Source organism: Anopheles merus, chromosome 2R (genome assembly GCF_017562075.2).
Source record: "Anopheles merus strain MAF chromosome 2R, AmerM5.1, whole genome shotgun sequence".
Classification (NCBI taxonomy): domain Eukaryota; kingdom Metazoa; phylum Arthropoda; class Insecta; order Diptera; family Culicidae; genus Anopheles; species Anopheles merus.
In genome coordinates, this window is record NC_054082.1 from 56,648,136 (window position 1) to 56,789,044 (window position 140,909).

Genomic DNA, 140,909 nt, shown 5'->3' on the forward strand with positions numbered 1-140,909 from the left:
AAATTTGTTTTAAAAATTAACCCTAAGATAACCACCAAACTAATATTCCAAGAATTAGCTATTTTATCCGGTAAAACCCGCAAATTTGCTCCAATCATTCTAAAAACAGAAAACACAATTATTCCACCAACAGAAATACCTGAGGTTTTAGCTAGATACTTTTATGATACATCATCTCTGAGTCCAGACCCCTTCCACCCATTGACGCTTCCGACCAAATTTAAAATAGTCTTTTTTCTCTTGATGAGCTTAATTGGGCCATCAATAAATGCCGTGGCATGTCTACATGCCCGGACAACATTGGTTATCCAATGCTCCAAAATCTCCCTTAACGGTCCAAAACAGTTCTCCTTCAGATTTACAATAATATTTGGTGTTCCAGGAACATACCGAATGACCTATTTCACAATTCCCATTCCAAACCCCAATAAACCACCACATGCAATAGATAGCTACCCCATCTCTCTCCTGAATTGCACTGGCAAACTAATGGAGAGAATGGTAAATACAAGACTGATGCAAGAATTAGAAGACCGCAACCTCCTTAGTACGAATCATCGCCTTTAGAGGTGGGAAAGATACTGAGACATATTTTACCGAACTTAATCAACTTTTAAAACCCCACAACCCCAAAGGCCACCACATTGACTGTGCAATATAATATTTATCAAATGCTTTTGACAGAACCTGGCGACATACAATTCTCTCATCCAACAAGGCATCCAACAATAGAACCGAATCACGCACAACTTTGCAAGAAGGAGTCAATATAGTTCAGAAATGGTCACGTTGGACAGGTTCACAATTTCACACTCTAAATCCAAAATACTTCTGTTATAATCACACCATCCATTCACTTGCAAGGCTCAACGAGAAGTGTCGGGTTCTATTTCTCATTTCTCTCCGTACAGTTACATGCTATAATATGCTATAATCTAGTCTAATCTAATCTAATCTATAATCTAATCTTAAATCTACAATAATGGATATAACAACTCTCCTCCCCTAAGGAAATTATAGATTTAGCCTTTGAGGCGCTTTCCTTACTCTTGTTGATCTACGTAAATATTCTGTGCTATCTGTTGGAGTCTCGTTTAGCGGCATATTGTTTTCTGTTATTGGAGGGTACATATCGAAAGGTATTCTTTGCTGTGAGTTAAGATTATTCTCCTCCCACTGCATTCCGGGTCCGGGGCTCAACTGATCTATATGTCGTTTCCATACCCTTCCGTCGTCTAATTGTACTTTGTACTTTGTACTTTGTAATAAAATCACGGGCTGATACCCTATCACCCACATCAAATGATCTAACTGTTCTTTCTCTCTCTTTATCTGATGTATGTTGTTCGGATCCGGGAATCATTAGGTCCAATTTTGATTTTAATTGCCTTCCAAAAACGGCCATAGCAGGGCTTTTCCCGGTACTGGGATGTGCCGTCCTACGATATGCCCATAAAATATTTTGTAAATGTAGGTGTACCTCGGGTCTAGAGCATGATAGCGCTTTCAACTTCTGTTTAAATGTTTGAACAAACCTCTCTGCCTGACCGTTTGTTGCCGGATGGTATGGAGCACCCATTCTGTGTAAAATTCCGTTTTTCTTTAAGAACGTTTGAAAACTTTCTGATGTAAATTGTGTACCTCTGTCTGACACTAGCATGGAGGGTAACCCAAATGTAGCAAAGAATTCTCTTATTTTTTCTATCGTGGTTTCTGTTGTCGCGTCTGATATTACTTTTACTTCTGGCCACTTTGTTCCTGCATCTATAATTATTAGGAAATTAAGTCCCATAAATGGCCCTGCAAAGTCTATGTGTATGCGTTGAAACGGTTCCACTGGTTGTTCCCAGCTATATCCTTGCACCTTTTGTGGGTTTTTCTAACTTTCGCACAGTGCATACAGTCACGCGCTGTTTCTTCTGTGTCACGATCTATAGAGTCCCACCAACAGTATGTCCTAGCTAAGGATTTCATTCGTGAGATTCCGAAATGACCCATGTGTAGCTCCTTTAATATTGTTTTACGCAAAGGTATTGGAATGTAAACTCTAATTCCGCGCATTAAACATTAAACAATCGTTTTGCAAGCTGAATTCGGTTTGATCTATTCCGAATCTAAATCGACCCTCTACTGTCCGGCCTGTCCTCAATGCCCTTACTAGTTCTTGCACTGTAGTGTCTTTCAATGTATATTTTGCAACTTCTTTTGCCTGTACTGGTAGTGATTCAGTCTGATTGATTTGTAAGACATCGATCTCGTCTGCCTCGCATATGGGTTCGTCCTTTAACGGCAAGCGAGGTACGCCATCCGCATTTCCGTGGTCTTTTGAGTTTCTATATTTCAAAGGATTTCAAAGTTAAATGATTCTAAAAATACTGCGTAGTGTTGCATGCGCATAGCTGAGAGTGTCGGAAGCCCTTTTTGTGGGGACCAAATCTGTGTCAATGGCTTGATATCTGTTACTAGTATTAATTTTCGACCGTATAGATATTTGAAAAACTTTTTTATGCCAAAAATTACGGCGTACGCTTCTTTGTCAATCTGTGTATATATTTGCTGAGTCTTTGTAAGGGTTTGCGACGCATATTGTATTGGATTTTCACTTCCATCTGCGTAAACGTGACTTAATACTGCACCCACGCCGTAAGGCGATGCATCCGTGGCTAATATTAATGGTAGTTTTGTATCGTAATGTGTAAGCGCTTGTTTCGATTGCATTTCTGCTTTCATCCATGCGAAAGCTTTCTCACAGTCTGGAGACCGTTCAAAAGCAACCTCATCTTTAAGTAAATTGTTGATTGGGTACATGTGTGTGCTAAGGTTTTTCATGAATCTTCCGTAATAATTTACCAAACCTAACAGTGCGCGTACTTGCTCTTTGTTTTCTGGTCTTGGCATATTTTCTATCGCATCTATTTTGCCTTGTAATTTATGGATTCCTTTCTTGTCTATCATGTAGCCGCAGTATTCAATCTTATCTTCTAAGAATTCGCATTTCTTTAAGTTTACTCGCATATTGTGATCATTAAACCGTTTTAGTACTTCTCGTAATCTTTGTAAATATTCCGTATCATTTGGGGCTGTTATTTTAACGTCATCTAAGAATACTGTTACTCCTGGTATACCTTGTAGAATTGAAGTTATTTCTCTTTGAAATATGGCTGTGGCAGAGGCTACCCCATACATAAGCCTAGTTGGTTGATAAAGTCCCATGTGCGTATTCAGCGTTAGTAGGTGTTGATCTTTCTCCCTGATTTCCATTTGTAAGTATGCTTGGGCTAAATCGAGCTTTGAGAATTTTTTTCCTTCACTCATGTTTGCAAAAAGTTCATCGATGGTGGGCAGAGGGAAATCATCAATTAATAGCCCTTTGTTAATTATTAGTTTATAATCTCCGCACAGTCTTACTTTTTTACCCGTTTTCCTAACTGGTATTATTGGGGTCGCCCATTCGCTTCTCTCTACCTTAACTAGTATGCCTTTATCCACCATGTTCTTTAATTCCTCTTCCATTGTATCACGAATAGAAAATGGAAGAGGCCGCGCTTTAAGAAACGTTGGGTTTGCCCCATTTTTCGAATGCAAAGATGCTTTGACACCTTCTATTTTTCCTATTGTGTCCAAAAATACGGCAGGAAATTCGTCTAATATTGCTTTTAAACCATTTTGGGTATTCGATGATTCAATAATTTTATCCACTGTGTACTGTTTACCATGCAAGATTTTAATCCAATCGTAATTTAAGGCTCTCATCCATTCGCGACCCAACAATGGTTGCCTATTGCCCCCAACTATGAACAATCGTAGTTTCTTTATTCCTTCTTTTGTCTTGATTTTCACTTCAGCCATTCCTGCGACAGAAATTTTTCCACCGCAATAACTTCTCTACGTCCGTTTGTACGAGCTTGATATTTTTAAGATATTTCTCTTTGTCGTGTTCGTTAATTAGAGTAACTGGTGAACCACTGTCTACCTCGAACTTAATTGGTGATTTTCCAATTTGTACGTTCACAAAAAAATTTTTGCTATCTTTCACATTTTCTACTTGTAAAATATCTATTTTATGGATTTGATCCTCTTCTGTGTCCTGACTGTCACTATCCTCGCATTGCTCCACGAGATTTGCTGTCCTACTCACTCGTTTCTTATTGTTCATCCCATGTGCTTTCCCCATTTTGAAACACACGCGTTGTAAATGACCGACCTTGTTACATAACACACACACTTTCATTTTGTGTTCGCATTTATTCGCTAAGTGCAATGAAGTGCCGCATCGGAAACAATACCGCTTGCTTCTTGGCGCTGGATATCGATCCATAAAGTTAACTGACTGAGCCCGATGGGCTAAAATTTCGACACCGTCGTTGACTGTTTCCATCGAGAATGCTTGCTTTGCTTTCTCGAACGTTAAGTCTTTTTCGCCTATTAACCTCTCGCGTATCATTTTGTCACGTACACCGAACACAAACTGGTTTCACAGCCCTTTCTGTAAATAATCACCAAACGCACAGTTTTTCGCTTCACGTTGTAACGCCGCCACGAACTAGGTGATGCTTTCTGCTTCCTTTTGTGTGCGTTGTCGGAACTTCCACAGCTCTACCATTTCCAATGGTTTGGGGTCGAAATGATCGTACGTTTTCGCCTGCAGTTCGTCCGGCGAGAGTAAGTCACACAGCACGTTGTAAGTCTCACTGCCCATGTAATGCAGGAGCGTCTGCTGCATGTCCGCTTGATCCACTTTGAGCACTTTAGCAGCACCAGCAAACCGCTTCACCCATCTTTGCCAAGTTGACTTCTCGTGCACAAACGGCACGATATTAAATGTAGCCATTATCGATTCGTTTTTTAATGTATTGCCCGCCTCGTCGCCAACTGTTATAATCACACCATCCATTCACTTGCAAGGCTCAACGAGAAGTGCCGGGTTTTATTTCTCATTTCTCTCCGTACAGTTACATGCTATAATATGCTATAATCTAGTCTAATCTAATCTAATCTATAATCTAATCTTAAATCTACAATAATGGATATAACAACTTCACATCTGCAATAGCAAAAATCATATTCTAAAACTCATAACATACAGTAACAGATACAGATACATTCACAGCCGACATCCTGGGAGATCGTAGCTTGACATTTAAAGTACACACTAGAAAGGGTCCAAAGAGAAGCGAAGTAATCTTCGAGAACCGTATTAATCTTTTCAGAATGCTTGGTATTGGATAACATTGCGCCTCCCGCCAAACACTAACTTCAAATCATCAATAACTAGCGTCTACCAAAACTACTCTCCCTCTTTTTTTGACCGGGGTTTTCAGATTTTTCCTATAATTCTTGCATTTAAGTGTGATTGATTTGTATCCCTATATTGAAACTAATAAATTTAATTATTTTAATCCAACTGGCTATGAAATAAAGCAATCAATTAAACACATTATTTTCGGTCAGTCGGTTGATTTTAGGCCGGTCCCGTGGTAAAACTTAACAATATGACGGTCATAGGTGGAAGCTTCGTATGGATCTGGCCTCTCACACGTAGGACTGACTATCATGTTATGGGCACACCAATTTGGCACCAGGTAGGCAAGAATATTAGCGTCTAAGGTAAGCTTAAACCAACAACGTTGGTTGCGCTGGAACCTAAACATGAAAAAGAAAAAAGTTGTGTCATAAATGGTAATTAAGGCAGCGGTGTAATGTTTTTGCGCGCAACATTGTTGCTCGGAAACATATCCCTGAGGTGGTCTATGAATGTTGCTGGCAACATTTCGCTTTAAAATTGTTTAGCGTCAAAAATTAGCCAATTTACAGCTCAGAGTTTATTTTTTATCAATCGCTTGTTGAATAAAGTGTTGAAAAAATAAAATATACACCAAAAACTGTATTATAAATGCAAAAATTACAAATTTAGCGGATGTCAACAAAATGCACTGTGCTGCTGTGTCATTTCATATACAGTCTGTTCCCGGTTTAGGCGGTTCTCGACTTATGCGGATTCGGAGATACGCGGTTTTCTAAATTTGACAGATCACATGTCAAATCAGTACAATTTGCTTCAAGTTCGGTAATAATTGCATTTTTGCTAACAAATTGAAACCGCTTAAAAGCCATAAAAATTAGAATTTTCTGCACGAATTACATCAAATAAATAATAAAGTGTGTAAAAGTACAAAGTTAAATAAAAAACTCCGAGTAATCAATAGTATTCTATTCAAAAAATGTGAAAATCGACTTACGCGGTTATTCGAGTTACGCGGATTCGCCGGGAACGCAGAAACCGCGTAACTCGGGAACAGACTGTACCCGATTACCATGACCAAGGTAAATAGAAAATGTTGCCAGACAAAAATCAAATTGGTTTGAATTTGCCCGGCAACAAAGTTGCGCTAGTTGTCAAAATCCATACATTTTGCCAGCAACAATGTTGCGCGCAACATGATTAGACCGCTGCCTAATTGAACGTCTGATAACCCGTCAAACATTGCGAGGGTAGCGAGCAGTATCATCTGCTCGAAATCTTATGGTATTTTAAATAATATTTATTTTTTACTGAAACATTTTATTTTTTGCGGTGTTATTTGTCAAAAAGATCAGCATATCCATTTTTGTGGATTTTTAAAAAATAAAATGTCTAAATCCAGGGGTTTAGTATGCAACAAATCGCACTGTTATACTTGCTCTCGCGTTGCTATAATTATAAGAAAAGAGAGAGAGAGAGAGTCGCGTTGCATAGTCTTGGCGGGTAGCTCTTGCTGATTTTTGCTCCCATAGAATTTTAACTATCTAGCGTACGGCGCAATCATACACAGTGGCAGTCCCGCCATGCAATTGACAGCGATTTGCGAGGGCGCGCGAGGGCTCGCACGACATACAAGTTCACCGCCCCAGAGCCCTCGCATAAAAGAGCTTGCGAGCCTTGGTAGTTTTTTCACTCCTAGTTTTACCAGTTATAATTATAGCACGCCGAGAGCAGGTAAACCATTGCAAATTATAGCATACTAAACGCCTAAATTTTAACATTTTATTTTGCAAAAATATAAAAAAATGGATAAGTTATCTTTTCTACACATAACACAGTTAAAAAATAATTTAATAATAAAAAATAAATATTTTTTTTAAATATCTTAATATTTCGAGCAGATGATACCACTTGCAACCCTCGCAATGTTTGACGGGGTAGCAGCTGTTTGTTTTGCGCTCATGGCTTTGGTTGACTTTTGGGCCATCCTTGCTTATCCTGACAAGGTGGTCTAAAGGGAGATTAGCAGATTCAGGCTCTTCGAACATTTTCGCCAGAGCAAAATCAGTTGTTGCTGTGGCAAGAAATCCGGAATACAAATGGAAGAAAATGAGCTTCGTCAAATTTTGAATGCTCTGTACTCAATTATTTTTTTACATCGTATTGCATGCAATAAAAACCAGCTTTTTCATTTCCCATTACTACTTTGACTGCCACCCTGTATCACGTTGAATATGAGAGAAAAAGTTGCAGCTCAGTTAAACCCATAGTCGAGATAGTGATCGTGTTTCGTTTAACGTGTTAACAATTGTTTATAGATTTCGATTTTGGTGTGTTTGACAAAGAAGTAAAAATAATGGTAAATAAATGGTAAATAATGGCAAGTAAATATCCGCGCCAATGAACAGTAAAAACTCGTGGAATCCGCGCCAAACGCAAAATCCGCGACAGCTGTAACAGCTTTGCACCTGATTTGATACCAGATTCCAAAGAGTATTCTATATAATAGCAGCCATATTAATGGACGCTAGCATGTACCACAATCAAAAAGACATTTGGTAAAATCATACCGCTTTAAAAGCAGTGCGAGAAAAGCTCAGCGGAGCTCATTCAAGTGTATCATTAAGAACAATAAACCTTAATTATCAAATACAACAGTCGCCTGCATGCATGTATCACAAATGGCAAATAATCCCAAAACTGTTAGTTATACAAGAAAAACGTATCTGAAATGTGCATTTTGTTGAAAACGAGCATTCAATTTCGAACACTTGTCGTTTCGATTTCGTTCAGTAAAATAATTACAAAAATCATGAAAATAATTTTGTTATTCGTTGAATTATTTTTTTAACAATTTTACCATTGAACAACTGGTGTTTTAGCTACAACCACATACAAAATCTTAACGAGCGCGCGTCACCTGTTTCAACAGAATTTTTATCTTGAACATGTAGATCTGGATTTATTTATACAAGTGAATCAAAATTTCAAGAAAATGAAAGATTTTTTCTAGCTTGTAACGATACATTTTGTTGACAATGTACACCTAATAGTGTATAATTTCACTTCAACGAGGTAGTTAAGTAGAAACGTTCGTGTGCTGAACAGATATTGAAGTGTTAAATTGCAGATGTGAATGTAACGTGGTCTATCCCCTTAAATATCGCTTTCGTAAAGGATCTCATAATGTATAACGAACGATAACGACATTATTTATAACGAATTTATAACGATACATATATGTATATATATATTGTATAAGTGCTCAACACAAAATGCATCCGCATTGAAACAACTTCGTTCAGTGTTGAATTGAATAACATGTTTTTAAACTTGTACCTTGATAACGACCGCCTTTTTAAGGTACAAGATTTTGCGATAAAAAGACACCATCTACCATTTTCCCTAAAAAAAATCATTCATTGATAAGAGCTTCAGTGTACTTGCTTAGGGTCTCACCAAAATTCACCAACACACCTTGATTGAAAATTGTACTTTCAATTGAGCGATACTGTTGCTCTGGTGCCGACTGTCAGTCGAACTTTACACAGTGTTATTGTACGTGGCTTTCAGTTAGTTTCATCGGAGTTGACTATCAACTCGGAGTTGGGTACGAATCACTCCAGAGAAATAAGTGTTTTCGATGGAAGCAAAACTGTTTTTCTTTGCCATTGGCTGGTGGTTGTGTTGCTACCATCCATGGACGAATGTTCATGGAGAATACTATTCTTCTGTAGAACAGATGCGGAAGCTACTCAAGCTCGAAGAATCACTGGTTACCAGTCTTGGACAGTATATTAAACTGCATGAACAAAAGATCGAGTTTCTCCATAGGCAGCGCGATCTGCTGGAGAAAGAGTTGAAGAAAGGATTGAAAGATGATATAGAGTATTCTTCGAATCCGGTAAGTGCCTTTCTGATGGTAAACCGCCTTGTCAACGATTGGGAGCGTCTTCGTGCCTTCATGGACATGGATGTTGGTGCAAAGCTACAAAACACTACGGAGATGCCGACACATGAAGATTTAATAGGAGTGGTTGAAGGGTTGGCTCGTTTACAGGATATGTACGAACTCAATGCAAAAGAAATGGCAAGTGGCAAACTACTTGATCGGACTATTGGTCGCCAGCTAAAAACAGCGGAATGTTATGAAATAGGAAATAAACTAACGGCTGCAAAAAGCTATCGCCATGCGGTCAGTTGGTTAAGGGAATCTCTGCGTTTGTGGACGATGGATAGTCCTGGAGTAAGTAAGGTGGAGGTCATGAACGCTCTTTCCTACGCACTATCCCATCAAGGAGAGTACGAAGAAGCGTTAGAACTGACACAAAAAGTACTAAAACTACAGCCAGATAACCAGCGCGCTCTCAATAGTAAGGAACCGCTCGAAAAATGGATCGAGTATAAGAAACAGCACGGTTTGCCACCGCCAGTACCAGAGCCTTATGCAAAAAATTATCCCAGTCTATGCCGGGGAGACGACCAACGGCCTACTAAAGAATTGGCCAGATTACGTTGCCGCTACGAACATAATCGGACACCTTTTCTGCGAATTTCACCGCTTAAATTGCAAGAAGTAAATCATGATCCAATAATTGTTATGTACCACGATGTGATATCTAACAAGGAAATCGATGCAATTATCAGTATTTCCAAGCCGTTGATGCACCGTTCAATGGTGGGTGATGATCACGAGAAGGCTGTTTCTAAAACGCGCACCAGTAGCAATGCCTGGCTCGATGATGTTATGCATCCAGTTGTACGTACTATCTCCCAACGTACAGAAGATATGACCAATCTAGCCATGACGGCGGCCGAAAGGCTGCAGGTCGGAAATTATGGAATCGGTGGACACTATTTACCTCATTACGATTATGCTGTTCCTGAAGAAGGCAAAGAGGTTTATCCTTCCATTGGAAAGGGTAATAGAATAGCCACCGTTATGTACTATGTATGTATGTGAGCGACAGTGGAAAATGGAATTACTGTTCTAAAATGTCCCATGTACTACTCCTTCAGCTTAGTGACGTAGCTATTGGCGGTGCAACAGTTTTCCCACAGCTCGGATTAGGTGTTTTCCCTCAAAAAGGATCCGCAATATTCTGGTATAATTTGCACGCAAATGGCACGGTCGATCATCGTACATTACATGGCGCATGTCCAGTTTTTGTAGGCTCTAAATGGGGTAAGTTGTTGCCTAGAAGTACATGTTTTCATATCTAGAAAATGTAATTGATCTAAATCTTTCTTCTAAACGTTTCAGTTGGAAACAAATGGATTCACGAGCGTGGACAAGAATTCCGCCGTTCCTGTGAACTTGATCCAAAGGTTTAAGCTGCTAAAGGAGGCAGCGTGAAAGTAAAAGGTTTTAAAGCTGTTTTTTTAACACATGCTAAAACTTTTTTTACTAAACGATAAGTAATTCTACATCTATATCGTTTTTTTCAAATCAAACTAAGTTTATAACATTTATTGTCATTTTACAATAAAATTTCATCCAAATAAACTGCGTAAAAATGATACGTTGAAACAGTTAAAAAGCGTTTAAACTACCTCGAGTTCACATATATCATTTAAAAAATTCAATTTCCAAATTTTTTGATAGAATTTGATGCCAAAAGCGATATGTTAGTTTGTTCGTTTGTAGTTTGTAGTATGTACTAAGATGTAACAGGTTTAACTTCGATTGCAACTGTTGAATTTGTGCTTTCTAATTAATACGTTTTTATACAAAAGTGAAACAATTAGAACACGTTTTTTCCAATGCTCATTCCAATTTTAATGAAATGGACAAACAATCATCCCTCACGTTTTCAAATCAAGGTCAACGTGCAATGTGTTTACACCACAGTGAAATCTCTCTAACCTCACTACTCCACACTAGAGGTACGGTGGAGCCAGAACCGTACGGTTCATTCAGTTCACGTAAAAAAATGAATAAACCAGTTCACAAGAATATAACTGGATTGTTGGATAACATCGAACTTAAATAAATTTCATCAAAATGAGTGCATGTATTCATGATAATTTTGGAAAATAAAAATATATAGGAAGGCATTTAAAGCCAAGCCCACTAGCTGTACAGACAGGCCTTTACCGACAACAGTTGTTGTCGAAGCAGTATGTTGCCTTTACAGGGTTTCCCACGATTTATTGGTGAGTTCCCATGATTTTTTTGTGCGTTCCCAGGATTTTTAGATCGTATCCCATAGATTTTTGGTTCGTTCCCATAATTTATTGGTATTTTCCGATTGGATATCAATGCAATTGGACCTAAAAGTTCTGGGAAACGGCCAAAAAATCGTGGGAACGCACAAAAAAAATGGGAAAACACCAAAAATGGATGGGAACCAACCGATAAATCGTGGGAAACCCTGTAATGTAAGAAGAGGAAGAAGTACTGGTTGCCCTAGTACACGGTACCTGGTTAGCGCTTCGAATTCAGCGATAAACGGTTTTCCGAATTAAATAAATTGTAAAAAAAATGCATTTTCACTCAATTTTAAAAATCATAGAAGAATAAAATGAGTTTATCTTCTATGAAATAATTAATACTATTAAATATTAGTTGAAAAGTAAATTTTTAATTAAAATCACCAACTTCCATCTAAACGTACACTACCGTTGTTCGATAGCTCAAAAGCAATATGATGTTTCTGAGATGGCTTATGGGCCTAGACTAAACTTTATTTTACGATTATTATTACATTAAGGCTGGGGGACATAGTCCGTACTGGCCAGTGTAATTTCGATTTTCACTTACGCATCTGGCGGCGGCTGACCGAAGCATTTTGCCAAATAATTTGTAGCCGCTCGAGAAAATATGTTATTTTTCCATGGTTTTTACTTAAACTGGACTGGAAAAGCTTAGCAATTGATAGATTGTGCAAGTATTTCAGCCATGTTCGCGTCAAAAAACCCTGAAAAAAACTACTTAAATTTGAGATCCAATCCGTTTCCAGGAAACTTGGTCCTGTGCTGCAGTCCTCCAACCACGGCTGCATCCGATCTCCGATAGGTTCGACTCCACCTGATCCAGCCAACGAGCTCGCTGTGCTCCTCTACGCCTCGGGCCGAACGGATCGCTGACGAGCACCTTCCTGGTGGGGCATGAGTCCGGCATCCTCATCACGTGTCCCAGCTCAGGATATCTGCACCGCCAAACAGCTCAGCTAGCTCGTGGTTCATCCTCCTTCTCCACACGCCCTGCTCGCACACACCGCCAAAGATAGTCCTTAGAACCCGCCGCTCGAAAATGGCGAGTGCATTGGAGTCCTCTGTTAGCATAGTCCAAGACTTGTACCCGTAGAGGACTACCGGACGAATCAGTGTGCGATATATGGTACATTTTATGTGTTGCTGGAATCTTCTGGATCGCAGGAGTTTAGTCAGGAGATAGGTTCTACTTTAGGTGGCCGCCATTGTAGATCCGGAAGTATGGAAATGCCGCGGCATCATTTCGACAAAACACAAATAACCTTCTTTTAGAAGTAACGGGTCATGGCCTTCGATTCTTATTAAGTACCACTTGAGGATAATCAATCTTTGCCTAGGGCAACGGTCGATACGAGGTTTCATCCCAGGATGCGCATCTTGTTGAGTCGGCCGAGTAAAAAAAAAACATGAAGAAAACAATTTATCTGGCCTGGGTAGTTCCATGACTGAGACATATTCAGATACTATTCAGGTCTCAAATTATAAAAGGGACCATTATGGATTTGGGATTAGTTCCAGTACCCTTAAGTATATGTTACACGATTTGCATGGGGTCAGGATCAGTTACAGGACCGTTATGGTTTCCGTGTAACGGTGTAACTGGTCCGGTACGGTTTTTGGAGTAGTTTCAGTACAGAATAAGATGCAAGATATATTCCAGGCCTGTAATGGCAGAAGCCCGCGGGTAATGTATTTTCAAAACCAAGTGGTCCGTTATCCTAAAAAGGTTCGAGAGCACTGCGGTATTGGATCGGGATCAATTCCATGACCGGTAAGGGACTAGGATCAGTTCCAGGGACAGGTTCATGACTAATTAAACACCTATATGGGATTGGAATCAGTTCCAGCACCAGAACGAGTTCTGTAAAATTCAAGGATTGACATAAGTTTTGGATTAGTCCCAGAATCTGTTTGCATTCTGAATCAGTTTCTCTTAGTGCATCCTTTGGAATTAAAAATAACCTGGAAAAAGACCTTTTCAAAAATAATTTGCACGTATCATAAAGGTAAAAACCCCCGAAAATATCTTACATAATTCAGTCACCAGGCCAAATTAACTAGTATTAGTAAAATACGACAAAGAATGCGTCATAACAAGGACAGAACACGTTACAATTTTAGTGACAGCAGGTCCGAGATTCCGTCCGCCTTTTCCGTCATCATCCGTATGTTTTCGATAGCCGTTCTTTTAACGACGACGATTTTTTTTATTATTTTAAAATAGTATTGTATGTTTAAAATTACCTTCCATGGGCTTGTAGTTGACGTTATCATTTTCTTGAAATTTTTACCTTTACGTCACGTAGAGACATTTTTCATTATAAATAGCACCAACGGGATGTGTCAGCGTAAATCAACGCAAAATCTATCTTCTCAAAGTTGTTGTCCAAAAGAGAGCAAAACAAAACCATTCTGCTGAATACAACATGTACTGTGACGAATGTGGTTTGAGGTTTGAGGCCTTGCCAGTTACGGCCAGGTTAGCTTGTGTAACATGAGGAACTTGTTCTACGCTGGTAACCTAACGGTTGTAAAAGACCTTGAGCTATTAAAGTCATATTTTTATCTTTCTAACTGTACATAACCATAAACACACCTAAGTGGATTGTATAGCAAAGTAGTTTTTACTTATTGATTTTCGTAATTGAAACCGTCGTCAATTGTTGTTTTTATGTTCAATTCAAATCTTATGGGAAACTTTAACGTAGGTTTAATTTTTATGGACACCCAATAACGAAACTCCAATAAACAAAACAAAAACTGTTTATACAAATATGAGCAAGAATGTTTCATTAGAACTAAGTTCATCGATTAATTTGTGGTTTTGCGTTCAAATGCTTATTCAATGCAGTACAACAATAGATCAATCTGACGAATCATATCCCGGATGCAAACAAATTACCGAGGTATAAAAGGGAAAATGGTTAGCTGGTAGTGTTATTTAATGTGCGACTCAGGCTTCTACAAGTCGTTAAAGAAGCCGGTTCGTTCAATTCGATTTGTAATTCAATTGAAAGGGAGAAAAGAGAACTTTCCAATCAGGCGGCTTTTCATTTTGTTTGTCCGACTGGTCGGAACATTGATTGATACTAGCAGCATATGCTAGCCTGAGGGAGAATGAATGCTTAGCACGAAGCAGCACTTGATGGAAGTTCATGGCCATTTGATGCCCACAAATACAGCTAGCAACGGAGTCTTTCCAAACGGTGTCGATTTGATATCGAATGGGAGGGGCGAACGCAGAAAAGCAATAGGATTTTATCAGTCGGTGAAATCACAGGGAAGGAACTTTGTGAGATATCTCGTTGGCCACAACAACGTATGCACTCCATCTTGGGAGGGACAGTGGTGAGCATACTTTCTATTACACCAGAGGACAGACTTACGACAGGACGATGTGGATCAACCACCGGAAAAACTGCAATGTCATTTTAAGATAGCAACAGGGATAGTTCCGGAGGCGATGAATAATTAATATTTGCACGTGTGTAGATGTATTATTTCGCATTGAACTCAAAAAGGATGACACAAGCTTGATGATGAATTGGATATTTTTGGTCACGTGTGAAAACTCTTCAATGTTCTAATACCTAAACCTACGATTTAAGTCAATTGTTTACTGTCATACTATGATAACAGCAATATCAATAAACAAAATATACATACAAGATACATGTATCGGGAAACATTTGTATACCAGAGTCAGACTAGTATAGCTTAGAGGGAACTAACTACGAAGTAAATTATTTGCTAATATGAATGAGATTTATCAAGATGACCATTAAACATTGATTATGTAAAACTTGACAATAAAACATGGATAACATAATGGGTTAAAACAATCCTCAGTGACCCGTCCTTATGATGGTTTGAGTACCTGTGTTGTTGGGCGAATAATTAGCAGTGCCATCCAGAGACGCAGAAATCCAACAAGTGGCCCGAAAGCGACCAGCAAGTACGCATAGTCTCCACCGGAACGCGTGATGCATGTGCCCAGTTCAGCATAGCACAGGGCTCCCAGCGTCGACAGGATTCCACTCAGCGTCCAGATAACCAAGGAGGAACCGACTGACCTGAAAAGAAAACGAGAAAACACAAATGCAAAGCTTTGTACCATTACTGTGCAAAGGGATGTGCGTGCAAAAATGATGCTGGTATTACGAAGGAAAAGACTGGAGCTGAGAAATTCTGTTTTATCATTCCGGGCATAGATTTAAGGAAAACAGAACCGGTTTTAACAAACTTCTCCACGTTCTACATACATTGGAGGAAAAGAATAAAATGAGAGGTAAAATACACCGCATATATAATCACGCAGGCTTTTAACAGTTCCTCCAAACAACACCGTTGAATGACGACCGCCTACAAAGTTCATTCGTTCAACGTTTCGTTGTGATGGTTACCTTTCGGGCACTTTACTTTGTGATGTTCTTTTCGGTACATCCGTTTACAACCAGCTAGCCAACCAATCAACGAATCTCATCTTCTTTTACCCTTTTGCTTTAAGTTAACATTCCTTTTCTTTTGAGCGAAAAATTTCAAGGTCTAACTAAAGGCTATTTGTGCTTGTTTAAAATGTTAAGCGAGAAACAATGTACCATAAACACTTAGTACAGCAAGATCTTTGTAAAATAAACCACTGATATCAAGTATAGTTTGCAATAAAACAACTCACAAGAAATCATTATTACCTGGTAAAAACAAATACTCCAGTTGGCGAAATGAAGATACCGGAACCGATAATTGTTCCCACAATGATGCCAACTCCATTGATAAGTGTAATTTTTCGTTTCAGTACAACCTTATCCCCCACTTCGTTGTTACCGATGGCTGCCACGGCATCCGATGCTTGAGCTGCAGTTTTCTTTGCAGTCATTATTTATGGCAAGTTATCGCAGTTCTCAATCGCTGTTATTTCACCAAATCATGACAATTCATACAACCATAAAGCGATTTTATCGTTTCAAACTATTCACGGAACAGCATAAGAAAGAAGAACAATACGTAAATTAGCGTTATTTTTCACGCAACACGTTCTGAGAGCCGGTTTTACCGATTGCCGTTTTTTTAACACACAATCGCACACGATGCGCAACCACCACTTGTGGAATGTGTCGTGGAATACGAATAAATCGGAGAAACTATGAAATCGATATTAGAATCTGTTTGTACTACACTACTTCGCCAGCAATCACGATCTACGAGAACCGGTAGCCGGCAGCGTGAAATAAAATAAATTTCCTGCTCACTGTACGCTACCTGGAGGCGGAAATGATTTTACTCGCACATAGGTATGCTCAGTTCCGCAAGAAGCAATAAATCGCACTTAGAAGGGAAGGCCAAATAACAGACGTATTTTTAAGAGCAACACTTTATCACTGCCGAGTCGTTATCACCGACCGTTTTCGCACTGCTGGACGTAAAAATCATCGGAAAACGTTGCGAGAATCGTTGGCGTGTATTGTTGTATTTCTTTGCCATCCGATTTTTCCGAACTAATCACTCTAGCACGAGCAAACACATCGTACACACAGTAGCGCGTATCTTGCACTCTCACATAATAACAACGAGAGCATGCTCTCCGAAACACTTTCTCTTTTTTGCTGACAGCTTCTGAGGTTGCTATGGAAGATGCTGTTTCGTTCTAGCACACCATAGAACCGCCGTTGCGCGCCGAATCACGCTGTACGCACGCCAGTAAGCAGAAAATGACGCAAATTTCGTTTGTCTTGCACGTTGGAACGACGCCGGTCTACAGCACATGCCCACACCCACGATTCCCGTTAATACTAACACAACTCAATGCTCCATAGCAGTCCACGGCGTTTATTTTGTAATGAAAGTGCCACCGGCACAACAGCACAGTTATTCGATGGTAAACGATAAACAAGCTAGACCGCAGAGATTCTTACAACACTTCACTTGCATTATGACTGGTTATTCTCTTATGAAAAAAACATATTTTATCCTGATTAATATGGCTTGTAGCACAACTGACTTTTAAATATGTACATATATTTAAGTCCACGTTTCCTGCCTCACACAAAAAAAACACCTAAACCGGGTTGATGTTTCATGAACTGCAAGCAACCATCAATAGCACCTAATGTGGATTAATGGTTGATTGAATCCTATGGCTGTGAATGGTTCTTTAAGACCTAACGTTCACTGTAATTCACGGTATCTCATTATAAGATTCGGGAACGCATGATTTATTGAGATGCTCAAGCTTATTTCTAAAGTAGATTACTGCTTTTCTAGACAGACAACACTCGCACATCACAATACAACAATTACCATCTGGTAAACAAGCAGTCACAACAAGTTTGAATCGAAACGTCAACCACAGAATAGAATTTGTGGAGTTGAAAAAAGGAACGGTTGTTAGGGCGCGCTCTCGCAGCTATCGAAACAGACTCGACGACACGAACGAACATTAAACACAGATTAAATAAATTATACTCATAGCATTATTATCATTTTAAATGTTATAATGTGTTATAATCATTCATACTATTAAGATAAGGTGGAGATTTTTTTTTGTGAAACACATTATTAGTAATTTTTTATAAAAAATAAAAGCATGTAAATTTTGCGAATCGAAGTAAATTTGAAAAAAGAACTAAAGAAGAAATGAAATACAGTATGTTCGCAGTTTTTTAAATATTACAGATCATATTTCAAATCAGAACAATTTACTGTAAAAATTATCCAATGCAGTATCCTACATTGCATTTTTACAAATAATTTAAATTAATTTAAAAGCCAAAAATTGCAGAATATTCTGCACGAATTATATTGAATAAAAGATAAAGTGTATAAAAGCACTACATTGAATAAAAAAACGGAATAAGCAATTGTAACGAAAATCGCGAAATTCGACTATGTGGATTTCTCGCAACAAACGCATTCACAAACCGCGTATCTCGGGAACAGACTGTACTGTTGTGCGCTTTGATTCAAGTCCACCACTACAAATATCAAGCATTTTTTTCGAGCAAGAGACAACTGCTCGATGCGTTTTGACAGCTCTGGCTCGTGTTTACATTATGGACAAAAAACAGATACACAATAATCTGAGTCATTGGTGTGCAGTATCAAACATTTCCCATACAGGGCACAATAAAGTTCAACTTTTACTACATCAAAATGCCTTCAGTAGAGCCAAACGATAGCAATTCCGAAAGCAGAGAGTGCTCGAGCGAAAATGGTGATTATAGCAGCGACATGTCAACTGAAGCAACAATGAATCATGATTTGCCGGACCCAGATCGATATCTAATACCTGCGGATCGCATTGAGCACAGTGAACAGATCGAAATGCCTACCGAGCGTGAATTTACACAAAACGATACAATCAACAAGTTTCTCTTAAACTCATTTCTGCAACGAATAAATGATACAAGCAATGGGGAAGAGCTGCAACACGACCCGAGTTCGGTTGCTGGTGCCGCAGAAGAACGAGAACAGGACTTCGATTCGTAAAGTTTATATTAGACGATAAGTAGTGTATCTACAAAATCACGCATTAACTGATTCCAGCGTCCTAAATGTTTGTACAATAAGTCAGGTCTGGAAGGATGAGTGAAGTAAAGTGAATAAATATCGTCTTAAACGAACGATGTTCGTGTATTTTTTTTTGTCAAATGTACTTTGCGTTCCTTTGAATATTTGGATCGGTATGAGATAAGGGTACGGTAGGTAACTTGTTTGTGGCAGAGGACTCTCTCTGTAATCACGACGGTCGATTTATCTTTTTCTTTATCGCTCGCACACTAACGAGAAAGCTGCCGGTGAAGTAAATGCGGGGGGTGAGTTGCACATGAAGTTCCATCGTATGACAGCACATCAGCGTGTACAAACGAGCCCTTCCCACTGATTGTCCTCCAATCAGTTCGTGATCGCTTCGTTCGCAGAGCGGATCGTGCGCCTGTATTCATAGTACGCGCCTAGGAAGCTTACGGGTCAGTCGTACAGACGTAAGCGGTTCGTAATCTACACTGAATTCAAGCGGCATACTCGTATCAATTTGGTTGAACAGAAGACCACCACAGAAGACATCGCTTCTAAGAGCAAATTCTGCGTAGGTGATAGTGAAAGTGATTGAGAAGAAAAGTGATCTTCGACGTGTTGTATAAATGGAGATGAAAACTATCGTCAAAAAGCGCACTGTAGCTGAAGATATGGAAAGGGAGAATGGAAGTGAGGATTGCGAAACACCTACAGGGTTAAACATTCACGACGAAACGGAGAATGGTGCGGAATCGGTGGCCCAAGGCACATTGAAACCAGGTTCGCCAATACGTCCTTTGGTTAGTGAAGAGGAGGTGCGGAAACTGGCAGAACGGCTTTATGGAATCATAGTACTAGAAATGTGTGAGCTCGATTCATATGATGACCGTAATTTCATGATCCATGCAGATAGGTATGTACAATTTGCGATTCTCAATGTCCACACGGAGCAAGTCACACTCCACTTCGAATTAAAGCGCTTCGTTACTCTTGGTTACGTTACGAACAGCAACAAAAATAATAACGATTATGAGCAGTGAACAACACGTGATTTCGGTTTGTAAATTTGTCTCGATTGTCATGTCATCGTGCCCCACAAGGGTGGATACTGTGCACTCACACCGATGTCCACGGAGCGAGTAAATTAAATTGTCAGTTTGTGGACAATTGACTGCTGACCTTCATATAACTTGATTATTTTTCTAATATCTGCTTTGTTTTTGTCTTCTTTTTTTATTTAGCTTTGTAAAAAATCCCATCTTAAAATCAGTCAGTACCAATGGTTACGTGATGAAGATAGCAAACTCGCTCGATTCCAGCGATGAATCTTTCTTCTATGCGCAGAATGAGATCATGATGCATCTGAACAAGCGTGGCATCAAATGTCCAGTCCCGATGCAGAATATTTACGGCAAATACCATTCGGTTGAGAAACTGGGCCAATTGAATCATGTCGTTCGGTTGTTGGAATACATACCCGGGAAGGTATTTCACGGTGTTCCTCATCCAGACAAATTGTTTTATCAAGCAGGACAGTTTATTGCAAGGATTGATTCAGCATTAAAGGTGGGTACATCTTGTTACATTAATGAATAACCTACATACAAACTAGCAGTTATTCTTATCTTTCAATCCCATCAATCATCTTGAAGGAACTGTTATATCAACTGGTGTAATTTTTTTTTATCGGGAAACGAATAAACCCTAGAGTCATAATTAATCAGTAATCGGTAATATGTATAATTGATCTTTTCTATATTCAACAGTCGATCGATAAAGAAATGGTTGCTAAACGGCAGTCCATTTGGATGATGGAAAATTTTCCCAAATTAAAGGATTTTCTATATGTCATCAAAGATGAGCACCATAAAGATATAGTCGAACAAGTACTAGATGCATTTCAACGTCGTGTTATTCCTAACATAAATGAGTACGAACAGGGTGTTATATACGGAGATTTCAACGAGCATAACATTATTGTGAATAAGAAATCATCCAACGTTAAGGAATATGAAATAACTGGCATTATCGATTTTGGTGATGTGTGCTATTCACGGTACGTGTTCGAGCTGGCGATTGCAATGGCCTACATGATTTTGGAAGCAAATGATATAAACACTGGTGGTTTGGTAATAGCTGGCTACAGCATGATTCGTCTGATTCCTTTGCATGAAAAAGAAGTTCTTAGGGTGAGTTGTTTAAAAGCAAATTCATATGTTCTGTTACTAATAAGTAATTTTGATTAATTTTATTTTTGTAGGTTGCAATCGCAGCGCGCCTATGCCAAAGCCTAGTTATGGGACTCTATACGGCTACTGTCGATGCAAGCAATCAATATATCCTTTCCTCCCAAACTCGTGGATGGAACGTGTTGGAAGCTCTTTGGGCTGAGACTGATAAAGACCTTTTGGAGCGATGGAATTCAATTGCCGAAGAATATTTAACACGAAGCTCGTGAATAGTGATAATCATGTTTGGTTCAAGTGGAAGGTTTGAGTCAATTTTCACTCAATCGTTAGCATTAGTATACACAGCAATAGTTTCAAAACATGCTTTAGGTGGCAACAAATCTGAAACATTCAAGTAGCAGAAAAAGTAGTAAAAAAACAATTTTTAATGTAAAATGCTGATGCTTTTTATAGAATTTGTGTGCTTAAAATACGTAATAAATTTATTGCCGGCATGATTTTGTCCAATTTCCAAAACATGTTCAAAAGTGTCAAAAGATGAACTGAGAGTACTCTTAATATATTGAAAGTAGAATATCATGATTTTTTAAATTAAAGGATCTTTTCCAGGCATATCATTGTTTTGGAGGTATTTTTTTCATTTTTATTGTTTCGACAGTCATTAAGTCAGGTCTGGAAGGATGAATGAAGTAAAGTGAATAAATATCGTCTTAAAAGAACGATGTTCGAATATCACATATAATTTCATCCTTTCTATTTACCTATTTCACTATCTTTTCAAATATTTAACTTCATGTAGACTCGAAAACATGTTGTTGATTTTTTTGTAAATATGCAGAGTGATCTTAACCAGTTATTTGCTATTTTAGCTTTTTTCCAAATTTATCTTATTATTTTATGATTCTTTATGATAATATTTTATGATTTTTAAACTACCCTTCACGCACGTCGAATAAAATCGCTAAAATCACTGATAGTTCTTTTTTTGGATTCTTTCAGGTAGTCTTTTAAATAGCTGTACTTCTTACCAAAACAGTGAACGAGCTGATTTTGATATTTTGGAGTGTGACCATTCTTGCACTTCTTGTACCGTGGCTATGGATGTCAGAGATTGGTACAACTCTGTACATAAGTTACTGTATTTATTGAATGAAATTTAATGTACTCAGTTTCCAAAATCTTTTCAACATGGTTATCTTCATCTGAAATATTCGTAAGGATTTTCATTACACTCTCTTCAACGTATTTGTTATTTGTTAAACATATCGACTATGAGCATATTGGTGTTATCAATAGTGCCAGTAAATTTAATGTGTTCGTTTTATTGATCATAATATGGGTTTTAATATTTTCAAATGTTCTATTTGGTCATATTTATATTCAAATATTTATGTGCTAAAATAGTTTTTTCGAGTGATTTTAATTGACTTACTCTATTTGTTTCTTAGTATCTTATATGTTTCCCCATGTTGTTCCCTATTGCGTTTTAGATATGTTGTATAAGATTTGTCTCTTTTTTAATTGGCTTATTGTTTTGTGTACCATTTACAGCAGTTTTTTTGTAGTGGATTGTTTTTCGTAAACTATTTTATCCATGGCATATTCGAGATTTTTGAATAATTTGCTTGCTATATCTTCAAAATTATTGATTTCAACTACATTAATGAATCTTTTGAGTATCGTTCCAAACACGATGATGATGGCCCCACCCTTTCCCTTTCGTAGGTTCGAGAAGGACGAAATTATCTTATGATATGTTGTATTTATTACCTTAGAAAATAATAAAATAAAATAAAAATCTATTTAATTACGAGCGGATGATATGATACATAAGAACTTGGCCAAAGAATCCGATCAGGTGTCACTAAATCCAATAATCTGCTATGGACTAACAATTGTTCATGGCCCACTTTAAGCGCGCGTGTCTCGAATCTATGAAAACTACAAGTTTTTGTTTTGTATGTTAATCTAAGTTTTTTTTCAGACCCATTTAATTGAAAAACAAATTTCAATTCTATCATCAGTTGATGAATGCGGTAGATATGCTACACAAAAAAACCTCATTAATCTAAATACATTTATTATTACTTAACACAGCATTACTGAACAACGTGTCCAATATAAGATACACATTTATTTTTAAATTGTCGAAGATAAACTGCATTTACCTCTAAAAAATGAAGAGGTTTGAACATTTCAAGATAGGTAGTGAGGCGTTATTGGCTCATTTGCTCTTCGAGTAGGATGAAAGTCGGTTTCTCCAACAAATTGCTCTCCAAGATATTTTGGTGACGTACCATTTAGGACACAACTCTTTGCTATTACTGAAATCTATTGTAATATGTTAAATAGAATAACAGATGAAAAGTACCAAGGCCCAAACTAAACTCATTTTTTTTACACGTTGTAATCTTTGAAATTGGATTTGATTCTCTAGAAAAAGAACAGTCGCACAACAATCAAAGTGTGGTAAAATCAATGATTTGTATGATTAAACTTTTGCAAAGAAATTGATGTCTTTATTTAACCTACTAATTACCCCACATTTCTTAGCTTCCTTTTATTATGACGTAGTCCATGTGATTACTAAAAGTAAGTTTATCATCAATAATTATTTCTAGATATTTAATTTCAGAGACTTGTTTTATTTGTTTCTGATTGATACAAATTGAGAGCGGATATATTACCATTAGTTATTTGATATTATCATGTATTTTGTTTAAAGTCATTTTTTATGATTTAACCAGCCATCACCAGCATTTCGGTCGATGTTCAAAGGAGGCCTGCTTCACGTCACGCCTAGCAATGAATAAATCTGTATCGTAAGCGAATAAATTGATTTCACAAGCACGCAATTTTTTTTCTTGTCGCTAATGTACAAAATGACTAAAATGAATAAAATAATTCAAATGCACGTTTGAAATCCAAAAATACTGCCAAAACATGGTGCTTTTGATCTACAAAACTTTGACCCACTTTGACAACATTAGATTGAGTGCCGTTTCACAGGATTGTTCCTGTCTGTCTCCAGATTGTTCAGGAATTAAAACAAAATATGTGCATCAATTGATTTCTAACTAATAACTCTAATATCTTTTAAAAATGTGAAGAATGTTAATTGGTCGAAATACATGAGCATTAACTGCACCGGTCACTTTTTCAATAGGAATAACTTTAAACACCTTCCATTCCCTGGGAAAGACACAATTACTGATGATTCATTTAGTAATGATTCGTGATAGATTTTTTTTTCTTTTAGTGATTTTTTAAACTTATCGTGATAGTTATTTTGAGCATAGGTGCAACATTATCCATAATAATGACGTCATTATGTAAATTGCAACACCTTCCCCCGTATGACGTGAAGGAGAATTGCATGACACCACTTTGTAACCATTTGGGCTGTATTGTTCAAAGGCTTCTTCATCTACTATATGCATGAGTTTAAGTAAGAAATGCTGTACTGGGATTTAAGCCTTCAAATATTTTTCGTCAAAATATAGTTAGTGGCCTGATATATTAAGGCCTGATATATTAAGACAAATTGATCTTTGAACAATCAATGTTTGGTTACTCATCGAGTTTTGCTTTATTTTTAGATTTAATAGATATTGATTTTTATTCCGTTCCAAAAGTTTAAAGTATGTCTTAATCTAAATCATTGGGGTCCGACTTTACACGGTTAATTTGTTATAACAACTGTCTGCGTGATGTGATGTGAATAAGCGTTGTCCAAGGTACACAATATGTGCTGAACAATGCAACAGTCTGGCCAGTCTCGTGGTACTAGTACGTCTTAACAACATGCCTGTCATGGGTTCAAGCTCCGAATGGTCCGTGCCCCCATACTTAGGACCGACCAACTATCCTACTATGGGGGATAATCCATAAGTCACAGAACGCCAAGCCCACTAGTGGTACCGGCAGACCTTGACCGACAACGGTTATTGAGTCAAAGAAGAAGAAGATAAGTTGGGGTAAAGTACTTTTAGTTTATGTTTTTTGGCTATCGAAATTTTAATCTGCAGTTGAAAGCAGATCAAATAACTAATTTAGTGGCTAAAACCTACCACTTTAGCCACAATTATACGAAAATTGGCTATAATTTGTCTGAAAATCTTAAAATTCGAATTACGGTATAGCGTATATTCAAGATACGCTATTGCCTTCGATGCGCATTAATAGCGTATATCGGGGAATACCTGTATAATGCCCATTGCCGCGAGGGAAGTGTAATCGCATATAAACAAATTGTTAAGTAACGAAAACAATGAATTGTAATACAGTTTTTGATGGTTTTCTGGAAAACAACAGTTTAATGGTGTATTTTGATTTGATTTCCACAAAATGTTTCATTGATTGAAGTAGATATAACGATCATGTAAACGATCATATTGTGATTTTGTAGATATTTTATGTTATATTTGCTATCCATGGTTTGAAAATTAAAAATTTAACAAGAATAAATGTGGCTACAATATGGTTATCAAAAGAATTTTTATTTTCAATTTATATTTTTTGAATATTTACGGGAATCAGTTCGCTATTTAAAGGAATTCATTATTCAGATATTCAATCATTATGCTTCTTTAGCGTTCTTTTTTATCTTTTTTTATGAAATATCATGATAATGCGCCTTATATTTTAGAACGACTCGTACGACTTAACAACATGCCTGTTATGGGTTCAAGCCCCGAATAGCCCGTGCCCCCATATGTAGGAAAGACTATCCTGCTATGGTAACAATAAGTCAAAGAAAGCCAAGCTCAATTCACCAGTGGGTACAGGCAGGCCTTGACCGACAACGGTTGTTGTGCCAAAGAAGGAGAAGGATTTTAGAAGAAATTAAGATTTGAAATCAGACATTCAAAGCTATCATATATGATAGCCATGCCCCCCAGGATTCATAATTGGCTATTATGTATGATAGCCTTGACAATCAAGGTGTTAAAGGCGCGAAACAAAACGTGTTGATAATTATTGTTGGACATTCCGTAAGTATATGAAACTGAGAAAATTTCTTGTCTCTCCAAACTGAGTAATCTTGTCATTATTTATGTGGTATAGAAATATGTAAGAATAATGTTGTACAAAACATTTCTAAGTGCTAATGATCCGTGAAGGATTTGTGTCAACTTGCACAACTTAACAACATGCACATCATGGGTTCAAACCCATTATGTACCGTAACTACCATATGAAGCACTGACTATCCTAATCCTATGGATAATCAACAAGTTACTGATAGCCACAGTGGTAAAGCAGGCGAGGCCAAGACCGACAGCGGTTGATGTACCAAAGAAGAATAAACTCGGGGTGAATCTGCTTTACAGTAACTTCATGGTCGACTTATCTGCACTTTCTAGAATTTAACATTTGCATTGCTGTATCTCAGTGATATGGAATCTTTGAAGGTTTTACCTTTGTTATTTTTTTAACTTTACAACAATATCAAATGTTGTGAACAAATGTTTGAATGTATGCTAAAGTTGCATGCATCACAATCGATTATGCATGGCTTTTATTTAAATTTACACGTCCGTCCACATTCTTGGGTAGTATCTAGCAAACAATTTGTTCTTTTTTTTTATCACTTGAATTGCCTTTTTTGTCCGTTTTTATTCAATTATTATTCAACCAATGTATCAAAACACGAGCAGTTTTACAAAATAATGGCAAAATAAAATATTACAAACAGATTTTTTATTTTAATTTGCTCTCATTCTATCAACCTATTGGCCTAGCAGCTTACCTAGCCTAAGGCCTAGCGCCTTAAACAAATTATTAGAACAAATACGGGAACTGGCCCACGACCCGGCTTAAAATTTTGTTACCTTTCATAACAACAAAGTTAGCAAGTCGACAATTGTCAATCATAATCAAGACATAAGCGCAATAAATATCCAACAAAACGCAATGCGAGTTTGAATTTGGGATAGCAGCAAGTTCGGCTTGTTATTTGTTTGTTATTTAGTGGGAATTAATGAAGAGACATATAAAGTTTGTTCGGCTAGCTCCGATTTGTTCTGGTATCGTCTCCAGAATTGGTTTTAGAATCGGAATCGTCTCCAGAATTGACTTCAGAATCGAAATCTGCCTCGCAATAGGAATCGGCTCCGGAATCGGAATCAGTTTCGGAATATCCGTAATAATTGACCGTTTACCAGTGCATTTGGATACACTAAAGATTCCGGAGCCGATTTCGAAAACAGCTCCAGAAGCGGGATCGGAGCCAGGTAAATGTTTAGTACCGTTTATGACATACTATTTTGTTTTTCGGTTAATACTAATCGATTCGTATCCCTGCAATTTCAATTAACCTTTCATTTATTTGCCCAACGATGCAAAAGGTTAGGTGCTTGCGAATGAAAAAAATCAAAGCGAAAAAACGCAAATCTAAAAGATAGCGCTTATTAATAAATTCACGGTGTGTTCAATCGCATGGCGCTAGCAAAATCCTCATTTCCTGAGGGCAAGTGGTAAGCATGCTATAAATAAATCAATTTCTCCAGACAGCTTGCCCCTGAGCACTACTACAACCAGCCCGCAGAGATTCACCTCCATCGTGTTTGCGGAATGTTTGAAAGTCTTCGTGAATGTATTTATATTTGTTCTTTGATTGATTATTTCCGGAAGAACTTTGTGTTGGCGAGCGCACGCTCCAAAGTAGATATTCGAGTGTCTGTGGAGCTTGTAGTTGATATTTTTCAAACCAATCTAGAAATAAAGACAAAACAAGAAAAAAAGTTTCATTGTTTGTTGCTTAAAAAAGCATTTTCCGTCTTGATTTATTGAATTGTTCTTCAAGGTAGAAAACGAATCCTTACATTTAATCGACAAGGGTAAAATTGATTTTGCTTTGATGTCTCACTTCCCTCGACGGTTCAATAAAGCTTTCTAAGTGTTCTTTTGTTTTAGAATGGAACTATCTCCATGCGTAATTATGTCTTTTTTAACAGCGGTATTAAAATACATATTTTATAATTATGTGTTATGCACCCTAGCAAGTTTTTTGTTCTAAAACAGTTGAAACAAAATAGAGTTTTCTGTCTAAAAAAGTTACTTCTATAATAACATCATTTACAAAGCAGGAACAGATTGTAGAGAATTTGAAATGAGCAAACAAATATGATAGTAGACATAGTTACTGGGAGAGTTTGTATGTTTGTCACAGCATTTTCCGAGAGACTTTACTATGATTTGGAATGCCATCTAGGTTCGATTTATTACACCTTGTCCTATGAATTGAAATGGTTAAATTGAGAAATTTCGGGAACCATCGTTACCATGTGGACAACAATTTGCATCGCGTAAATCCCCCGCAAATCTGTCATCGGGTTTCCGTGACCAACGAGTAGAAGAAAATAATATGCTCGGGACATGAAAAATCGGTCTACGTACGTACGGTGGCAAAAATCTCTAGGCAGCGAGGGTGAACCGAACCGCACGAAAGGCTTGAGATCCTTCATGGGGCCGGATCGAAGGTATTATCGATAGCAGAAGGGGCATCAAGGGGGGGACACATTACATGCAAAGTGTGGCGGTGATAGATAAATTCAATTTCTTTCCACCGCTTCCGGAAGGAGGGAGTAATGGGCACGGCTAAAATGGGAGCTTATGGGTGAGTAGAACATTTTGTTCCTTTTTTGTAGTTGAATTTCTTAGGCACTGACAAAGTGATTGGAAGTTATGTAAAACAACTTCTACAGCGTCACATTGAGCGAAGGAAGATTAATGGACTATCAATCGAATATTGACGATCCCTTCGTTTGGTGGCCAATGCCAAGGAGCACCAGTAACACCAAAATTCCGATCACGTCAAATATCATTTTGGGTACACTTACAAACACTACGATATGGTTATTTTTACCTATCTGTTGTTAATGCTTCCTTATGCATAAAGTTGTGAGTTATACTCCAAATTGAATCGGATACATAATTATCATACAAAAGAATGTACAAATCGGATACATTATACTAAGATAAGATACACAAAACGGTCACAAAATGTCTAATGAAGTATTTTAAATGGATACTTACTCACAAAAACCATAACCATTCTATTTACGACTGTTGAAGCTTTAAGCACACCTTTTTAAAAATCTGATTATATTTAAAGATCGAACATACAGGGCACAGGGTACGCATTCGATCATATTCGTTTGAAGTTTTTGAGCTTTGATTCCATCTTCATATCCATATGGGAAATAATCAACAAAGTTATTTCATTTCATCAATTATCAGAATCCTCGGTAGAGTAGCACATGCAACCATTTCTTAAAGCATAACTCGTTTCACCGTCGGGAAGGTTAGAATGAATATTGGTGAATCCTCGTCGGAAATCAGCAAAAATAAATAAAGTTAGTTTCAGGTAGTTTGGGATGACGAAGATAACGAGGAAAGTACCAAATGTTTAGTATCTGATGGTAGTAAATATTAGTACAAGTAAATCATCAAGGTCACATCTTTTCCCAAGTGTTTGGAACCAGAAGTTAGATTCTGGTACGAATGTCCTCATGATTATTCGATGAAAAGTTTTGAAAGCAAAGTTGAACATTGTTCTTTAGCTGTTGTACCCATGTTTCATTTGCCATAAAAATGAAAACACAGAAAAAATAATAAAAGTTATGTTTAATCACGTGAAACGATTTGATTGTTAATTTCTTCTAAATAAATTGTTAATGAAATATTGTGTATTTCTTGTTAACTATCATTGTATTTTAAGATATTCTCATTTTTTATTTCACACATCATATGTTTTATCATATCATATGATTAAAAAGCAGTTTGCAAACCAATTTAGCATTCATGTATGATTTAAGTTCTGTTGATGACATGCGTTAACTGTTGGACGATTGCAATCTTATCGAAATCTGATTAAATCAGATTCATTTTACATCGGTTTTACATTGAAAGAGTATCCCTACATAGGGGATTGTATGGTGGGTAAGCTAAACGGAAGCAATTTGTTACGTAAAACTTGGTTAAATTGAAGAAAAAACGCAAAACACTGAGATTATCGAGTCTGTCATCGAAAATAGTACAAAAAGAGCATTACATCAAATGTATCAGCTTCTTTGCAAATGTTCTCGGTCTAACTGGCGCGTATAAAACGATTCGCTAACAAAATGGTTGTATAGTCAGTGTGTTTGGCCTAGCTTTTGGACCTTAATTACATTTCGCATTGAATGCTTCTGTCCGACTGATTGAAGATTGATGAGCGGAGGAGAGCTGTAAAACGAAATGCAACATTTCAATTTAATCGTGTAAATGGTGTAGATTGTCTGAAGCTGGTAATTTGATGTTTGGAATTTTAAATAACTTCTTATGAAAAGGTTGACCCAGATAATGTAATTTCTTTGAAATTAAACATAAATTATCGATTTTATTTCGTATGATAGGGTTAAAATGAGTTAAGCAAAATATAACCTGTTCTGTTTTTTGTTTTAATTTTTTCTATTCTTGAAAATTTTAACAATATAAAAATGAAGTGAAAAATTCTTGAGAGTGATTGTAACTAGCAAATCGCTTGACTTAAAATTGAAATAATTGGAAATTTGCATATGTGTAAACGATATTTTGATTTACTCCTTTCAGAATTTTATTAATCCAATTCGGTTTGACAAATTAACGTCTTAATGTAAAAAGAGATAAAGGTTAATATATTTATTGTAACATTATGAGCCTGACTTAAATAAAAAAAAAGAAAATCAATGCAAATAATAAGCAATGTGGTTGCAATTATACATCACATTTTTAAATACTTCCGTCCATTTTTTGTGCGGTTCTACTCAACAAATAATGCATTTCAACAAATTGGTATGGGAGTAGATTATATGATAAGTTTCTTGTTTTAATAAATTTCTAAAAGATGCATTTCATTGATGCATCTGTGATATTTGGAAATCATCGAGCATTATCATAATCAAAAGATATTATGAGCATCACTTATGTTTTCAAATGTTTTCGTAAACAGTTATTTTGGAGAGTTGTTTACTATGCATAAAATATTCCGTCATAAAATATTAGTCAGTTATGCCAATCGCTATGCTTCTTATCTAGTACGAAATGAATCAGCGATAGCTGTTTACTTGATGAATATGGAAACAATAGGTTAATGGACACATATATATATATATATATATATATATATATATATATATATATATATATATATATATATATATATATATATATATATATATATATATATATATATAATATATATATGTTTTTTTTACTGCAAGTACAAAAGTGCGGAGGAAATTCGTTAGTGTTTTGACAGTGCCAAAAACTCGTTAAAAGTTGTCGGTTCTACTGGCATGGATCATGAAATTAGAGAAGGCACCAAATTGGACTACCTTTTTCTTAGTCTGGTAGTTTACATTGTCATTCCTTACCTTCCGCTGCTTGGAGAATTTGTCCTTTTTTCATTACAATACTTACCTTTCTCATTTCCACTAGCAGCCATTTAATCGATAACACAGGCTCTTTCCTGTATAATGAAGTACTGTTGCGTTTTGATAGAACAGCTATGCTGAGACATTCGGGCTTTCGACTCGACTAGTCCTATGCAAACGGAGGGTAATGAATTTCTATTTTCGTTAACCCACAACGCCACTCCAAATCGTATTCATTTCGGTTGCGCTTTCAAAGCATCTGCAAAAAGCAAAGTTACTACTACATTGGAGTTGAAAAACTGAAGAATCAGTCATGTCTTTTTTTGCCGTTCCTATCTCCTGTCACTCATGCTAGAGATTTGAGAGGACTCTCAGAGTTTGATTGAAAGGGTAAATCAATTTTTGTGTGCTAACAGAATGGTTGGGTTCCTTGGTTGAACCAGGTTTAGGCTCTTTTCTATAGACACGTGCATTAATTTTTGTGAAAGAAAATGTTTGTTCTGCTGAAATATGTTTACAAGAATGAGAAACAGGTAGGAAAACTCTCCGATTAAGCTTATGCAGTTTCTAAAAAAATCATGTGGTCTGCTATCTTTCACATGAAAGTATGATGTACCATGACTAACTATTGCTAACTATTGAATAACTTAGGTAGGGGTTGTAGCTGCAAATATCTGTTTAGGTGGCTATTATTATTAACTATTATTCTTCAATAGTAGGAAAAGCACTTCAACGTATATGGGGCTTGGTTGATACATGAATTTCATCAAATGTTGTCAATGTTGCTAAACCGTTCGTCCAAAATCTGAACCAATACACCCTTCCCGTTTACGTGAAATAAACAAAGCTTTCGGCTGCTTTCGCATAGGTTTTTACAATGATTTATTTTTGTACAATCGATGATACGAATTGGTTACCATTATTGTTGAGTCAAGTAGTTCTTTTAAGTGAGAGAAGCGAAACGCTCGCGCTCATAATCAAAAATATACTGCCTTTCATTTCAGGGGTTGGTCCAAATCCAAATCTGCTGGTGTATGATCGAGTATATAAACTGTAAAGAAATTTATGTTTGACGAAATATTTGATAAATTTTGAACATCGTTAGGAAACTTTAGTGTAGCATATCTCGAGAACGGGTGGTCCGATCGAGACAAAAAGTAATGAGCGAATCGGGACCAACGTATTCTATAATATGCATAGCGTACCGTCAATATTGAAATCACATTGAGTGTTAGCTTCTATACTCGCGAGTAAATATACCGCACATAGTCGCACATCGCTATATTGAACTAGTTTTGTTTTCGAAGTCTGTTTTGCACATCACACAAGCCCGCTCATGCAATTCAAAATTGCACAATGCTCCATGAGCTCATTCGTGCGAAAATTTGCACATTTCCCAACCCACTCATTGCTTAGAATGGAGCTAGCTGATTTTGCTAGCACATCAGGGTAACTATTTTGCTTACGACACAACACTAGTTATGTCTGAACAAGTACCTATAAGAAGAAGACATTAACGATTAACGAAATGCTAAAGCTGTAATAAGAGTAATATGGTAGATTACATTTCTTTCATATCCGCTTACCGAAAACCGTCTCTTTGTGTTACGTTGAGAGTATTTCAGAGGAAGTGCTGATTATCCAAAGATACCATATTTATTCATATCGTTTGCATTTTTAAATCAGCGTGATGGATATTTTCCCTTTGGAGTTCCTGTTAGTTGTACAAATTCCTTATGCAATCTGCATGGATGTGTGTGTTTGTGTTTTACAGTGTGCAAAAATTGTATCCAAACTTCAGTTTTCAGTGTCAGATTTACAATTGTATACTTCCCTGTACCTATTGTACCTTTTTCTTACTTTTTACTTTAATATTTGTTGTCCTTTTCCTTTCATCATTTTCTCTTCTTATAGGGCTCTTGTGTAATTCAAATCAGGGGTCTCCAAACTACGGCCCGCGGGCCGCATGCGGCCCTCGAGAGCCTATTATGCGGCCCGTGGCAACTTTGTGAAGGTTAAAATAAATAGTTAATTATTGTGACTATTTTTAAAGAAAATGTAATTTCTGCTTTTTAGATACGTAGATCAAGGATGAATAATAGAGTTTTGTATATTATGTTAGTATTTTCTTATAAAGACGAAATTGAAACGTTCGCATTAGATACAGGCAACGGAAAAATGGCCCTCAACACGATTATATGTGAAGCAATGCGGCCCGCTTACTGAAAAGTTTGGAGACCCCTGATTTAAATAGATGAGTACACTGCAGCAGACCAAATCCGCAAAGCGATTGTGGCGCCGGATAAGTAAGTAAGTACACTGCTGATAATAAGGAATATGGTAGAATTTTTCTAATGGTATAGCTGAACATACGGCAACCCGAATGTTATCGTTATTGTAACCGTTGGATGTAAAGAAACTCCATCATTTTAGATTTGGTATGGCATCGGTAGACATGGGTCTTACTACGGAAGGTACAAACTATAGACTAGTTTTTAACTAAATATTTTTATTTTTAAATTATTATTTCCTTGAAAATAGGAGGGCTCAATGCAAATGTGAGAGCAATTCGTTCTAATGTTTTTTTTTGGAAGAGATTGTTAGAACGCAATCCTGTATCAATCAATTACAGCTTTGGGTTTTTACAAATCTATACGTTGTTTTCCGGTCCCATGTCCGCTACCTAGGCTGAGCAATGTGAGTACTTCATTTACAGGCAGGTTTTTTGTAGAGCAGTTGTAACATATTTCAAACATTACCGATATGGAGCAGTGTAGAATTGGTAAAAATAGGTAAACATCCAAAATGTTTACCAATTCATTTTATAGCATAAAATTTTTTGTATAGAAACTATAACAACAAACCCAACAGCGAATCTTCTTAACATCATAAACTTTATATTTTTTGGAAAATCGAATTTTCGATTTTGTTTGTGGTAGGTAGATGCAAATGTTTTTAAATAAAAAAAAAAAGATCACTTAGTCACAATGCTTTTCCATACAACGGATCATTTTTATTGTAAAAAATATGTTGTTTTTTAGTTGAACATTGCTAGACCTGAAGGACTTGTGTCAAATATTTGGTGATTATCAGCAAATTTCGTGACCTACGTATCACATATACACGGTTTTACACAGACCTATATTAATACCGATTTCTTAAACATTCACATCAACTAAATACTATCTGTTATCTTACACATCGTTTTCGCCCTAGTAGTAGAAGTAAAAACTATTGTATAGGAGGGGGAGGGCGACTATCGTGATAGATGGGGAATAAATTCTTTAGTGATTAACAATTTGTACGATAAAGAAACATGATTGTATCAGGGTTTTAGTTTCGTGCAGCACTTTGGTTCATATTGGTGGATAGTATTAAATCGTGTGTAATGGCTGTTGCTTAACACAAAAGTAACATTACGGTAAACCCTGCTGCCCTAGCGTTACGAACATGATCGCTCATTATACACTTCACAACGGGTAATGTTTTTTGTTTCTTGCTCGACCTTAATTATTTTTATCATCTAATGCTTCAATAAATAATCAGTAATCAGTCTTATCATCAAGTAACTTTACTTTTTAGACGAGTGGTGTAATTATGTTCGTGATAAAATGAGAGCGAATGTTCATGTACATGAATCACGTTCGGAAGATAGTCGGTAGTTAGTGAGAGATTCGGTGAGTGGTAACACGATGAAACAAACACAAACATATAATAAATAATATCAATTGACCAAATAAAATAGTTTATATTCCATAAGAATATCACTTCAGCGTCAGCGGCACTTTCGTAAAACAAATTTGTGTCGTAAAAAGTTTGCTTTTATGAAATGGGTACAGTGATGGAACAAACTGTTCGATCTGGGGATCACTTCTAACATGCATATCGAATGAGACATCAAAGAAGTTATTATGGAAATGTTAAAAGTTTTCTACGCGTGTATCTTCTTGGTAAACACGTCGCATTTTTTAGAAAAAAAAACATTTAATTTATCTATCACTGTGGGTGTTCTAGTATTAATCGATCTTAGTCTTCTACATATTTATTCGATCGTAGTTCCTATTTGTGGTACTCTGTCTCTTATAAATCTACCTAATGAATCTACATAGCTTCGAAAATATTGGCAGATATGTGAGTTTTTTTTTCTATTAGGGTTTGCCTCGGTAGAGTATTGGACCGCTTGCAACTGCATCAAAAGGATTTTACTACAAACGGCACGCTAAACTTTTCGATTCTTTGTCCGTTTTGGTTTCTTCATATTGATTTTACACTCTACAATTTCAACATCAACAACAGCGAGAACATAAATCCCTAAACCCTAGCTGTCAAGGGGTGCAATCTGTGTATTTGTGCATTAGGTGGTGTTGGACAGGTCAAAACCGGCGTAAGTGAGTGCGTTTTAAAGTACAGCTCGTTTGCGCACACCAGCTATTGGCAACTATAATCGTATGACAAGTGACAACATTCCATGGATTTGAAAGTGAGTGACTCGTACGTACGATCGTTTAGTAGCCAGCGCTAGAAGTCTGTTGGTAGCTAGCGATTGCTTTTACTTGTTTCTACAGATATTCTACCAATGACACTATCTCAGTGAGTGAGTTGGAATGGTTAAGCTCTTTAGAATGCAGCTGCTTCGTTACGGGTATGGGATTGGGGAGCTCTAGTGCTTTGTAAAGTTGTTGATGTTGCTTAGTAAGGTCAAATCGCTGACACTTGCTCTAGGTCGGCGGATGAGCGGCCCGAATTCATCACGACGTTTTTCGCTGCATAATCCGTCACGTACCGATCGCTGCTACGGGGATAAATGTTTCCCATTTCCTGACCACAGCACCAGGAGCTTCGGCTGGTAAGGATTCGCTTGAAAGCTTCCCTAAACTCAGTGTTAAAGATCGAATAGATGATTGGATTGAAGGCTGAGTTGGAATACCCGAGCCAAGATAGCACCTTGAACGTTTGCTGCCCAATGCAGGTTTTGCAGAACGCGGCGATGATATTAACACAGAAGAACGGAACCCAACAGATCAGGAAGACGCCCATTATCACACCAACGGTGATCGCGGCCTTATGATCGGACACGTGATACGGTGATGATGCGGTGTGAGCGAGCTGGCGGAGTTTAAGTTTGTTTTTGCTGCTTTTGGGCTTTCGTATGCTGCGGTAGCGCTTTTCGCTAATCTCTCCAGGACGCGTAACGGCACGAATAGATTTGACGTGCTTTTGAGCGTAGCAGTACAACCTGGGAAGGGGGAGCAGGAAATGTAGAAAAACATAGTCAAACGAGCACACGATATTATTTCACAAATCGACCGTTTGGAAAGGTAGAGGATACGCATTGTTTGGGTTCGTTACAGGCAGATGACTTTCTCGAACCTTCTTGGAAGCAATGGTTGGGTGTGTTACAAGATTCTTCGAATATTTGGAAAGGAAATAATAATGCTTCTTTATCAACTTTTCCGGCCCGTAGAGGCAATATTTTTTTTCCCTTTCAACGTTTACCGTTCTTTTTTGTCATGTGGTCATCCTAGTGGTCATCCTTTACAATCTACATACATCGGCTAGGAGATGATGGCTAAAAGCGTATAGAGTTAGTCTTTGACTGGAAATGATTTCTGTCTCAGCATGTGATTGATAATGCTCCAAAATTGAGTTGAAAGTATGTGTATGAGACTTAATTTTGATTGATATTTTCATAAATATATTATACATTACTACATTTTCCAATAATCAAAATAGATTTGTGTGTGAATGTTTTCTTGAATTTAATTTTGCCAAAAAATGCAACCAACATTGGCAAAAAATGAGCACAAATAAACGTTATATGTTATATATATTTTTTATAACATCTGATTTAATATTTCTCTTTTTTTTCTTTTACACAATAAAAGAAAGTTTACCTAACCTACTTTGAATTAAGATAAACCTACTAACAGAGAAGGTTAAATTTAATTAAAACTTTTTGAAACGAAATTTCAAAGCTGAAAATTAAACTGGTATCGCTTATCGGTACACAGTAATTCCGTTCCGTAGAAGTGCAGGAATGTTGCTTTATTCAGTTACTTCACACAGGTGGGAGAACACCATGGACCACTAGTGCTTCAGGAAAGGATTGTAGGATGAATTTAATCTGTTCTACAAAGTTGTTTAAATTGAGAATGACCAAATTCAACGACTACAGTCGTTCTGGGGTTGGAGGAAAACCAACGATTCCAAGCACGAGCAAACGTTTAACTCCCGAGAAGGATTAAATCATTGTTTCGACTAGCATAGAACATTATCGTATTGCTAGAGCTTGAAACATATGAAACTCGCGATGTAGATTAAACATACGCTTTGTTCATTGGAATAACACATCCATGAAAATAATCACTTCATTTTGTACTAAATTTTGATTCAATATATGAAACTACACCGTTCTGAATAAAAAAAAAACTAGTTTCATGTTTAGTTTGAGAAGCACGGCATAGCGTGTTTTTTTTCATTACTCACCTGCAGTAGATACCTATCATAACTATACAAGGTACGTAGAAGCTTATACAACTAGATACAACAGCATAAGTTGGTGTTAGATCAAGAGCACAGGTCTCGTATTTGATACCATTGATTTTGAGCGATGTGTCCGTTTTGTCTCTTTTGTCTCGATGTAGGTCGAGTGATATTGGAACAAACGATACGAGTGCTGCAAGAAGCCAAATAACGGCAATTGTTCCTATAGCCACTCGTCGGGTTACCCATCGACCGTATCTGAAAAAATATGGAAATATACGGGTATTAAATCAACTTTAGTGAATGGAATTGTTTAACATTTTGATGACACACACATACAAAAAAGGATTCCAGTGCAGTGACAGAAACTGAAAATTATTAGGTAATGATAAAGGTTAATTAAAATAAATGCAATGGAAAGACAAGGATCGATAATGAGCAACCCAAGGTGTAAGCATAAATAATCAACCCATTTCGAATGTATCTCTTTTAATTGTGTGTGAACAATTGTAATAACATTTCGAAATTCAAATGAAAAGGAGAAAGGATCGTATGGATAGTAAGTAATCAGTTTCATCGAAATGTATCGTAATTAAAAAAAAGTGATACATAACGAGCCATTTTTTACATAGCTGAGAAATGAGATTGAATTGTCTTTTCACCATTCCACTACGTTAAGTTGCAAGCAAAATGGTAAAATGTTCGTGTCATTAATGACGCCAATTTAAATGTGTGAAGATTTTACAACTGTGTGTCATGAATTAAGCACAGCAAAAAGCACGCATCGGATCATAGTTATTTTATTTTATTTATTTTTATCGCTACAACCAAGCTCTATTCGTTCCCACGATGATTCGTAATATTGCTACCTATCCTGCATATGTTACATATGTTAAGTACACATAAGTTGAAGTCTTGCTGAGCCTGGTGTGTTATTGTGTATTTATAGTGGCAGTGTGCGAGTCCAAGCAACTGTGTGCAAAGAGCTGTTTATTTATTATTTAAACCATTTACTAGTTACGGCAGAAGAACTTTCAAAATTGTCAATGGGGCATACTGGCAATCTGGTGTGAAATTATTATTATCCAGTGAAAATACGCATTACCTTCTCGCATCTACACGCAGGTAGCTACGCATTTGCATTTATCACCTACATAGTGCACTAAACAACTGCGTAACATTAAAATTAGTTGCGCAAGTTGAGTAAAACATGTAGTATTATTTAACCGATTGAAATCCTCGTAGCTTTAACATAATTATTTGGCATTTTTTAATGTGTTCAATATTGGCTATTCAAAATTACTGTTTAAAATAGCTTGTAGCAACATATTTACACGTGATGAAAACAATATTTTGTTGCACTTTTAAAATTGAAACATTTATTGATTTACGAATTACGCAAATTTCACTAAAATATTTGACCTTACACAGGAAAAACAATTTAGACAGGTATGAATATCGAAAAAAAAAAATTATTAACCTAGGAAAACTTTTATTCTTTATATTCAAACAAATTTTCCCCTTCTAAAATAAAGCCGACAGCAAAATAAAGCAAAACTTAAAATTCAATAACTGAGCCATCTTGCCACGACCAGGTGGCGCACTGAATGTTAAAGCAGCACATTAGATAGCATTTGTATTCATTTGTACTTTTGAACCGTTTGGATTGCCTGAACGGTGAGGTTGGAAACCACGTTGAATAGGGTATGAAACAAATTGGCTAAAAAAAGGATCACAGAATCGTGGCCAACCTGTGACTCGCTATGAATTCAATAAAAGCTGTTGTTTCGTATTACGCTTCGCTGATATCTTTCAGAGTGTGTGTGAAATATTCTAGCTTACGCAGTAAACAACGGGTGAAAATATTATCATAGCAGGAAAGCAATGAAACATGTTTAAATCGCCAAGGTCATACGGCCGACGTCTACCATAGCGAAAACAGTCTACTAAGATGCAGCAACAAAATTTCGTGTAACGGTAGCACTATGGAGTTATGATACTAGGGCTCAGTGAGGTAAGGTGAGCTAGAAAAAAGATTCAAAATGATTGGAGACGAGATGGGGAAACATATTAATACAGTTTTTAAGTACTTTGAGTCCCAGTTCTCAGAAATTTTACTTAAAATGTATCACATGTTTCAAGAACAGTCGAACTGGAGAACATACAGGGCATTGTCATTTGCCCGAAACGTCAAACCAGCTGAAACCAAACTGATGAAAATGATTTAGTAGACTCTCAATATGATATCAGTTGCCATTTTTTCAATGGAACTTGGCCACGTAGTCCGGAAATGCAATATTTCTACCAGAGAATAATTGGAACAAGTCTTGTAGGATGAGTGGGTCAAAAATACGCTTTTTTAAAGGTTCAAATGAGTTCTTGCGTTGTGCAAGTAGTCACCAATAGTCAAAAATGCAATAAGAAACACGATCAGGACATTTTTTGATTCCATAACCTTTGTTTTCTTACGCATATTATGCCAAAAGTCTGATGGACGAATACTTTTTGCGCGCCCATCAAACGACTTTTTTTAGTTTTTTATGTATTTGGGTTGCTATTGCACTATTTAAATGCTTATTTTTTAGCAAAACGTGTGTATTGATGGCCCCTTTATCAAACCTCATCATTACTTTCGCCCCATACGTATTGCAGCCATAATTCGCCCTTTGCTGTAAAATATTCAGCTAGACGAATACTTTTTGGACTGACTGTAGTTGCGTTTTGGGCTGAATGTAAGTAGAAGTAATACCACATTTTACAACTGCATTGTTTTATGGTACTGTGGTAACTGTTCCTTTCGAAGAGTTCTATAATTTTTTTATAAAACTGTGCTTGGCTTATGGTCCATAGCAGGTTTTTTGCGAAAAAAAAAATCATGTTTCAATTTGTTTATTAATTGTAGTAAAAAAATATTTTATACTTTCTTTGTGGTAAGTATTAAGGTTCAAGAAAAAAGAACAACTAAACCGCGTTCTGGTTGTGAAGTGCAAAATTTATAGGATACGTGCGCGACCCTTCTTGTTTGATCAGATGTTAAAGTTGTAGCGGTATAAGTGCATCCACATCAGACACTGAAACTAGAAGGAGTTTTACATCATGGCGCCTGCAAAGTTGTCGGAGCTGTTCTAGCCGCAAGCAACGATTGTGAAAGCTTATCCTGCGAAGCCTCGGATCTTTTATATAGTTAGCTGGTGGGAGAGCCGGCATGTTGTTAAAGATTATCGTGGATAAGGTGTGTGCAATGGCAGCTTGATGGAATGGGGCCGGTACGGGGAACCACAAAGGATTTGTAGATTATAAACAAACGGTTTTCAACATTTCGGCGAATGTTTGGCATTTGTAGCTGTTTAATGTATGATTTAAAGTATGGTTGTTGAATTTGGCCAAAAAAGCCAACTGTCTACAGCATTTTCAAAATATGTGTAATTAACTAGAATAACCGTAACTTCACTATGATGTGTCATTTGTTGTATGTTTGACAGGACGATAAATTTCGAAAAGTGAAAGTTATTTAAATAGCACGATAACCATTGTTTAATAACTAAGAATTGAAGCTCTTATTAGCGTGGTAAATAAAATGTTGCCTAAATAAATCAAACCACCGTGATGGTTCGTGAGGCAACAAAAGAAAAATATGCCTTATTAGATATGCTTTGTCAAGGTTTCTCCATCTTTGGTGAGGTAAACGAGAAGGGATTCGCACTTATCTTAGCAACGGACGGCGGAGGCGGTGGCAAAAAGGATAATAAATTGAAATTCTGTAAATTATCATTGTTCATTGTGTCTGGGACCACGGTAAGGCAGATGCTTAAGCTTGCAAAAGCAACCATAATTCCTGCAGTCGGAGAGTGAATAAAGAAAATGAAGCTCGAAAAGCTACCTCCAGGCAAACGGTGGCGGATCGGAGAACGGATACGAATGTAAGTCAGTTTTATTTCTTTTCACGTGTTTTCTTTACACAATCTTGATAACACGGCTGCCACATATACGGGGTCGAAAGGCATGCTGGAAATTAATTTATATTTGATTTACATCCGTCGTATGAGCGAATGAAGCAATGACAGCATTCCTAGCGAATGTAGCTCAGGCTCGCAATCTACGGTGTATATAGTCCGGAGAATTGTCGGATCGCATAAAAACACAATCTTGCGAAACTACCAGGGGAGTTAGAAAGTAGATTTAGCAAAGCGAAAATGGCAAAACCATGTCTTTGGGTAGGGTGCCATGCAAGTTCTGTTTGAAGTCACGATTCTATTAGTTCCACTCAAATAAAAGATGGTTTCAGTTCGCTTTCTAAACACTTTGGAGAAAACCATTACGAAGGGACACGATTGCGTGCCGGTTTGTGGAAAAAATGAGAAATGCGTTTAGATGGCTTGAAGCGTCCAGGTAGCTAACATAACACATGAGTATTCCCCTAAAGACGAAAAAGCATAAGGAGCGAAAACTTTTGTAGTAGTGCAAAGTTTCTTTAACACTATAGTAAAAGAAAAAGTATTAGTGACACGAAAAAAGGGATGGAGGGAGGAGGGTCGGTTAGATAGTTACGATTGTTTCTACTACGAAGAAAGTCAATCAATTAGTCGTAAAAGTTGAACGTACGCTGCACATGCGATGGGAATGGTTACGGACTGCAACATATTATACGATTGCAAGTGCACTGTTTTCCAATTCATTTTATTTAAGTTTTAAAGCCGAATCAAACGCTGTACTCGATCAGTTTAAGATTTCAACCCATGGCGGGTTTTTCATTGATGAAATAATTCAAAAAATTCACTTCGGTTGTGATTTGCGGCTGGGTGTCTTATATTATACTATGAAAACAAAAACATAAAAAAAAAGTTTCAATTATTACTCGGCGTAAAACTGCTGCGCTGACAGTAACGTTTGCATTTAAAAAAATGGACACAGTTTTTCGATTTTTATGAGTTCTAACTGCACTAACGAAATGTTAATTCAGTAATAGTATCCCATAAATCAGCAGACAAAATTTTACATATTCCTCATTATCATCTCTACTCTTACCGTGATGGCCAAAAAAGTTACGCTATTTCAAGTGACGAAAAGGTAAAATTAGAATTCGTTGCACAAAATTTAGAGGTGCATTTGTCAGGGGATGGGTTAAGAGATTGTCAAAGATAGTGTAAATTGTGTTTGATCTACAAAAAGGCCAACAAAAAAAAGAGTTAAAGCGTTTTTTATATGATGCTTTGGATTTCGGCAACCATTTTCCGTTATCCTGAAAAAAATTATCAGTGTACTGTGGCATAAGGCATCTCGTATCTCCAAATTTGCTAAGGGGTCCAGTATTTCCTTTTTTTAATTTGGTCCAAATTTGGTTACATCCACCTTGACACTATTGCGTGATACAAGCCTATACATACAGAAAAACGTACAAACGTACGTGATCTTTATTGACAAGATTATTGATTATTCATTTTTCAATGAATATAAGAACACACAGGAAAAGAAAGAAAATTTTAAATAATAGGAAGATAAATTTACAAGCCATTCTATATTCATTTCACTTTTCTTAATTTACAATATAAAACTTTAAACTGTTTTTCACAAAGTTACGTTATTTTTATTGCTTTTGTCATGTTTTCGTTCCACGTCGCACGTTTTTCGGTATTCGCTAATAGTATACCGCTAAATTATTGTCCTCATGCCGAATAAGATTTACAATTCCTGAATCTCCGTTTGTCTCAGCGTCAAGTTAATTTCATTAGAGGTACAGTTTCTAAAAGTTTCTTTCCAAACAACTTTGCAATTTACGAAGTGACGAAAGTTGTACCATTAATTTGTACTTCATGGTGGCACAGGTGATCCAAACCTTTGCTTCGTGCGGATAAAAATAAATCGGAACGCATTTACGATCATAAAGCACACGAACAAATACTGTTCAAGGTGTAAAAATGAAATAAAAATGTACAAACAAAACCGTCGTCGTTTCTCAAACAAAACGTAATTATATCACAGAGCTTTTCCATTATTGCTAACCATTGCAAATCACTTGTTTCAAATATTCTGACATAAAATACGTTAGTGTGTACTTTTACGTACTTTTGCAAATTGCAAACACAGTCAAGCTAACGTTTCTAGGTTTTTTCAACGATCGATATTAATCATAATTATTACAAAGGCTGGCTCAAAACTATAGTGACGCGGTAATAGTAATGTTTTCCTTGGTGGCCAACACTATCGGTATGGTAGGTTCATGCAGTGGTACAACACTGCGGTTGCATGTAAACAGGCGAAGGTTTTTGTTCACAACGTCAGCATTACGAGCGCGACGCTTGCAGGAAGCAGGCGTTCGACGAATGCGCTTAACTTGACACAAACCCCAAAACCCCAGACGGAAACCGCTGACCAAAATGCTACTGTAGCATGGAGGGGTTGCAATCGTGCTGTAGTGTGATAACGATACAGTTTTCGAGTTCTAACCGAAACACCTGCTCGGACTAACGAATGAATGCAATTTTATACTACAAAAATGATCAATTGCCGTAATATTCCCCTTTGCTGGAATGCTTAGAGTGTGTTCTTAAAATATAGCAGAAGCGTCGTATTTGAGCATATTGTTTTAAATGATTTTGATAATTCTGATTTTTTTGTGCTAATTTTAGTAAACTTGGTACATATAAATATGGTTCATGCAAAAATGTGCCACTCATTATAATGCTTTATCATATCCAATTTCAGGCGAACATAGATTTATTACATCGAATACAGTTCAATAGCGCATTTATAAATCAATTAGGAACTGTTTATCGATTAATGGTGGAGCCTTATGTACCTACAGCCTCCATGTGGATACATAAACGGCGGAAAATGTGTACGAGTTCTTCCCATCATCCGTCGTAAAACCATCACAATATACATTGAGCACCAGCAGGGTGATGTATCGTAGTGTACGTCCCATGTGGATGATTATTAAAAATAGAAAGTTTGAAAATATCTTCTACTTCCAGCCGTCAGCTCCACCATCACCGTGATGATAATGTTGTTGCAAAGGTCTACCAGTTCCGGTATAGCACCATTTGGCTGTTTGCAGGTTATTTGAGGGATGTGGTGTTTATGTTTATGACCGCTTGCCGTCATACGGGTAGCAGAATAGCGCCGGTATGTTGCAACACGGAATGGTCTCCCTTTTACGCGTCGAGATGAAGTCTTGCCCCTGCCGTTGCAGAAGAAGAAGGATTATCGTATCCTAGAACCGCACGTTTGCTCGTTTGTGCCATACATGAAGCGAACTGGAGCATATCGGTTGGGACGCGTTGGCCACATCAATACACATCACGCTGTTGAAACTTTCAAACAGCTCAATTGAAAATTATGAGTAGTAAGCATAAGTCTCGATCGATGAACCATGCAGCAGATGGCTAGGCAAGACACGGACTCGGCCAGAAAAGGGCCCAGCCATAAAGGACCCAAGTCAGAAAGGGCCAGAGGAAGTATTGTTTTAAAAGCAACAGTACAGAATCCCTCTTATTTTCATACACATACATGCCAATATACTCACACAAATAACAAGTTAACGTATTACTGGTGGTGGACACTTCTTTGATTAAATTTTGAAGGCTGTATGTGGTGCTAACCATATATTTTGCGGAAAAATAAGGTCGCTATGATAAAGATATTTTATTGCACTTTCGTTCGTGTTGGTTCGCTGGTGCTTGGTTCGCAAAACAATTCCTTAAAATTGAACCATAAATTGTGCTGCTTCCCCATGCAATGCATCACAAACTCAATTCTTTTGCACATTGTATTTTCATTATTGACGAGTTTTAGGAGCAAGTAATGACATTTTAATGTTTTGTTTTCTATATAACTTATTAATTATTAACTTAAAAATTATTGAATGATTTTTTTTTCAATTCATCCAGAAGGTTTTTTTTTGTATGATTTCTTTTAGGTAACAATAATCAGTATGGCGCGTTCTAAATAGTCCATTTAGTCTAACTGATATGTGCTATTGTCATACGATTTAAACATGAACTTTTACGAAGTATAGCACAAGCACAAGCAGAGCAAACGATTCGGTACGACAAGCCTACCGTGAAGTCAGTGTAAGGTGTTTTTACTTTGGATGTTAAAAACGGCTAACAATGCACTGATAACTCCCGATCAGTCCATGAAAACTTGATAGAGGAAGTTGTTTTCAAAAAGTCATCCTTGTGCAGAATACCAGTCATTCCCAAGGATACAGGCGAGTGCGCGGTTGGTAGTAATCTTGACGGCGCACTAAAAGGAAAGTTCATCACCAAAGTTGGTTTCCGATATTGAGGTATAATGCAGCAAAGGGAAAAATATCCGTACACACTTTCCGTGTTGTTTGCTGACGTTGTGACTCGACCTATGCTGGCAATGTGTAGGCAAAGTGATTCCTCAAGAATACTTGAGCCTTACTTATGTCTAGCAGGTTTGATGGCTGCCTGGTTGGTTGGCTGGCTTTGGCACCCTGTTCAGTGTGCGGATCTTTTTTTTTTCAGTTGTGTCGCATCTATCGAATATGAGGTAAAGTGTTCAGTTTTGACAAGGTCGGTAAAGAAGTTTCCGAGTCTTGGTTTGCGCTTTTGGAAAATAATGCTTTCCTTTCATATTTTTACATTCATCCAGCAATGAAAAGGCGATAACGAAGCAACAGAAGACCTCCTTTATTCTACATCATTGTTAGCTGAAAAGGGTACTGGATGCTTGAGAAGGTGTCCGTGGTTATAATCTGTTGAGCAGCATTTTCTGTTTTCAGAGCACCCCAAACTGGCTCAGGAAGAATTTTGCTGTCATCTGTCAGTGATTATAACATTTGTTGCTGTTTCGGAGTTTTGTTACCTTACGCATAAAGTTGCCTTTAGTGGAACACGATAAGATTATCGTCTACATTGCGCCATGATTAATTGCGTTTGACATACCCGTACCCATGTGATGAGAGTACGTTGCATGGAGGACCTAAGTTTGCAGCCAATTGGTGACAGCCCAAGCGTGCATAATTGCGCATAATTAGGTCAAACAAATGATCACAGCAGAGGAGTGATGAAAAAAAATGTTTCAATGATAACTTAGCTCATAAGTACGACAAAGTAAGTTGATAAGAATAATAATATGAACGGATGAAATGATTGTCTTTGATATTATACTATATCTAACAGTGATTTCGAGTGGACCAAAAATAAAATATTAGATGCAGTTTCTCAAAAACCCTCCAGCAGATATGCGGCTTCAAGTTAATTTATGTTTTTTTTTGTGTTTTTTTTGTTGGACATAAAGTTCACGAAACAATTTAAAACATTTTTGGGCGAAACTAAAATGCTTATCTTCTCGTTGGACAATGTGTTTGATTGGCTGCTGGTGGATTTCAACTGGGAAGTTGTAGTGAAAGTTTTAATTAATTAATTCAATTACCTTCCTCGCTAATTCCGGGTTTTCCTCGACCCGACATACCCATGAATAGTTCAAACCATTCATACTGAAGCTATTTTCTATTGTCCATTTTAAAGTGGTAGGTATACATTACCTAGCTCATAACCTTCTCATTCTCCCTGCTCGTTGAGTCAGGTTGTGTTGTCTTTTACTAAAACAATTCCGGTCTGCTAAGGCTTTCGTCGGAAAGACTATAGGCTGTGGGGGGAAACAGCACTATTAAGAAGGAGTTCTAATCGGCTAGCAGGAATAGTGGAATATCTCTCCGATGCTTATCTCGCCGGTTTGGTGCAGAGGGCCAAAAGTTTGCGTTGTTATTGTTAAGCTGTCACTTCAGTGGTTAATAGTTAGCTAATGAAATGGAAATCTAGCAAAGAACCCTTATAACATTGAGGTTAGATAAAATCTATACTGTGGTTGAATGCACTGATGGCAAGGTGCAGATAGAGCAGTTATGTTGTGAAAACGGTTTTGTTTAAAAAAATGTAACTATTGCACATAAGCTTTGCTGAAAGGAAAGCAAATTTAGAACCGTTAGATCACAAGGAGGCCGATCTTATGTCAACTCGTACGATTTAACACAGTCGTAATGGATTCATGACCCGAATGAATCGTACCCTCATACGTAGGATTATCCTGCCAAAATTATTCCTAAAACATTATCTTTACTTGCATTTACTATTCTTTTTAAATTATGCTGTTAAAAGTATGGGTAATCAATAAGTCACTAGTAGCCAAACCTACTAGTGTTATATCTCAATATATAAATTTGTAACTAAATTTATTCTTCTTCAATATGGTGCTATGTAAATAACTGTAATAGAGTAAAATAACAAAATGTTCTGAATAAGTTTTAAGTTACTTGAAATATATAAGTTATAAAGTAATGTTGCTGGTATAAAAAATACGCCGAAATAAAAAAAAGATAAATAAAATTATAAATATGCTATAAATAAGTTATATAAATAAATGTCTGGCTAATTTTTTATGTTGCTCATATATGTATTGTTTTCATAATTTTGTTAAAAAACCATCTCACACCATATACGATGGAGTAATGCCCGTTTACCAAAACAAAGAGTCAACCAGTGGGGTTTGACAGAATTTGTATCTAAAGTTTACAAGAGCCCTTGGCTCTTGGAAAATATTATCCATTTTATGTCATATTCCATCGCACATTTTATGTTCAAGTGTTCAATGTACAAATTGTACCGGTTTGCCTGGTGGTCCAGTCGTCAACTCGTACGACTTAACAACATGTCGATTATGGGTTCAAGCCCCGAATAGACCGTGTCCCCATATGTAGGACAGACTATCCTGCTATGGTAACAATAAGTCACTGAAAGCTAAGCTCACTTCACTAGTGGGTATAGGCAGGCCTTGACCGACAACGGTTGTTGTGCAAATGAAGAAGAAGAAGAAGTTCAATGTACCATCTATTTTTAAAATGGATGCGAGAGTTCATCGATTGATATGCACATGAAAACGCGATAGCCATAAAACAAAATCATCGAATTAAAAATAACCGCTATCAATGCATGTAGCAATAATAGTGAGTACTGATTACTGTCCTATCGCAAACTATAAACAGTACAGTGCAGTTTAGGCTTCTACTAAATCTAAATTTAATCCTAATAATTGTTGCACTAAAGGTAGTATTTTAATCATTACAAATACCATAACTATTACATTTATAAGTTGACAGTAAAACTGTACATTTAGGTTTATAAATTGTCAATAGTTACTAAGTCAATAGTAAGTAGTCAATAGTAAGTCAATAGTCAATAGTAAGCAAAGCCAATGGCTTTAATTGTTTCAGTATAAGTGATTTATTTATGATTTTAACAAAAATATATTGCCTATTTATTTATACATCTAGTTACAGTGGCGGCCACCTAAAGTCGGACACCTCATATTTTCACCTTTTATCTTACTTTGCGGCACCATAGATAGTTCCCTTGACCATTTATCAGAAAACTTTCTTCAGACCAATATCTAGAAAAATCAGACCAAAAATCAGAAAAATCAGAGATCTTTTAAAATCCCGGAACACCATTCATAAGTGTGATAAAAGGTATGAACTTTATGCGGTTGAGTAAAAGTCTGCCAGTCTTCATTTCATAGAAAAATGACCACGTAATTTGCCAATATTAGCTTGTATGATGCTAATATAATTTAATATCAGTTATTATTGGCCCATCGACTATTTTGGGTATATTATATAACCTAGGCCAAGCGCTCTATTGCTTTAATCAGCCAAATACCGTTTCTGCAAGGTTCCAAAAGAAATGATATAGTAATTTTAAAGAGAATGTTAATGTTTTTCATAATTTTAGAGTAACTTAATCTTTTAGAAGATCCGAATGAAGAAGTAATGAAAATGCCTGTCATTTAAGACCTAATTGCCTCAGTGCCGTTTGTTGATTATTTAGATCAGGATTTAGAATAAGATTTAGATAGATAGAATTAGATTTGAAAGTAGCAGGTTGTAGATCATAACATAAGAAAAACGGGTGTCTTAATATGTATAGACTGAGGAAGAAGGTTTCAACATTCAGTCTTTATAGTTCGATTAACGAAGTGTAAAGTAAGTTATAGATTGTTGCAAGTTTGGGAAGGTATTTGCGAAGATGGCATGTAGCATGTGTTTTAGTAGTTGTTTCTTGGGGGCACCCTAAATTCGTTCTCCTCACATTTTTACCCAATATCTGACTTTGAGGCTTTCTGGGAAGTTCGGAGACCATTTATTGGAATACCACTTTCTTCATTTTATTGATGAAGGTACTCTTTAGCTATGGTTCTGCAAAAATCTCAAGAAACCAAGCACTTTGGCGTGAATTGTATGAGGTCGACTGTAAGATAAAATTCTTTTTTTTAACAAAATGGCCATATAGCTAGCCAACATTTGCCGATGTAGTGCTTAAATTTTGAGTTATCGTTATTAGTCATAAGCGTTGTGAAATGCAGCATTTGTAATTCATGTGTCGTCGTGTGTGAAGGTGATATATGAGGTTGATCTAAGAACTGACCAGGTCCAATAAAATGTCCGAGTAAGGGAAGTAAAGCATGAGTATGATTTCATGAACTGCTTTTATTATTATTATGTTATTTCCATGTTCCCCTATTTCTACCCAATGAAATATGTATGGTAGGCAACTTGTCATTAATAGCCTTTTTGGAGGCTATGAATAAAATTAGATAAGATAAGAATCTACAGTGGCCGGCAAAATAAAGTGCACACTACTTACAATTTTACATGTTTTACATGTTTTCCGTGAAAAATGAAGTTATTGTATTGCTTTATTTTTTTAAACATTGTTCATGACATGCTTAATAATGTGTAGTACCATAGCATGACAAAAATGAGAAGTTTGCTTCAAGAAAAAATCCAAAATTGATCAAAATCATTGTGCCTAAATAAAGTGCCCACTTTATTCATTCTACAGAAAATATTTTTCTGAACAATTATAACACCAAACTTATAATTTATATGCGTTCCTCTCGCATTCTTTATACGTTAAAGGATCTTTGACATAATTTATTTTGTTTCTATTTGCACGTATTTGACATTGGTTCTTCCTAAGAATATTTCAGAGCTCTAACAATTTTTTTTCCTAATCACATTTGCATCAAAATTTGCTCACGAAATCTCGATAGGATCAAAATTAAGACTAAGTGAGATCCATTAAAGAAGTTTTATTCGATTCTATTGAAAAAAAAATTAATAACATACTTCGTGTATTTTTTTTTTTTTGGCTCAACAACCGATGCCGGTCAAGACCTGCCAACACACTTGTGGGGTTGGCTTTCAGTGACTTATTGATTTCCCCCCATAGCAGGATAGTCAGTCCTACGTATGGCGGCACGGTCTATTTGGGGCTTGAACCCATGACGGGCATGTTGTTAAGTCGTACGAGTTGACGACTGTACCATTAGACCGGCATACTTCGTGTATAGCGGCGTATATACGTCTTCCTGTTGGAATTGCTTACATTAAACACTAATTAATTGACTAACTCCGTATTTTACACATAAAATAGATAAATTCTCACAGGATGCTTTTATATGTATTAGCTCTAATTATGCCATTGATTCATACCATGCTCGTATAGAAAACCCCTCCCTGGTCATCACATTGCACCTTTCATACATATTGGTTTGTTGGATCGCGTCTAGATATTTTTGAACATCAGTTCTAATTTGGACTCATCTGTCCAAATACCAGTTCTTGATCTGGTCATCTGGTTCTCGATCATCTGCATGTTCTTGATCATATCGAAGCCAATTGGCTTTGTTAGTCTTGCTGTAGATCGGGTGAGGAGCATGAAGGACGCCACATCTAACGGACATTAAATTAAGAAAATGGCAATACTTTGGGATATTTGCTTAAAAAAAGGGTTTTGAAAACTAAAAACATGTTCCTATAGGCTAACATCTCAACACTTACAATCAATACAAAAACATTTCTCAACTCGTATCGTATAAAAAACCTTGCATGTACTCCATAAAGTCTAAATCTTGATGCAATCGAGAATTTGTGGCAGATTCTAGGTGCGAAGGTGGATACAACTGGTGTAACAAACAAATAAATTTAAATTTAAAACTCTAGATAACGCTTGAGAATAACCAGACGCAAAAACTTGATGCAGAACTAGATAAACCTTTAAAAATAAAATTAAAACACGCCAAAGATCCTCGAACGTATAAAAAATGCGAGAGGAACGCATATAAATTATAAGTTTGGTGTTATAATTGTTCAGAAAAATATTTTCTGTAGAATGAATAAAGTGGACATTTTAGTTTGGCACAGAGATTTTGATAAATTTTGGAAAAAAATATTGTTTCTTGAAGCAAACTTCTCATTTTCGTCATGCTATGGTACTACACATTCAGCCGTACCGGCGAACTCGTTCAACGAAAAACATTGAACATGAATAATACCAGCCAATCAGCCGTACCGGCAACTCGTTCGTTCCTGGGAACGTTCGCCGCGACGCTCATTTTCACTCATTTCATAGCCCTCTAGATCAAAAATTTGAAAACCGTATAGATTTTGTACTGGCAAACCTAGTGGTACAACCCTGTCCACTCATGAGCGACGAATGTTTCTCGTCGAACGAGTTCGCCGGTACGGTTGAATAACACGAATCGTATCTATGCTTAGCAAGGTAATGATTAAGGCTTAGTGCCACAAGCGCTCATACATCTCCATAACTTTCGATGTCGGTAGTCGATGGACCAATAATAACTGATATTACATTATTTTAGCATCATATGAGCTAATATTGACAAATTACGTGTCCATTTTGATATGAAATGAAGAATGTCCGACTTTTACTCGACCGCATAAATTTCATACCTTTTATCACACTTATGAATGATGTTCGGAAATTTTAAAAGATATCGGTCTGATTTTTGGATGTGCATGGTTAAAGAGTGCTCTCAAAGACGTGTGAATTTTTTTCCAATAAATAGTCAAGGGAACTGTCCATGGCGCCGCAAAGTAAGATAAAAGGTGAAAATATGAGGTGTCCGTCTTTAGGTGGCCACCACTGCAGTCTCTGCAGTCAGTCATATTGAACCGTTTGATATAATCGTTTTAGTATAGACATGAAATATAATGTTGCTTCATAATTAGGACTCTTCAATTCAGATAGGAAATAAGAAATAATACCACATGTTCTAAGTTATGTCCATCGTAAAATCCTATGTGCATCATATAACTCATACCTTTATTTATAATTCAGTCAAACGAAAGCCATCAAAATGCTATACTGTCACACCGTCACTGTTACAAGTATTCTCATGTATGTTCCAGAATTTTCTTGTTTTGTCCTGTCATAGCCATTGAAGAACAACAGCGGGATTTTCGTTCAGCATTCATAGTACATAAAGGGTGGTACGTCTTTGTACTGTATCATTATTTATGCAAATTACAATAATTTTACGAGAATTCAGACAGGTCATGAAACGGTTCACATGCTCTCGTGGTATGTTCGAGTCTGTGTACATTACATCTTCCGGATGCTACTCCGTGCGGTGTCTGAATGGTGAGGAAAGTATTGCGATAATAACAAAAGGTATAGTACCATTTTTGTTTCCGTGTGTTGTTATTGCAATAGGGACAGAAGTAACGATGCTTTCATGTTTATTTTTATATTTTTTCGCAAATGATATAAAAACCTTTTTTTATTTACATCTGATGTTTTCTAACTGTTTTCTATGTGTACCATGAATGTTAGATCCAAGTTGGTGAATGAAGTAAACAAAGTAAGCTTGGGTGGATGGTGGAAAATAGCTGCCAATCAAAATATTTGTTCCCAACGTAATCCACAGTTTCCAACGAGAACTGGGCTGTACCCAACGTTAATGTAGAAGAGCTCCGAAGGCTGTCAGCTGACCTTTTGCCACAATCAAAACGACCTTGTGGTCGAGTAGGATAAACACTTTCGGGTGTAATCCAATCAATCCGGAAATGATTCCGGATTAACAAGCCATCCTTAGGTTTCAGGTAAGGTCCTACAAAGGCTTCTTGCGAGAGAGATAGAGAGAAAGAGGAAATGCTATGCAAATGAACAGTTAATCCTTTGGATTGCTATGGGTAACCAAAAGATGTAACATAAAATGGGATAACAGAGAAAGAAGTCGAGCAAGGGCTTCGGATTGTTATTGAAAGCTTCGACAAACATTCTGTGTACAACACTCATCAGTACTATTATCGAGCCAGTATCGACAAAGTGCTCGGTGGATGACACAATTCCCATTAGCACCGCAGTAGGCAATAAAAATAATGGAGACTAGGATACAATGATCGTACGATTTGTTAGTATTAGATTGTCATTTTTATGGTTGACCCTAGCGGGACATTTGCAAACTGCTCAATCGACTTGCACAGATCGGTCTATTTTGCGATTGACAGACGAAGATGAGGGCTAATTAACCAACAGAGGAACGGTTACTCATTTACACAGTTATATGCAACAACTCTGTTGGGAATTTTTGTTTCGTTAGAAATTACTTTAACACCGAACTGTGGTTCGTTTGTTTGTTTGTTTTTTTTTTGCAGAGCGCTCAAGCACGAAGGGTGTACCTACCGTAAAGGATCCTTGATGTGTATATACCGATCGAGCGAAATAGCGCACAGGTTTAGAATGGAAGCAGTTGAGCACATCACATCAAAGGCGACCCATGTGTCGCAAAACTGAGCTCCAAATATCCAGTAACCTATTAGGATGCATTAAAAGTGGACATAAATGAGAACGTTTGCTAGTTTATGTAGACAAAAGGCACACAATGCTTACCTAGTAGGTCGTTGACACCGGCAAAAGTCATTACAAGTGAGGCAACGAAAAGATCGGCGATGGCTAGTGAAGCTAGGAAGAGGTTTCCGATGCGCCGTAAACTTCGCTCGGTGTAGATAGCAATACATACTAGAATGTTGCCAGCAACTGACAGAAATATCACAATCGAAAGGAAAACACCTGCAATTGCGTACGAAACGAATGTGCAACAATGTATTTAGACCGGTCTTGGCTTGCGTTTTGATTATTTCCTCTTCAAGAAAGGCGTATCCCACTAGGGAATGCCTGTGTCCGGAAGTTGACGACGTGTCTTACTTACCGAGAAATGACATCGACAGGGGCGATAAGACATCAACATCGTCATCATCGGTGTCCTCACCGGGTGCGCCCGGAATACCTGTCCCACTGCTAGCACCCGTACCACTCCCACTGCCATCCCCCGAGCCATCGGTTTGATTCACCGACGTCAGATTACCGATTGTCGTTGCAGACACAACCTGGAGAAAAGCGAAAGTGAGCATTATAGTAGAATATGGGCAACTCAGTCGATAAGTAGCGCACGAAAAGTACTTAAGATACTCGAGAAAAACAAAGCAACAGTTTTAGGGAAAGGCATCTTTCGAAAACGGGCAAGCTCAGGTGCAGTAGCTGGAACTTCATCAATATTTATAACCGGTGTATGAGGAACGTTCCACGATCACAGGGGCTATGATTATGTTTTGTTGTTTTGTTTTTGTTTTGGTGAGACAGATAAACAAAGTCTTTTGGAGTCGACGAGTGAAATAGCGTACTGCGGCTTCTGTGCGTTCATGCCACTGGCCTGGCGTATTAGCCAAGCACGAACTTTATGCGAAATTAATATCCTCGTTTTATATTCAAGATACGAATTTCAATTTACCGCTCGTAAGTTTTGTGTTAGGATGTGATTTGACGAAAGAGAGATAGCGTTACATTAATCCGGCCTAGAGAAAACAGTGTGCATGTCTTGAGTTGAGATATAAAACAAAAACCAAAACTTGCTCCGTGATAGTCACGTGTTGGAATAAACGTTGGAATACTCAATTTATATACATAGAAATTCTCCAGCAGAGCAATGATGTATTAATGGAATATTGGTAAATAAACGAAATTTTACTTTGTTGAATGTAGCCCTGTCACTCGTCAGTGCTCTCGTCAAAAGCACTGCTAGAAAGTGACTCAATATGACACGAAGCATACAAGCTTTCGTCAGTCAAACTTTACTCACTGTCAATCATCACGTTTGTTTATTTTTTTTTGCAATACACGCATGAGCACATTTTATGTTGGTTGCAAATGGAACAGGGATAAATCTGTAGTGGGCTATTTACATTATCATTTAACAATCAACAAGGTGAAACTTTGGCCTTAAATTTGTTTGTTTTAATATAAAGAATTATTCAAATAGAGTATCCGACTAGAGTAAATTAGAGTATTCGGATAGAGAAGAAATACCATGTATTCCTGAGATTGCATGTTTGTAAAATTATGAAAGCAATCTCTTGTAAAATAGCTGGCTTCACATATGGCAATTTGTGTATAAACATTTACTGTCAATAGGATTTTCGACTGCAAGCGTTTCTGTAACCTATATTTTCAAAGATATGGTTAATCCTATATTTGCAGTAGGTATATTTAAAATAATACAAAATTTATGCACAAACACACATGTGTACAAACACCATAAATTAAAAAAAAAAAAATATATATATATATATATATATACCTGTGATATTTAAAATATAAAATTATAATTATAATTATATAATTACACGTATTACGTTATACGTAGCAATAGGAGTTTGGTTAGATGGCAAAGTAAGCATTTAATTTTATTTCGATGATTTTCGAGGCCTCATTCAAATCATAGTTGAAGATCAATTGCATTCATATGAGCATACTCAATATAACTCTATTCGAAAACGATATTTTTATCTGTTACAACATTAATGATAAACCTTGAACAGGAACATACGAATAGTAAACGCAACTCACCAAATTTCATCCAAAAAGAAAAGAAATTATAATAAATCTACTAGAAATTTCATGATGATCCGGAAGCCAAACAGCTGCCGTTCCAGTTTAATCAATTACAGAAGCAGCTTTAGATAAGCCCGGTTATGGTTATTTCATAATACATTTCAGTGATTGTTCAGTTCACTGACCACTAACGAGTTGCACACAACGGTGAACATCACAAATACGAAACGTTGTAACAAGTTACATGTAGCTAACAATGAGAAAGATACCTAGCATCTTTCTATAGATGATCGGCTTTGTTCTGTTCTACGCAAGATTCTGTCCTACAATGGCGAGTTACCAAGCCAACAATTACAAGGACCTTCGATTTCCTGCTTGGCAAACTGGAGGAAGAAGTGGCAATGTAGTGGTGTGCTATGTGTGCAACAATAAGTTACTCAGTTGTTTCCAACCATTTATAATAAACTACGTCGTAATCAACATATCTTTTTTCACGTAATATTAGTCGATATATAACTGCCATAAGTCATTAATGGTCTGCGTATACGTATACACTAATGGGCTCTGTATACTCAAAATGTTAACTTATCACTACGGACGAACTCTTTATGTTTCTGCACAAAAATGGCGAAAGGTTACGTAGTTACTAACATAATAATAAATTAACTCTGTATATAAATTAGTCTAAACGAGAAGATAAAAAAGTAACACTAACAATAATTTAATCATAAGTATTGAGATCAGGAGAACAAAACACAACATTAAAAATATTTTAATAAATGTCTGTTATTAGCTGGCCCGGTAATCGGAAATTCCCAAATAACTAAAATATACTATTTCTGCCTTGTTACTTGGAATATTTGATACATCATCCTAAATCGCTAGGCACTTTCTTCTTCTTCTTCTTCTTCTTTTTGGCTCAACAACCGTTGTCGGTCAAGACCTGCCTGTACCCCCCTTGTTGGGTTGGCTTTCAGTGACATTGCAGGATACTCAGTCCTACACGTATGGCGGCATGGTCCATTTGGAGCTTGAACCCATGACGGGCATGTTGTTAATTCGTACGAGTTGACGACTGTACCACGAGACCGGTATAGGCACTTTACATCGCGTATAAACAGCTGGGCACCTTACACCGAGTGTCAAAGTGCAAATAGCACTTGTATACAATGACAATATTCTTGCCCTTTGTATGAGAGATTGCAGCTAAACCTCTAGGTTGCAATAGTTTAAATTTAAATATTACCGTAATATATAACAAGTGTTCTTTTTGGCGTAAACGTCCTACCCGGACATTCCTGCTCTATAGAGGCTTTCGAGAGTTATTTAGAACCATGCAGCTGGCTAGTCATTCTTTACTACAGAAGAGCGGTCCATACTAGGTTTGAACCTACAATGGGTGTATTGTTAATTTGTTCGAATTTACGCCTGTACCGCTGGGTCGGTCCAGAACGAGTATTGCATAATTCAATCCAACTCAATATGTCAAACAAACTGAATCTCTTACAGAGATATTAAATGTTAGGTACATATCTTCTGTCAGACATTTTATTGCATTCATACGACATTTTAACAATGCATACCTACCGTGTGCCAATATAAATCCATACAATAGCTAAGATTTGCATCTAGCCTTTATTACTAACATCATTAAAATTGACAATCTGTGCTGATCTGTAAACCCAGTAACACCTCAAAAACACAACACAAATTAAACAAATTCTCTACACTATGCTGTTGCCATTCAACACATTTGCACATTTCACATTACACTGTTACAAATCCTTCATATAAGCGGTACATTTTTAACAAATTCACAGCCCGAATAAATCAATAGCATGAATCAATCGCAAACGTGATACCGGTTGAAAAAGGTCTTTCTTTGGCTTGGTTTATGGATATTCGCACCATTATTGGTTTGGAAGTGTACTGAAGATGACCATCTATTTGTTGGCCTTTTTCATCTCGGATTCCGAACGCGAGTGTACTTAGATTTGGACACACGAGCAAGAGCATAACCGAGAGCACGTATAAGCAAATTCTCATCTGCTCAGATATTGCAGCGGCGGAGTTAAAGGTTCGGGATCGGGTCACGAAAGAATCGTTTGTATGAATTCCCTTCAATTGGAAAAGTAGATTGCGTTTGAGCCTCTTGATCTCAATTGAATAAGCGAGAGATATCATTTCGTGCTGGTACCCCATTGGTTCGAACCTAAATGACAGTGCTGCGATTCTTCTTTTACTCGAAGCTGCTACACTTCCGCGTAGCTACTTACTTACTCCGGTTGATACATATTTCGACTGACTTGCTATGAGTAGAAACGTAAACTGAAAGACAACTTGTTAGTACAGGCCGCAACTTGGTATCGATCGCTGCATTTTTCTTGTGTTTTGCGAGTTATACACTAACCCCAAAAAGTAGTACACTAATGTGCCACTCGAATTTATGTAAATGGAATTCAAATATAATACGCTGGATGTTTTAGGAAAAAATGACCACAGTCTGCGAATACACAATTAGCAGTCACTCCAACCATTTAAGCTATTCGATTATCTCTAAAAGGACCCGTACTATCATGTTATTAAATTACGTGTTTCGACAGAACAGAACATGGGTTACGAGTTTTAGTTTTAGAAATTAAGTTTAAACACAACTGATTCCTTTCTTTAAACAATACTTAGTACGCGTAATAAACGCAGTATCCTAACATGATAATTTTATAATTTGTTTAAATATTCAATCAACCTTCGGCTACGGTATGTGTTCAAGCCTATCCTTATTGTGACATAAATGATAGAATGATGCTTCCGCCTCCATACCCCTCGCAGGCGCTCTGCATTTGGTGACCATCACACTTTGTTGGCGTATGGTTTGACTCTCGATTTCCTATTCCGGTCTCGTAAATAATGGCTGCTTTTCTGAGCAAATATTATCTTCAACTCCGTGTTCGTCGTCTCACGTGCACTAGAAGATAATGATTTCCGGTAAACGATACCGGCTCCCGACTACGGTATAATATTATTCCACCGGTTGTCTTCTAATTCTATTGCTTAGCACAACGTATACAATGTGCAGCACTAGATACCGGCTCCTGACTACCGTATAATATTATTCCATCGGTTGTCTTCTAATTCTATTGCTTAGCACAACGTGTACAATGTCCAGCACTCGATCTATACTATAGTACAGATACAGGAGAGAGAAAGAGATGCCATAGTTATAGATATGAATGCATCACCAATTGCAGCAAAGTGAAATTGAATGTTACTGCCGATCCTCGCTCAGACACGCTGTAACAGCGATTTACAGTACTTTGTCATCGTAGGCATTGCAAATGGTTCCATTTCAATTAAAATTGAATAAAACGATGCCCTCCCAAGGTACACAGTCCTATCGAGTGCACCGGTTATTGTATTCAACCGGAAATTTAGGTGTGCCCTAATTATTTTTCATCGTTGATATGAACTGTTGATTTAAAATAATAATGACTCATTAACAGGGAGCATTGTGTCATGTTATGTAATGCAACTAGTGAAATATATAGCGTTTTATTGTGCTTGTTTTCCATCATATTCTCTTAGGACATACTGGTTGAACAAAGCAGTTTAAAACGTTGCATAAAACAGCAATCTTTTGATCGGACGTTTAGAAATACGACCCAATAACCTGTTTAATGAGTATTCCTTTAAATTAAATTTTTTCCACAAAACACAATTATTCTTGCATTCTAATATGCGTCCACTATGTATTGATGTGTAAAGAAAACGTAAAACTTCAAAACACTGGGACTATATGGGCTCTAACAACAGCGTTTAGGTAATGGTCAAAGCATTTGCGCACGTTTCGTGCAATGTATTTTCATCATATCTTTTGTTTTTCCGTTAAGGAAAGCCCTTCAAATTATCAATTATTAATTCAAACACTTTTCACAAGTTACAATCGACGAAATCGAATCGTTTGAAGCCGAGCTTGTTAGTATTATTTTGTGGACAAAAACAACACCATAGCCTCACCAAGCGCCATAAGTCAAAAGCATCTGCCCATATTGCCTCAAACATGACTGCCCATTTTGCCCCACGTGAAGCATTTTTAATTTTTTGATATATTAATAAAAATACACATTAAATTGTCTTGCTTTCTAAAAACAAATTATATAGAAATATCATTTCTTCAAAAATAAACCATGTAAAACTTCCATTCCTGTGACAATGCTAAAAGCTTATTTTCGAAGTGGTAAAAATTAGATTAATAAAGGGTAAGTGTACCAATTATGGCTATAATATGTCATCAAGACACCATTTTTACGCCTGTAAAAATAAGTATTGGGTAAAATGTCAAACTTCTTTTTATTTTTATGTAGTCTACAATGTGTAGATCACGAGGGTATTTTTTATTTTCACTCAGTGTTTATCAAAATACTAGAAAATTTCAATTCAAAATTGCATTTTAAGGTACCAATTATGGCTATATTGTTCCTAGCAATTCGCCATAGCTGTACCAATTGTGGCTATATACTAAAACTCGTGGATATTTACATCAAAAATTACTTTGTGACATTGTTTTAATTGAAATCAAGTAATAATAAGCTCAAGGCACCAATATAAATATGTAACCACCATTAAATACGTAAAATTACCATTTTAAAATATCTGTTTTCTACCACTGGTTGTATTGATATTAACGCTCAATTAATCGCACAATTGATGAGGTTAATCCTAAAAAAATACTTTCGTACACATTTTTGATGATTCCGTGCTTGGACACACACCGGACATTCCTTCATATCACCTGGAAGCTATAGGGGAAGTCGGGGTTGGTTCGACACTGCGGGTAAGTTCGACACCTTGCCGTTTTTGTATTTATAGAACTTTTTGAAGACAAAAACTTATACATATTATTTATGTCAACTGTTTCGAATATTTGAGTCACATTTCACTGATCAGAAACCTATCAATTGTCAAAAAACAACAAAATAAACACATGGTGGTTCTGATTGACAGCCGATGTAAGTTTTTACTTCTGGGACTTAAGGAATTGTGGCGTTATTTCAACAAAATTATAGTTTCCGTATTAATAGTATTGTTTTATAAATACTATTGATTAGTTCGATATCACAGGGCGTAATTTTTATATTAAACTGTATAATATAAAATGTCACTAAAACTTAAGCGGCCAATGGGGGTAAATTCGACACCCCACTTGGTAGTAGTGTAATGCTTATTTGTAGCATGTTAACTTTTTTATATCGTAATTTGAAAGTGCATGTATTTTATGCAGATGTCCCTTAACGATGTACGACAAACGTAATAATCAAGCTGAACAAACACGCAATTATAAATACCGTAGAAACTTTAAAATTCAAGATGTCAACAAACCTAGGAAGTTATAATTATGGAATTTAGCTATTATTCTCTCACAGAATGTTTGCCAAACTCGGACTCAAAACATGACCTTGTATATGGTTTAGGCTTATGAAAATTAATATTGTTATGGCTTTGACCGTATTTAGGCTGAATTTAGGCCGGGTAGGCTTAACTGAAGAAAAAAATAGTCGCTGGTTTGGAATCACATTGACCGATGTTCGCCTTTTGGCTTTCGAGTTGGCAGAGAAAAATAAAATTGAACAATTTTCGATTTTATAAATAAAGAAAAAGATTACTGGAAGATAGCTGCCAGGTTGATTTTTAAAGGAATCTTAACCAATCATTCCGTAAACCAGATGCTATCGCCGCAGCTTCTACTATATGGAGTCTGGTCCGATGCTATTTGTAATGAAAATTTTGTTCTTGCTTGTAACTTCATTTTTTTCGTGTATTTCAATAATGTTTTGTGTTAATTTTTCATAAAATTGGTACGAAATACTTTGTTGAACTTCATTGAAAACTACAAGCCATCAGAGTTTGTTATTTTAAAAGCTAAAACCAATGTGTCGAAATCACCCTCAAGGTGTCGATTTTACCCCATCATGGTGTCGAACTTACCCGCACTGCAGTCGTGACGCAACAAAAAACACACTTTTTTATTTTTATCAAAATGTTACCAAAATCAATCCAGTAACCGTAGTTTCTCGTAAGATGGTACATAAAACACCAAAAAAGCTTTTTCGATGTCTACTAGTAAGTTTACATTGGCAAAAGTATTGCAATCAGAGGAAAACCTTAAGGTGTCGAAACTACCCCCAGTTCCCTTACCTAAGCCAGCTTTGTTTTTCTGTTTGAATTTGTTTAAATGAAGAATCGTAGGCATAGTTCAACTATCGTCTGACCAAGATACTTCCGGCCAAGACTAGCACTAACTATCGATCAGGGAATAACAAGAGCCCATTTGGCAATAAGGTGACACGAGCGGCTTCAGATTTCGCTTTCTTCGTATGAAAGTCATTCAAGGCTGTATTATTTTGGTGAAACTGATTCGATTTCATTTTACTGACTATTCCACTGATTACTGATTCGAATGCTTTACAAATAAATGATGCTTAAAACATATTTTTCGCTCCGTGATTTTTCAGTAAATTTCTTGTGTTTTCTGCGTCGCATCGCATTGTTGCCTATTCTACGGACTATTAAACTGCTTCACATCATCGTTGCGTGTTGGCGAATTGTTTAGTTGCACCGCAACTGTGGTTTCCTGCTGTTTTTTCCTGCTCGGCTTAGCAGTGTTGTGCTGTGATTACGCGTGATTTCGCGATGGCGGCTATTTGCTTCTCGTGTGCTGAACCGCTAGAGGCCACCGGCTGCATCATCAGCTGTGCATATTGTGACGCTACGTTCCACCGCGGCTGTTGCAAATTGCCCCCCGAGCTGATTGACGCAGTATTGTCCAATGTTGACCTGCACTGGAGCTGCATCGGCTGCACTAACATTCTTAAAAATCCGCGCTGCCGTTCGGTAAAAGAAATAGGCGCCCAGGTCGGTTTCCAAGCCGCCCTCACCTCAGCTGTAGCAGCTATCGGCAAGCTCGTTGAGCCTATTGTCGCCGAAGTTCGCAGTGGTTTTACCCTCCTTCAAACTGCATCCACGCCTCACATTCGGAATCCTGATCCTCGACCGGCTACGGGTAGAAAGCGGAGGCGCGTAATCGAGGATTCGGCATCTCCTGGTGTAAACAGAATTGTAAACAATCGCGGTAACATCCTTTGTGCCGCGTCATCGCCAAACGCATACACCAATACCACGATTGCCGTCCAGCCGGCACCTACACAACCTCATGAACTGGTGGGAACCGATCCGTTATCATCACCGCTTCAAGCTGCACCTCGTGAGCCATTCACAGATAGGATCTGGATCCGCCTATCCCGCTTATCAACAGCCGTCACTGTGGAACAAGTGGTCGCTTCTGTAAAGCGTCGCTTAGCCACCGATGACGTTATAGCGTATTGCCTGCTGAGAAGAGGGGTTAGTGTGGACAGCATGAATTGGCTTTCATTCAAAGTGAGAGTCCCGGCTATCCTTCGAGATGCGGCACTCACACCATCCACTTGGCCAGTCGGTATCGGTGTACGTGAGTTTTTTCCATCCCGTCAACACGACCACCAAACCTCATCTCCTATAGCCACCCGAAACCGTTTTACAACACGCACACCAGCTACTAGTACTGATCACCGCTACACCACACGCACACCAACAACGACTCACCGTTTAGCAGCACGTACGTCTACTCCACCTGATCCTGAAACAACATCATCACAACAGTGTCACCCCCGGTGAATGATACCTTGGAAGCACCCAACTCAACACTTGTTTCTGGACCGCCCCAAAACCACCGCGCTTCATCTCCGCACCTGCACCAGTCTACAATCGATCGCTTTTTCTCAACTAGACGCAGTCCCGCTCATTGCACGCAACAAACACGCCAAGCCTCATGCTCTGACAACGCAGCTCAATTGACTTACCGTATACCCGCTTTATCCAACCACCACAATGACAACGCTACCGCTGAGTATTTAAGCTGCTATTATCAAAACGTTAGAGGTTTGCGCACTAAAACAAAAGAATTTCACCTAGCTGTATCGGAGGCTGACTTCGACCTTATCGCCCTTACGGAAACTTGGCTTGTTGACAACATTCCATCTGCTCTTCTCTTCAACAACAACTTCTCTGTTTACCGCTGTGATCGCTCTCTCAGCGGCTCTAGCTCTCGCGGTGGTGGTGTTTTGCTAGCCGTTTCTAACGCATACGAGTCGATAGAATTACCTTCCCGTGATCGTTCTCTCGAGTATATTTGTGTGCGCGTCACCTGCAATAACGCACATCTGTACATCATGGTAGTATACATTCCACCGCAGCTTAGCTCCGAGATATCGACTCTTCGCTCTCTACATGATTGTATCAGCGGCTTCACTCTCACACTGAAGCCTTCGGATCTGCTGTTTGTTATTGGCGATTTCAATCAGCCTAGCATAAGCTGGTCCACAGCTGATCCTTCGTCCTCGCCAGCATACTCATCAATCACGCACTATGAACCAACTGCGCGCTCACTGGCCAACAACACCTTTGTGGATGGATTTAAATTTAACGGATTAGTGCAACTTAATCACATCAATAATTCGCACGGACGCATGCTTGACCTGCTCTACGCTAACAATGCTGCAGCTAAATTGTGTTCGCCTGTCTTTCCAAGTGTTGTTCCGCTTGTACCTCTTGACTCCTATCACCCGGCGTTTGACTTCAATATACGTATTAACTCGTCGACCCGACGCAATTCGACGACTCGACAAAACTCGACGACAACCGCATTTTATCGTTATAACTTTGCTAAAGCTGACTATGTGAAACTGAACGACATGATTTCAATGTTTAACAATAGCTTTCATTGTTCCAATTTTATTTCACTTGACGAAGCAGTATGTTCATTCTCGTCCTTCATGCTGCAAGCCTTTGTTGTATGCGTCCCAGTTCAGCGTCCTAAACCTAACCCCCCTGGGCGGACCGCACACTCAAACGACTCAAACGTGTAAAAAGAGCTGCTTATCGTCACTACCAAACGCGCCGCTGCCAAAGATCTCGCTCGATCTACTTTGACACGCACTCTTTATACTGCAGCTATAACAGGTTTCGATATCGCAGATATTTGAGTAAAATCCAACGTAACCTCTGCAGGTGGCCTGACTCGTTTTGGCGCTTCTACCACAGCAAAACAAAATCTACGCATACACCGAAATCCATTACGTATAAAGGAGCAACAAGTGCCAACACTAATGAAATGTGCAATCTCTTCGCGGATCGCTTCGCAGATTGCTTTTCACCGGCCATGAATGATACCGATACCATTGATGCTGCTCTCGTCAACACTCCGGCTGGCGCAATTAACATGAGCACTCCTTTCATCGACAGTGAGATCGTTTTATCTGCCCTAGCGCAACTAAAGCCTTCCTTCGCTCCTGGACCCGACGGAATTCCTTCTACCGTGCTGAAACGCTGTCAAACGACAGTAGCACCTATCCTTGCAAAATTGTTCAATGCATCGCTAGCCAATGGCTACTTTCCCAAAACATGGAGGAAATCTTGGATGGTTCCTATTTACAAAAAGGGCGACAGGACAGATGCCATCAACTACCGGGGTATTACATCTTTGTGTGCCATTGCCAAGGTGTTCGAACTAGTGATATACAAACATCTGCTACATGCATGCCGCAGCTACCTAAGCCCGTATCAACATGGATTCGTGCCAAAAAAGTCGACTACCACGAACCTGGTTGAATTTGTAACCTATTGCACTAATCAAATTGATGCCGGAGCTCAAGTCGATGCAATTTATACAGATCTGAAAGCAGCATTCGACTCTCTTCCGCACGCAATTCTTCTCGCTAAACTCGACAAGCTAGGAGTTCCCAGCTCGCTCGTACAGTGGCTTAAGTCTTACCTAACTAATCGCACATACACCGTGAAAATTGATAAGCACATGTCCAAAGAAATAGTCAGCAGCTCGGGTGTGCCACAAGGAAGCAATATTGGCCCGCTTCTCTTCATATTGTTTATCAACGATGTTACCCTGGCTTTACCTCCCGACAGTATCAGTCTGTTTGCCGACGACGCAAAAATTTTCTCGCCTATTCACAACACAGGCGATTGTACATTCCTGCAAGACTGCATCGAAATTTTCTGTTCGTGGTGCAAGCGTAATGGACTGACTATCTGCATCGAGAAATGCTACTGTGTGTCTTTTAGTCGATGCAGGAGCCCAGTGACTGGGACCTACTTCATGGACGGCACTGCAGTTAATCGACAGAATCATGCCAAAGACCTGGGCGTTCTGCTTGACTCTAGTTTGAACTTTAAACAGCATATCGATGACGTTGTAGCCAGAGGAAATCAATTACTTGGCGTGGTTATCCGGACAACTAATGAATTCCGTAACCCCATGTGCATTAAAGCTGTGTACAACTGCATCGTTCGTTCGGTTCTGGAATATTCGTGCGTAGTCTGGAGCCCAACTACCGCTTCTTCAATTGCTCGACTTGAGGCGATTCAACGTAAGCTCACGAGATATGCCCTACGCCTACTTCCCTGGCAGGATCGCAATAATCTTCCTCCGTATGCTGCGCGGTGCCGTCTTCTAGGCCTTGAACCTCTTTCGGTTAGAAGACGCAATGCACAGTGCTCTTTCATCGCTGGATTGCTAAATGGCTCTATCGACTCATCGCCTTTGTTGCATCGAGTCGATATCTATGCACCATCCCGAACACTTAGGTCTAGAGAAACTCTACGGCTCGCTCAACCCCGTTCCAGTGCTGGTCGGTCTGACCCTATGTTCCGCATGTCGGCTGTCTTCAACACTGTCTCGGATTGCTTCGACTTCGATATCTCAACTCAGTGCTTCAAGGAACGTCTCCGGCTTTTGCCGTGGCCGCAGTGAATTGCGATGTAAATCTTATTTTTGCTATGTATTTTTTTTTCTCAATTGAACTGTTACATCTTAATTAGGCCATACGGCCCGTTGAAGATTAAATAAATAATAATAATAATAATAATATATTAACACTTTGGATTGCGAAAATAACAACGATAATCACGATTTGTTCGCTTGTAAACTACGCACTACAAGCAAAACGACAGTTGTCAACAAAGCATCCATGGTATACTGCGATATTTGGTGCATCAAACGTTAATTGTACCAAATATGGACTTACGGAAAAATGGCATATTTTCGATGAAAGGAAGGTCAATTTTGATATGAAGTCGTCAAATAACTATTTTTTTGCACCAGATTGATAATTTTTACATATAATAATGGTTAGGTGCTTGAAAATCGCTAATATCCTACAGTGCTGCTCTTAGCAAAATGGTAAGAGATATCAAAAATCTTAGCAACACATTTTAAAAGGGTGATATATATTTAACAACAAAGGCCGGTCTGGTGGTACAGTTGTCAACTCGTACGACGTAACAACATGCCCGTCATGGGTTCAAGTCCCGAATAGACCGTGCCCCCATACGTAGGACAGACTATCCTGCTATGGTAACAATAAGTCACTGAAAGCCAAGCTCTCTTCATTAGTGGGTACTGGCAGGCCTTGACCGACAGCGGTTGTTGTGCCAAAGAAGAAGAAGAAGAAGATATTTAACAAACGGAAGTAACCAGCATGGAACTAATGAAACACAAATGTGTTAAAATATTCATAATTGAAATGAAAAATCCTTCCATGGCTTTAGAAAGCAAATAGACTGTTTTAGAGCGAAAATATTGGTCGAAAATCGTTATAGCCATAATTGGTGCTATAGCCACATTTGGTACACTTACTTTAACACTAAATCTTATTTTGATTTTGTCTTGGTTATTTTTTAATTGCGGATTATAAGTCTTGCATGGGGTTCATAGAATAGTCCTATGAATACATTTTGAGCTGCTTAAATAAAGACTGCTCATTTTACCCCATATGCTCATATTGTCGCGTTTGCCCCTAAGATAGTGAAAACAATATGGTCACGAAATTATCTTGATGGATCACACAAAAATTATTATTTACGATAAAACATTACGTATTTAGAACACATTAATAATTAGTCATTATTGTATGCGGGTGCTATGCATGTATACTCATATGAAACTATACTTCTAATCTTAATTAAATTGTGAATCGCTTCTCCTTAAAAATTACGTTTTACAATGTGTACCTTTCAGCAAATATTTTACTTTTTACGTTTTACAGGCAGCAGCTTTTAATCTTGGTGCGATAGTTTCCCATATTGGTGCGATCGTTGCCAATTTTGATGTTTTTTTTAACAGTTTTAAATTTTAATTCCCTTAACATATGTATACAATTTCAAAATTAGTTCGTGTACTGTTTAAGTTCAACAGACGTGAAATTTGTGTTACTAAATTTATATCAAAATTTAACTATAACTTTTAGTCAGCTCGACACGTTTTGGCGCTATAAATCGTGAAAAAGACATCGAACTGAGCCTGCAAACATAGTTTCACGTCCCTTAAATGAAGAATAATATTTTGATGTATTCAATTCTCATTGAAAATCATCACATTTTATCGATTTGGCATTAAACGTAACAATGTACACAACTGTTGAAAATGTATGATGATGTGCTTATGTGTTACACATGTTGTAGTAACATATGAATGTTGCAAAATAGGTAAAAAAACTGATCAACATTTTATCAATTGCTGCAAACTATCATGATTCCAGTATCAAACATATTACTTAATCAATGCTATTTAAAGTTGTAAATTTATAAAAAAAAAGTGAATTGGTTCAATTGTGCCACTTCCACTCTGTTAAAGATCCATTAGGCACAATACAAATATAAGTGCAGGTAAACAACAAGATCCGCAACACCAAAGTTTTTAGCGATTGGCCTACGGTCATGAATAAAACAGAGACGCTCCGTGGAAATTAATTGCTGGGATTATTAAGAATTATAATCTTAGAATCACTGCCCTCACAAGGTTAAATATTGCGACGATGGTGGAGGTGGTGCGCCTAGAGGACTGATAAAATGAGTTGTTTAAATTTAACTGAAACGGATAATTGAGAAAGTTTATGCGGAGCGTTGGACGCCGCAACAATAAACGTCGTTTAGTCTATCACTATCGGTGCACTGTCTCAAGACAGTATGATGACAACGAATGATCCAAACATGAAAACTCCGTGTGAAACCATCGTGCTGTGTTTTAAAAGTGTTCGATTGGCGAATAAGTAGATTACTATTACAATTTCTGGTTAACAAGTTTGAGTATAACATGTTTAAATATTTTCCTGAAAAACATAAATAATGGGAAATTCTCACACTTATAGCAAGTATTTAGGTTTATACTCTTCATATTCTGTAAAATTACTTTAAAACTACATATGTTGAATAACGAAGCGTCTATATAGCGCTCAATGTCATATATATTAACATTAAATGTAATAAAACTTATGAGACAGCTATTATGGGTAAAGTCTAAAAAAATATTTGCTTTCAAATTAATTTTATAATCTAGGTTTGTGACATGATGGAAACTTAACTTGTACGTAAACTTTTTTTGCATTGAGAAACAAAGCATTTATATACGATTATTCATTGGACCGTTGTAAAGTTTTACATAATTAGGCAAAATTTCCTTATAACACAGTTACATTTTGAATAGATATGTATTATCTTTCACATACTCTAACGAGACGATTAGCCATTAACACTACTTACTACAAACTCGACTGCAAGTGATGAAGACTTTCTTCATTATTCAACTGAAAGGGTTAAGCGATGGAACTATCAAATGGGGTTACGGATCAAGCCTACCATTTATAGTCATTTTTTAATCAAATCTCTTGAAAATTGTATAAAACGACTCGAGTCAAATGTGTATTTGCGTATAGTAAATCATAACTTCATAACTCATCCATGAATTTTGCCTGTCTGTGTTTGAAATTTCTTCATCTTCGTCTTTGGCACAACAACCATTGTCGGTCAAGGTCTGCCTGTATCCACTGGTGAAGTGAGCTTGTTACCATAGCAGGATAGTCAGTCCTACGTATGGAGGCACGGTCTATTTGGGGCTTGAACCCATGAAATTTCTACAGACATAAAATTGTGGGTTCAAAGGAAGTATATCAATATTTGTTTTTTGAAATTGTTTTGGGTATGCTTACCATTTTTTTTTTCAAAGCAAATGAATCATATCCGCACACGTAAACTGTAATAGGCAACTCGAACATACATGAGATAACAGGTTATCGCAGACACGCTACCATATTTTCGGTGATTAACGTTTCATTTCACATCGTTTGAAAATGTTCTCTATGTATGAAATGGTGGTGAATTGAGTTAACTTCTCTAACGATGTTCAAGCTTTTAACTTCCAATTTATTTTATTATTATTATTTAAAATAGATAAAAAGCAACAGAAAAGTTGGCAGTGTTTTTTTTAACATGACCTTCATCTAGCATGAATTATGCTGTACAAAGCAACAGGATGGCTAGATGAAGTTAAGTAATGTAGGTTCTGGGAAGAAAAATGTTGGTGCTTAGGCATTTTCTTCTCTATCGAGTTAACATACACGGTACAGTTCTGGTTGTAGCTTATCAACTTTCCTGTAAATGACTCAATCCGTTCGAAACCAGAAACCATAAATATATCATAATAGGAGTTTCATCTGAAAGACTACTAAATATGAAATAAATGAGCAGTGCGCACATACATACACATTCGAAACGATGACTATTTACAGTAATCGGGAAGGATGGTTTTCTGGATGACACAAAAGGGCAATACGTTTTTTTTTATCATTCAATTTTATTGCATCTTTGTGTTTGCATCTGTCTGTGTTTGTGGTAAGCATTTGTTGTTACTAGAAGTATTTGTAAGCATTTGTTATTCTTTATTGTTTAATGCTTTCAAACACAATAATAGAGAAAAAGCAATACTATAAGGTCTTTAAACTAAGCCCATTTGGAATCACAGTTGATGAAACGATGTTTCAATCACAACTATTCTGTCTAGAACAATAATAAATTATGTTTTTGATAAAATTAAAGCGTTTTTGTTGGTCACACCATTCTGAGATAAAACAATAATTTGGTGGATTGGTACGTAGAATCCGAGTTTATATTTAATGCTCGAACGGATGCATTCCTTATTTACAGGAGCGTTTGTATGTGGTATCCACATTAATTCTACTGAAGCTTAATACAAACATCAAACGATTCAAAATCGATGGTAATGAAATTTTCACCGCCCTATCGAAAGCGGTATCGAGTTGAAAGCTTACGTTATGCAACGTTGAACGTCAGCTTTGTGTTTATAACGCTATCGTTGATCATCTGATTGCATGCTGAATCTCGTACGAGAGCAAAATTTGCTGAAACTATTTTCATTACAATTGATTGGAAAACATTCCTGTCTTTATTTTGCAGAGTGTGAGTGTGCGGAGGTAACGTTTCTTTTGAAAGTATGTTTTATTGCCTTTCGGCAGCTCTGTATTAAATAAAAATGTAATACGGAATCTATCTTTCCAGAAATATCATAAATAACATGTATTCATAACAGTTGTTATGTGGTTTCAATTGTATTATGCAGAAATATTTCATCCATGTTTAGATTTTGTATTGCGAAACTTTGAACTTTTTTTCATATGATGTTTATTGATTGTGTTTTACTGCTTCCGGTAATGCTACATTCTTTACCGTGTACAATACAATCCGAATATACAACGTGTTTTCTCGAACTATGCTCGTAATTGAATTTTCTGGGATAGACATCATTTTTCTTCTTCAAGCTCCAAGCTTATCGATTCATGTGCAATATATTGTTCATATATCACTACTTTTTACTACTGATACTAACAGTATCATGTCGTATATCAAACGTATATGTGATATTTGCTGATTCATGCTTTGTTAGTTTTGAAATCAAAAAGATATGATATATAGTATAATAAAAATATATGTGATGAAGCATTAATTTATACTTTTTGAACAACCGTGTAAATGAACGCATTCTAAATGTTAACTAATATTACTGTCAGCATACCAAGCTAACAAAATATTTATTGCAACCAACCGTAGTTGTAAGAGCGCAGCTCATAATTTATGTACAATTAATACGATTGGCAATTGGTAATATACAACTTAATTCTTCGCTTGCGTTGGCTAGTATTTTATATTACACTATATTGAAGCTTACCTATAAACGTAACCCCATAACAAATTAACAAATTATCAGTAAAAAGAGCAACATCCTGCAGTTTATTGCATTAACTGTCATTTAACTCGTACATATCTTTCACAGTTTAGTAACGAAACCACGAACTTCTTTCGTATGAGCATGAGGATTCGAAAACAAAGTAAGCACCGGTAAAATATGGAACTTTAAGTGCTTGTCGTGTTATTAAGATCGAGCACACGAAGCAGGATATTCGTTAAGCCCTACCTGGTCGTAAATATCTCCCTCGTCGTTAGTCCGGGTCAAAAGTTTCAACAACAAAGCCAATCATAATTAATTGATCGTTTGATAGACGCTGAGGGCTCACTACATTTCCTAACGTTTCGGTCACTTTGTCTCGCCTTCGTTGACAGGCGAAACAGTGTGACTGTCTCTGAAATGTGTCCCAAAAATAACAACATGTTCACGTTATACGGAAGCTGGCGGAACCAATAAAAATGTGACAAAACTTTTCATGTGCCACAATCTGAAGCTGATGCATTAATTAATGTTATATATTTGCGGAGCCATTAATTTTAGCACAGCTCTTTAGAAACAGACGTTGTATAAAAAATGTAACGTGCTAAGAGATTATTCGATACTAAAGATCATTATACGTTCCGTCGGGATTTCGTCGTCGACCCACATTCGATACCATCGATATCAATTATCACTAATGACGAAATCAAATGCGGATGGGGTTTTGTGTACATTAGCAGGAACTCGAGTCTACCCACCTTGGCAGTCTGGAAAGACGAGTTAAATTAACGACAGCAATTCAGTCGCTATGAGAAAGCTACATGTGATCGAAACGCGCCATCTTGAGCAAAGGTGGAACGAAAGTTGTATTTATAAAGACAAATAGCAAGGAATCTTTGATGTTGGTACCGATTAGTACCAAGCATACGGTTCACCTGGTTTACAAATTATGTTCGCTTGATTTCCTTATTGGCTGTATCTGGATAACGGGTGTTTTGTTGGCATATTCAATTTATGTTGTTAATGGGCTACTAACTGGGTTGAAACGAAAATAAACATTCTCCGTTTTGAGCTCGGTTCAAGCCGAGAACTCAACCGTGGCTATCCGTTCAAATCGCAATTGCTTATCACGATTGGCAGGCAACGAGTGAAAACAAACGTTGCATACAATGTTGAGATAGAAATTTAAAGAATGATGAAGCTGACGTGAAAGTGCCTCTTGAAAGAAGTTAAATTAACTGTCCGATTCCGCTATAACACATCGATTGACAAGATTAATTACTTAACTTGAAAAACGCACATCAGCTTTACAGATCCTGTCTGTTCGCACTCGCGGTTCGAGTTAAGAAACCGTACATCAGTCTTATTCGGTATTTTCGGTAAAACGTTGGAATTTTATTCACTGTATTTTTTTCAATTTGCTACTGATCATCTTACGACCAACAACCAAAAGAAAGCTAGAAATACCTGTGCAGTGCGAAAATGCCTACACACATTGGGTTGTGCAGAGTGCTGGCATATGACAATAATGGTTCATCTTTCCACACAGTTCTGCTTACTTCTCCAGGTCGGTGTGTGTTTTTGTGCGATAACCAAGAAAAGCATATAAACGTCCCCGTTCGCATTCGCAATCTGCCAATGTTGTTGACTAGCCCGTTCAGTGATCCATCACACAGTAAAGTGGAAGGCTGAGCTGGATGGATTGAAACGATGAGAAGTTTTTGTCGTTGTTGTTCTGCAACGCTTCTTCCTTTAGGCGCCTTTCGTCTCTGTAGAATTAATGAATCGTTCTGTTCTGTCAGTCAGCTTCTAGCCAACTGCCGGCCGCTTTTATGTGGCCTGTATAGTAGCCTAAACGTGCCATTCCGGTAGGGTTTCTTTGAATCGTGTGTAGAGATTGTGTGTATGTTTCTCTGCACTTCTCTCATCCAGCTCTTGGTGGAAATTTTCTTTTTTTTTTCTCTCCGCGGCAATCTCACCCAGCGCCGGTGACGAGCATATGTCAGAGCAGTTAAGTTTTCTGTCAGTAGCAAATAGGGGTCATCTTGCACGAACCATGTGTTTCTTACTAGCGCCAGACATGCCGCAGTCAATCTGTTTGCAGTGATGCTTTGTGTTTTACTGCTGGGATGTGGTTTTCATCGTCCGGTGTCACGCAACAATGGGAGCAGCAACAAACGAAGACGCATGAACAAGAGTTTAATGGCACAAAAATAACGACGGTCTCTCTGCCAGAATGGCATCCTAAATCTAATCTACAAGAGAGGCAAAAGGTTGTGTCATACTTTGCTGACTGTACAAAACCAGGAAATCAAAAGCAAAAGTTAAGGTTTAAAGTATCAATGTGTCAAGGAAGACTTTAATTATTACCCTTACTTTACAAAAAAGAAATAATGGAGCAGCCTGGTGCTTTATGGTATAATTCTCGTCCCAAAACATGCGGCAATGAAAGACACCGGAACCTGTTTAAGCCTTTTGCATAATAGCTACAATGAATGAATGGGGTTACTGAAGTAGTGGTATGGTTCTAGCTCGTAAGATATGTGTGGCTGTGTGTCGATGTGTTTGTGTGTGTGTAGGCTTAGGTGTGTACAGTTAACTAATATTTACGCTGTGGTTGAAAAAGGAGAAGAGTCAACAGCGAGCATAAAATCTGACCACCGTCAAATATCAACAGGCCGCGCACCTTTTTAGACCAACCTGTAGATGGCGAATTGTTTTGGAATCATAAATTATTGAGGATTTTATTCACTTTCACATCCCAAAGGACAAACCGATTCGGATAGTGTATCCAACAAAGAAAAGGTAAAGAAATAAAGCATACGGCGCAAGGAAATAAAACGAAACGCTCCTTGATAAGTGGATTGTTTTCTAACGTAAAACTGTCCCCTGGTTAGAGCAGAAAAGGTGCAAAGACGAGCTAAGTTGTGAAAGGTGTGTCGGGCAAAGAATCATTGACGGTAAAGGTGGTTATAGGAACAATAAATCAGTCGCCAGCAGCTCTCTAGGTGTGCGTTGGAAGCATGGATGAAGTCATCGGGCACAAAGTCTCCACGGACTTGTTAGACAGAATAGATGGTTGAAACAAACTGAACCGCTAGGGGGCGGTGCAATGGATTTGGAGCTTAAAGGATTTTTCGTGCTTGCTTAAAATCCTTTCTGGTGGTTTGTCGGCTTAGCAGAGATTCTTCATTTTTAACTCAGATGTTATTGAAAAAAATCGTCCTCGAAAATGAGATTGACTAAAGAACACTATAGAAAAAGGTTCAGCGACAACAGGAAAAGAACCCGATGAACAAAGACTGCACAAAGATGCTTTTATTTGACCGCGTACATAAGGGGACATTATCTTGTAAAGAAATGCCCACAACTTCGTCGTAACCTGGTGATATTGGCTTCATATTTTAGACTGCAACACAATACAAACGGGTGAGAAAGGATATTAAAAAGTTTTTCAATATTTTTTAAGTGGCTAGATTGTCGCCTTCGCCTAATCTTTCAATGATGGCGTTGGGTGATAAATTAATACGATTGAGCAGGTTTTCCCGTCACTGCTACACAGTTGGTAGAAAACTGTTTAGAACAGGATGTCTCTACTGCTTCTTCATTTCCTGTTCCATGCCTCTTGCTATCAACTAAGGCAACCAGTGGTTGGTAAGGGCCAATCAATAACCACAGAACAGTTTTGGGGCATCATAGCGCGACACAAACGAACTGAGAGGCTCGTATCCACGACATTGTCGGTTCATAATAATAAATAGGACGACATTAAACAGTCTACTCGAAGACAAATCGCAACTCAGTTGTTGTTATTGATAGGTTTTGTTCAGGCAGCGTCGAATTTAGCGCTTGAAGTGGTGAGAACGGCGCGGTTTCAATGTATTTGTGGAATTAAAAATGTCCCATTCAGCGGAAAGCCCTATAACTTTGTTCTATTAGTAGTAACACTGAGTCGAACAGGGTAGCATTTAAACATCCCTGGCCGGAGTATTTGTCAATAACCGTAAATCAAGGTAAATTTTGTCATGGTTCGCTAGCGACAGTATTGTACACGTGGGAAATGTTTATAATATTTTCAACAATGCTAAACCCTGATTAATGGTACCGGAGCATAAATAGAACATGTTTACATATTGCATGAGTTAACTGCTCGTCGTTTCGGGTATTATACAATGTTTATGAAAATGTAGAAAAATGTGCCATATGAAATGGAAAAAGCAAAAAACTGAAGTATAGCAAAGTATCGTGCGCTAAAGAATGATGTTTTATTTAGCTGACGAATTATTAAGTTGATATTACTGGATACAACAGCATGATCATAAAAGCAATGGATTATTATTGTAATACAAAAGCTCCGTACGGAACAACCACAAATTACACATACACAAACACACACGTAAATGCGTACATACACACATTCATGTATACACATATAAACAACGCAGAAATCATTCTTGTCCTCTTTGAGCGTACAAGGGTTTCGCTCGCTCATGCTAAAGATAGAATAGCTTCCGTCCTAGTTTCACTTCCCTAGCTGTTCGTAGTGTGATACTGGGATGGTTCATTAAAAATGTACTCGCCGTAACAGTGGGAAGCTTCGCATGGAGTGTGAAATGAATGGCTGACAATGAACTTCAGAATTCTGATTGTGGGTGCCTTTTGATTGTCTTATCCGTGCGAGGAAACGGATGAAAATTTTAGTCAATGCACCAAAGCAAAAGAGCGCTCGGTAAGTGCATGAGACAAGGGTGAAAAACGCGACCAATGTTGGCAATGCCCAAAAGAAAAGCATCGAAAGAAGGTAGCACAGAGGCGACCGGGACTGGGAATTTCCTTTTCTGGTCGACACAGCATGTAGAACCGAACCATTCAACCATTTGGCATTAATTAATGTTGCAGTCATACCAGATCCAGGATAATTATTTATCGTAACAGTGACAGATTGGCAGACGACCTTTTTAGCGAGCACAGCCGCAATGATAGATAGATGGAATTGCATCTTTTAAGATAAGGCTACTAATTTGGACAAGGGCGGAGAAAAACATCCATTAAGGAATATAATGCCACTAAAGGCTAACAATCGTCAACCGACAGTGACAGCATTACTAATGGGCAACTGTGTTGTGTTGAAAATAAATTGTCATATACAGAGGTGCTGGATAATTGTGCAGATTAGCAAGAGTACAAGTGGTCCGCAGATTCAAGAGTAAAAAATAAGCTAGCATATAAGAAAGTGTAAATTAGTATTAATAAATGAATTCAAATATACTAAACACAACTAACACCGCTACACACTGCAAATTTGGATTTGAATGTCCAAATAACAGATAACAGACAGATAACTTTAAAATAATATTTTATTGTGCAAATGTTTCATATTAAAGTTGTTCAGATAAATATTGTCTATAGCTTAAAAATTCAAACAAAAAATCAAAGCTAACCAATATTTTATTGCAATGGCTATAGCAACTGAAATACCATTACAACCGTCATAATATTGTTTTTGTCCGTCGGGTTTTGCGGAAAATAATCTTAATGCTGAGTTGATATAATACATCTATGTATTATGAATAAAAAATGCATCACAATCCGTATTAAAGCTATCCCGAGAGTCAGCTATTGTTGAGTTCACTACTTTTCATTCTCATACATCGGCCATGTGGTTTATATTCAATATGCGGCTAGGGAACAATTTGATGGGCTATAAGGAATTTATCTTTTGTCTGTTATTCTGCTTATCTTAGTAATGCTTCAGCTTGAGTCGTAAACATTTTTCATGTACTATTCAACAGTGGTCATTTGAGTGTTTGATGTTGTAGTCGTCAAAAGTGCGTTGTTGTTTTTTTTTGACAAACGAATAACGAAGTTTATTAGACAATATTAGCTTGAAAATGTCATAGGTTATTCTTCTTCTCTGCAATATGTAATATATAGGTAGCACAAACAGAATAAAATATTGACCAAATGTATGATAGGACTTTGTGATTTATAGATTATCATTAAGTAACAGTATTTCTCACTATGAAAATTTATATTATAAAAATAAAGCAACTAACGAAATTACGAGTGAGCAAATGGCACGGGATTTGATCACTGTGTTATGAATGAATTTGCATGAAATGTTGATGGTAGAAAAGTTGAGCTTTCATGACCAAATGCTAAAAAACCTCGTAAAAATAATAAAACAACAAAAAATATTTACCTGATAGAACATATTACATGTTCTTTTGCCTTATCCATTATGATTTAAGATAGTCTTCCAACATATAACATTTAGTATTTCCCTACTGGATCTTTAAGAACACGAAAATTTTTAATAACTGACTTTCGTTATCGTCTTTTCTGTGCTAGGTATCCGTTGTTATTAATGTCCAAGAACTTTAATTTATTTTCAAATTTTGTAGACCTGTCCTTTAGTGTACCGAAACGTACTAGCGTCATTCGAGATTGCATTACGTCTAATTAGGAACACATAGTTTATAAGACATTAGTTTTAATTGTGTATGTAGGCCATGGAGGCTCGATACTTTATAATAAATAAATGAATAAATAAATAAAGTATCAAAAATAAAGCAACTAACGAAAATACAAGTGAGTAAATGGCACGGGATTTGATCACTGTGTTATGATTGAATTTGCATGAAATGTTGATGGTAGAAAAGTTGAGCTTTCATGACCAACTTGACCACGTCGTAACTATGAGAAACTAGCTGATAGGCCTGCATAAGCATCTTGCGCGTATAATAAACTAGCCTAGTTCGTGTAAGAAGCTGGATTGTTCGTTGATACGATCGTTAGTATAGTACGCATCCGTGGTATGGTGGCCTTCGTAAGCACAGCCCCTAGCCCGATGGGAGTGTATTCAACCCGCGTTTTGGTCCTGTGCTCCTGCAGACTCCGAGATGAATACGACAGTCGCTGTATGTTACCGAATCGACTCGCCGGCACTACTCTCTAGGCTCAACATCTACGATCCGATCGCTCCGTGTTAGACCGAAAATTTAACGTGGCATCTTTTGGCTCGTCTGATCCTCTGTCTTGTTATATGCAGTCTGTGATCGCTATAATCTTTACGTATCGCGATCTGCGTTCCTAAACTGTATTCATTATGTGCGTCCTGTATCGACTTGACAAGATTGTACTAATTGAGATATTAGAAATAAGGATTGCTTCAAGGGATCGACATGTGGTCTATTGAGTTTTAACAATAAATAAAAAATAACCAATACAGATAAATAGTACTTGAGGACTGTAATGTGTCTACCATTAGTCTATTTAGCCGTTCGAGTACATTTTGTATCTTTTTTTTTATTCACAAAGTTCAACTCAATTCAGCTTATTTGGTTATATCGTGTGTTGGGAAAATAATGTTAATGATAATACTTTAGTAACCCTTCCTGAAAGTCATGCATCGTAAATTTAAATTATGTTTCAAAAAATCCCTTAATAAGCTTCTGGATAGAAGTTGAATCCATTTTAGAGATTGCATGAAGACAGCTCAAAAGACATTTGAGCAAGAGAAATATCAATCGAATATTTGGATGTTTCATCTAGCTTCGTTCATTTGAGGTTTGAGAAGAATGGAGAATTCGACAAAAGAGCTTGCGAAAGGGTCACAACGGATGAAAAAGGTCCTTTTTTAATAATCATAATTCGATGTGTCAGTCAATTTAGCTCAATGGTTACGGTTGAAATTATGGTGGATGTTGTCGATGATTTCTTGGAGATCTTTCTTGGAGTGAAGTGAACTCTAAGAAAAGTTAGCAAGTTAGTTAGCGGAAAAGCTGCTGGTGTAGGGAGATAGAGAACCGTTCCACTGTTCAAAAAATGTTTATCAACCCTTTCCGTGAAGTTACTGCCAATGCTTGAAAAGGAAGTTGAAATGTGAGTATTTTTTCATTCACCAAACTTTTCCATCCCTTTCAACACTAAAACGAGATAAAGAAAGACCCTTCTAACACTCCTTCCCAGCAACATCATGAGCAGCGCAATCAACGACACCATCATCATTGGCATCATCAACTAATTTATGGGGATCAGTTTAGGTTGGTTTCGTTTGTTGTAGCTACTGGAGGAGTGTAAACTTTGAGCCATTTATTGGAAGGATCCTTACCCAGGATGATATATCATCTTGCATTCGGATACTGTTTTATTCCGTGTAAGATTCATTCGTGAAATTTAAATCTGATCAGACTATGCCATGTTTTCTTTTTTTTATTCAGGAGGAACGGTCCAAGAAGACCGTATTGCTTAATGACTATGCAATGTTCACGCTGTTGAAATTGAATTTGTCAAATATTCAAACTAATTTACCATAAATTATCCATTTTACACAAAGTAACAAGGGAAATAACTTTTTCGCTTAAGTCATACAACACGTTTTTACAGCTGCAATTATTTTAATTGGATGCTATTACGTCAACTAAAAAACATTTTCATAGACATTTTTACATTAGCATCATGAATCAATGCTTGTATTTGTTATATTTGCAAATTTTCTTTTTGTTTTGATTCCAAATAGAGCAGGCGACCCGAATAGACGTTTCTTTTGATCACGACAGGTAAGCCAATGTACGTTGTAACTTGAGATTTTACCGTTCCGCATCAACAATGGCATCCGAGCACCGCTTCTTTTCACCCGACAACTTCACTCGACCAACGGTCACGGTCGGTTTGAGGCAGTTAGAGAATATGGTTAGGGAATGAATGAGTATCACTTATCTTCGAGTCGCGTCTGAGGGTGTTGGTTCCACATTAACGCTGTTGATGATTCTTCCTTTCTTTAGCACAACCGGTTTGCGTGCATCCGTCCGTGCCCAAAGGTACAACCTTCTGGTTGTATTCCTACTAGCTACCTCTTCTCCTTAGTGCAGAACGTGCGATGCGCTGGAACCGTTTAAAGCTTACCGGCGCCCTGACAGGGACCACGTGGAGGACTTAATTATTTCGAGATAATTATCTGTGTAAATTTCTGTCGGAATCGTCTGAACACAGGTGCAAAGTTAAATTCACAACGCTTGTACAATATACACCCAGGAAAGTAAACATGTCACCGTATTAAAGCCATGACATGGCTTATCATCGGCTGTATTTCTAGTATTCTTCTTGAAATCCAAATCTGGTTTGGGTTACGCTTTTCAAATAAATGTAAAATCAATATTAAAATAAAAATTGGTATATTTTTCCACAACCATACGCAAACCAGTAGTCATCTTTTATTTTATACTTTTCTATAAAAATATGTTGATCTTTCTGTTAAAAAAATTAAAGCGCAAATGTTTCTCAGAATGTGTCCCTTCCATTTCCAATTCAAACACCCACACATCAGGGTGCTGACTAATTCAGTAGCTCAAGCGTCCAGCAAGCGTCTGGTGTAACACCCACTTCCGAGCATAGCAATAAACCGCCCATTAGGGTTCTGTTCCGACGGTGAAACAACGGGGCTGAATAAAACATCAGAAGACGATTCGCAGAGCAGTGTATCCTATGTTGACGATTAACGTTCATGTGTGTAAATTTGCCGCACATTCTGCAGCTTTAATTTGTGGCTAGGTGTATTATGTGTTCTTCAGGATACGATTGAAACATCGATTCGATGTTGCTATTTAGAGTGTGCCATTCTTTTTTTGTATTTATCCCAACGGCTGAGCGAACAGTTAGGCTTTTGCACATTTTGTTTTTGTGTTAGTTTAATCAGATTGACGTATGTTCAAGCAGAGAGTTATTTAAAAAGCTCTAATGAAAAATCGGTGTATGTGTATCTGCAGGGCAGTGGCGGATTTAGGGTGTGGGGGGCCCTAAGCGTTAAAAGGATTGGAGGCCCCCGCTTGGTGTCGACCGGGGGGGGGGTGCATATGGTTGCATTAGGTTTTGAATCAAACACACTTTAATGGTCTGCTCGCGGGGGGGGGGGGGGGTGTTCAGAATCCTTGTACTGGGCCCCAATAGTTTATGAGTCCCTTCATCCATGGGGCTCCTAACTAGCACAGAAGCTCTTGCTGAGACTACTGTACACATTGTTCTATATGCTGGAATTACCATACACGGGGCCCCTACATTGACGGGGCCCCCCGCGGCCGCTCAGTCCGCGCACCGTTAAATCCGCCACTGCTGCAGGGTAAGCACCCGTAACGAATGGCACCTCTTCGCAGCTATTTTTGCATCCGGAACTGTCAATTGTTTACAAGGACGAAAAGCAAGAAATAAGCTACGATGAACATTGTTACCAGTAAGAACAGCTTAAATTAAATGGAAAGGCTTAGTCGAAATGCATTTGCATCGAATGGGCTTTACCCTTTATTTTTACTTTATACTTTCTTGCTATTGTCGTAATAATAGCACGAATGTTGTAGTGTGAGTGAGTCTTTCCACTCCTTAACTCAGGGGCTGACACGAAGAAGGTTTGGCAAATTGCAAACACGAAAATGTAAATTGCTCACAATAAAGGTAACCCTGAAAGCGCAGTACAAATGTGCCAGTGACAAATGTTGCGAAAGGCGAAACCCTTTGTAAAGAAATATTTTTAAGTCTGACACGGGATGTGCTTGAAAGGAACTGCAAGGGAAGTGAATGTATTTGCTGCAGTGAAAAACTACTAAAATTTAAATATGAACACAAACTTTCGTTTCATTCAGTTTAATTCACCACAATGCCTAGCACGCAAAAATATGTTTCAGCAAGTAAGCGAAACACAAATATGAAGGTCAAGGGTCGCTAGTATTCATGACCATTTTCGCTATGGCTGGTGAGAAGTATTCTAGTTGGTTTTTTCTCTGATTTTCTCTGATTTATTTAGCTCTGATTTTCGAGGCAAGGCTAGGTAAGGAACATCAGAAGTACAGCAAGTAAATTCTGGCATTTCAGTGCTTGGTTTCGGAAGTGAATTAAAAAGTATGTCAAACGCGGTTAGCACTGAAAGCTTTTCAACAATTTCCTGTAGAAACCTGTTATATTTGGTGCCAGTCATCATGAACTGCCAACTCCATCAAACATACTAACAAAGACGACGATGAGTTTCAACAACAACAAAAGAAAAAAATACAAAAAAGCTCGCTTGTAAGTCGTAGTCCCGCTGTAATTAGCTTTTACGGTATAGGAATGTTCTCGTCGTGGCTGCGGCATAGTGCCAACTATCGCATCCATGCTGTGTTGCGAATTTATTTTCCGGAATGTGGTGGCGGTGTGTTTGCATGAAGGTGTTGGAGTGTTTTATTTATACATACTACCCGTAGAATTTACATTTCAATCGTCACCTCAAATCCATTTGGCAGCAACGCAAACTACACTTTAGCAGAACCTAGAGGTTCTTAGTTTTCTTATTAACCCGAGCGGAACGAAATTCAAATTTGCCGTCCCATTTCCAAGTGTGGAGACCGGGCCAACGTAACGCAAAAGAAAGAAGTGCATTTGCGGTCTCGTGAAGCGGCACGAAATGACATGCAATTTCGTGTGAATTTAAAAGCTGTTACAATATTTGCGGTAGATCTTGTCATTTTCTCTACTGCCAGCATTCGCGTACAGTATTTTATAAATCAATTTTACACCTCTTACATTCCAACTACAATCCATTCACAAGCTAGTCAATTTGTGTCGATGTTAAAGCATATTGGAATGAAGCATTTTTCTCAATTATTTCAATCATATGTTTTTATCCTTTTCTGTTTTGACAACAAAACCTTTAATAATCAAAGCTACAGATTTAATGCTAGTTTTCATGTTTATGCTTATACAATTGGACACCGCTTATTCTCTAATAACACAGATACTCGGATAACACGGATAATATGTCCGAGTGCGTTAATTTTTAAAAATTCATAAGTTAGAAAATAATTGAAATATTCCGAAAAAAACAAAGATTAGTTTCATATCGTACTTACAGCTAAAATATGGAACACTTTCACTAGTCAACACCTGTAAATATGACGATATCATGGTCACGCTTGAAAAGAAAGGTAACAAGCAGGAAAAGGGGGACAAAATATAAAAAAGGTGCCATATTCCATTACTCCATTGAGTTATAAATTGATCCCATTACCGAAACGTTTTAAATTCCTCACCGAGTATCCCGAAATTCCAGGGCAAATCTATCACTTTCCAATCAACCTCAAGATTGAAGACCCGAGAGCAACGAGAACTCTGACTTACGCATCCAGTTTATAGGACCGCACTTGAGCCCAGGCGTCCGGGGATGTTCATGGCTCGTCTTGACATTGATTTTAACTATTTCTCAGCGTCTTGAAACATCCATCCACTTCATTGGGGATGAGCAAAGTAACTGCTTTGATGGAGGAAGCCAATGTGGAAAACTTGTCGATCGATCAGCAGCGCAACGTTGATCAAAGGAATTTGTGTCTTCCCAACATCGGTAAGAACGTCGAATGTGAGGGTAATAATGGCAAAACGTGTAGGTGAAGGTGAGAATGACGTAGAAAGCAATAAAAAATGTGAAAAAATCCGCATATTTTTTTCATCTCAGCTACATTTCATGGCCCCATTTTCTTCTGGATTGCCTCCAAACGGACAACTCACTGGCATGGCTCTAACCTCATCAAGCCGCATCTTCATCCATCGAGCTGAAACATTTCCCCATTGGCATTCTCGTTCGAAGGCGCACAGTCTCGTCCCATCTTTAATTCAATCGCTAGTCAGGTGTGAAAATTGGTCGGAAACCTTGTAAATTTTACTTTGGGTTTCCCTAGCATCATTTCCGCAACCGACGCCGACGAAGTAGCTACCTTCTAGTTGCTCCTACTTGGCCTATGAAAAATATGAGGATGAGAGAAGCAAGATAGTGGAATGGTGAGGTGTATAAAGACGAAGGAGAGTATGAGTCTCAGCCGCGGGAAGACTCACTTTTAGCTGTGTGAAGAAGCAATACATTTCATCCATGGAGGCTGTGGGTTTAGTCTGAGATTGAATTTATTTCACGCTTTCCTCATTTCCAATTTCCCACAAGCCGAATGACAAGGCTGTGTGTTGACATTCGCTTTCCGCCGTTGGAAGAAGAAAAGGACTAGAAAAAGGTAGACTAGGAAATGAAACAAAAAACGCAGCTGCCAACTGATAAATGGCGATAAAAGCAGAGCTGTACAGCGAACCACAACAAAAACACAAAAACTGACATAAATTCAGCTCAGGTATGAAAATGAACACGTACATTGTTTGCTTTGGCACATTCCAAGGATTTCCATGTAATTTTTACTGAGTTTTCCCCCGAACTCGGTGCCATTGTTTCACCTTACTACATGTGCAATTATGATTATTTCAACAGGTTCCCTTACATGTACTGCTTTGATATTGTTCATTTGCGGTAGTAAAAATCCCACCAGCAGCGAGAGTTCGTGCAAATGGTACGGGTGATGTGATAGAAAAAGAACATTCCGTTCAGTCAGTAACACTAGCAGCATGTTAGCTTCGTTTGTTGGTTCCAGAAAAAGATTCTACATTTTCCGGTCGAAGGAGTTCTACCTGCTTGCTGGGTGGTAGTGATTCGATCAGAATTATCGTTATTGTGTCGTTCTCTTACGCATGGGAACACTTCAGTGCGTTGGAGCACGTCACGTAGCTGTTAGACGAAAATGTGGTATAGAGCTTATAGAGCAAGGGAAAAAAAGAGAGAGAGATAGAAAAAGAAAGAGAGAAGGAGAGAGAGAGAGAAAGAAGGAGAGATAGAGAGAAGGAAAGAGAGAAAGAGAGAGAGGAATACCGGATTCTAAAGAGATGGCAAAGCACTGAGTGCGTAACAAGGCAAGAGGAACGACGCGGACGCAAATGATTCGATGAACGACGAAACCCATTTTGAGGAGGGAGGTTTACCGTGTACTCTAACTGCGATGCCCAGCCTTCACTAACCTTCAGATCGCACTTGTCGTCGTCTGCTCGTAAAAAGGAAGGGATAAATTTAGCTCATTAACTCAATGCCATCATTTCACCGTCATTTTGTGTCAGCCATTTAAAGGGTGGGTTATGGAAAGCTGAAGATGAACGTTAGACTAGATACAGGTTAAGATGTTTCGCCACTGCGAAGCTGCTTGATTGAAATCTCGTCCCGATAATCATGTTGTAGAGATTTAAAGAATTTATTTACCCCAGTTACGGCACACTCAATCAAGGAACAGTTCTGATTTTGAGGGCAGATTTTGAGCGTAATTAGATCTTGCTGAAGCTAAAAGATAAGCAGATTGATGAAGAAGGTAAACCCTCTGAGTCTTAGTAAGGGGTCGATCGAAGCAGAGCGCATACCGTTGTAACAAAGTTGGCGATCAGGTCTCATTCGAACGTGTGGGACGAAAGATCCCTCGAATCAAAGGGACGTACTTTTCGAAACAACTAATAAAAAGCTTATAGTTTCCATAGATCTTTAATTCCAGTCCAGTCTCGTAGTACAGTCGTCAACTCGTACGACTCTAACAACATGCCCGTCATGGGTTCAAGCCCCAAATGGACCGTGCCGCCATACGTAGGATTTACTATCCTGCTATGGGGGGTAATCCATAAGTCACTGAAAGCCAAGCCCCACAAGTGGTGTATAGGCAGGCCTTGACCGACAACGGTTGTTGAGCCAAAAAGAGGGTATCCATAGCTCAATGGATTAATGTATTTTAACAGTTTTGTCAAGTAATGCATCCACAACTGCAAGATATTGACTGCTTTCGAAAACTTTAAATAATCGGTCAAATAAAATTATTATAAGAACAGTTCTTACATTTGCGTTACTGGGCCATTTGGGTTCACTTGATAATGATAAGTCTATACTCTTACTGACCGAAAGTTGCTCTACTGCAGTTCAAATTTTAATAATAAGGGTGTCTGAATTGACATTTTCTAGCACGCCCCGATAATATGCTCCCTGTTACCCTTCAGCATCCATAAAACTGGCTGTACGCGATTAATTATACATACCGTTTGCTTGTCACCTGGTCGGAAGCGCCGAACAAATCACTTGTCAAAGGTGGTGGAAAACATGTTATGCGACGAAAAGGGAGTTTTAAACGCGACAGCCATGGGGAAAAGCTTTCTGATATATCCCGCATGATTCTGTCCTTTGTCGTAAAGGAGCATTGCTGCATAATGCATTCACAAGACAGTAATATTAGGTTCTGTTTTTGGTGCGTTCGGGAGCCGCCCAACTTCAAATAACTAGGAAGATTAACAAAATAGCTCCTCACGAAGAGGCTGTGCTGGCAGTTGCAAGCCATCTAAGGCAGTGGGGATAAAGCGAGACGACGCTGTTGTTCACCCAATTTAATGAAATTTACTTTGCTCAGGGTGTGTCATGCCGTTTACACCGAATCATTCAGAACGTTTCATCTGAAGTAGTAATGCATCCTACTGTGACGTTCAAAGTTGGACTACTCTGCCACTTGATCTGAATCGCTGGTGCAATGTGGGATAAAATTCTGATTTCAGTATACATCCCAATGGCATAGAAGAACATCGACAGGTAGAAAACTTTTGGCATCTAAATCCCGATGCGCTCAAGTACGATCCAATTTTCCGTGCATTCAAAATCCAGAGGGGGTTCTTCAATCAACGAGTAGACAGCAGGAGAGATAGTACACGGAAAACTTTATCGCACAACTCTGAGAACACTAAAGGGCTTAGTTTTGTTTGCCTTTACGAACTACTCATATATAAAATCAATAAATTAAGGCCTTGGGGCAATTTGTAAAACACATCCTTACGTTGCACTAAAAATAGGATGGTAGATTGAATTGAGTTTTTAAATCACATTGTCTACTAATTATGGGTATTAACAGATTTGAAATGATTCTAGAAGGATTCGTTAACTCATTATTTAATGGAGGATAGAAAATTTGTAATAAAATAGGTGAGATGGAAAAAAATACCAATTGATTGAAGATATGACATGAGTAAGATTCAAGAAAACGATGTGATTTGTAAAACCCATTTCTAATTATCAAATCAATTTATTATCATCAATATAAGGTGCCTTTTCTGAGTTGGTATCGTATAGTCGTCAACTTGCACGACTTAACAACATGTTAAGAACTGCACTGTACACGAAGCATATTGAAATTCTTACGGCTTACGAATGAAATACTATCCATTCCATAGAAAAGACACATTATTCTTCGTTCGATGACTTATTGAGTACCCATAGCAGGATAGTCATTCCTACTTATGAGCGCTATCCGGGACTTGAACCCATTACGATCTTCAAACTTGGCTTCAAACATTTTTTATACTAAAAAATGACCAAATTGATGCTTAAACCCCTATTTTTAATTGAGCTAATTATTCAATAAATTGACAACAGTAATAAAATATAACTCTACCAAAAATAATTTATCAAACCAAACTTTATCACATTAATTTCAACTGAGAGTCACCGCAGCTGTGAGCCAGCAAATTGTAGCATATCTCTGATCAAATATTTTAAGTTGTCAATACTTGTTGTGATGCATTTAATGAAAAGGTGAAAATTAAAATAAGAATGTCTAGAGAACATATATGAACTTTGCATACGCTCTAGTTATTTATTGGAAATTAGGCAAGTTTACATTTCATTGGTACAGTCCCGTGGTACAGTCGTCAACTCGCACGACTTAGCAATATGCCCGTAATGGTCTTAAGACTAACTTATCTGGACTGCCCCTGCGCTTATGCAAGGGCTGACTATTCGGCTGCGTGGTACTGAATATGCCTCAAAAGCATTTTAAAGCTGGCATAAACGCATAGGTCGTGAAATAAGAAGAAGAAGAAGAAGAAGTAAGTCATCGATTGTGATTTGTGATCCGCGTTAACTTAACTTAAATGATCCAAGAACAGCGAGTCAATATGAATTGGAGCTTTTTTGTACTGTTTGTGTGATTAAGTATGTAGCAATTTGCGTGGCTGGATGGCTGGATTCATTTTTATAATTGATTACATGGTAGAATGGGTTTGGTTGTTAAAACTGTTGATGTAGAGACATGCATATGATTTACAAAGGAAATCAATTCCCTTCAATTCCATTCAATTCAATTTAGAATATAATCTCAACATTCTCCTAAGCGACGCTGTACTCATACCATGTCAACTAGTGCTTTTAGGACATTATTATTATTATTATTATTATTTTAATAAAAAAAGCTCGTTACCACCGTTAAACACACTGCCAAATAGCGTCGCGCTATGATGTGTAAAACCAAAATCGATTAAATGCGATGATATGCGATGAAATGTCCATGTATAAACTATTTTTTTCATGGCGAATGTTTTCAAGCATATGTGCGGGCGCTAGGTTGTAGGCATTGCAATACACCGTTGGAATTCCGTCGCCTTTATTTTAAAGGTAATGGTCGCATCACGTAAGGGGACTTTGAACAGGATCAATTCCTATCCAAACCCCTATACAACATTACCTTCTGGCATAAAACCTAGACATATATACCACGGCGGCAATGTTGTAGCAGATTCATCAGGGTAACTTTTGCTGGTTGTGCTCTCAGCAGTAAACGACATAGCGTAGTATGAAACTCTCTCAGGACTCTATCACGCACTGCATTGCAACAGCGGAATGGACGGGGCGAAAAATAGGTAGAATTTGGAGGCAGGTTTACGTAACGTGAAAAGAAACGTTTCGTGCACGGGACTAAGGATTTCTAACCTATTGCACTGGACTGCACAGGGTTTCAATATACATGTTCGTGTTTTACCGCTATACCCTGTAACTGTTACTACCCTTGCACCTACCTAATGGGATCTATCAAAAATGAATTATGTATGAGAATACGGTTGAGCAAAAGGAAAAACTTCATTCATTTCACGAGGTTTACTTCTTCTTACTGTTTCAATACTAACCAGCAAATTTCAAGTTTTGTAATCGTGTAGGTGCAATCAACGAATAACAGCAGTCTAGCTACACGTTTCATGATTAAAATACATCGGAAGCATGCATGTGATAAGTTTTACAAACATGTTTTTATTCTCTTATTATAAAACGTTGTTTAAAAACAATATACGACACTACTATCACAATTAACATCGGTTTTAGAAAATATTTTTAAACTCCCTGTGGTTTTTTATGTTGGAAAACATAAATTTCAGGAAAGCGAGGAAAATTTTCCACAATGTTGCTACTTTTACCGCTGTGTTAGAGTTGCTGTTTATACGGACTTCATTTAGCTTTCGATTTAGTTTAATCATTAAGTAAAGTGTTTAGAATTGTTCTTTTTGGCGTCACTCAGGCTTTCGAGACATAATATACGCTTATACCAGATAATGGTTGAGCAAACAATTTTTTGCGAGTTCATTGTTGTTGCGCAAAAAGCAATGTTGCAATTTGACTATTGGGAAAAAAACGAAAAAACATTTATAGCATCTAAAAAAATAAATCGTATCGGATATGTGATGAATCTTTTGATTTGTAACTTGACTGGGAAAAAAAACATGTCTATTGACAAATAAAAAATAAATAAAACGAGCAATTCCTTTGACAAACGCAGTTTGAGGTGTAATGTCACCTTAATTTTCTCAGTCGTTAACTCGTACGACTTAACAACATGCCCGTCATGGGTTCAAGCCCCAAATAGACCGTGCCGCCATACGCCATACTATCCTGCTATGGTAACAATGAGTCACTGAAAGCAAAGCTCACTTCACTAGTGGGTACAGGCAGACCTTGACCGGCAGCGGTTGCTGTGCCAAAAGAAAAAGATCTATCGTGGGGTCGAGGGGCCCCGAAAAAAAGAACCCACCCTCGTACGACCCAAGTCGTACGAGTTGACGACTGTACCACCAGACCGGTCCCACGATAGATACTATACTTATATTAGCCAACTGCAACTAACAGTTACGATCAGTTATGATGTTGATGATGGTATCAAATGTCTGCCATGAAAAAAAACAATAACATAGCAAATCATCTATAGTGCAGTTATTGAAAAACTTTCTTTTTATTTCTCGTAAGGACGGCCTGATTGGCCGTATCGTTTATTAAAAAAAAAACAATATAAATTTTATATTTTTTATCCTACATTCATGTGACTAAACAATGAGCAGAAATACCAAATTTTCGTCACTCTTTTAGATAAAAGTTTCTCGTATGTACCATATGTTCGCTGAAGACTTACAATTCTGAGTTATTAAAATTTTCCGCTCCGGTGCAAATTGTCTCATGTGCTTTCATGTCATGCCTGTTTGAGAAAATCCGCCACAATAGCCAAAAAATTTATATGTACGAGGCGGTTGTTTGCGATAACATTGTTTGTTAGCATCATTTGATCCTGAACATAGCTATTGGTAATGAAATATGAAAAACCTAACCGTATTAATGTCTAAACGGAACTTCTGCGATGATACTCAACTCATACACTACCAACGTCGTAGTATAAATTGAATTAGATTTGGTTCAATGAATTGTTAAATTGGGATACATTGTGTAATACTTATTTTTGGTTGCAAATCAACCAATTCATGGATATAATGTAGGATGTTAGAGTTTATGTCAAATATCCAAATTCCTTTAATATGTAGTTGATAAGTGATTTGTAGTTGATTTGTAATGTGTAGTCTACATTTACTCATATGATCATTACCCAGGTGTTGGAACCTTACAACACTAAAATAGGATGGTTCCAACGACCTGTCGACACATGCGTTAGGAATTGGTGAGAGAGGAAAAGAGATGGGAAAAAGAGAGAATAGTTGTAAGGAAAAAGGATAACAAGACTCGCAAGATTAGCCAGAGCGATATTTACAAACGAACTGGCGGAATAAAAAGACATATTTTTTGGCAACAGCTAAAGTACAACCAAAAGGCTTTAACGTGTTCGGCATTGAATTATTTTTCCGCTTCGTTTTTTAACACCAGGTGATCGAAACAAATTATATCGGCAACTATTAAACCGCTTGTTGAAAGCTGTTGTATCCCAGTTACCACAGTCATAATGGAAAACGAAAGAGCAATGCAAAACAAATAGCAACCATACGGTATGAAAGTATCTCCATAGCTCATCACTCACTCTCTCTCTTAAGTTGACTTCCGAATAAATCACTTTAAACTAGAACCTGTGTGCAATAGTCTGAAGTAGTTCGGACATATCAAAAACAAATCTACTAAATACCTTATCTTTATTTTCCGGTAAATCCTTCAAATAAGTCGGATGCATTAGCCCCCAACAAACCACCTCTTGACATCATCGAAACGAAACCCAAAACAGAAATTACTTAATTGAGAATTTAGGCCATGTAGACAGAGGACATACAAAGATTACAAAAAAAACTTAAAATCCAGCAATCATTGAAGTCTTTGTACAGAATATTTTGTTTTGTATAAAAATAAAAATGATTTGTTTTTTTTCGCATGAGATCGTTAGTCGTTTTGTCTAAATACACCTAACAAGAAATGGTTTTAAATAAAACAATCTTAAATCGTTTAAAAAGTACTAATAAAAATTCTTCAACAAACGTCAATTTTGTCACCTTTCTACCAATTTTATTTTGTCGCTGCTCCATGATACGGTCAGATTGCAGGTAATTTATCATATTTGTGTTCTTACCTAAAAGCCTAATCATAAAGATAATTTAATATTTGTCACCACTCCTTGTAGATCAACTTATTCTTTACTTTAACTTCATATAAATAACTTTAAAGAAACATAACAATATCGAAGGACATCCAAAACTATATTGAAATGAGAAGGCATTCTTCCAAACCGCTACTGGATATGTTTTCCATTCAAGCAGTTTGCTACATTAAATATTGGTTTTTCTCGTGCTGTCCTTGGAATGCTAGATATTCCGCTGCTGTTGCAGATAAACCAAAAGAAGAGAAAACATATAGAAAGAGTTAGAAGACGATAGAAAAGCGGGAAAGGGTTACAAGACAGAACAAAGATGGATGTTGGTTACCAACAACAACAACATTTCAGAACATTCTGATTCATTGGTATGGCGAAGTTATCCCTACAGGAAGCAAGATCATGGATCCCTACAGAAAGAATAGTAATGGAGGTGGATGAAATTAAAATCAGAGTCTAGTGACTAGAACAGATATTTCTCCTTCGGTCAAGGACGGTTTGTGCAAAGAAAGAAAAGTCCTTGAAATATGAATGCGGTTTCATTTTAAAGGTATTTCTGTTGGGCGGTGTTTCAAATCATGCAATGTAAAAGGATAAAATAGGTGCAAGCAAAAGGGTGTATCACTGTATCACCTTGTAAAATTGATCATGAAAAAGAACATAAAACGTAAAATCAATTGAAATAGTAAATTATTATATTAACAACTTAATCGAACGACGTTCCTTCACGCGTATCAACGCAAACTCTCTATAAAATTAAATTAACAAAAATACTGAACTAAATTATATATATATATATATATATATATATATATATATATATATATATATATATATATATATATATATATATATATATATATATATATATATATATATATATATATATATATATATATATATATATATATATATATATATATATATATATATATATATATATATATATATATATATACTAATCAATCATCACTAAATCGTAGAATCTATAATGTCTTAATTTATTGCAAATAATTGTGTGATAAATCGGTTTTATTTGATTAATACCTTCCGATATAGGTGCTTCGGTGTGGTTCGATGTATACATTATTATTGATGTATACAATCATTATAAGCCGAGATGCCTCCTTGCCTAATAGTCTGGCGAAACATCGTTATCCCAGCGTTTACTGTGGGGAAGCTCCAGAGTTCAGAGCATTAGTTGCCTTGGTAAGTTACCTTTTGTTATAACAAACGTCAAATTCAACTAAACGGTAAAGAGATTTTCTGAGGAGAACAATTTCTATCTCCAATTCGTTCGTTTGGCGAACAAAGAAACATCCCAATCACTTCAAACTTGGCACAACGGAGTCATGCAGCTCGTGGTTTGAAAGAGCTCGTTAAAAGCTTTCATCGTGCTGTACGTTGATGGCTTCTATAGTCCAATACAGCGTATGACAACCTGTCAGTAGATAAGGTGGATTGCCATAACAGGAGCACAAACACACTTACGCTGCTATTTATGTCCGAATCAATTGGCGATTCATATTTGATGCCACTTAAAGGACATTTTCTTAACGAGCTCCTGTACTACGTTCCGATTACCTCCCAGTTTTCGAAGAGGAGAAATATATCGATTGTTCGGATTCGGTAAAAGTATGGAGTAACAGTGTGCCTGCGTGGCAATGATGGATGACCACAAGGAGAACAATGGAGAATTGAATGAAGTAGCTGTGGAAAAGGAAAACTGCAGATTTTCAGCATCCTTAACCTAAACTTTCATTTGCCTATGGTTCCTTGCAAGCGCGGTTTTGGTCTAGTTTACGATGGTTCAACACGGGTTAGCACCCTGAGCAAACTGGCATCAACATTCATTAAAACCACTATGTTCACTTACGACCATGCTAGGTGACCCTGCGTGTACGGTGGTTGCAATATAAGTGAAAGGGTTCTTGCTGAAGTTTTCGTATCCTACTCGAGATGCTATGGGCGGTCGGTTATTCCATTACTTTGCCACACCCGGGCTGTCAAATACCTTAATGTGGTTATGATTGAATGACGAGCAAAACTCGAAATTATTTCTGACACCAGTAGAAAAAAATTGTTCTTCTACCACGGTACCATGCTTTAGTGCTTTACCTCAACGTGCTGTTGTCGTGCAGAATACATTTCCGCATCCGCTGGACAATATTTTCCTTTGGTAATATCTTTGCTAGCCGCTTCACAGGCATTATCTCTCCACTCTTGCGGCTACCATGCACTAGAAGTCCAATTTCATTGAGGCCCAGGGGCAGGCTAGTGCATATTCACTCGGTGACTAGATCAAAAAACGAAATAACATCCAGATTGTACTGCTGGAAGTAAGTGGGAGGTGCGATGAAATTTTCGCTTGCCGAAGGCCACAGGTTTAAACCAACGTTATCTAGCCTTTCTAGACTTGCCATACAGGTAGGCTTGTAACGAGTGTACTAGGTTCTAATTCAAATTTGTTCACTTCAACCACGCATGAGCCTCAGCACTATTGCATTCCTTTCATATCTTTTGAAAATACATATTTTTTATATCTTTTGAACAAATGTTCTTGTTTTTACGGTTTTTTGGTTTGTTGCACAGTGTAAACTACCAGTTAAGCATAAAGATTTTGCATATCTCTCGGAATTGAAGGTTACATTAAGGCCAGCAAAAAAAAAATGAAATATGTTTTAAACATTAATTATTTTGTTAATTTGAACTTACGTTGACTTACATACATTTATCTATCTTATTTTTATACTTTCACTTAATTTGCGGCATATTTGTTTTACATTTATAATCTCAACCCAATATGTCAGTCATCTACGTAATTATGAATTCTCACGTCCTCAAAAGGAATAGGTAGAGATATACAATGAATGGTACAGCAATGGTACTATGTGCTACAGTAAAACCTATGCTACCGAGAAGAGCTGATAATGTAGTGTTCTTTGTGACAATGATACACACAAAATCTCATTCGTTTCCATTGTTTTTATTATGTAATTCGAAAAATAGTCACACAGAAAGTAGTTTCTTTCCCTACCTACTTTCTATTTGCTTAATGTGCAGTAAAAGCAATTTTTTTTTTTGCTTAGACATGCATCATTGATTATTGTGCTGAAAATCGTGAATCAATCTTGTGCAAGATATTTCAGTTTATTGCGATATTTATACATTACATAATCCATATAGCGGTTACTCTCATATGAGATGGATATTTTATTCCGTTGTTCAACCGTTTTATATAAAAAAAAATTAAAAAGAAATCAAGGTGTATGTGTAACACAGTAAATAGCAGCGTAAATTGCACGCACATAAATATAACAACGAATGCACTGCTCTTTAGCTCATGGACGGATGATAATGTGGTATTATTAATATTGTACCGTATTGATTTAATGTCGTTTTAATTGAAATAGCGTTGCAATGATTAATTTATAATTACTGTTTTAGTAACCTACCAATGAGAGTTTTTACATCCAGTTAGTACCTTTTATTGACCCACTAATGGAGCTGTTACTCTATACCACACGGAACGGTACATGTAAGCCAAAGGTCGAGATTTCAAACAAGATGAAAGATAGCAGTGTAATTTTTTTTTCAATCGATCTAAGGGCACTCACCCTCTGTAAGAAAATTGTGTGTTTTGTTCATGAAATGGATAAAGCAAATTTACCAAACAAACTCAATGTACGCATAAAGCTTATCCTCTACCGGGTAGGGGATTGCTACGTACGACAAAAGGTTTTTTTTGGGTTTTCACCTCCACATCTTGTACTGTCATGTTGGCTTTGCCTGTGTCAGAATGATTGATGAACGTTTTCGTCTACCTTATGCTCAAAGCAAACTTAAAAAATCAACATAATGCACATTCGCTCTCGCATCATCACAAAAGTAAGAATAAAGCATAGAACAGAAGTCCTTTCTTATAAATAGAAGCACCAACAGTAAAAACAGTTATGCTTTCAGCACACGAGTTTTTACAGCAACATCACCGTCCTTGATGATGCTGATTTTTTGTTTCAGTTCCCTCACGAAAAATTTCTTCGATCATCTTGATGTTGCACGGAAAAAAACTTTTTTATGTCCAAAACGCAGGGTGTGAACCCAATTCGGTTTCACAGAAGCGACAGCACAGAGGCGTAGCTGATTGATGCTAATCGCCTGTGGATTTGTCTCAGGGTTTTTGTGTTAGGCGGACTTTTTGTTTTTATTAGAACCCTTTCTGTATTGTTAGAGAGCACAACGGGCTATTTGGAACTAATTTCGGAGTTTCTATTTTTCGATTCAAACACATGCACACACTGCGTTGTTTAATATCTCTTATTGTTATTCAATAGCTGCATTATCCACAATCAACAATCATAGTTTTCTAAAGTAGATTGCATCATGTAATACGAGATCAATTTAATATTTTAAAGGCATTTTTATTTGTGCTCACACATTAATATTTATTATGTTTCATTTCTTGATTATTGGGCAGAACACGTTAAATGAGGGTTTATGATCAACGCATCTTCTGAAGGCATGTTCGACAGCGGACCTCTCTTCCACGCAGTGTCGTAGCTCTGGTCATCATGGGATTTAACACTCGACCACAGTGATACCGCCGGCTTTTAGCAGGTCACGTGGAATTATGGTGCAGGCGTTGAGATCGTGGTTAATAAATTATGATGATGAGCCATAATTAATTTCATTAGACCGCAATAACAGTAGCGGCCAAGAGCAAGACCAACGCAAGTCATGATAGCATGAGCACCATTCAGTGAAATTTGCACGTGGTGTCAAATTCCGTAGATTGGTGCTATGTGAATCTGGATACTGAGATTTGCAACCATTTCGTATCATACCGTATCCATTCGACGGGTTAAAAAACACCAACACTCACCACAAATCTATTCATACGTGTATGCGTTTGAATAAATTTATCATTGGCTAAAACACCGTTACTCCGCTGTTGCTGCTGTTTCCGTCGTGAAACATGCAAAACACGGGCTGTAATTTGCTATGTGGTTTACCAACCACCTACTACTGTTATGTATGTGTGTTTTCGCGGGTATATGTGCATAGAATACCACCAACCATCGTTGACAACTTGCGATAATGAAGATGGATTCCACCCAACATTCTGCAAGTGAGCGACATTTGGGATGTGGACAACCATTACCGAAAACCTCACTCACCTTCCTGTGCACGTAATAAGGAACGTTGTGTTGGTACATTTTAGTGGAATTGAATAGTACGGACAGCAATAATACTAAGACATGTGTGAGTGGAATAAGCAGATTGTCATCTAATTGATTGCTAATTATGACAGGAAAGAGTTCATAATTATTTTCACGAACATAATGCGGTTTCGATGTAATGTTGAAGATTTGATCCATTTTACGCGAATACGGCGTAAGAGAAATCCAGCATTCGAAAACAGTTAGTAGTTTTAATCATAATAAACGAACTTATGTGGTGGAAGAAACTAAAGAAAATCTATTTGCATAAATATTGTTGTACGGTACATACTTTACATTGCCGGAATTTGTAATCATCTAATTAATTGGGCCGGTCTGGTGGTACAGTCGTCAACTTGTACGGAACGCCCGTCATGGGTTCAAGCCTCGAATAGACCGTGCCCCCATACGTAGGACTGACTATCCTGCTATGGTAACAATAAGTCACTGAAAGCCAAGCTCACTTCACTAGTGGGTACAGGCAGGCCTTGACCGACAACGGTTTTTGTGCCAAAGAAGAAGAAGAAGAATTAATTTAACTTTGGACTTTTTTCCTACCAGCCAAGGTTATAGGAAGTTCGATCAAAATAAAGGGCAATTATGTGACACGAGTTTTACAAAAAAAAGGACTAGAAAATGTTTGTTTTGTACGATGATGCTTGTTCAATAGCTCAAATAATTGATGTTGCTGAACGGCTTGTGGGCTTAGACTTAATTTTATTTTATAATTATTCTTACACTATCCTATTTCATCCTAATTCTATCACTAACACTAGTATGTACATGCTTAGGCCACGCTATAGGCGTGAACAATGCTTGTGTAACAACTCGATTTGTCTCCTGTTTGACATCTCTAACTGAACTTTTGCAACTATGATTAAAAAAATAAATATATTTCTTCTTCTTCTTCTATTTGGCGTAACGTCCTACGTGGACATACCGGCCTATACAGGCTTTCGAGACTTAATTCATTACCACGTAGCCGGATAGTCAAGGATTGGGGGGACGGGGGGACAGTCCATTCTGAGCTTGAACCCATGACGGGCATGTTATTGAGTCGTTAGAGTTTACGACTGTACCACGGGACCGCCCCCTATATTTCTATTATTTTTAAATTAAAAACTTTCTTTTTACAACATCAAAATGTATCTAATGTAACAATTAGCTCATGAACCGAGACAAAAATAAGAAGTTTAAAAAACACGTCAAAACGTCATTCGATAATCCGCACTCAATCAAGTGCGGATTACTGAGCGTATACTGTATACAACTCAAATTGCAAGAAACTGCATCCAAAAAGGAATAATAATTACAGTAACAAGAATGTGAATAAAAACATCCACAGGAGGAATATGAACATTATAGAAGTGTTTATTTCCATGACAGATTTGGAAGAACTCGTGCTCGTGCATTTGTTATAGAAACCATTAATAGAGTACTTGGACAGTAATGTCTCGAGTCAACGAAAAAAAAAATACATTGGAGCTTGAACCGTTTATGTCAAACTTGTATAATACGGATAAAATTTCTGTTTGTTCAGAATGGGCTTGTTAACTTCTATTATTCCCCCGATACCGTTTTCTAACATATAGACCTAGACAAAATTTGTTAATCAAAACATTAATATTATATATGGTCCGCTGAATGTGTGAAACGAATAAAATGTTATTATGAACCTTCCACCGTATAGAAGAAAGCTTTTTGTTTACTCTCTGCTTTCAACAGCTATTTTGTATATATACCCTTAAGTGAAACAGTCCTATACGGTGTGCATTGAGTGTAAGGCGAAACTCGTAAAGATATGGCTTGCAGGCTCTTGTTGGTAATATCGTTGAACCAGATCTTCTTATGATATGTTATAGCGAAAGAAAAGGAAGTAAAGAAGTAGTAGTCCAGCAATCGACGGCGGTAACGCTTCACTTAATGGCCGTAGACGCCATGGCATACCATTTTGTGCATGGTGAAGCAGGCGTCGAAGATAAGCATGGATCGACTCACAACGTTCATTGCTGCAGGGGATCACGTGACAACCATATGACGCGGAAGGAATATAAGACACAACGAAACGCCTTCAGGAACACTGATTGAACAATGAATCGGCACTGTAACGAGTTGTCGGGGACAGTCATCGACATTTACGTCCGTTCGATGATTGATACGAGAGTCCGGGCGGAAGCATGAAACGGAAAACGTTACGATTTCTTCCTGATTGATCCTCGCCTAACCGCACATAGTTATTATGTTAAAGCATTATCGCCTCCCTCTCCTGGACACCGTATGGTGTATTCAATGTAGAAAAGAAATCACCACGGTATGGTTTGGGAAGAGGTTGGTACGTTTGAGTAGAATGTTGCTCCTTTGCTATGATGGCTAAAGGATATGGAAAGGACTTACATAAAGCGTAAGAGTTGTCATCATACCAAATTACATCATACAATTGTCACATACACAATCCAAACAGGAATAGAATATATAAAAATGGTATCGTATTCAGTCGCTATCAATGTCGATAGCAATATTTTCTAAGCACATACCAATCGCACATCGATAGCAAGTCTAATGGAATAGAAAATAATCGATGCACTAATCCTTTACTTGAAGTGAGCTATCAGCCCTTGTCCTTGTCGATGAATGCCTTTCTACTCAGTATGTTGTCATGCAGTTTACCGATGTAAACATGTCGGTAAAATCCCCAATGCATTCGGTGAAATTGTTCATAAAGATGGTATTATTGCTGTCTTTCCATCACTTCAATATAACAATCATGAAGTGATATGCACTTGCGAAACATGTTGCGATAATCAAATATTTCATATATTTTCACGATTCTTTTTCTTGTATTTGGCGTAACGTCTTGCGCGGACATGCCGGCCTATTCAGGCTTTCGAGACTTAATTCATTACTGGCTGGCAGATAGTCAATCCTTGCTACGGGGGATGGTCCATTCTAGGCTCTGTTCTGAACCCATGAACCCATGACGGGCATGTTATTGAGTCATTCGAGTTGACGACTGTACCATTGGACCGTTGGCCTCACGATACAAAGCCTTCTAGGGCCTCACCGACCGAACTTGGAATTTGTGCTGTTAAGTTCTTGCGTTTTTTTTTCATACAGAAAAAAAAAAAAACAAATTTTGTACAGGCCTTAACATGTTTATGAATTTTATGAAATCCTGTTTTTCATTCAAACGAATGCTTCTTAATTGAACTGTCAGTCAACCACAGACGGAATTCAATAGATGAATGCTTTTTATTTGGCATGCTTTTTAATTGAATATAGATGGTTAAATAAAACACAGGTGAGCTTATGGAACTGATTTTGATCGCCAATATAGATGGGTATTTCTATATTATTATCACTCGTATGGTTCATTTCTAGAAAAAAAAAATCGTTTGTTTAATATAATTTTACATTTTTGCACTTCACTATAGATTGGCTAGTGTCTGCACTGATCTTTGCATCAGCGAGGAACGAAAATTTAAAACAGGATAGGGAAGTTAAATTCCGGTTTATCGTACAAATTATCGATTTTTTCAAATATTAAATATTTGTAAAATAAGTTTTTGACCAAACATTAGATTAGAAATATAAGGTAATTTTGCAGATAAAACTAGTTTTGATAGAGAAGTTGTTGATTATTTGTTCCAATGCAAATCATCGTATATAGAAACAGTACAAAACTTTTCTTTAACCATCAATGTGCATGTATTTGAGATTGACATAGTTGCTTCTGACGTATCCATGAAGCATTCTCGTTTGTTGACATGGCAAACTATCCGTAGAAGCATATGGTTCTCGCAAGCTTTTTTTGCAGGTCACATGTCAAACCATTCGATGCTAGTCTATTGAGCTGAACGTGTCATTTCTCTTTCTCTCTTACTCTTCCTATTTGCTATTCTCTCTCTCTCTCTTTCTCTCTCTTTCTCTGTCTCTCTCTCTCTGTCGATGTTGCTGGTAGTGATGGCCAAATGGCTCCGACCGGCGCTAGACATTTTTGAAGTCGGCTCCGGAGCAGGTTTCGAACCAACGTGTTCTGGTTCCAAACCAGAACCGGTTATAACATAGTGCACCAAAAAAATCACCCAAAAACAAATTGTTACAATTTCGGGAGTCGGACCAATGAGTGCTACACTATGTATGACGTGTCGTCTATACTGCAATCACATCGGGTGTGAACTAGTGTTGACCGGGACGACCCGAACCTACCGGATCGGAGCCATTCGTAAGTGACCTGGAGTCGTTCGGGTCGACCCGAAAGATACTAGTAGGTTCATTAGGCAGTGGCGGATTAAGGGTATCGGGGGCCCTAGGCGGTAAGACGAGTTGAGGCCCCCTGTAAATGGTAAACGGTATTCGGAGAGGGGGGGGGGTTGTTACTGGCACTGAACTTGCTGTTGGGAGATTGAACAGTAAACTTGAAAGGCCGTCGGGGCCCCTACGATCATCAGTAATGGGCCCTCAAAATTTTTGCGTGTGGGGGGGGGGGTGTAAATGATCATCATTCGGGTCGATCCGTACTCGTTGTAACCACGGGTCAGACTGACCCGACCCGAACTCGCTGCACCAACGGGTCAGAGTCGCTTATGCTTTTTCGCACCTACTCGTCATTCGGGTCGACCCGATCTCGTTGCACCCGCAGGTCGAATTTTATTCCGACTCCGACCTAGCGCACCTGCTGCACCCACGGGTCGGAATGGATTTCCACTGGCTCGCACCCGACTCCGAGTCGGTCATGAAATGAATCGTATAACCCAATGGTCTCCAACCTGTGGTCCGTGGCGTTCACAGATGTGGTTCACGAAAGAATTTATTTTTGAAGAAGAAAAGTTTATTACTATAATTATCGTCCTATTTTTTAACAAAATCAAGATTAAGTATTCAACAGACATGTCTATAATAAGATAAAAACATATAACACTGGTATAACCCACCACAAGTGTAAGCATACACACTCGGGAAAAGATAGATTCGTTTTTTTACGCTATCGCACATGCCGTCTCCATTGAATCAACCGGCTCCGGAGCCTTTAGTGCGCTCTGAAATGCCCATCACTAGTTGTCAGTACTATCGCTCACACCAAAGCTTCGGCATCGGAGGGAAAAGTGGAATTTTCCCCATTTTTCCGATACCCATCTCTTTTAAACGCTTTGTTTCCTAGAACCAGGCACCTTTGAACCAACTGTCTGCTCACGTCGTCTCATGCCGGGAAGGATTTTCGACAAATTTCCAATAAACCAAACTAAGAGTGCGACACAGCCAGTGGTATTGTACGGTGCATGCCAAGTGTTCGTCCATTTTGCACAATAAAGTGCAATCGTGGGGAGAAACTGGAATAGTTGTTCGCCACCAGGGGTCTCATTGAGTTGAGCTCATGCAGTTCTATCCACACTTTTCGGGAGTGTGTATGGAATGTCTATCCATCGTGGAATCAATTCATAGTCCTGAATCCAGAGTGGACCTGAAGCTGGATAGGATGTTTTGCGCATTCGTTATTTTAAGCATGGCTGACTTCGTCGGCGCGGCGAGAAACGTTTGTCTGCAACGGACATAGCAGAGTAATTTCTGAGCACCCATGTACGGCATCATGACGTGTGGTATAACTTTTAGGTGACGTATTGTGGCAGGCAACAACCGTTAACCCTTCGCTGGCTGTCGGGAATGCATAATTCAAATGTGCCCCGTGCAAAAACTGCCCCTCCCCTACTACAAGCCGTCACTTAAGTGCTAACCGTCGTCATCGGAACGATCCTATGAGCGTTTGGAGCGGTAGGAAGCTCCAGCCAGGTTGACCAGCTAGTGATTTTAAATCGCACCCAATGGCGGAAACCATTCCCAGAAGGTAATCCGCTTTCGGAAATGGAGAAACATTTACTCAGATTTGTACCCCACTGCACAACTCCCGATTTCGATGTTTTTGCTATTCGATGACTATGATAGATCTGGCGCACGGACGAGAGGTGATGTTTTTAGCTCGCTGAGAGGTAAAGTGAATTCGCTAACAAGCCAATCTTATGCTAAATTGCTTTCCCGCGTACTAATGCCAACCGTTTCCATGTAGCTCTTGATGTTTGGATTTTAATTAAAATCCATTTTTACCTATTCCATATGACATCCGAGCTACATTCCTTTAACTATGCTGCGCTGTATGAAATGCACTATCCAGTATGGAAAGAAATCGAGAAAAAACAGGTACACCCATGCTCTGAGCTAACCAAATCAAACTTATTAAGCATGTTCGTGGAAATTCTCTCGGCTTAACATCAAAAGCCATCATGGTATTTTTTCTGACTCACGTGCGCTTTGTAATTACCAAAAACCATCAAAACTATAAAACAAGCAAGTTGAGCCTATTACAAAAATTGTAATTAGTATCGCTATGTTGTAACCAATAATCGTTTAAATTATAATTTGGAGGTACTATATGCTCGCAGCAACAATATGTACAATGCTTGTTCGACAAACGATCGGAGCGTAGATTTTCGCCACTGAACATTTTGATGAGCAATGCAATCATCCGACTACATTGAAACGATAGCACAAAATCGGGGTGTAAAAGAGACAATCCATGAGGAAACTCTTATCTACGCGCTTGTCTCCACCGTTACACTAATTAAACAGCCAACCACTACTTAAGCCTCGAGCGAGCGTTGTTTGCTTTCCATTGTTTACACTTTCGTGCACCGAGCGACGCGTGTGAACCAAAAGGAAAAATCCCAGAGTGGCTGCCCCAATCCGGGGCATTCATAGCAAAAGTTCAATAGTTCGATCGAAATGAATTTGCATCTAATCTGATTGAAAAGTTTGCCACTTTTCGTATGGCAGCGCTCCATGCGACTAAAGATTAATATTACCTAGAAGAGATAGTAAGTTAAACACACACGCACAAATACACTCAAAATTACACATTCGTTAAAGCTGCTTGATGCACGAAATCGATACATTTCGCCTACTTGGCTGTTGCTATGTCAGCTCTGAGTACATGCAGTGTACAGAGCTGACACCTGGAGCTGCAAACATACTCACCTCATTGTGGCTGCGAGGTGCTTATCTTTTGAACGCGCGGCGTTCGCTGTCGACAAACGTTCCTCATGTACTAGCTTAAAGCAGGTTCGCTCATTTCTACTATTGCAATCACACTAGACACCTAGAAAGAACTTTCCAAAATTTTAAATATGGAACGCAGCGAACGATGAACACAGCTCGGTTACGATGGATTACGAGATTAACATATCAGTGGGACATACCAGTGGGTACATACGGTAGTGGCAGTGTCGGTAGTGTCAAAACTGCAACTAACGCCCAAAGAAATGTATCATCGCGCTCGGAAGAACGAATAAAAAAGTGTATCTTTTGTATATACGTTGCAACCGTTACATCCCCGCACGGTACCAAATAGTATAACTGCATAGTACAGTACATACAGCGAACGCTAATCTTATTGCGAAGGTATTCAATCACCTCTCACGACGTGTGTGACACGGGCTGCGGTATTCAAAAATCATTTTAGAAAACCAATTCGATTACGACTGAACGTGATGCGAAACGTAATCACTACCAATGAATACATCACTCTTTCGCTCTCTAGGATTTTAGTATAACCGAGGTTTTATGATTCGTGTAGTGTAATACGTTCTATGTACGGTACTAACATATTGTACTAGTAACGTTCGTGTTTTTTGCTCTACTCTGTTCACCCTAACTCAAGGGCAGAACTCAAACCAACTGTTTCAAACTGAGATAAAATTGTGTAATTTTGCCTTTTTCGTGCCGCGTTTGTTTCAGCGTCTGCTACGCTGTGAGAGGAACCGTTTCTTTATTTTCTCGTTCGCTGCGCATTTTAATCAATTGTCAATCTACACCAGAACATCGTAACGCTAGGTCTGTTTTTTTGCAGCGATATCACTGTTCACATACATTGTTTCTTCCGGTTTCCAGACCAACACAAAAAGAGCGCTGATTGATGGTTCATTTATTCGCTACATTGGGCCACAATACATAGAGGCTAGGAGAATTTGATCAACTAGCCAGTGGTTCAAACTGACTGGCTGGTTCAAAGCTCTGGTTTGCCTGTAAAGTTGATCGTTCTAGCTAACGTACACCATTAGGCGCACCGGAAGCGAAAAGTCATTACTGTCCTTTTTATTATTTATCAATCGATACTTTTTCCAGATTCCAACAGACCCCCTGATGGGTTCTTGCAACCTTGGTATTTCTTTTCGAACACTTTTTGGGCGTGCTCGTTTCAAATTCTTCGTTCCTCAGTTGTGCAGCTTTTTGTTCAGAGCTTAGAGCTGGCTAGAGCTTCACTAATATCATACCAAGGAACGTATCGTCGACGGCATGACACTGGCAGCAATTAAGAGGAAATTAAACGTCAATTCGTCGGCCTTTTAAGGTGCTGCTGTCAGGGTCCTTTTTTATCGCTTCCACTGGGAGTGAGTGTGAGCCGTTTACAACCGCCAAAAAACTAGTGCAAGTTTGTTTGACCTACTTTCTGCAAAATGCCTTTGAAATCATTAGTATCAGACTTCCACTTTAAAATAATATTAAAAGGTTTCCGAAAACCAAGGGAAAGAGAGAGCAGAGAGAGAGAGAGAGAGAGAGAGAGAGAGAGAGAGAAGAAGCTACCAAACGACAAAACACATTTGGTCATACCTTGCCATCCAAAAGAGCTTACTTCCCCAATCCTGCCGTATAACATAGCGGGTGTGCTAACGTGGAATGGCGTTTGATTGATTAAAATACGGCATTGCGCTGCTCGATCGCGGCCCACAACTGCTTATCCCGCAGCCAGTTTAGAACGAACTGTGCAAAACTCGTTACTTCAAGTGTACATTTCAGAATGCGAGCATGTAGTAAAAGAAAGTTACAAAAGTAGGGAAAAGGTCGATGAATTTATTGCGTGACACATTCGGTTTTGAGCTGTTGTTGAGAAAATCACATTCCACTTCATGTCAATGTTTACGGAAATTTTGTTATATTGTTGCGTTTTCTGACGCTACATTACAGCTCGGAAAATGTTTTGTTGTTTCATTCGAAGAAAAGCCAACACTATATATATATATATATATATATATATATATTTATTTAATAATTTAATATTTTATGACAATAACAGCACGTTACACATATTTTAATGTCGTACAATCTATCGACTACTACGAAAGTTCTTATTCTCACAGCACTTTTTAGAAACAAATGGCGAGATACAACGCAAACCAAAACTTGCATACGATTCAAAGACAAAAGTGTTAAACTTTACTACGATACCTGCTTTACCCATGACCATCTTTCTGAGATAAACCAACAGCATCTTTCAGAACATCATGGGCGAACCCAGAACAATCACGGAAACGGTGACAAATGGATTCAAATTGCACTCCTTACCTACGAAATTGGTAGTATATCATTTACGTGCCGGAGGGAAATTTATTTCTCTACTGACAGTATCGCCAATCGATGCCACTGTAACATATTCTCACATCGATTGCAAAATAAACTTCGATAGAACGAATTAAGATAGATGGCTGAGAGCCACCAAAAATAAGTGCAAAAAATGAGTTACAATACGAGGTTAAATTGTTGTCATCAATTTTTATGGCGCAACACAGTCGCAAGCGGTTCGATTTTCACCACACCAACAAACAACAAACCAACAGTTAAAATGCAATTAAAGGTTCGATGAAACCTAGCCTAGCGCTCAACAGTTCAGCGCCTGTCAACGTCGACTTGTTAGATAGACGATTTGCGTGATATTTACAATAAAATGAAACAAAACTCGATGGCGCCCTACAAACAAGATCCGTGCTACGAATACGAACGGATCCCCTTTTGACGTCTCTTTGCAAGATGCTTTTACCGCGCATTTAAATGCTGAGGTGTTGCTCCTTGCTAGAAATGGAAGCTTCCGCAGATTACCTCATACCACATTTTGTGTAAAGAATAGAAGGAAGGCGAGTCATAAAAATAAGACGTACTTTCGTTTCTACTAATGGACCTCGGGGATGGAACCATACTTGTGTCCGGTCGCGAAAGTCACAATGCCGAAGGGAATCCAAATTATGACCCTCATTGATGTCAGAGATGATGATGATAAATTTTCTCCCAATAACGCTTGCCACTTTTAATCTCACAAACGTACCACCGGTATGGTAACTTTTTTTCGTTCTTTGTAAAAACATTCCCTAAGCCGAGGGGCTTTCGAAGTAAAATTTTCTCGACATAATTTCCTACTGTTTAGCAACACGGCAGCGTTATAGCGATATAGCGAACGTTTCACCACTTAGCTCAGTGCCGGAACCAGCACGAAAATTTGAGGAAGGAAAAATCTGACCACGATTTATGCGCTACCAGATAAACAAATTATCTTGTACGCTTTTCCTTTTCCCTAGGCCTCTAAGCCCATCTGTTGCTGGTATACTGACAGCGTTCCATTCGCAAGTTAATTGATGATAATTCTTTTTATTCATTCTACTTCTCTACTACATTAGCAAGATTTTTCAGCAGACGCAGATCGAGAAGGACCCTCAAACATGGGTTCAACGTTCGGTTAGGCTTTGGTGTTCTCGAGAAACAGAACGATTCCACCAACGATTCTTCTTTTCCTGCTCGACTCCGTTGATCCCTGCGCTATGAGAGTCCGTAAGAAGTGTGGTATCGAATAAATAATGGTAATGAAGCACTGATTGTAGCAAACAACCATGGAGGCGCCGGGTATAATTATTATGATTTCTGTGTACCGTGACTGTGTGAGCAGTGTTTACGAAATAACTTTTCGCCCATTCGATGCGAATTCCGAAGTGGAAGCAGCTAATTTTGCATACAAAACAGTTATAAAATTGGACAAATAAGCGTTGACAAATCGTTTCTTGTCCTTGAGGAAGTTTTCCATTTCGCGAAACATTAGTTGGTGTATCTAACAAGGCATCTAGAGACATATTAACTTTGTCTCACAGCCTACAACGACAGTTGGAATGTTTCACAGCACAAATTTAAGAGCTTGTTTGAAATGAGATCTTGCCAATTACAAAGCCAAAACGTATGAAATGCTCTACAATGCACATTAACTTCTTTTGCAATGAAAGATTATCTCGATATCACAGCATTATAAGTTTAAAAAATACGTTCGATTATGTTGATATTAAATGCTGTTCCATTTTATTTTTTTTTTCAAAATTGATCTGATCAGCATTTACCGTTAATTACGATTTCTTTATGTTTATCTATCTTTCATAGCAATTTCAATTCAAGAGCTAGATTGAATAAATTTAATATCAGCAATCTTACATTTTTAATATTGATCAAATATATGTACTGGGAGTATACGAATGTGCGGAAAATAGACCAAATTAAATAAATGGAACATTGTGTATTGTGGTACAATAATCTCAGTTCATTTTTTTCAGCCAATTTTTATTGCGTCCAATATGATTCTGCACCTTCACTTGCATCCATCAACCAGAACAGAGCGTAAGGATTATGTGGAATTATAAAATCAAATTCATTCGGCATTACGTCGGATTTGAATCGCTATAGAACCAGTACCAGTGCTGCCTGACTTCAAATTGATTGAATTGGTTCAGCTTTGCTCAACATTTCGGTCGAGAATGAATGGTGGAAAAGAATGGGTGCAAATATTTGCCTCGCTGCCGTCGGGAACGCCAAATAACGGAAGCTGTCAAATCGAAAACCAAAAATCCAACCTTACCGTGCTTGTACTGGAAAGGTAGCCTAGTGTCCGGATATCGATGATATCGATGTCCATCCTGGCGGGAATTGGCTTCAAATGGGATGATGGCTTGTTTCAGCTCCCTGTACTGCTGCTGCTGCTGCTGCTGTTGCTCCTGTTTCTGTTATAACTTAGCCTCCAGATACGATTGGGGCTTCAGTTGCACACGCATACGAAACCACACCCTTAATCGAAATAGTACACCAAACACGATAGTACACGCTACCTTAGTTTAGGTGCAGATGCACAAGCGCGGCTTTCCGTTGCCCGTCGAACGGCGGAAAGTGCAATGTAATTGAATGCATTTTTTTCAAACTTGTTTAGCTATCATAATGATGTTTAATTTATCATACACGAAATACATTTACACTGTTGCACTTGAAATTAAAATTCACACACACTATTCGCACCAACTGGTTCACTGGTTTTCATGCTAAATAAATAAATGATCACAAAACGCGCTGTATAACAGCATTCAGTGCTAAGAAACGCTATTCCACTACAATATTAAAAGACAGCAATACAAGCCACATCGTTCTTTCTGGATAAAAATATCTATTCTTAATGATGTCATAAAATAAATTTCGAGTTATTTTCCGTGAGCTCTCCCTCGCTCTCAAATAACGCCATTTAACAATAGTAGATTCTACTAAAGATTAAAATAAAAATAGTTACTATGGAAATTATAACTTTGTCCCTTCTTTCGACACAATCCCGTAAGGCACAAACTTCACCAACACCGCACGTCCTATTCGGATGGTATTTTTGTTCGCGTTTTCGGGTTTTTTACGCTGAGCAGAACAACACAAGTTCGAACTTTGGCTTCCGGTTAAGGAATATTTACACTCGAACGAGTAAGCGCTTTTCTTTCTTGATAGAGCCGATGGTTCCGTAAGTTTACGCCACCAGTAACCCTTAACGGGTTACTTTCGGGCAGGACACCCGACGCGGTGATTGAAGCGATTGTGATGATTCGAGAAGCAGCAGTTGTATGAGGAAACCACCGGAGAAAATTATTTTTTTAGTACACTTTTCCAACTCTGCTGCCTAGGCATCACGAGACTTGATGTCGAATGGAAATCACTTTCTTTCACTCGCCCGTGCACCGCTCCCGTGGACATGGTTTTTGCGATTTAGGAAATTGCATTTTGCCACATCGAGTCAGAACCATGTGCTGTTGATGGAAAAGTTGTGCTTTCTTTCCTCGATGTTCGATCACACGAAAGATTTGCTTGTTTCAGACAACTCTTTTTTGTGTGCACTAGTAATATATTATTTTACCATTCACTGGGTGTTGCTCCCGGAACATAAGTTGTTTTTACGGTTCTTATAACGTTTGTGTGCGACAGTCACGACCAAGTTTATCAGAAATCCGTGGATCGTTAGAGCATGGTTGGGTTTGTTTTTCACTTAACTGGAGCAACACCGATGAAAAAGAATTGATTTGAAGTCTTCCGAGAACGTTGACGGTGATGGATCAACGAAAAAGGGGTAAAGAATTCACTGGTAAAGAATTTACTGGAAATAATAATTTTATGATGAGTTTTTTGCCACGACCGACGGAATGTGTGCTGCTCTGTGGAAAACAACCGTTGCACTATTTGTTCCGTTTCCAGGGCAGCTGCTAGCAGATTCGCTACCCATTGTAAGTAGCTATTTTTCTCAGTGCATTGAATGAATGATCAAATTTTCATTTCGTGAGAAGCAACCACTTATATCGTCCCACAATCAATCCCTTCTAACCCCCGGCTTCGATAGAATACAACGCTTATAATTTGGACGCACTATTCAAATAGCTACACACGCATAGTTATGGAGTGCTAATACTGGCGGATAGAGGCATTATCAGACGGATCAATCCCTCTAGCCGGCCACAAACAAACCGACACGTGGGCACGCAACAGAGTCTCATCTTTTATTCACAAGCTGCCAAGATTACAATCACCAGCCCTTCCCGCGCAAAGTTTCGCACTAGCAACATTCGCTAGGACTTATGTGCTAGCTTCTCCATTAACGTTTCACCATTACACGTTGCCCAGTTCCGAGCTTATGACATCAACGTCCACCGAAGAATCGCATTCGCTCGTTGTATTGGTGGTGCTGGCCTGTTGGTTTGTTTTAATGCCACATTTGCTTCGCCACGCCAGAGGGCTTCCTGTGAATCGTGACACTTGTGTTTATAGCTTAGACTAGTCGCTTGCTCCACTTGGTGTTTTGCATCACTCCTTACGAGGTAAGCACTGGATTTGCATGTGCAGCAATACGTAAAAATAAATTATTTTCAGAATTCACAAACAACTAAGACGATGATCGATGCTGCTATCCATTCATTTGCTTTCGGCTCACCCACTGCACAGTCCTCTTTGAACTTCCGGTTAGTCAGGATGCTTGCAGATATGCATACCGTAGCATTGGCACAACCATTACCACATATACATTAAATCACTACAGTTAAGGCTCTGCAATCGATCCTGGATCGTTACCATTACAGCCAGTAACATCGTCAACCGAAAGCTCGCTAGAAACTGACGAAGGACTTGTTTCGTGTGACATGTGCGATGGGGAACTGACTCCAGCAGCTTTCCTCGGCTTCGTCTTTTGAAGCATTCGGCTTTTTCTCTGCTTTTCTGTACTAGCCGTCTAGTTACTTCGTGAAAATTTCGGAATAATGAATACATGTATAAAGAAGAAGCATTCCAAAAATAAAGAACGAATTTAGTAGCATCAGCTGTGACAAGATGTAAGGAAAAGTTCAAATTACCTACAGTGGCAATAAAGAGCGAGAAATGAATGCAATCATGAACCAAAATGAGGGGAAAGTGAACCTTTCCGGAGCGCGCCATTTTTGGCGGTAAGCGGTTTATGTAAAGATGTATGTAAATTTAGTAAGTTTAGTTGCTATCATGTTAGAGTGTTTTATAATAAGCCATACGTTCATTTGTGCAGGTAAATGTCTTCCATTGTATTTTTAAAGACTTTGTTATACAGTGAAATATTTAAAATTGTATTCGTTCAGAATGAATTTGAGTAATGATTTATTACATACATAATTAAAATGTTTACGTAATATTTCTTTAATATTTACCAACATTTAACTATTATAAAAGTTATCAAATTATGTTAAAAGTTGCGCTGTGATTAGCCCCCCCCCCCCTCCCACCATTTACATTAAAATCTTTCAAGCACAGCAAGTTTGTAGTTTGAGTCTCTTCAATCAATGCTCTATCGTAGCTTGCATATTAATTACTTCTGTTAGAATGTACAATGAAGAATAATTCATCGTACACCATTCTACTCTTCGAAGTTGTTACACAACCATTGAATTAATACCTCTTCTTGGTTTGGCACGTTGCATACATGCTCTTACCTTCATCGTAGCTGTTGTAGCGGACCCATTTCATGTTCTATGTTCAAGCTCTTGTACGAGTATATCATTTGTTAAGATGCTTCGAGTTGGTCGCACAGATGTTAATCGTTTCGTCACACATGGAGGTGTCATTATTAATTGCCAATCTCATGACACAGCGAGTGCATAGTTTTTTTTTTTGTAGAATTCCTTCGCATAATGTTGACTACAATAATAACAATCAACAATACTATATAGAATACTACAATAAAAACTTTTATGTGAGTTTTTATAGGATTTTTTTTCTGTAGTTCTGTAAATGTTGAAGAGCAACTTTTTAATTTAAAAATAAGAAATAACAAGATAAATGAGAAAAAACACTAATGCACTCACAGAAGCTTTTAAGCTTCATTTCACATAACTTGCACAATCATTATGGCTGAAACTTGCAGATTTTGTTCATTAATTTTTCAACACCATCCGAAAAGTAGAAACTATGTTACAAGGGGAAATTACTCGTATTTATATTTACTTACAACATTTTTGAGTGCATAGAAACAATACTATCACCGCCTGGCTACACGAGGTGAAATAAACAGCGAAATGAACTATTTGATAGGTGAAATATCTTAGATACAGCTAAAAGGTTGGGGGAGATACAACATCCGCTTTCAAAATTCACTTTAAAAGAATATTTTCTTACGCAGAACTTTCGCTTATTGGAAGAAATGGTAAATTATTGATTGAAAATGACGAAATACTTGATATAAGGATTTTACGAAATACTTAATGGATTTTGTTACGATTTTCTACACGTTATTTGTTTAAATTGCACATCAGCTGGTTGCTGTGATCCGTTATCTGACAGATATTCCACCTGTCAAATAGTTCATTTCGCTGTATATTTCACCTCGTGTAGCCGCACGGTCAGGATTTGGTATGTATTATTTATGAATAAAAACATGAGAAACGGTTCAGAAAGGCCGTATTGTTTAAATGCTTTATTATTTATATTTGTCTAGAATAACACAACCACCATAATGGATCTAGGCCAGCTATCGGCAAAGTACGGCTCGCGAGCCGCATGCAGCCGCATGACGTGGGGAGAGTGGGTACTGGCACTGAACTTGCTGTAGGGAGATTGAACAGTAAACTTGAAATGCTGTCGGGCCCCTACGATAATCTGTCACAGGATCAATTTTTTTTGCTGGTGGGGGGGGGGCAAATGATTCGCCGGCCTCGGGGCTTCCGGGGCCTTTGTCGCTAGTACTTTGTCTATACGGCATACATGTAATACTTACGGCATACTATAGTCTAGCGATCTACGGGGCCCCTAAATCGGCGGGGCCCCAGGCGACCGCCTAGTCCGCCTACCGTTAGATCTGCCACTGTTTATATGTTTAAAACGAATTTTAAAAATCAACGTCAAAAGTCGTGAAAATGTATTAAGCGGGGTAAAATTATCTTGGTTTGGGGCAAAATGGTCTTACACGAAATGTCAAAACACATCAAAACCAAGGGTCAAAATGGATGGACCCCAACATTGGACTTTAGGCTTTGGTTTAAGCTCTTGCAACTTGGTAGAATTGTGAGAGTATAAATTTCAGTTAAATATTAAAGTGATTGCTGCATAATTTAGTAAAATGCTTTAATATTTCAATTATTCCCGAGTTGTCAATAATTTTTCTTGTCGATAATAGCATACATACAATACAGTTTTATTTATATAAAGCTAGTATATTGTAGCGATATTTGCGTATACCACAGCCTTATGGAGCTCAACATACCGACCATTTTGCCCCAAGCTGGAACGACCAACTTTAAAAACTTTACATTAAAATAAAATGGGTACTTTTTAACATAAACCATAGATCCACATCATGTGCCTGGATAGACATTCTTTTTTCTCTAATTATTTGTTAAATTCTCACAAAAGCTTATTTTCGAGACGGTAAAAATTTCATCGTTTTTAGCAGACATTTTATTTGCTACTTTATTCACTTATTTTGAAATCTAAGGTTATGAAACTTTCATGGTAGGCTTTAAACATTGTATTTGAAGTTTTTCAATAATAAGAAGTCATTACAAACGTGTTTATTTGCCAAAAAGCAGGTGACCATTTCGCCACACCTAACCATTTTGCCCCAGGTCCCCTTACATCTATATATATTTCATGAAACTTTCACACAATTTTGCTCTGGGCTTAACAATTTGCAATTTGCAATTTTCGGACGCAAAGTTTGCCGGCCGCTGATCTAGGCTAATGTATTATTGAGCTTAGCTGTCTATTGATTTACTCATTGTTTTGTAAAGCAAAATATGTATTTGTAGAACACAAACTTTATTTATTTGCAACTGTTTTGCGGGCAAATGTGTTGTAATAGTTATAACGAAACTCACATGCTATATAACATTAGCATATACTACAATAATAACATAAATAATATTCTTCTTCTTGTTTGGCACAACAACCGTTGTCGGTTAAGGCATGCCTGTACCTCTAGTAGGCTTGGCTTTCAGTGACTTATTGATTACCATACCAAGATAGTCAGTACTACGTACTGGAGCACGGTCCATTCAGGACTTGTACCCATGACGAGCATGCTGTTAAGTCGTACGAGTTGCCGACTGTACCACGAGATCGGCTCGATGAGCACAACATACATAATATTGATCATCAGTATTTTTAACTGTTGGTTCCCAATATGAAACGTAATGTACTTTCTACACCTGAATTTCACTTTGTTCACGTCTTAATTTAAAATTACCTTACTTTTAAAAGAAGCTTTATTACTGGACTGTTCAATAATAGTCGTTCAGAAATGACAATCTTTACTTTTTCAACATTATCTTGTTCAATCGTACTAATGAATGATACAGTTTACATTAACATTTTTTTTATAACGTAACGAAAATAGCTCACCGCATGACTGTTTTTTAATGTAATAACCTTTATTGGACACCTCGTACACAAAACAACAAGACAACCATATGCTACGAGTCCAACGACGTATATGTGTTCTCCTTTGCTTCTATAGTGCATGATGTAGCTTTTGTCCATCAGAAACGGGTTCTGAATTCGTATAAAAACATCAGGTCAGCTTGTCTGCTAACTTTTCAAGAATTTTATCAAATGTTTGGCGGCAAACATAACTCTACTTCTACTTGACCAATATTATCTGACATCTTCCATCTCCGATCGCGCCTATCGCGTGTTCATGTTTTGGTGAGAAATGAGCAAAGGAAGATAAATGTCTTCGTTTGCGGATCTCCGCAGTCCAACAGCTATTCAGTACAGGTGCGTACATTGGAAACGATTCAACGTGAAACGATACGTATATTGCGCAAACGCTTTCCGGTTAACATGGGGGCATATCCAACACAAACTCGGTGGGGTGGAACCATTCTGATTGCGATAGTGCTTGTGTTAATTATCTCAGTGCGAATATCCAGTGCAGCGGATTCAATTTGTGAGCGTATCGACTTCAACGACATAAATACATGGAAGGTGCAACAGTGTTCTGGGTCGCCTCGCGAGATATTTCGCCTAAGAACATACGCTTCGTCACCCTTGTTTCGCCCGTTTCGTGAACGCATTACCTATTTCCTCTCAAACGATGTGCGCGGTATTAGCTGTACGGAATCGATTAACAGTTTCTATATGAACGCTTTCACGGAGATACGCATGATCTATCAGCTAATGTTTAGAAATCCTTGCCTGTTGACCCTGATGGTATACGATTTAGATGTAATGGATCAGTTTGGAGAGCCACTTCTGGCTCAAAATTGGACAACCCGTGCGCAAACATCTACGTGGAGTTTGTTTGTAGGAAAGGTGGAACGTGAAATACGCCGTGCGAGAATACAGCTTCAAGCTGATATGAGTGCAGATGGAGAGTTGGCAATAGAGTACATAACAGTGTTCAATCCTCTCGTGCTGGAAGAATTTTGTATGGTATTGGATGAATTTTACACAACGACAGAGACGACAAGCAGGCCTACCACTAGGACTACATCGATTCCGTACACGACTACTAGGCGAACTAGAAGTACCACAACATCCACAACAACCACTACCCTGCCGTACACTACTACCACAACTCAAACAACTACTACTTCTCCTGCGACGACTACTTCTAGTACTACTACACCTACGACCACTTCTACAACAACTACTACTACCACACCTACCACCACTACTACTACCACAACTGCTACTACCACACCAACTACTACTACCTCATTCAATACATCTACTACTACTACCACGACCACTACTACTACCACGCCTACTACTACTACTGCCACACCTACTACTACTACTACCACATCTACAACTACCAGTACATTACCTTCAACCACTTCAACAAGCCCTATTATCACTACCACGACGTCTACTGCAATGATGCCTACTACAACTACTATTGCAGCATCTACTGCTACCACGGCTACGCTACCAACTCTTTCTACAACTATTACAAGACCTCTCACAACAATCGCTTCTACAACTACCTTTCGATCTTCTTTACCTACTACCACTTATATAATTACTTCTTCTACTAGTAATACATCGCCTACCACAACTATAACTTCTAGTGCTATATCTTCCACTAATGCTGTGCCCATTCCATCTGAAACGACTACTGTTTCTAAAACAACAAACACAACTTCATACACTTCCTTAAGTACATTAACTGTAATGCCAACGACATCTTCCACCACTACTGTTCCTACAACATTTTCGATAAAACATCTGCTATCTCATCAACACCAATTACATTTTTCACAACAACAACCGATATGACCGATTCACCATATACCACACAATCTACTATACACACAACGGAATCTGTGAGTACTGCTAAGTCGGAGTCACCTGATAGTACAACCATTTCTGTGATGAATACAACAACAAGAAGACGCCGTACTACTACTACCACCACGTTCAAAACACCAACCATATCTAGCACCTATACAAGCATTCCTGATTTTAATGGAACGACTGCTGAAAATAGTGTCCCATCACAAAGTCCAATAATAAGCACCCCCAGCAGTAGTTCGTCCACTGTACACTCACCCAGTACAACCGTAGCATCTAGCAACTCAAATCTTCCACCTGTACCACCGACACAAACTACCTCAGTGCTGTCCACGACCGAAATATCTACGCAAGCTACACCATGGGATCGTTCTACCACTACAGAAATGCACTCCTCCAGCACTACTGATATTTCTGGAACAGAGCCTATGGTGAAGGTACCAAATGCATCCTATGCGCTATGGATAGCATTAAGTGGTGTGTTTATCGTTCTATTTATCATTGCATCGGCCATCGCTTTATATATCTACGTATCGGGGGTAGAAATTCACAATGCACTTGGTAGTATTGGCCACTTTTTCACCTGTAGCAACAAACTCAGCCGCTCGGCGAACGATGATGACCCTTACGGCACGATGCAGCCAAATAATTTTGACCCATTCGATGCCTATTACAACCAACAGCTACAACAGCAACTGAAGAATAGACTACGTCCCAAACACAACAGTGTAAGCAGTATCAGTAACAACAGCAGCAAAGCAATCCGCCAAAAGTATCCCAAATTTAACGTAGATCCCTATCGGCATGCGACAATGGAGGAAACAGCTAATGAATCATCTTTTGATGCGCCCCGCTTCGAGCTGATGGACGATATCGACGTTATCAAATACAAAAACAGGCTAAATAAACTTTAGACATAGTCAAAACTATATTTTTCAGTTTATCACAATGATGGGAACAAAAGGCAATACATCAGTATCTTATCGACGTTAAACGATGGCAGCATTCTTTTAGCACTCAAGACTAGGTGATTCTAAAATACATGTATGGGTTTGTCAGTATGCATTCATAACAGCGGGCTTGCACCTACCATTTCAGAATGTTTGACCAACACATCAAGATGCATTCACTTTCAATGGCTCCTTTGAACTGTCGGGGTTGAAACCAACAACACATCACAAGCAACGAAACAGCTTCCTAACGAAGAGCTTCACTCGTTCTGCGCCTGTCCGTCCGAACCATGCTTACTAATGGGGAATGGTGTTCATTTCTACCTCATGTGAGAATTCATGCGAAACACATACTTTGCGCAATAGTTACTTCGTTGGAGCGAGCATTGCACGAATCCACTGATGTGTACTAAAAGCCACCTACGTCGAAAATTAGCGTCAGTAAACAGACTTTGATTGTTTCTCTTCCTAGATGTCACCACACGAAAATGCAAATATACTGACATTGAATTAATCTCCTGCGAACATTGATTATTGTCACGTATGGATTGAAAAAGAGTGTCATAACAATAAAGTAAATCTTTTATATTCACCAAGAAACGCAAGATTAATTAGAGTGTATTCTGTATTCCCATGAAAATCGCCATAGCAATCTAATTATTTTCTCTCATGACATACATGCTACGAGTTGCTCTAAAATTATCTTCATCGTAAGTGTTGTTATGTCATCAATTTCTACGCCGGCCCGGTAAAAGCTACGATACCACACTCACCATCAATCGCTCCTTAACATTGATTCATTAATTAGTGGTCACTGTGACGATGGTGAAATGAAGTAGCATACGCCAAACTGTTAAACGCATAAGGTCATTTCGCTGATAGCACTAATGGTGCTATTATGTGAGGTTCGGTTCGGTACCGGTTAGAAGCCAGAATGATGAGTTTTACTCAAGAGCACTAAACTCGACTATTCATACCAAAACTTTAATACCTCTTTCTAAGTGTGGTTTACAGCAGCAGCAGCATCTTCCAATTGACAGAGAACAGCGTTTCGGCATGAACATATCGGCCAATAAATGTTCAACAAATTAAAGTACAAGAACTTTTAAGCCACTCATTATAAAAAAAAATGCATGAAAATCGCTGAATTTAAGAGATATAAACAAAACAAATTCAAAAAAGAAAAACTTTTTATAACAATTTAAACTACTGAAGTATCGTAAAGGGATATATCATTTTAGCCGAAAGTATATCAAGCCACCACAAGACATAAATTCATGCGTAGGGCAATCAATCCCCTTGGATTCAGCTTAATTAAAAGGACTGGTAGTGAAAGTTACAACCAACAAAAAACATTGCCATACAATGGTACAAAAAAGATTGCCATACTTCAAACTCGTAAAATATTCCGGCATAGAAGATTCGCAAACTACCTACCGTAGGCGAAAAGGATAAACTTTGCCAAGTATTATAGAAACTTTTACCGGGACAACGACACGGAAGGTAGACGCGTTGAAACAACTTAAATTATGAACGATGCACATTTTACCCGAGAGATACTCTAATTACAGTCGGTTATAGTTTGAATGACATTACGAATAGGCGATCTTCATTCTCTTCTTCCTGGAACGGACCGATGTACATACTTTTCTTAACTTTTGCCAAGATTTTCGTTGGCTATCATGCTAAATGATATCTGTATAGATTTAATAAAGAACTGCCTACTACTACTTATTCCATCAGGCTCTTTGAGTGCTGTAAAAAGAAAAAAAACAAGATGAATTGTATTTCACTTCAGCTAAACAACTCGTATGATTGAATTCTCTTCACCAGTTTGAGGTAAAACAGAAAATAATCTTTGATTCATTCTTGCTGTTCTTGATTCACATTTTTCTTGTTATCGTCCACAATCAAAAGTTCTTAGTAAATTTTACGAATTGTAGTTGTTTTGCTTAGAAAACTAAATTAAAACATTCTACGCTGGTACAAACGGTAGAATATTTGTTATTTCTTTACTTTCATTTATTTTATTTTTTTACAGACTTGAAAGAAGTTCACGAAGAAGGATTTGTTGTATTCTAGTTGATTTTTCAACGACTGTTTACAAATTCTTGCATTCCATTCTAAATGGAATTACCAACTGATGGCATTTGTTGGAAGAATGTGTGTTATTGCTGAGTTAATTGTAGCATGAGATATTCATGTACCATCCTGCAAATTTGATTCAAATTTTGATTGCATTAGATGACTAACAAGGAGACAAATATTTGACGAAAGATTATAAAGGTATTTTTAGCCATGCGAATTAAATAAAGACCTATCACATATGAATCGAGGGTCAGATCTTACATAGTTAAATTCGATACATTTCAATTGATAGTTAAAAAAACTGACATTTCAAATCGCGTTTGATGTTAGTTTGTTGATCGAATGAATTTCATAGCAAAATGACTTATAATAAAACGGCAATGAACACGTTCCCCTGCATCCTTTGCTTCTAGCTCTTTCTTATTAAAACTAAAATAATCCTCTCGGCAATCATTCCTATATTTTAAGGTCTAACAAAGTAAAGGCTACATCCTTGTTCGGTCTTGCAAAATTCTTTATATGTCATATTTAGATCAATTGGTAATTTGTTCATTATTTTGATAACTCGTCTGTAAAATAGTCTTATCGAATGTATGATTTAGTTATACCATATTATATTTATAGGGGGTGATTTAGAAGTTTTGTAGATCGATAGTCTACACAGTTCCCCTTCCACCATCTCCGCCCCCCGTCTGCAATTAAAGTAAACTTATCAATCTCCCAACAACAAGCTGGGTGCAAGTAACATTCCCCTCCCCCTCCTACAGGGAGCTTCAAATCGTTTTACCGGCTAGGGCCTCTGGTACCCTAAATTCGCCACCGAGTACATCCCTAATAGGTTCTTTAAATGATTTTTTAGTTCTATTATTAGAAAAGTACAGTGAAATCGTATATTTGCGTTGTTTAATGCTAATAGACGTCGAGCGACATTGTCTTGCGTGACATAAAGTAGCTCAATTTTGCTTCATCCGGTACAGCTGAGTTATGTTTGTTTATCAGCGAGGATAATGTCAAACTCTAATAAAGTATAACTCTTTTTAACCTATTTCGCTTATGTTTATAAACAAAAAATAGGCAGATTGGATGGGTTAATTGAGCTTCTTTAAACTACGCGATGTGTAACTTATCATTGCAATTCATCGAAAACTCATCATATTTCAACAAGAGCTAGCGCGAGACAATAGTGGGCTTCGTTTATTTGCACGGTTATCTTGCACTGATGTTGTGTTTTGACAAATTTTGCAAAAGATGCGCTGTTGTCTATATATAAGGCGACCGACCTAAGTTTGTCAAGAAGATACTACGCAATGATCCGAAAAATATTCTTAATATAAAATTGATGATGGTTCATGAAGACAAGAAGTAATCAAAATTCTGTGATTAGGCAGTGGTTAGAGATAATATGAAGACAGAATTTCTACCTATGATTGACAAACATAAACATTAGCTAAATAATATGTTTGATAGTTTATTATTTGAAGTACTACATTTTGAAGACTTATGTTTTTTTTATTAGACTTCATTAATACATTCTTATGCCTGTTTTTTCTTAACATATTAACTTTTTTCACAACAAAGTGCTAATTTGTGAAGAAAGAAAACCTAGAAAGTACTCTATAACTTGTGCTGATAATTTTCTGACGGTTGTGATAAAACATAAAAACATTGTTCATACAACCACTTTCTATTTGCCTGTATAATCGAACACAATTACATGGTTGTTACAGATAAAATCTGATCACTTCTTCAATTGCTTATGAAATTAAACCGATTTGGTCCTTCCTTATCACGCTACAATCGACGCGCATATATCCGAGCTTTCTTTATTTACTTTACTTTACTCATGAGGAGAACCTCAAAATCGTTGGTTACACGTCCTCCAAATCCAATGACGTACCGAAACCTCTCAAAACTCAGAGACCTTTCAACCACTCAATTTATCTCCATTTGTTTAAACCAATCAACCCTTGGCGGCAAACGCACGTTTAACATCCTTACTGGAGGAACCGTAGAATACCAAAATGATAGGAAAAGCAATATCCTTGAGAGATAAGCAAACTCTTTTCTTCACTTGTCTCGATACATGGGCTTGAACCGCTCAATTCCTGTGCGTTTTTATGTTGCTTTATCCATTCTTTTGCCAACAACCATTACGGAAATGCCTTCGGAAGCAATATAATAACTTAGTAGGGAGAACGTTTGTCGATCGGTAGGCCAAAGCGAATCTCCCTTTTTCGTCACTATGTATGCTCTACATACAACTTCAAATGAAATTTGCATGAAAGATTCCTTCCACGATGGTTCCAATACCATTAATACTTCTAAATTTTGCATGGATTTTTCTTTTAACATCATCACGTTATTTTATCAGTATTGGTAGGTTTTGCAGGAACAAAATGGGAAAAATTGATAGAGAATCGAAAATATGATCAAATCATACCAGTTTATTTATGACTGAACACTGCTATGACATCAGTAACTTACCTTATTTTTAACGATATGCAATATTTCAACATTTAAAGTTTGTTCACATAAGTGGTGTTGTTGGGAACTAAAACCAAGGGGGAATGAATTTTCGCCAAAACAATTTATTAAAATATAACGCGCCAAATTTTTTTTCGGCAGTTGGTTTTGAAAGGGCTGATTCCTGTCTTGCGGCCCCCTTTTTAACCCTTTTCTTAGGTTACGCTTCGTGCCATGTTCGTTTTACGCCTACGCTCGTTTTAAATGTCTCGTTTATGACAGGTATTTGGATACCTTTGATGCGAGGCTCCAACAGGTGTTTTAAAATGTTACATCAATATCACATGCTGTATCATGATGGCTACTATCACAAGGTGTCGATTAACATTAATAGAAAGAAGAAATAAATTACATACCTTTAATACTTTTAATTTTAATTCAGATTCGGAACAGAATCAGTGACTTGTCTAAAAATATTTGTACGGATGATATTTCATGTTTTTACCGATGGGTTATGTATCAAAATTTACATTCTTGACATACAATAATTATTTATTTATTTCGACAAATTTAGGGTCTGATACTAAAAGTAATCCTGCCTGTTACTGAGTGCGTACAAATCTAATATCCTAGATTTAAAGCTCTGCGTAGGCAAATGGAAGTCAAAAGATTCAATTCGAAATATGTTTTGCATCATAGTTATGCTTACTCATTTTTACTATTCAGGGCCAGGTCATATATACCAGGTCTCAGCAAATTTCAAGTTGTCCTCAAACTTTTCACGTACAGTAGCTGCAACCCTGCAATTGGGCCGGTCTGGTGGTACAGTTGTCAACTCGTACAACTTAACAACATGCCCGTCATGGGTTCAAGTCCCGAATAGACCGTGCCCCAATACGTGTAGGACTGACTACCCTGCTATGGTAACAATAAGTCACTGAAAGCAAAGCTCACTTCACTAGTGGGTACAGGCAGGCCTTGACCGGCAGCGGTTGTTGTGCCAAAAGAAAAAGAAGAAGAGTTGCAACCCTAACTCTTGCGCCTAATTTATGTCATGCTTTACATCAGACATGTGTAACATTTCAGGCTTCCTGGCCTGTTCTTTAAACCAAATATCCCAGTACCTTCACATATTGATCGAGGATATTCTTGAGTTATCATGTTAAAATTCCAGATTAACATACTTTGTCTGTTCTATTCGAGCCAAAAAGCTCAAAACCATCAAAGTTGAAAATCAGGCAATTGATGATATACTAATGATAAAATGGATAAAAGTGCTATGAATAAAAATGCCATATACTAATGATAAAATGGATAAAAGTGCACATCTTGTGGACAAGATGTAGAAATAATTAAACTCTATTCTAAGAGACAATTTTTAAAAATCGTTTTTTCCTTTGTACCTGTTTTATCTTCTTATATGCATAGGTAAAGCTACTTCGTAATTTTTAGTAGATTTTGAAATTCCCTTTACTATTGCAGCTAGAGTAAATTTACTGAATAAACTGACCCTAAAACGAATTAATTCTTGCGGTAACGCTATCTGCCTCGCTATTAATTGTCATCTAAGGAAATCAGTGTTTTTCTACATTGGCCTGGATTTTTTTCTTATACAGCAGGTCGAATTGATTTTTATACTATACCATGCACCTCTCAGTGAATAATTACATTTGAAGAAAGGAAGTACCTAACGAGCCTAACAAGCAGGCCCTTCAATACCTAGGAAAGTTGTTTTTAATTACCGCCTCTAATTTACTAAAGTTAATCTGTTTTAAAATCATATCATCTAGATATCATCAGGAATATAATCAAATTAAAATTATTATGCCTTGGGCTACAGATAAACCAGGCAAAGACCAAACTGATGGTGGCAACATCAGTGTCGCTACCAACAACCAATGCAAACTTACCTAGGCGTGACGTACAGATAGGTGAACGCACTTTTGAAGTCGTCAACACAATTCACCTATCTTGGGTCAAAGGTCAGCAACGACAATAGCATGGTAGCTGAGTTGCGCGCAAGGATGCATGCTGCCAAACCGTCATTCTTCAGACTGAAAAACCAGATCACCTCAAAGAAACTGTCACGACGGACGGAAGCTGTGGCTATATAGCACTTTTCCATGACATGAACACTGTTCTGACGATTCAAATCTGACGAAACCCTCTCTACCGCGTTCGAGAGGAAGATTCTCAGAAGGATTATTGGCCCCGTGTAAGACAATGGTCAAATATAATTTAGCCAGTCTCATAGTACAGTCCTCAACTCGTACGACTTAACAACAAGCCCGTCATGGGTTCAAGTCCCAACTAGACCGTGCCGCCATACGTAGGACTGAATATTCTGCTATGGGGGGTAATCAAAAGTCACTGTAAGCCAACCCCAAAAGTTGTACAGGCAGGCCTTGACCGACAACGGTTGTTGAGCCAAAAGAAGAAGAAGAAGATAAGACAATGGAGGGGCCGTTACAACGACGAGCTATACGCGAGATGTAAGGCAACCTCACTGTCGTGTATCGTATTAAGCTCGCCAGGCTCCGGTGGGCTGGCCGTGTTGTACGCATGGAAATGGACGACGGATAAGTAAGTAACCACATATAAATGCACTAAAGTTAAACTATTTAATAATCTGATCATCTAAATATTATCTGAAATGGAATCAAATCAAAATTATTAGTCTCAGCTGATGTGATTACCGAAGAAGTTTCTTCTAATTATGGTCATGCGGTAACAACTATCATTTTTTAACCATTTCAAAAACAGATAAGAGTATATTCTCTGTAAATGTACAATAAATCGGTGTTAAGTCGCTGTTTGCAACTTAATACATTTAATTTAAACTTTATTGATTCGTTAAGTTTTTCACATTTTCGAATGTACATTAAATACTCACATTTTACTCAGTTTAACTTTCTTGTTGACACTATTAATTTTCTATGTTTATTCTGCTGTAGCAGTGCGATATCAATAAGAAAACACTACTATTGTTTGTTGCCAGAGAAAATAGTTTTATTGTTTATTGCATTTTAATTGGTTCTATTGTCCTGTCTTGTGTTAACCTTGGGCTTTGTTAGTTTGCACGAGCCTTGCTGCACACGCATGTATCTTTGACGCACTTTCCTTCATCGAAGTCCTTGGCATGGCACCGCTGTAGACAAGCCTTAGCAGCGGCCTTCGGATTTTTGCTACTGCAGACATCGGCACTGAATCCAGCTCCGAACAGCGAGCACAGAGCGAGGACAGCGAACAAGAATGCGAAAGTGAATTTCATCTTGAAGCACTACTTCTGGCTTTACTTTCCTTGCAAATGCTGCACGACAACCGAATTCTCCCTTTTATATGGTCGGTGACTGGGTAATCAATTGCTCATGTTTTGGAGGCCTTCTCCGAAGTCCCTGAAAACGCCAAACCATTTGTTCAAACAGTTGATAAAATTGATACGCAAAACAGCTGTTTAATTACAGGAATATTCTAGATTTTCTAAATCTCTGCAAATGGATCATACGACAAGCAGATTTTACAAAAGTGTTATCTGTACCATGCGCAAAGAGATATTTTCGTTGTTTAGCGACTGTCCAATTGTACGTTTCAAGAACAAAATGTTAGCTCTGTTGCCACAATACGTAGATTTGTAAAAAAGACCCAACAACAAATTCAGGTGAACAATTTTAAAGTAATTTAATTCTATAGTAAAAATTCAAGAATTTTATTATTTTGTTTCCTCAAGTCAACAACAGTTTTTTTGGCTGGCCTCAACGGTCTTAAACGCCTTGTGTCTACCGGCACAGCATAAACCATTATGTTTGATTCAAATACTTTTTTTTAAATAGAAAATTTGTCTAATTTGTATAATATTTATAACCTTATACTTTTTGTTGTTGATTGATTTGTATATGTTGGTCATGTAGTCAGTTTTTCACTGCTTTTGTCGGTTGTGGGCTTTATTTATTATTATTTACACGTTTGTTCTATTGAAGTCGCTGGCTTTTGGCTGATTAATGATCGTCACATCGCTGTATTTTGTGAGCATTATTCTCACCAACTCTCTCAAATGCGAGTGTAGTTGGATGAGTCTGATTGATGAAATTTCAAATGTTAAATAAAATGCTAAAAATTAAAAAATAAATAAAAAACGTTTTTATTAGACTTCTTCTTCTTCTTTGGCTCAACAACCGTTGTCGGTCAAGGCCTGCCTGTACCACTTGTGGGCTTTGGCTTTCAGTGACTAATTGATTTCCCCCCATAGCAGGATAGTCAATCCTACGTATGGCCGCACGGTCTATTTGGGGATCTAACCCATGACGGGCATGTTGTTAAGTCGTACGAGTTGACGACTGTACTACGAGACCGGCTTTTTATTAGACTACTAATATAATTAATGGAATGTTTACTATGTGATATTTTTATATTTATTATTAAATTCTATTTTAATCCTCTAGAAATGTGTAACAAAGTTGCTAATATTAATCATACGGCATGCGGTGTAGGATGAATATTATTTTTGAACACGTTTTACCACGTTTTCCATCACACTTAGAAATCCGTCACGTCATGGAAAATTCATAGAAATCCCAAATCAATTGACGATCTTTTGAACTTATTCGGGGTTTTCTTGTTTGGCACAATAACCATAATCGATCTAAGCCTACCATAAGCTTGTTTCCTTGGATATTTTTTTAAATTTGTTGCTTAATTGTACGCATAACTGCACATAATACTCACAAAATAAAATAAAGCAACTATTGTTTCCAGGTAACTGCCGCTATCGTTCCTCTGCTATGGAGTTTAAGAAAGTGGCCGTAAGACTTTTTCGTTTTCCCATAACTGGATAAATAGGTGTTACAAACGATGTTTTTTTTTTTTTCGTTTTGTAAAAGCTCGTTTACGTGCATAACAAGAATCAAATACCAGTTGTTATACACGTTGATAGTTGATAGTTGGTTCATCTGCATCATGCATGTACACGTATGAAATTTTGTTTATTTTCCTACATCATTTAAAAACCATTTTGATATACTGATCTGATAGTCGATAGTCGACTATAATAAATAAATAATAGTCCATAGTTTGAATCTAATTTATATTGTATGCTAATGGAAAACGCACAAAAATCTACTAATTATTTATAATAATTTAATTCTTTTATTGTCACTGTCAATGCACTATAATCACGCTTAAGAACAAACGCAGTTGCCGTTTAAACATTGGCCTCCTTTGAATTTTAAATCAACGCACTTCAATGGGCAGATGATTGCACCTGCAGAAGGTAAGATTTCCCCACAAATCATATCAGCTTTGGTTTCTACGGCGAAGAATATCAGCGATGCAAAGGTCGTTGCAGCGAGGAAGAAGGAAAAAAATTCATTTCCAATTCTTATTTTGTGATGTTTAATCTATTCAAGTAATCTTGCTCGTGTACTACACATACGTGCTATTGTTCGAATTGAAGGTGTTTTATACTTTGAATAGATTTCAGTTAGCCAGCCCACACAAAACAGCACTTTATGGCTTCAACAAATACAACGCATTTCTGCGAATTTTTACCAACTTCAGCAATATTCCACCTGATTAAATTGAGTAGACACAAACAATCTGAATCCACATCGTGTGCATGACATATGCAGAACAGTGCTATATATATTTTTCAAATGTTGTAAATGTAAAATTCGAATGTTGTATAAAAATTATGATAAGTCTTCCAAATAGAAAAAAAAACTTTTGTTTATATTTTACTTATCAAACAATTAGATAAAATAGTTTATCATCAATAAAAAATGATACACGTGATAGTTTAAATGTTACATTAAAAGACGAAAGACATTGCATTTTGTTCCTACAGCTGAACATTACACTTTACGTGGCACATATAACGTATGCATTTCAATTGTTTGAACAAGTGCCTCGCATCTGCAAAGAAGCTACAACCATGGAACTTGTATTTTATAAGAATTTGGAGTTTGTCTCTCGTTGGGATCGGTTCACAAAGGGTGTAAAAATGGCTAATCTTTTTTTAACGAGATATGATATTTCTTAGCTCATCGAGGGGTTTTACGAAACAAGTTATCAAACAGAAATATTCCGCTAGTTTAAGTAAAACATTACTCAACTTAGTTGTATTTATCGCGGCTACCACGATTTTCTGAAAAAAATTGATTTAATGTATTAGTATTTTGAATAAATTTGATGGTTTTTAGACTCTTATTATTTATTTTATAGGTTTCGTAGGAGCAAATTTGATTATCTTTGCTCTTTGAATTATTTAAAATGGTTGCAAAAAGGTAACATATTTTGCATTAAACAATATGTGTATCAACTCAGTACTAGTCGAGAAGAGATTGTACTTTATTTGATATAGTGTTGCTTTTAGGTAAACAAGCTCCAGTTAACGAACAACGTTCGCCAACTGGAGTGACGTTCCTATGGATTGATTGTTTTGATTCACGTTGACTGGAATAAACATACCAAACTTTTTTTTCATTTATGTTGATATAAAGTATAGTAATTCATGTAATGGCATAAATTAATAGCAAACGTAGGCAAAAGACCCCAAATTTGTGTGGAAAATGCCCATTTGCAACAAATTTCTCTTCATGAGATTCCGGATGTTTCATATTTTGCCGTTTAAGTGTTCGTTAAATGAGAATCCAGTTAGCGAACCTCCAGTTACATAACACTCCAGTTACAACACATCCAGTTAGCGTTCACCTACTGTATTTATCATTTAAAAAAAATTCACTACTTTAAGCGATCTCATGAATTTCATAGCCAAAGTGCGGATTAGCGAGATGCCAATTAACGATCATGTGTATTTAAAAGGAGAAGACTCTCGAGCGTGCACATGCGTTCTTTAAAAAAACAATCTAAATTTAATTTCTACAGTGTACAATCGAGCGCTTCATAACTGGATGCAAAACTACATAGCTGTTTTAAAAACTTCTCTTAATAATTTAAAACATTCCGCCGATTAGATCCAATAGTCCATTATATGATTTGAAACCCTATATGTCATTCAGCGTTCATAAGCTTTCGTAACAATAGTTAATTATATAAATCCATGACTGTTGAATGAATAAAACGGCACAAAATTATAATACCACATGAAAACATTCAACATTGGTAAAATAACTAATATAGCGTGCGCTATCATTAAATAACACCGGGTTTTTTTCACTGTGGGCTCATAAACCTGTCAATTGTCAAAATAAACTACAAAACAAACACATGGTGCTTCTAATTGTCAGCCGATGTAAATTTTTATTGCTGGTACCGGACAATTGTGGCGATTATTTAACAAAATTGCAGTTTCCGTGTCAAAAGTGTTGTTTTATAAACAGTATTGATTAGTTATGTATCAAAGTGCGCAGTTTTTGTATTAAACTATATAGTACAGTCTTTCCCAGAGTTACGCGAATAATGCATTCCGGAGACATTTGCATAACTCGGATTTTCGCGTAAGTCGAATATCACGTTTAACAGCCAAAATATATTCTATGGATAATGATTTTTGATTGAGTTTAGTTCATTCATGTAATTTATTACTTATTTGATGAAATTGGTGTGGAAAATTAGGTTAGTTCTGTGTTTTTAGTAATTTAAATTTTTTGAAAATGTTACCTTGGTGAGGATTCCGGTAAAACAAAAAAACGGAAAAACAGAGGTGAGCGAATTATTATAAACGATTCATATGAACCGGAAGAAATCTTCTTAATCGTGGAAAGTGTAACAAAAGGCATAAGTTTAGGCACATACAACCCTTTTCTCTTTGCAAAGGCAACAGAAACGTCATTGGAAATGCGCCATTGCAAACTACATTACTTAGAAATGGAAGATCCTCATGGGAAGGTGAAAAACAGAAAAGATGCAGAAAAATAAAAAAAAACTTAGTTGGGAAAAAACGGAAATACAAGTGAAAGTAGAAGAACACAAACCCCTTAACTCTTGCAAGGATATAGTGAGATGTGATGCCTTCAAATTTATGACGGAAAATGAATTGAAAGAGGGTCTAATCAACGATCATGTCAGAGGTATATATTTTCAAAAGGAAAAACTTAATGATGAACTTGTTACTACAAGAACAGCCATCATAACATTCGACAAAACTAACCGCCCAAGGACATACACATAGGATATTTTAAGAAAAAAGTGGAATTAAATATCCCTCTACTAATGAGATGCATGAAATGCATGTGGCTAGGTCACATTAAAGCGAAATGTTTTAGGGGAAAAAAATGTGCCAAGTGCAACGAAAATTTTCACGAGACATGTAACAATCCCCCGAAATGTGCAGAATGTGGAGGCAACCGCTTTACCCTAGACAAAGAGTGCCCGATATTTGAAGATGAGTATGAAATAAAAAGAATACAAACTATAAACAGAATCACACTAAGGGAAGCTAGAAAAATACGCAGAGACGCAGTGCCTGCAATTCCTAGGACGTACCTGTAAGAAACCTTCGAGAATACAATAGCTAGAAATAATAGTGCACATACCAACACAACAACTAATAGCCAACCAATAATATAGAACCAGAAAACGAAGAAGAACAAAACAACCAAAGAATAATTATAGAAAAAGTAACAGAGACTCCAAAAATTAAAAACCAATCCAATCGATTGAACAAAACGAAACGAATCACATAACAAAATACATTGTAAACAGAGCATAAACTAATACAGAAAATGAAAATCACATAATAAACAGCTACCAAGAAAATGAACAAACAATAAGAAAAAGAACAAGAAACGAAACAATAAATTTCAGCGACACTGAAGTATATCTGAGTGAATCAGAAGTATATCAAAGTGTCATTGAAAATTCTAGATACTTAAATGCAGCAGAAGAGTTAACCCCGCCAAATATTGAATAATTTGAACAGACAAGGTTTGAGCAGGAAAAATGATTTTTTTCAATATTATCCAAGCAAACATACAATCACTGAGAAAAAAAACAAAAAAGAATATTGAAATACCAGGGTACAACACCATTACAACAGATAGGTCAGATGGCTATGGAGGAAGGAGTATTCTTATAAAAAAGGAATAAAATACAAAGAAATCAATATCACAAATCAAGTAGAAACAATTTAAACCACAGCAATAGCAACACTCAAAACAAAAATGACTATTATATCAATATACATAGCACCACAGGCAAGTAATATAGATATAAAAATACAATAGCCCAAATAATACACAATACCAAAGACAAGAAAAAAGTTTTAATAGTGGGCGACTTCAATGCGCACCACAGATACTGGGTGATGATAAAACCGATAAAAAAGGTGAAATCATTCTTGAAGAATTTGAAAATTCAGAACTAATAATCCTACATAACAATACATACACATGCATTCCAACAGACAAAAAACAAAGAAAAACTTCAATAGACCTATCAATATATCAAAAGATATATTCCTAGAAACAAACAAACAAATCACAGACTATCATATGGTCATATTACTCTAAAAATGAAAAACAGCTGCGCACCCACATTCGTTATAAATAAAAATAAAACATATAAACAAATAAATGAACTAGATCACACAAAAATTAACACAATAAAATAATGCATTAATAAAATTAAACAGATAACTAAAAAGAATACTCACCGAACAAAACATAAACTAAAAGCATGGTGGAATGAAGAATTAAAAACTGCCTTTAAGAATCGAAACATAGCCAGAACTTCTTTTAATAATTCACGCACTATTAAAAACTCAATGGAATGCAATAAAAGAACAGCTATCCTGATTTACAAAATAAAAAAAAACATAAAAGAGAACTATTTTACAACACTCTAGACAGTATAAACTCCCAAACTAATACCAAAGAACTATGGGACTTAGTATACAATATTAACAATAACAAAAATCATGCCAAAGAATCGAACATTATACACAATGATAATAAAATAGCCAAAGACTTTTTAGATTCAAACTTCGAAAAAAATAAACTATTTAAATTTAGAACAGATACAAGCAATGCAACTCAAATAGACATGGATTAATTAATAAGGAAATATACATGAAAACTACTAAAAACAAGAAAAATACAGCACCAGGAATAGACAAAATAACTTACGAAATGCTTCGTAGCATAAACGAAGAAACATTCAAGATCATCATAAAGATGCAAACAATATGTGGATGAAAGGAAAAATATACAAAAATCTAAAACAAATCAAAATTATAGCCATACCAAAACCAGAAAAAGATCCAAACAATATAAAGAATTACATACCAATCGCGCTCATTCCGACTCCTACAAAAATTCTAAACTCTGCAGTACTCCTCAAACTAAATAGGCACATAGAATTAGAAAGATTCTACCAGAAACCTCTGTCGGCTTTAGAAAACACAAAACATAAATCAATGCATAAATTACCTAACAAATCAAGTATACCAAACAAAAGAAAAAATAACATGACCGGGGCATATTTATAGACCTAGAAAAGGCATATAACAAAGTCAAAACCAAAATACTGATACAAAAATTAATAGACGCTAACACATCAAACCAACTAACTCTATGTGTTACTAATTTCCTGAAAAATAGAACAGTAGAGATAGAAAGTAACACAAAGATCAAAATGCTAGTCACTAATGGATTACCCCAGGGAGATATAATGTCCCCTACTCTATTCTATCTATATACCAAAGATATACACAATAAAATAACAAATGAAAACACAAATTAATACAATATGCAGATTATTTTGTGATAATTGCCAGAGAAAAGGACAAAAGGAACTGAAAACCAATCTTCAAACAGCTTTAAATTCATTCATAAATGAAAAAGAAGAACTAAACCTCCCCATTACAACGGATAAAACTAAATATATGATATTTAATAATAAAAACCAAAACTTCAACCTCAACATACGAAACACACAAATAGAAATAACAAACACCTACAAATACCTCGGCACCATAATAGACAATAAGCTTAAATTTCATAAACACATAGAATACCTGAGGAATAAAGCCATAGATAGACTAACATTTTAAAAATTCTATGCGCAAAAAATAAAAATCTAGACCCACAAAAAACACTAATAGTATACAGGTCAACTATGCGATGCGGGCTCATCATACTTAAACACATAGCAACAAAAGCAATAGGAAAAAAATATATACAAAAATTAACCAAGCGATACGCAAAGCCACAGGATGCACAAAAACGACACCCATTAACACCTTGCATGCTATTGCAGCCGAAATCCCATTCCAATTCAGTTCTAAATTCATAGCACGTAAATAGCTAGCAAAAATAATAGTATATTCACACATATTAAGAAAAAAAAATAAGGTAAAAGATAATAACTACAATAACAACTCAAAATCATGCCAAGAGAAAATATATGAAGAAGACTATAACATACTAAAACATCTATCCATAAGCCAAATGAACAACATTGTAACAAAATAAACATAGACACAACACTTACAAACAAACAAACAAAATAAAGAGACGATTAAAACAATAACCTTAGAAAAGATGAAAAACTGCAACAATAATAGACCAACAATTTTACGGATGGTAGCTTAGGCGGTAGGCGGGAATAGGAATTTACATAAAAGATAGAAAACATAACATATACAAAGAATATAAAATTAAAAACATAGCATCAATAGCAACAATAGAACTGATAGCCATCGAAAAAGCTTTGGAGATAGCTAAAAATATAAGATGAAAAACATAACCCTATATACTGATAGTCTGACCTCATGCAAATCCTAAAAAAAGCACAAAAGAACCACAAACAGAAGAAATTATATATAACATCTTACAAAATGCACCACTAACACTAAAACACAAATTGTTTGGATACCGTTGCACGTAGGAATAAACGGAAACGAAGTCGCAGACGAATTAGCGAATAAAGGATGCCTAAAAGTGTAGAATTAGACAATAAAATAAGGTTTACTGATGCCAAAGATTTTTGCCGAAAGGAAATGGAAAAACAGGCTACAGAATACACAAATGAGTCCATTACTAAAGGGAAGAAATTCCTAAATTTCCAAACTGAATTCAAAACTGAAATTGGCACAAAAACATAAAAATTAGCAGGAAACAAATAAAAATAATGAACAGAATATTATCCGGGCATGATTATTCAGATTACTGGCTAGCTAAAATGAAAATAATCCAAAAAGGCGAATGTGAAAATTGCAGAATATCAAATACAGGATGGCACATGATTTTTGATTGTCCCAAATACAATAATAATAATAATAACAATTACAATAGAACAAAATTGAAGATTCCGAAAAACATGGAGAGAACCTTCTGGAAAAACAATAAGGCAAAATATAAATTTCATAAAACAAAACCACATAGAAATATGAAAAAGGAGAGGAAAAAGAGAAATCTTTTATCTTTCTGCAATGGAAGATCATTGAAAGAAAAAAAATCTCCTAAAACCTCAAATAAAAAATAACACACGAAAAAAAACAAACAGAGAAAAACAATAGCATAGATAACTATAATTAACTAGGGAAATAAATGGAACAACACAAACAGATGCAAACTAACTGAATTTTGTTTTCAAAACCCAGTATAGTTACCCACACACACATACACACCAAATTAAAAAAACGGACACAAAAACAACACAAAACAGACAACACAAAACACACAAAACAATCTGAGTGTCGCTGACGACAATTTAGGCTTAAAAAACAAAGCGTTGCTAGGTCAAAAATGCTGACTAGCTACGTTAGCAACGCGCCAGCGATGCGCGCTGGTTTAACGATTACATGGAAAAAGGCTAAGAAGAATAGACTAAGAAAAATATGCTGATCGACGCGGTCAGCATTTTTAGAGTATAAAATCAATTGAATAAAATAATGAATCGAATTTGCCAAGAACCAGTGGTGCGTTATTATTGTGCTTAAGTCGGCGTGTACTGTGCCTGTCTTAAGCTGCTGCTCGAAAGACACTTTCGTGTGCGCGACAAATGGTGGCTCCAGAGAGGAGAAAAATCAAAACTTCGATAAAGTGTTGGGATTGATTTGGGACAAAGAGTCTGACGTCTTGCCTACAAGTTTTAAAGGGCAGATATTAAAAAATTAACGAAACGTCAGATGTTCTCATATATAATGAAAATCTACGATCTCTAGGTCATCTTGCCAACATTACTGTTGAAGGTAAATTTTGATGCAAGATCTTTGGAAAACTAAACTAGACTGGGATGACGAAATCACCCAGTCCATAAGGAAAAATGGAAAAACTGGATAAGCCGAATCGAAAACTCGATCAACATATCTATACCTAGATGTTTTCCATTGGAAATAACGTAAAGATCAGGGAGCTCCATACTTTCGTAGACGCGTCGGAAAAAGCCTTTGCCGCGGTTACGTATCTTAGGACAGTCCCACGACTTAGGCATCGACATAAGTATCGTGGCCGAAAATCAAGAGTCGCTCCTACCCAACCACTGTCGATCCCTAGGCTTGAATTGCAAGGGGCAGTGCTAGGCACTCGCCTAAACGAATCAATCAAGGGGAATTGCGGTTAAAGGTCAAACAGAATTCTTTGGACCGATTCAAAAAACAGTTCTAGCTGGCTTAACTCAGAGCCTAGAACATATAATCAGTTCGTAGCCCTGAGAATCGGTGAAATTTTGGAGTTCAAACTCTCCGAAGCAGTGGAACTGGGTAGCATCTGCAGAAAACCTGCTGACGAAGCTACAAAAACTTGTAAGAAAAAGTCAATATGGTTAAATGGTCCCGACTTTCTCAAAAATTTAGAAATAAAAACACTAACACCAGACATTCCGGACACATTTGAAGACCGGAAAAAGGGTAAACACTTCGAGAACAGTGGAAAGATAAAGATTATGACCCATTTCCGTCGAATGGGTTCCAACTGCACCGTCTAAAACGATCGGTAGCGTACGCACTAAAGTGCTTGGATTGGTTAAAAAGTAAGGCTAAATCCCTGTCATTTTCGACAGCAATCGATAAAGCTACCCTTGACTTAGCTGAGCGCCACTTAATAAAAAAGGCTCAATGGGAAAGCTTTAACGGAGATGATACAACTCTCATTGAAGAACCGATAATGGCAGCAGTAAAGTTAGGTGCCTGTGCCCTATGTTGGACCAGATGGGATCATGCGTTCTAGAGGAAGACTTGAAACGTTAAATTTCTTCAATTTAACGCACGTAGCCCTATTGTCCTACCAAAAGGGCATCACATTACAAACCTTATCCTACAAACATTATCATGAGAGGTACTACCACCAAAGAGCGAATCAGTGATGGTTGCAGTTCGTCAAAATTCTGGGTGATAGATCTCAGAAGCAGTCTTAAGCACGTAATAAACAAATGTCAATACTGCAAAAACGCACGAGCTAAAACCAATCCCACCAATAATGGCACCAACTGCCAACATGTAGAACAGCAGTGTTTAAAAAACCATTTACGCATTGTGGAGTAGATTACTTCGGGCCCCTATTCGTTGACGATAGGCAGACGGGCAGAAAAAAGGGGGGTGTTATATTACGTGTTAACAAAAGAGCAATCCATATAGAATAGCCATTGATCTAACGGCAAGCACCTTTATTGTTGCTTAAAAAATTTGCAATACAGAAGAGGAAAGGTATCTTTCTATACAGCGATAATGGGACCAACTTTGTCGGAGCCGACAATGAGATGAAACAAATAAGAATTCGATGTGCCTCAGAAGGCATAGAATGGATCTTTAACCCACCAGGCGCCCCTCATTTTGGAGGTGCGTGGGAGCGAATGGTTGGAGAAATCAAGAGTCTGGTTTCCATGGCTGAGAGTTTAAAGAACACGTTCTCAGATCAATACTAACTGAGATAGAGTTCCTAACAAATAATCGACCATTGACTCACTTAACACTAGAACGAGAAGATGACGAGCCCCTAACTCCAGCTCATTTCTTGCTAGGTTGTTCCGGCGAGGCAGAGCCGAATATCTCAGATATCACCAAAACAGAATTGGTACGGTCCGATTGGAAAAGGGCCAGGAAATCACACAACAATATTGGCGACGGGTGATAACTGAGTATCTCCCAAAGCTTTCTAAACGAGAGAAGTGGACTCAAACGGCCAAACCATTACAAATAGGCGATATTGTCACGTTTCCCGATGAAACAAAGGAAAGGAAAATGGTTTAAAGGCCGAATCTGCGAGCTGGTAACTGGCGTAGACGGACAGACTCGTTCAGCACGAATCAAAGTAGGTAATAATTTAGTTAACAGGCCAACTGTAAAACTAGCAGTACTCGAGGTAAAACGAGATCAAACATTTTCAAATTGGGGAAAAAGGAAAGAAACAAATCTTAACGTTATAAAAGCTAAGCAGAAGAGAACTAGCAAGTCAAATACCAAAAAGGAAAAAGCTCAAATTAGGCCCGTATCATGGAGCTCATCCTTAAAATAACAATATACATAGCCGCACTGTTTAGAGTCGAATGCTTATCGATCGTACCTATCCCTGAACCAGGAATATATTTTGATCATATTGGGACACTCCTATTAAAAAAAGGGAGCATGGGAAACGACATTCCATACGGGGGCACGTCGGAAAATGATACGGATACGTTACAAACGTGAAAAAACACTTAACATAGTATTGAACTCCGTTAATAGTACGGACTCTGAACTCTCGGATCTAAAAGTACACTTCAGCACGAATGCAACCATGCAATTCAACTAATTCAAGGAATAAAGTCACAAAAGGACAAACGCTCCGGGGAATATTTGGTATACTAAAAGATTTCATGTTCGGGGGGAGACGACATAGACGAGCAATTAGCAGCCTTCAGAGCAGCAGAGGATACAAAATTTACACCATGTGTCCGAACGTTTGACCCAAACAAATAAAAAACACAATGAGATAACAGAAAATTTACGTCACCGAATAGACAAACTCTATGATGGTATAGATGTTCTCAGCAAGGAATTTAGCATAACAAAAATGAAGTTCTAACAAAGTATATACAGAAACGATCATGCTTACAACCCGCTCTAGTACAAGACATGAGAAATAAGTATCACGAATAGATTCAACCCAATTATATTTAGAGACGAAGAGATGTTAAAACAAACTATAAGAAGAAAGATGGCAAGTCATATAACGTTTAGAATACTCGGAAATAACCAATAGGAGAATAGAAGAGGGTGTGAAATAGTCTTTCTATCAAAACACATAATGTATCGATAGAAAATTACGAGATGTTTAAAGTCATAGCCGTTCCAAACTTTGCCAATCATACGATTTTAGACATACATGAAAAAACAATAGCCATCAACGAAAACTAGTTACTTATACCCGAAGGGAAATTTTAAACTGAACGAATCGCACTCATATCTTCTGAAAATAATACAACGAGAACCAGACTGCATAGCATCAGCATTACTAAAACAAGAAGTGGTACCAGATGTAGTTCAAAGGAAATAGGGCCAGAAGTCACTGAATTATACCACTTACAAATCCAAACAGTATCTGTTTTCTCTACCAACCCGATAGATATACTAAAAATGTAACAAAACACTCACTACCCCAAGTGCTCAATCGGAGAATCATAACCTTGTCACTAGACTGTAGCATTTTGCGAGCAAGTTCGAAAACAACCGACGATGCTAATAAAATCTGAGCAAGTTAGAGCATATTTTAAACCCATGTTAAATAAGCATTATCAAAGGAAGATAAGTCTAAACGAAGTAGAATCGGTAAACTAGTAACTATGTACTTTCTCAATAACCATATAAGGGTTTCGATTACGGTCATCTTGGTTTTCCGCGATTGGAATCAAAATATCAAAAACAAAATTGGTCCTCCTCCATGCAGGCCACCCACTTTAAACTAGAATTGTAACTCCCCTACGAGGACTTACGGGGGGAGGGATGTCGCTGACGACATTTAG

At 37.5% G+C, this 140,909-nt stretch overlaps 5 protein-coding genes and 2 long non-coding RNA genes across 28 annotated transcripts in view; 5 read left to right on the forward strand and 2 right to left on the reverse strand.

Annotated features, from left to right (window-relative positions):
• The window catches only part of LOC121588066 (Y+L amino acid transporter 2), a 24,727-nt gene extending 6,944 nt beyond the window's left edge, over positions 1-17,783 (reverse strand). The window contains exons 1-3 of one of the 9 annotated variants that reach the window (XM_041905598.1): positions 17,709-17,783; positions 16,150-16,426; positions 15,336-15,531 (exon numbers count right to left, since the gene is read on the reverse strand). In XM_041905598.1, coding sequence (XP_041761532.1) covers positions 15,336-15,531; positions 16,150-16,334 — 381 coding nt within the window. In that variant the 5' untranslated portion in view covers positions 16,335-16,426; positions 17,709-17,783. Of the gene's footprint in view, positions 5,644-15,335; positions 15,532-16,149; positions 17,506-17,616; positions 17,671-17,708 lie in introns of those variants that run through there. The other 8 variants (XM_041905599.1, XM_041905597.1, XM_041905595.1 and 5 more) reach the window with 8 other exon arrangements.
• LOC121588065 (prolyl 4-hydroxylase subunit alpha-1-like) lies at positions 8,312-10,780 on the forward strand. Its single transcript, XM_041905590.1, has 3 exons — positions 8,312-10,193; positions 10,262-10,427; positions 10,506-10,780. The coding sequence occupies exons 1-3, from the start codon at positions 8,886-8,888 to the stop codon at positions 10,574-10,576; spliced, it is 1,545 nt and encodes a 514-aa protein (XP_041761524.1). The 5' UTR covers positions 8,312-8,885; the 3' UTR covers positions 10,577-10,780.
• A 1,813-nt stretch (positions 17,784-19,596) lies between the features above and the next one.
• Positions 19,597-24,744, forward strand: LOC121589298 (hydroxylysine kinase). The gene is made up of 4 exons (XM_041908079.1): positions 19,597-19,883; positions 20,212-20,536; positions 20,737-21,159; positions 21,231-24,744. Exons 1-4 carry the CDS (start codon positions 19,597-19,599, stop codon positions 21,426-21,428), a joined length of 1,233 nt encoding a protein of 410 aa, XP_041764013.1. The 3' UTR covers positions 21,429-24,744.
• An 8,475-nt stretch (positions 24,745-33,219) lies between these two features.
• LOC121589369 (dopamine receptor 1) lies at positions 33,220-112,966 on the reverse strand. 14 transcript variants are annotated; one of them, XM_041908240.1, is made up of 7 exons: positions 112,834-112,966; positions 110,330-110,783; positions 55,083-55,260; positions 54,764-54,943; positions 54,557-54,686; positions 38,046-38,300; positions 33,220-36,795 (listed from the first exon to the last, which is right to left on the reverse strand). In XM_041908240.1, exons 2-7 carry the CDS (start codon positions 110,384-110,386, stop codon positions 36,258-36,260), a joined length of 1,338 nt encoding a protein of 445 aa, XP_041764174.1. In that variant the 5' UTR covers positions 110,387-110,783; positions 112,834-112,966; the 3' UTR covers positions 33,220-36,257. The 14 variants fall into 14 exon arrangements, with proteins under 14 accessions (XP_041764174.1, XP_041764172.1, XP_041764171.1 ...); XM_041908238.1 differs by having other exon boundaries at positions 110,330-110,811; XM_041908237.1 differs by having other exon boundaries at positions 110,330-110,849.
• On the forward strand, positions 41,765-45,584 carry LOC121589370. The gene is made up of 3 exons (XR_006004302.1): positions 41,765-41,962; positions 44,745-44,953; positions 45,014-45,584. It is a non-coding gene; the product is annotated as an uncharacterized LOC121589370 (long non-coding RNA).
• LOC121589371 lies at positions 53,233-54,611 on the forward strand. Its single transcript, XR_006004303.1, has 3 exons — positions 53,233-53,542; positions 53,705-53,973; positions 54,529-54,611. It is a non-coding gene; the product is annotated as an uncharacterized LOC121589371 (long non-coding RNA).
• Positions 112,967-118,510: 5,544 nt separating the features above from the next.
• On the forward strand, positions 118,511-120,056 carry LOC121589960. Its single transcript, XM_041909255.1, has 2 exons — positions 118,511-119,542; positions 119,614-120,056. The coding sequence occupies exon 1, from the start codon at positions 118,596-118,598 to the stop codon at positions 119,427-119,429; it is 834 nt and encodes a 277-aa protein (XP_041765189.1). The 5' UTR covers positions 118,511-118,595; the 3' UTR covers positions 119,430-119,542; positions 119,614-120,056.
• The last annotated feature ends 20,853 nt before the right edge of the window (positions 120,057-140,909 follow it).

Coding starts and splice junctions, on each gene's coding strand:
- LOC121589369 (XM_041908240.1), bottom strand. CDS start 110,386: ATGGACATCGATATCATCGATATCCGGACACTAGGCTACCTTTCCAGT. Junction 54,944..55,082: donor CCTGTCGATGTCATTTCTCG/GTAAGTAAGACA, acceptor ACGCAATTGCAG/GTGTTTTCCTTTCGATTGTG. Junction 54,687..54,763: donor CGGTGTCAACGACCTACTAG/GTAAGCATTGTG, acceptor GCATCCTAATAG/GTTACTGGATATTTGGAGCT.
- LOC121589960 (XM_041909255.1), top strand. CDS start 118,596: ATGAATACAACAACAAGAAGACGCCGTACTACTACTACCACCACGTTC.
- LOC121589298 (XM_041908079.1), top strand. CDS start 19,597: ATGGAGATGAAAACTATCGTCAAAAAGCGCACTGTAGCTGAAGATATG. Junction 19,884..20,211: donor TTCATGATCCATGCAGATAG/GTATGTACAATT, acceptor TTTTTTATTTAG/CTTTGTAAAAAATCCCATCT. Junction 21,160..21,230: donor ATGAAAAAGAAGTTCTTAGG/GTGAGTTGTTTA, acceptor TTATTTTTGTAG/GTTGCAATCGCAGCGCGCCT.
- LOC121588065 (XM_041905590.1), top strand. CDS start 8,886: ATGGAAGCAAAACTGTTTTTCTTTGCCATTGGCTGGTGGTTGTGTTGC. Junction 10,194..10,261: donor TAGCCACCGTTATGTACTAT/GTATGTATGTGA, acceptor CTACTCCTTCAG/CTTAGTGACGTAGCTATTGG. Junction 10,428..10,505: donor TTTTGTAGGCTCTAAATGGG/GTAAGTTGTTGC, acceptor TAAACGTTTCAG/TTGGAAACAAATGGATTCAC.